We start from the raw sequence: 127,787 nt of genomic DNA, 5'->3' as shown, positions 1-127,787 counted from the left end.
ATTCCCATCATGCTTTGCTAGCATACAGGTGTTAAATTGCCAAGACTATCTTTAATAGATTCCCATCATGCTTTGCTAGTTCTGCAAAATTGAAATTACCCACACCAGCTCAAGTGTTCTCCCATCATGCTTTGCTAGCACTGCAAATATTAATTACCCACACCAAGTTTAATAGACTCCCATAAGGCTTTGCTAGCACTGGAGGTGTTCAATTACCCATACCAACTTCAATACACTCCCATCATACTTTGCTAGCACTGCAGGTGTTCAATTACCCATACCAACTTCAATATACTCCCATCATACCTTGCTGGCACTGCAAAAGTTGCATTACCCACATCATCTCTCTTCTACTCCCATCATGCTTTGCCAACTCTTCAAAAGTTAAATTAACAAAACCACCATGACACCAATGATCAATGCAAATTTTTGTTACAGTTGTAGGATCAACAGCTTTTCATCATTTGAATGCTATATAAAAACATGAAACAATACTCTTATGTACCCTTATATGAAATCATGAAATAATACTTTTATGTACCCTTATATAAAAACATGAAATAATACTTTTATGTACCCTTGTATAAAAACATGAAATAATACGTTTAGATACCCTTATATAAAAACATGAAATAATACTTTATGTACCCTTATATAAAATCATGAAATAGTACTTTTAGATACCCTTTTATGAAAACATGAAATAGTACTTTTAGATACCCTTATATGAAAACATGAAATAATACTTTTAGGTACCCTTTTATGAAAACATCAAATAATACTTTTAGATACCCATATTCATTTGAGACAACATATTGTAGGGTAGTTTCATCACATATACCTCTTTTAAATAAAATGTTAATATGATTATGAAAAAGTGCTATGATATTCTTACAATCCCAAAATTTCTATCGATATTATGTTTTAACTTTATGCTAATTAATTCTTAATGACCAATAGAAATCTTTCAATTTGAATATGTTGATTATGAAATTGCTAGGTGTATTAAAAGAACGGCCAATCAAACTTGTCATTGTGAAAGATGTTGCAGTACATATTGTGTTGTTATGCAAGTGAGAACACAACCAGTTGCCATCATTTTACGAGTACATTCTTCAATGTCAAAATTGTTTTGTGTCTGTGCTTTGATGTGTATTACAGCTGATACAAGATGAGCGTTCAGTTTGGTTTAGACAAGATATTAAATTCAGTGAGACTAGATAGCTGCAAGGTTTAAAGCTTTTTGAAAGCTGTCTGTAATTAACTACTGACGCATGTAAAAGTCATCTTTGCCAGAGCACCACAGCATTCAGAAACATTGACAATGTTATAGTGCCCTCTATAGGTCATTGAGAGGAGATGTATTTGAATATTTTATAAATGAATAAATTAGATTTTATGGACTATGATTGACATGCAAAGCTAAGGATATTAACATAATTATGATATGTGTTTTATCAATAGATGATGACCAAAATTTATGTTATGTAAATTTTATATCAACAAATTAAATGGAGTAAATTTTTATTGAAAAGCCATGTTTGTGTTAGGATTTTATTTCATACCTGGAAAGTTGTATGTGTATGTATGTGTGTGTGTGTGTGTGTGTGGTTTTTATCAAGACTGAACTAAGATTAGTATTGCTATGAAATGTGTGTGCGCGATTTATCCATCATGCCATACACCAACACACAAATATGCACATATAGACAAATCTCTTGATATTTACACATATAGACAAATCTCTTGATATTTACACATATAGACGTATCTCGATATTTACACATATAGACATCTCGATATTTACACATATAGACATATCTCTCCATATTTAGACTTTTAAATACTAAATACATTTAATATCAATTAAAAGAAACAAATGAAGATGATAATTATGAACAGTACAAATAGGCAACCAATCACTACCTTGATTGGTTTTCTTGCTGAAGATCGTACGATGACATCTTGCCTTGATCGTTGGTGGCTGTAAAGTTGGAATTGCCATAATCAGATCAACTAGTTTCGTGGCAGTTTGTGTTACAGACGTAGGAACTCAATCGAGGTTTCAGTTCCATCAGTCTCAAGAGACAGAATAGGGAACTTGCGATCCAGACTGAGTTTGCTCAGGCGCAAAGGACTATGGGATTATCTGTGGTTATCGTAATACCTAATCTGGAGCTAGGGGTTAAGTAGGAAGGAAACTAATATGTAATAATCTAAAAACAGGACGCTAACAGTGTTCTATCCCTCAATACATGGATTACCATAATAGAAAATAAATCAGCCGTGCGCGTTGCAAAAAACGACGGCCCCCACCTAAAGCATGCTTTTACTTTATTTCATATCAAACTTCTAAAAATTATAGAAAATAAACAGAACTAAATATATATGCGTTAGGAAATCCATTTTCGTAAAATTTCCCACCCTCTTACAGCTGATGGGTACCCACTTTGTTCTGAATGACCAATGAGCTTTTGTGGTGTGTTGACGTGACAGTGTGTGCATCAAGACTGTCGCATTATTTATTTGTTCATTGTTTGTAAATAGGATCGCATTAGATGAAAAAAAAGTTAATCATAAACGTCTAAGTGAGATAAATTCGTCAAAAGATAAGATATTTGACAAACAATATTTAGCCACGTTTGTCACTACGTGTACTGGACAGATCAATTATCGAGGTGTGACCAAAATGGCGGACGTTGAAATAGAGTATAACCGGACAGCTTTCTATCTGTTTACCCTGAACGGTCTCTATCTTTGCATGATTGGAATGATGTACGTCGGAGCCCCACCAAAGATTTACACCGGTCAGGCACAACGTCTTGCCCAGCTATGTGGATCTGGTCTCATCGCCTTGGGCGTAATTTCTTGGTTTGCCCGAGGCTGGTTGCAGCTTGCGAATCTCTTGTCTCCAATTCTTGGATTTTATAATATCTCGTACAGTATTTTTATTGGAGCGCTCCGAAAGGAAGACAGAAATAGCGATGATAACTTTCAAGCCAGCATGAGTGGACTCTTTGCTCTGTTCTTTTCGTTGTACACCATTGGATATCTATAACCGACAACTGCTGATAAAACAAACAACTCTGAACATCAAATATTGCAAGCCTGACGGAACAGTAGCATGGTTTGTGGATATTGTCGACACCATTTAGAGTGTAACATTAATCTGGTCTGATGAGGGCAGTAGCAAAAAAACAAACGATCTTCTTAATCATCCGAAAGAGGGCGTCTGTAATGATCACTACACTAAGTGCCACCTGTTGCTTCAATCATGGTGGTAGAAGGACTAGATACCATGTTGCATTCTGATTCTCACCAACGTCGTAGCTACACTGTCACCGCGTCAAGGCTACGACCCGAAGTACATAGACTGAATGTTTCAATATTCCACCCTTCAATGAGACTTTTGTTAGTTGATATATTAACAACTTTATATGTTTGCGAATACACTAAACGTAAACATTACGTATTGAATGAATAAAATAAGTTTGATTAGTATATAGTATTGTTTGTATTGCTACTATGTGTGTCACAATGACATTGTATAATAAAGGAGTAGTGAACGTACTAGCGGGTTGTCGTTTACCTATTGTTGAGCATAAAGCCTTGTAGATTAGTGTTAGCTGTGGAAATATTAGCTGCAATAATATAATTGTAGCTTTAGTTGTTCACTTTTGAGATTTTGTTTTGTTTTATTTTATTTTATTTCATTTTATTTTATTTCATTTCATTTTATTTTATTTTATTTTATTTTGTTTTACTTTATTTTATTTTATTTCGTTTTGTTATATTCAGCTCTGTTATCAGTCAGTGTTTGCACAGTAGCTTTGAGTACAAAACCCAGATTGATAAAAAATTCAAAAACAATAAATGGAAACCCCAAATAAAAACCTAACCCTACAAGTATTGTAGCTCTGCATGTATATGCTACGACAAGAGGGAAGACGTGTCGAACCTCGTAACATATACATCCAGAGCTACACAAGTATTGTAGCTATTTATATATATTGCTGTGGGGACTCCGATGAAAACATGTTGGAGTTGCCGGAGAGCATATTTTAATTCCAGGACTAAACCAGCGTTCATTAAGTACTTGTACTAAGGCATGGTTTTCTTTCTGCATGGGTTGACGTCAATATGTTTCAATCTTTGTTTGGGCGTATTTCGCCCCACAGGAATGATCCAACGTCAGTGTGACAACAAATGACAAATGCTCCCACACGAGGCCGGTCCTAATAGTAATGCAAATCACATTAGATATGTACGAACAGTGAAAAACATTGCTTGAATGTCTGGTAGGCATATCCTTGAATACACGCCGTATTTTCAATAAATCATTTATTCTAAGGAGACAGGCTAGAAGTGATCATCAATTCTCAAGGTAATATTTTTATATATGGACCATGTTGTACTATTCAGTCGGAGTAATCGTTTGGCGCATAGCCAAGAAAAGAAATCATAAGAGTACATATTAGGTGTTATTGTCCGGTATTATCGCCAGCATAGAATTCTAGAAAGTTGAATAATGTCAGATTTGCCTAACAACCAAGTTATTTAGATGTAAACAGTGGGAGGGGGAGAGAGAGAGAGAGAGAGAGAGAGAGAGAGAGAGAGAGAGAGAGAGAGAGAGAGAGAGAGAGACAGACAGACAGACAGACAGACAGACAGACAGACAGACAGACAGACATACATACATACATACATACATACATACATACATACAGAGACAGACAGACAGACAGACAGAGACACAGACAGACAGACAGACAGACAGACAGACAGACATACGCCAACACTGCCAACATAAACAGCGCCATCTATCAGCTAGAGCCATAACCAGCATCAATTTTTTATACACTTGCTAATAACCATGCACTGTGGCTCAAATCATTTATGAACATAAACAGTATATCAGACCATGAAGTATATAGTCATATATCTTTCGCATTGAAAGTGGTATTTTCACCTAGAATTTTGAAATAAAACTAACCATTAACATTTTTAAAGTGGGACAAATTTGATTTGTCAAATTACAAAGATATATTCATCGCTAGAGGGTGCTGTTTATTTTCAGCCATACTTTACTGCAGCACTGGGACACTTCCAAAAATTTGAACAAATGTGTGCCACTAGAGGGCACTAATCACTGAAAAACGGTCTCCTCATACTGCTTTTAGAGAAGGGGAGAAATTATATCTCAAAATTAGACTGTTAATACTGATCATCTTTAATACGAAACTAATTTTTTTTAAATGTCTTACTTTCTGAATGTGATTCCACATTGCAGCTTGTATCCCTATTTGGCTTTAGGCTAATCGTTTTATTTCATTCTGTTCATTTCCAATATGACTTATTAAGGTATTCTTGTCTTTCTCAACTAATCTCAATAATATTTGATATTATGAACATACACTGTAAACCTCTTTATTACAAACTTTGTCATAATGAACAGTGTTTACACACAAAATGAACCTGTTCTTTAGTATATCACTTCTTTGAATCCAGATTACTTTGTTTGTTAATTTCTATTATGTAATGTCTATATTAATATTTTACACATGTATACTATTAATAAACTTTACTCAACCCCCCCCCCCCCCGCCCCATTTTTTGTTACAAATGATTTTTTACAAGATTATGTGATTTTTGACTATACAGAGGTAATCAAATGTATTGGTGCTACTTAAATTATAGGCAGTTATATGTGTGAGCCATTTCTTCATATAAATGTTATATTTGTGACTTGTGTACTTGATCATACTGTGTCCATTCTTTGATTCCCTCAAGAGACATGAACAAATTATCAGATTAAATGTGTTTGCTGGGGGAATTGCATAAACTCCCATCATGCATTGGTGGTTATCCTGCAAATTGATTAGTTTCCCCACTTGCTTCAGATTCCATCATGCTTTGCTAGCACTACAGGTGTTAAATTGCCAAGACCATCTTCAATAGATTCCCATCATGCTTTGCTAGCACTACATGTGTTATATTGCCAAGACCATCTTCAATATATTCCCATCATGCTTTGCTAGCATACAGGTGTTAAATTGCCAAGACTATCTTTAATAGATTCCCATCATGCTTTGCTAGTTCTGCAAAATTGAAATTACCCACACCAGCTCAAGTGTTCTCCCATCATGCTTTGCTAGCACTGCAAATATTAATTACCCACACCAAGTTTAATAGACTCCCATAAGGCTTTGCTAGCACTGGAGGTGTTCAATTACCCATACCAACTTCAATACACTCCCATCATACTTTGCTAGCACTGCAGGTGTTCAATTACCCATACCAACTTCAATATACTCCCATCATACCTTGCTGGCACTGCAAAAGTTGCATTACCCACATCATCTCTCTTCTACTCCCATCATGCTTTGCCAACTCTTCAAAAGTTAAATTAACAAAACCACCATGACACCAATGATCAATGCAAATTTTTGTTACAGTTGTAGGATCAACAGCTTTTCATCATTTGAATGCTATATAAAAACATGAAACAATACTCTTATGTACCCTTATATGAAATCATGAAATAATACTTTTATGTACCCTTATATAAAAACATGAAATAATACTTTTATGTACCCTTGTATAAAAACATGAAATAATACGTTTAGATACCCTTATATAAAAACATGAAATAATACTTTATGTACCCTTATATAAAATCATGAAATAGTACTTTTAGATACCCTTTTATGAAAACATGAAATAGTACTTTTAGATACCCTTATATGAAAACATGAAATAATACTTTTAGGTACCCTTTTATGAAAACATCAAATAATACTTTTAGATACCCATATTCATTTGAGACAACATATTGTAGGGTAGTTTCATCACATATACCTCTTTTAAATAAAATGTTAATATGATTATGAAAAAGTGCTATGATATTCTTACAATCCCAAAATTTCTATCGATATTATGTTTTAACTTTATGCTAATTAATTCTTAATGACCAATAGAAATCTTTCAATTTGAATATGTTGATTATGAAATTGCTAGGTGTATTAAAAGAACGGCCAATCAAACTTGTCATTGTGAAAGATGTTGCAGTACATATTGTGTTGTTATGCAAGTGAGAACACAACCAGTTGCCATCATTTTACGAGTACATTCTTCAATGTCAAAATTGTTTTGTGTCTGTGCTTTGATGTGTATTACAGCTGATACAAGATGAGCGTTCAGTTTGGTTTAGACAAGATATTAAATTCAGTGAGACTAGATAGCTGCAAGGTTTAAAGCTTTTTGAAAGCTGTCTGTAATTAACTACTGACGCATGTAAAAGTCATCTTTGCCAGAGCACCACAGCATTCAGAAACATTGACAATGTTATAGTGCCCTCTATAGGTCATTGAGAGGAGATGTATTTGAATATTTTATAAATGAATAAATTAGATTTTATGGACTATGATTGACATGCAAAGCTAAGGATATTAACATAATTATGATATGTGTTTTATCAATAGATGATGACCAAAATTTATGTTATGTAAATTTTATATCAACAAATTAAATGGAGTAAATTTTTATTGAAAAGCCATGTTTGTGTTAGGATTTTATTTCATACCTGGAAAGTTGTATGTGTATGTATGTGTGTGTGTGTGTGTGTGTGGTTTTTATCAAGACTGAACTAAGATTAGTATTGCTATGAAATGTGTGTGCGCGATTTATCCATCATGCCATACACCAACACACAAATATGCACATATAGACAAATCTCTTGATATTTACACATATAGACAAATCTCTTGATATTTACACATATAGACGTATCTCGATATTTACACATATAGACATCTCGATATTTACACATATAGACATATCTCTCCATATTTAGACTTTTAAATACTAAATACATTTAATATCAATTAAAAGAAACAAATGAAGATGATAATTATGAACAGTACAAATAGGCAACCAATCACTACCTTGATTGGTTTTCTTGCTGAAGATCGTACGATGACATCTTGCCTTGATCGTTGGTGGCTGTAAAGTTGGAATTGCCATAATCAGATCAACTAGTTTCGTGGCAGTTTGTGTTACAGACGTAGGAACTCAATCGAGGTTTCAGTTCCATCAGTCTCAAGAGACAGAATAGGGAACTTGCGATCCAGACTGAGTTTGCTCAGGCGCAAAGGACTATGGGATTATCTGTGGTTATCGTAATACCTAATCTGGAGCTAGGGGTTAAGTAGGAAGGAAACTAATATGTAATAATCTAAAAACAGGACGCTAACAGTGTTCTATCCCTCAATACATGGATTACCATAATAGAAAATAAATCAGCCGTGCGCGTTGCAAAAAACGACGGCCCCCACCTAAAGCATGCTTTTACTTTATTTCATATCAAACTTCTAAAAATTATAGAAAATAAACAGAACTAAATATATATGCGTTAGGAAATCCATTTTCGTAAAATTTCCCACCCTCTTACAGCTGATGGGTACCCACTTTGTTCTGAATGACCAATGAGCTTTTGTGGTGTGTTGACGTGACAGTGTGTGCATCAAGACTGTCGCATTATTTATTTGTTCATTGTTTGTAAATAGGATCGCATTAGATGAAAAAAAAGTTAATCATAAACGTCTAAGTGAGATAAATTCGTCAAAAGATAAGATATTTGACAAACAATATTTAGCCACGTTTGTCACTACGTGTACTGGACAGATCAATTATCGAGGTGTGACCAAAATGGCGGACGTTGAAATAGAGTATAACCGGACAGCTTTCTATCTGTTTACCCTGAACGGTCTCTATCTTTGCATGATTGGAATGATGTACGTCGGAGCCCCACCAAAGATTTACACCGGTCAGGCACAACGTCTTGCCCAGCTATGTGGATCTGGTCTCATCGCCTTGGGCGTAATTTCTTGGTTTGCCCGAGGCTGGTTGCAGCTTGCGAATCTCTTGTCTCCAATTCTTGGATTTTATAATATCTCGTACAGTATTTTTATTGGAGCGCTCCGAAAGGAAGACAGAAATAGCGATGATAACTTTCAAGCCAGCATGAGTGGACTCTTTGCTCTGTTCTTTTCGTTGTACACCATTGGATATCTATAACCGACAACTGCTGATAAAACAAACAACTCTGAACATCAAATATTGCAAGCCTGACGGAACAGTAGCATGGTTTGTGGATATTGTCGACACCATTTAGAGTGTAACATTAATCTGGTCTGATGAGGGCAGTAGCAAAAAAACAAACGATCTTCTTAATCATCCGAAAGAGGGCGTCTGTAATGATCACTACACTAAGTGCCACCTGTTGCTTCAATCATGGTGGTAGAAGGACTAGATACCATGTTGCATTCTGATTCTCACCAACGTCGTAGCTACACTGTCACCGCGTCAAGGCTACGACCCGAAGTACATAGACTGAATGTTTCAATATTCCACCCTTCAATGAGACTTTTGTTAGTTGATATATTAACAACTTTATATGTTTGCGAATACACTAAACGTAAACATTACGTATTGAATGAATAAAATAAGTTTGATTAGTATATAGTATTGTTTGTATTGCTACTATGTGTGTCACAATGACATTGTATAATAAAGGAGTAGTGAACGTACTAGCGGGTTGTCGTTTACCTATTGTTGAGCATAAAGCCTTGTAGATTAGTGTTAGCTGTGGAAATATTAGCTGCAATAATATAATTGTAGCTTTAGTTGTTCACTTTTGAGATTTTGTTTTGTTTTATTTTATTTTATTTCATTTTATTTTATTTCATTTCATTTTATTTTATTTTATTTTATTTTGTTTTACTTTATTTTATTTTATTTCGTTTTGTTATATTCAGCTCTGTTATCAGTCAGTGTTTGCACAGTAGCTTTGAGTACAAAACCCAGATTGATAAAAAATTCAAAAACAATAAATGGAAACCCCAAATAAAAACCTAACCCTACAAGTATTGTAGCTCTGCATGTATATGCTACGACAAGAGGGAAGACGTGTCGAACCTCGTAACATATACATCCAGAGCTACACAAGTATTGTAGCTATTTATATATATTGCTGTGGGGACTCCGATGAAAACATGTTGGAGTTGCCGGAGAGCATATTTTAATTCCAGGACTAAACCAGCGTTCATTAAGTACTTGTACTAAGGCATGGTTTTCTTTCTGCATGGGTTGACGTCAATATGTTTCAATCTTTGTTTGGGCGTATTTCGCCCCACAGGAATGATCCAACGTGAGTGTGACAAAAATGGCAAATGCTCCCACACGAGGCCGGTCCTAATAGTAATGCAAATCACATTAGATATGTACGAACAGTGAAAAACATTGCTTGAATGTCTGGTAGGCATATCCTTGAATACACGCCGTATTTTCAATAAATCATTGATTCTAAGGAGACAGGCTAGAAGTGATCATCAATTCTCAAGGTAATATTTTTATATATGGACCATGTTGTACTATTCAGTCGGAGTAATCGTTTGGCGCATAGCCAAGAAAAGAAATCATAAGAGTACATATTAGGTGTTATTGTCCGGTATTATCGCCAGCATAGAATTCTAGAAAGTTGAATAATGTCAGATTTGCCTAACAACCAAGTTATTTAGATGTAAACAGTGGGAGGGGGAGAGAGAGAGAGAGAGAGAGAGAGAGAGAGAGAGAGAGAGAGAGAGAGAGAGAGAGAGAGAGAGACAGACAGACAGACAGACAGACAGACAGACATACATACATACATACATACATACAGAGACAGACAGACAGACAGACAGAGACACAGACAGACAGACAGACAGACAGACAGACAGACATACGCAGACAGACAGACAGACAGACACACGAAGACAGACAGACAGACAGACAGACAGACAGACAGACAGACAGACAGACAGACAGACAAGAGCAACCAAACACACACACACACACACACACACACACACACACACACACACACACACACACACACACACAGTGATGAAACGGCACCGCACGCTCACATACACTTTGCTATTGCTACGGAGGCAGCAGATGATAGTACCTTTATGGCCTCCATACATCACTTTACTGCGCATGACTCACTACGCATATAACCGGTACGTTGTTATTGTCAAGTATTATTTTCAGGATAGTAACACAGATGTGAATGTAATATGATGTACACCTGATCTGGATACAGCTGTAGTGAAGTCAGCGGTAAGACCTGTCTAAAATTAATCTGCCGATCATTTCCTTATCTCCAGTCCTTTATTCACCAAGTATGGACCACATTAGCCCATATGAAATGAGTTATAAAATCGCCAGATAATTTTCAATATGCGTGATCACAACAACAATAGGTTGCTAAATATACATATTTGTTGCCATTGAGAAGACTTCACCTGTCGCAGTTGAAAGTAACAAGAAGTGAAACACCAGTGAAGTACATACGTATTCTATAGCTAGTCAATAGATATATATGGACTGACAATGAAAACGAACATAGCGATGGCTCGCGATCGCGGCAGGAACGTCCATGATCCAATACACTGACCGATAACGCGATACGGGTCAGTTGCTACCCTAGCTGTTAGATCGATGCTAAGGTATACATATACAAGTTATGTTGTAAAGCGTACTTTTACCGTCTTTACTGCAAAATGGTACTCGTGTCAACTTTCTCTTTTAATACACCGTGGTTACTCGACTCCAGTACAAATTGACACAGACAAGTGTCGCCGGCCGGCATATCTTAATTCTTATTTGTAGTACGTGTTTGGAAAGTCAATGCATATGTGTATCTTACTATTAGCTATACTTTAAGTGCACTGATATGTGTGTGTAATTAGTCAGATGGAAGTGCTGTGCAATTATATATGTTATGATGATTGCGCGGAGTCAGCTTACATCCGTTTGCCATCCATGCATAAAAAAATAAATGATCACATTAGGCCAACAACAAAAAAGGAATTGTTTCTGGTCAAGACAGTTTGTCTAAAATGGTGCGACGACGCGATTTTTTATTTTTATTTTTAATCTATTTTTTAAATTCTCAACAAACCTGTCACTCAGTCTACTATTTATGGCAGTTATTGTTCTTTTCATTTAGTATTTTAGAGCAAGTGTGTATGTGGGGCAAACAGGGAATGTTAGTCGTTGTTTGTAAGCATTCTGCACTGAATCGAATTAAAAAATATTTGGTTCAACTGTTGAACTTTAGCCGAGTCTTCGCCATGGGCTTTCTGTGCCATTAATATTACAAAAAATGACAAATGATTTAGTATATTTTGTTTGAATCAATATTTGTATTTCAGTCACACAGCCTTCACGATAAGTTTATTTAAAACAATTTAACACCGGACATCTCCAGCTTGTTCATGATTGGCTCTGCAGTTATCTTCAGAGAGAGAGAGAGAGAGAGAGAGAGAGAGAGAGAGAGAGAGAGAGAGAGAGAGAGAGAGAGAGAGAGAGAGAGAGAGAGAGAGAGAGAGAGAGAGAGAGAGAGAGAGAGAGAGAGAGAGAGAGAGATGCAAGGGTTTTTAAGTGATGCGCACATACGCTGACTAGAAACATTTTTTTTTCTTTTTTTCTTTCTCTATTTTTTTTGCCGTAGGCATAATTTATTGAGTTATATGACATGTATCACAGCAATCATGGAATGTTAGTCGTTGTTTGTAAGCATATTGCACTGGATCGAATTAAAAATATTTTGTTCAACTGTTGAACATTAATCTTCGCCATGGCATGGGCTTTCTGTACTGCCATTAATGTTACAAGAAATGACAAATGATTTAGTATATTTTGTTTGAATCAATATTTGTATTTCAGTCACACAGCCTACACGATCAAGTTTATTTGACAATGTAAAAAATGTAATACCGGACATCTCCAATGTTGTTTTCGAGTCGTAATTGAATTAAAAAAATCGTGAATTTTGTTGGTGTGTCGCGCGAATGCTACGTTCGGAAATAATTTAGCGCGCTGTCATTGGTTGAAACGCGTCTAACGTAATCATATGGTAATTAATACAAAATATGTAAACATATGCAAATGAGTTCACGTACGTACGTGCATGTGCCAGCGAGCTGCCGACAGTGACAAGAGCCAAAGATGTGCCATTGTAATTTTTCACTGGATTTTGCCTGTATATTGACCATGTTGACTGTTCAGACGATTTTATGAGGATAAACTGCACACGGTAGGGCTTTCAGACAAAAAATATTTTCTCCCTGCAATTTTTCCCACGTTTCCGTAGTTTGTGCGCAGCCAGTACCGAAAGTGCACGAGGCCAACGTTCAAGTTCGGCGCCATCATTATATTTTTCACTGTATTTTGCCTTTAATATATTGACTGTTAAGACCAATTCTGAGGATAAACTGGACACGGTAGGACTTTCAGACAAAAATATCTTCTCACTGGGATCACCTTAATTTGTATTTTTTCATATTTCGACCACAGACAGGTTGCGAAGTTTGTAACGTTGCGCTTTCATTATGTCAAATTTTCACCGCGTGTTCGTTCAACGTTCTCCTTTTCCGACTTTTCGTTTTTCTTGACCATCCAATTCAGAAGTTTTTGTTCATACATATTGATTCAGTTTCATATACTAGTATACTGATTCAATTTCGATAGTTTTACTAAAAAATACACCATTTGACCACTTTCTGTATTTTGTGTTGTTTTTCAGATTCTGACGACAGTGTGCAGGTGACGTGACTTCACCCCGCTGATGATTTCATTTTTGGGGGCTGAATGCAAGCTGTACAGACATAGACACACAATGGTTGTTATGATATACAAAGCAAGGAACGCCGGTAGATTTTGTCTATTGGTAGCAATTGGTATGATGTTGGGTGGACTCATGATCATGTACATCCTGAGCTCGGAGTCAAGTCGTACAGGTGAGAAAAAAATACGGTCAATTCAGCCTTGTTTGTACATAATTACTACTGAAAATGTAAATTAATATGTTCTACACTTTTTAGCATTCCGTCTTTACTTTTAAATACTGCAACTGCATGTGTGTAATCTCTAGCCTTATGTGTAATGTACGTTGCACTCGCCACACGGGGGATGGGGTGGGGAGGGGAGCTGGAGTGGGGTCGAGACAGAACAAGTGACTTTGAGACAGCTATGGTATAAACATAGCACCACCAATGGATCGCATCACAGGTGTGATTTGGGGGGGGGGGATGCTGGCCTGAAATTTGGCAGTGAACGTTATTAGTGGTATGTACTTTTAAGATTTGTTTAGGACATGTAGATCCCATCAGTAATATGCAAATTAGGTCTAAGAATGTGAATATTTGGGTAAAAAATCTTTTAATTCCAAAACTACTGAAAAGTTTGGATTGATATTTAATGGGGATGGATTTAGGAATATGTAGATGACAAAACATAGCATGTAATGTCAAAAGCAATATGCAAATTGGTTGTAAAAATGTGTATTTTGGTCAAAAACTTGTATCTCAAAAAGTACTTGGTCGATGGGGGGAGGGGGGGGGGCGCTGAAATTTGGTGATATGTTTCTAGACATGTTATTCTCCAGATGTTGTTTAAAAATGTGGACACAATTGCAACAAGACCACGCCCCCAGCAACAGCAATATGATGATTTTTTTTACGCCTTATTAGAACTCTCCCCACCACTCCCCATGCTCCACGAAGTTGACAACTCCAACTTCGAAGTGATCTGAAAGTTAGCGAGATGCCCATAGGTTGAATTGTAGAACTTGATGTTCTTACCGAGAAGTTGGAAAGGTGTAGTGATTGTGGTTTAAAACTGACTCTTATAAACTGTGTATCGGAGACTAGACGTAAACTTTTGCTTGCCATTCAATTTTGCATAGTGGACGAATATGGTACTTGTACTAGTACTCTGATCTGATCTGAACACAGAGTACACAGTATGTAGCTAAAGTCCCATCAATAAAACCCTTAGTTAGCAGTAGGGAGTACAATGAAAAATTAAGATCCGTAATAGTTATATTTCAATATTAAACTGTTATCATCATAAGAAAGTGAAGTAAAATAAAATAAAAACTATTAAAATTGGTCCACCGTTTCAAAAGTTATTACACTATTACCGTGCTATAATTTGTCCGTTTTTAATTTTCAGAAACTTGAGTTGAAAATCTCTAAAAAGTGACAATTTCCCCATTTTACCAGAAGTTAACTTCTTAAAAACTGCATTCATATTCTCATGAAAAATTTACTGAATGAGTTTTACCCATTTAAACAATATTTACATGATTTTTAAAACATTTTCTTGTATTTTTCAATTTTAGGAAATCAAAAAATGCTAAATATTTCTTCTGACAAAATCTGAAAACTTTGATGACTGCTAACTTCAAAATAATCCACTCAATTGAGCTAAAATTTTCAACAAAGTTATTTTGTCACAATTCAAAAAATAAAATCAAAGATTATATTCAGATTATTTTGTCAAATTTTCAACACTGAAAATCATGAAGAGCCTTATGTTTTCATTATGTACAATGGCAGCTATATTGGTAGCCATATTGGGTTTTTAGGAATTTTCATAAACAAATTTTTCTGTTCATGTAGTTTGTTACTGATTCATACATTCAGCAAAGTGATGAAATAATTGTTTAAACATGTATATGTAAATTACATTTAAAAATTGAAAGTATCAAATAATTGGGTATTAAAAAGGGCCTGAAAATATAACTAAGCAAAATAAACATGATTTACTCAATATTAGTAGTACATTTAACCTTAATATAAAGTTAATAATGCAAGACTGAACAAGTTACAACCTGCTACAAACTGAAAAATTAGCAGGAATACCATGGAAACTATTGACCCTATAATTAATAATTTCAAACCTTTATTCATTACGTACATTTACATTTAGCACAACAGAGATGACTTGAGGGGTGGTACTAGCTATAGAAATATCTTTCCTTGAATGTATGGTAGGCCAAGTCTATATCGTCAACATTATTAATTTTCCAAGCTCTCAACAAAGGGTCTTTCGGTGCAGTGGTTACCTCCTTAAGAATGAATTTGCAGTCAATTTTGTCTCTGTCCTGTCTAGAGGGCCATTGAAATGAATTTTTACTTTTCCTTGGAGAAACTATACATCTGCTGTTTTATCTTCAGTGTCTATGTCTACAATCTGTCCCACATACCACTGTTCCCGAACTTCCTCATATGCTTACCAGAATGCATATTGCATATAGGCCAAAATGTATATCTGTTTGCTGTGTTGTCTTCCTTCCTTTTGTTTGCACCTGCTGACCTATAGCTCTGACATCTAATCATATTATTATTGATTTTAAGTTTTCCCGCACAGTTAATTTTGTTGATTTCCAACTTAGCCAACCTCTTGTTTGGCAAGTTAAATTGTAGTATTTGGATTCGGTAGTTGATTTGATCCTTGATTTTATTTAGTTGTTGACACCTTGTCAGTTGTGATACCATACTGTCAACTATGTCTTCTGTTGCCCACACTCCCCATTTTGTTTCTTTTACGATGTGTAAGTTGTGCTTTCATTTGCAGTTTTCTGTGTAACTGTTTGTTTTTTGTTTTGTTTTTTCTCTCTCTGCATATCTAGTCTCTGTTCTCGTATGAGTTTACTGTGCACAAATTCTGTACAGAAAAACAAATGAAATGAAATAGAAAGGAGAAAAAATTATTGCAAACAAAAGCAAGGCTACAATACAACATGCAAATTAGAATATTAATAAGCACTGTCTCTGCTTTCAGAGGTTTGTGTTATGTATTTATCAATTTTCCATTTATTTATTTAGTTTGAATTCATTTGAAAACTGGTGTTTTTACTGTGCGTCTTCACTGTGCCGGTAAAACAGTGTTCCAATCTTGTGTAGTGAGTACACGTTCACTTGTTGACTGTATCATGTGTGTATGCACTACAAATATGGTTTCTCATACCTTTGACTGTCTGGCATTCACTATTGTTTTAGCCTACATCTGAAGGAAAATGATCTGTAAAGGGACTGCTTTAGTTGTTGCAGTGCTCATATGGATTTATAAATTTATGACAGTCAGTTTACCTATTTTTTTCCGACCCAGCCAGTCAAGGAGAGCGATACAAGTTCAACGATCACTCTGTATTGAGCCTGGTATACACAGTGTGTGGACAAGTTTCGGTCAGGACTGAAAAAAGTCAGTAACTGTGGGCTATCAGGATTTAAACCTCTGGTTTTACCTCAGAAAGGCCAAATCCCAACAATAAAACCCTTAGTAACAGATGCAGAAAAAAACCAAATGTTGGCTATGGTTAATTTATGATGTTAAGTCTGCTGTAGGCAAAACAAGAACATATTTTTGTGCAACTTTGTATTAAAAGCGTATCATTGCAATGCAAGGACAATGATTTTGTTCAGACATGGATGATGGAATTAAATACATGTACATGTAGAACTAATATCCTTGTTTGCTTGGGTTTCTTTTGTTAACTTTGTAGTTTTAGTTTCCTTTGATCTATCACTTCTTTAAGTAGCAAGGCTTACCTAGAGCAAAGTACCGGTACATTAATCCTCTTTACTAGAAGGGGATATTTGCTTGTACACAAAACACTAATACTAGCTATGTCAGACACTTTTTTAAACCAATTTAAGGCCATTCAGAACTACTAGTGTCGTTGTGTCGTTTACGGCCATTTTGATCATTTTTAATCATGGCCTGGCTTGACGCTCACACACAAACTTTCGCAAAGACAGTTTGCTTGGAAAACTAAACTCATAAACAGAGGACTCGCTTGATCAAAATCAGTAACAAATACATAATTTTAGAAAAGAAACACTAAATTTCAACTCAGAGGTATCGCTTCTGGTCCAAAATTGACTTGAAAGTTTTAAATTGTCTCATCACAGCAGAAAATCAACAGGACGAGGATATGACCCATCACAAACTTAAAAGACCTTTCAGACAAGGGGTCATATGTTGAGATCGGGTGATCCAGTCCGTCTGAATTGCGGAATACATGAGGCATGCGAAAATATCCACTTTTTTAGCTCCATGTGCTGTTGAATAAATCACATTTTCAAGGGGCTTTTTCTTCTTTTCTTCTCATACCTACTCAAAAATACTTTGACAGTGAAAAGGAACTTTTAAATCTGAACAAACATGATGTTTTATTTATCAAAATCCGACCTCTCTGAATGGAGATATTATCTTCTCAATGTCTGTGTTTGCACAAACTAGCTGGCAGAAAATTTTTCGGTGCATCTGACATGGCTACTAATACTTAAGGTATACATTGTAGAAGTAAAGATTAAACGTACACGGCATGTCATAACGTATAAGAATATCTTCAATCATAGTTAGCCCACTTCTATATATTCTATGTGATGATTGCAACTGTAAAACATCTGACAGCATTGAAAATTAATATAAGCATGTTTAATACTCTTGTTAGATTAGTGTGCTGGGAGGTATCATTAGTGTTAAACGTAACGTTAAAGTGAAACTTGCTATTGAGATTTTAGTCTCATACATAATTCAATATCGGAGTTATTTTTAAAATTGTATATGAATATTTCATGGTTGCTATGGAAACAGTGATGACTGAGAATAGATTTAATAAATACAATACAACAGTTGCCTCTTCTTGGCCTCCATATATTATTGTTTGGTAGTTTGATGAAAATTATATGTGCTTAAATTATCAAAAATTAAATCTTTTTTTTTTCAAAGACAAAGCATAAAAAATATTTATGACAAGGTGCTAAAAATGTTGTAATTTAACATGTACACATGTACCAGTGACTACCTACACACGCATACTAGTGGTATTTACACTGCATTGTAATAATATGGCATACAGGTCCTGGGTCCGAGACTAGCGATTTTTTTTGGCGGACCACACAAATTTTACCTTGTCTGGTCCATTGGACCAGTACCTTACTGTTAATAACTATGTTAAAAAGTTGTCTGAATATACAGATTCATAAGTAAGATTTAATGTTTCACATTAGTGGGACCTTGGACCACTAATTCTTTCAGCACGACCACTGGATTTTTTAAGGCACTGGTCCGAGGACCACCAGTTCACAAAATGATTTGTTTACCCCTGGCTTAGCCCCATGGCCGTGAGACATGAGTGCAGTTGTAATGTACACAGGGTATTTGCACAAGTACTTGTAGTGTTCTCTGTGGCTGTACTTTCATGAGTGTAGTGAAATGGGGGTTCTGTACTTATTATTACGTATGTTTATCCGAAACAGCAAATTTCTGAAAAAATGACATTGTGAAATAGTGTGTTTTCTTGTACAACAAACGATCATGCATATCATTTGCATGTAGGTATGCAAAAATGTTTTTGGTATTGCACTGTAGTACAAATTATTAATACCACTAGTATGCATGCACAATGGTAATCTCTGGTACTGATACATATGTAAAGTCTAAAAAAAATTGTGTGGTTCCAATTACGCTCAATTTTAGAATAGATGGGGTAGGTATTTTTCTTCTTTTTTTTTCTTCGAGTGTCTAGTTCAGGTTTTCCATTGTTTATTTCTTCTTATCAGATGTACATCCATTACAGATTGGAAGAATAGTTTGATATTCAATTTGTCTTTTTCAGTTGATGTCAGTTTGAGCATCCACTATTTCTTGTAAAACTTCACAATTTTTATGATTTTATTATTTTTTTCTCGAATACATAAAAAAATAGAGTAGGGTCGGCAGTGAAAAGCTAGGTGGGGTTGGGTAACCTGAACCAATAAATTATTTTTTTTTTTAGGCCTAATAATATTTATAATTAGATTATTTGTCTGATTCTGCTGCAGTTTCACTGGCTTTATATTATGTATGAAAATATAGCCACAGAGAACACCACAAGCATTCCAGCAAATATTTTGACATCTTAATTTATGTAGTTTTATTTGTTTATTTTTTTGTCAGGTCATCCACCTGGTTCAAGAAAGAAACTGCCTCCAGACAGGAAAATTTCCTTGGATTCTGGTCAAGTGAAGGTGACTGAAATAACATCTATGTATTTAAGTTAACTTATTAACATGCCACCATAGACACCAAATTATACAAACATCAAAACATTGGCACCCACGTGTCTACGTACGTCTAGTTGTAGTATATGCTTCAGTGGTTAATCTCATTTAGGCAAAAAGTAACAAGAAATTGTGATCGTGCTATCATAAAGTGTAGAATATGCAGTTTTTCCTCTTGGTGTCTGCATGGTTGTATCAAACTGAACCAGTGAACACTAATGTGAAACTGCATGGTATATGCTATTGGGGTACTCATTCCTCCACATATTCAGATAATTCTCAGTAATACCAGAAGGTTTTGGGGAACAACATACATCCCAAATATATCTAAAATAAGTACAATTTCAGGATTGTTTTACCATATATTCGGATTCCAGCCTACAATCATAAGTCCTATATCTAAGGTTGGTAGGAGTAAGTCTTATCTGGGTTAGATAGATGTTAGTACTATCTGAGGTAGGTAGGTGTGAGTTCTCTCTGGGGTAGGTAAGTGTAAGTCCTATCTGGGTTATGTGTGTAAGTCCTGGCTGAGGTAGGTAGGTGTAAGTCCTATATAGGGTAGGTAGGTGTAAGCCCTATCTGGGTTAGGTGTATAAGTCCTAGCTGAGGTAGGTGGTGTATAAATCCTGGCTGAGGTAGGTAGGTGTAAGTCCTGTCTGAGGTAGGTAGGTGTAAGTCCTATCTCAGGTAGGTAGGTGTAAGTCCTATATAGGGTAGGTAGGTGTAAGTCATATCTGGGGTAGGTAGGTGTGAGTCCTATCTGGGGTAGGTAGGTGTAAGTCCTATCTGGGGTAGGTAGGTATAAGTCCTATCTGAGGTAGGTAGGTGTAAGTCCTATATAGAGTAGGTAGGTGTAAGTCATATCTGGGGTAGGTAGGTATAAGTCCTATCTGGGGTAGGTAGGTGTGAGTCCTATCTGGGGTAGGTAGGTGTAAGTCCTATCTGAGGTAGGTAGGTATAAGTCCTATCTGAGGTAGGTAGGTGTAAGTCCTATCTGGGGTAGGTAAGTGTAAGTCATATCTGGGGTAGGTAGGTGTAAGTCATATCTGAGGTAGGTAGGTGTAAGTCTTATCTGAGGTAAGTAGGTGTAAGTCCTATCTAAGGTAGGTAGGTGTAAGTCATATCTGAGGTAGGTAGGTGTAAGTCATATCTGGGGTAGGTAAGTGCAAGTCCTATCTGGGGTATGTAGGTGAAAGTCCTGGGTTTAGTCTAAAGTCAGAAATATTTCAGGATAGATTGGATTCTAGCTTATATTTATTACATTTCCTAAGTTTGGAAACATGTTGATTGTATTTTTCACAAAAATTTGGTAGGTAGGTAGGTGTAAGTCCTATCTGGGGTATATAGGTATAAGTCCTATCTGAGGTAGGTAAGTGTAAGTCCTATCTGAGGTAGGTAGGTGTGAGTCCTATCTGGGGTAGGTAGGTATAAGTCCTATCTGAGGTAGGTACCGATAGGTGTAAGTCCTATCTGAGGTAGGTAGGTGTAAGTCTTATCTGGGGTAGGTATGTGCAAGTCCTATCTGGGGTAGGTAAGTGTAAGTCCTGGGTTTAGTCTAAAGTCAGAAAAAATTCAGGATAGATTGGATTCTAGCTTATATGTATTACACTTCCTAAGTTTTGAAACATCAGTTGATTGTATTTTTCACAAAAAGACCAGCAACTCTTGTAATTTACTCTCAATTGATTGTATATTGAAAACTATGGTGGGAATATTATGTCATATACATCTCACAAAGTGGCCATATGGATGAGGATTGTGTATTTATTTTGGATTTTTAATGTATAAGACAGTTTTGTCATGGCTTCCTACTTGAAAAGTCAATGTCAAACAACATTGACAAAGTCTGTGTTTGTAACTCAATACATTGGGAAAAAGCTAACAAATGTGTAAAAAGTTTGATATTGTACGTACAATAACAAAGATTTTTACACATTTATTAATCTTTTGCAATTTATTGAGTTACATGTACATGTTGTTTCACATTGATTTTTCAAGTAGGAAGCCATGAAAATTGTTTTATGAATTAAAAATCCAAAATAAATACCCAATCCTCATCCATATGGCCACTTTAATAAAACAAAGTCTAAGACAAATATTTGTCTGTTGTGTTCTACAGGAACACGCGTATTTATTGGTCACAGAAGAGAACTATAGAAAGAGAAATGGATTAGTGCAAGAATCCTGTAAAAAGTTAGAAGGCAGTCTTCCCGACCTGCCAACCCCGCCAATGCCGAGTCATTTTCTCGTTGATGATGCATACAAGATTATCTACTTTTGGGTTCCAAAAGTTGCGAGTGGAAACTGGAAGAGTACGCTATGTCATCTCAAAGAGTCCTACAGTAATGGACAATGGACACCAAATTTTCATAACAAAAATTTGGGAATCCCATCATTACAGGAATACCCTGACGAAGAGAGAAAGAAGCGTATGAACAGTTATTTCAAGTATGTGTTCGTTCGACATCCATTTGAAAGACTTTTATCGGCCTATCGCGGGCGTTTTGAGGCAAAAGGGCGTTATAAATCGCGGGGAATGGATGATTTTTCAAGTTTCGGCAAATTTGTGGATTATTTAACAGAAATGTACACAAATAAGGAAGTTTTTAACATTCACTGGCGGCCACAGACTGATCTTTGTAAACCGTGCGAGATTACATACGATTTTATAGGACATTTCGAAACATTACAAGAGGACGTGAATTTCCTTTTCAAACATTTGAATTTCACCGGAACTGGTTTTCATAGTAAGGTTACGTATGCAACGGGGAGTTCAGACCCACTAGTTATGCAGAAATATTACTCTAATCTTACGCGATCCCAGATAGATAATCTTTATCGTATCTATGCACATGATTTTGATTTGTTCGGTTACACCAAAAATTACTAATTGGTAAAATCAGTTTTTCTCTGTCAACTTTTGTTTTGTGTGTCTTGAGGAAAATTCATATTTCTTGCTGCCTAAAATATTACCAGTTCTATTAGGCCTAACAAAAAAAATTGTTTTGTTCCGGTTATCCAACCCCATCTTGTTTTTCAGTGCTGACCCCAAACTTTTTTTAAAAAACATATTTGAGACAAAAAAATAAAATCACAAAAATTGTGAAGTCTCACAACAAATAGTGGAGGTGGAAACTGACATCAACTTAAAAAGACAATATAAAACTGTTCTTCCATTCTGTAATGGCTCTACATTATTTAAAAGAGACAATATGGAAAACATACATGTAATTACCGCAAGAAGATATTCACACATGAAAATTTTTTACCTACCTCACCTATTCTACAATTCAGTGTAATCGGAACCACACAATTTTTTTTTGTTTTTTTACATGATGTAGTTGTATCATGCATGTATGGTATAACCATGTGCTATGTGCAAATTACATCAGTTGTGAGCAAAGCTGTACTCAGCTAAACAGATCCAGTCATCATCATATACTCACTGTCACATCCGTATCGCCTCCACTGTAATCCAGTTGAGGACAGAGCCCTCACATCCATGTAGTATTCCAACCAGGTAAGCCTTGCCGCACCCAAAGATCAATTGCACAAAATGTTGAACTATTATTTTCTCCAAAGATAAACAAAATATTGTTTTCTAATGTATGTTAACACTCAATAGGTATATGATAACACCTTTATAGACCAGATATAGGTTTTGTGTGTGATCACATGATTATGTGTGTGATGATCACATGATTATGCATGTGATGATCACATGACTAGAACCAACTCAGAGAATTGAGTTATATGATGTATGCATAATTACCAATATTCAATTAGGGTTGAATGTCACTGCAGGATATCAATCTATTTCTAAGTCTGACTAAAAATCCACCAGTAAAATGCACGGTTTGGTTGGGAAGGGGCTAGAGCCAAAAATTCTTATACCACGGGATTCCAGCTTAGTTTCTTGTTTTCTTGTAACCCATCAAAACTTGCAGTTCCTTTATTCACAAATGTGTGCTGACATCCCAGAAAATCCATTTGGACTAACAACAATAGGTTTGTTTTTTATTAGAGGCTACAGTCTATGGCTTGCATCATAAAAAGTAAAGTAGAAGTTAATTCTAGCTAGAAGTGAAAGAGCCACGATACCGTAGGTTGGATTTCTAATGTTAAGGTGTGGAGTTTAAGTTCTCATTTATTCAACACCTTGGAGCCAAAGTTGTTTGAAAATCAAGTCAATGTAGCTCAAATCACACAAAACTTTGCCATTCAAAATCTTTGTTCATGCTCCTGAATTAGTACATAAATTTGGGAGTTCACCGTTGTGGCTTCAAGGAAAGCATCAAATGAATTATTTTCAGAGTTCACATGTTTGTAGTCTAAGGTATGCAGTGATGGGGCGCCCTCACACATCGATAAACCCCTCCATGGATAGAGTAGGCCGGCGTGACATGATGTATCTTACAGGTTAAGTGACCTTTTTGAAGAATATATTTGATGCATTTCAGGTCATTTTGTTATCTACTGTTATTGGAGATTTGGTTGGAGTTTTCATAAGCAAAGTGTAAGTGAAACTTTAAGGAAAAAGTACACACAATACATACCCAAAATTACGTGACAAGCACACATACACTGTACATATGTATGTGTGCTAGTCATGTAGTTTTTAATTTTGGATATGTACTCTGTACTTTAAGACTTATTTAGGGACGATTGCACAATGTCACACAAACTAAATAAATGAACTTTGTTTGTTTAGCGGGGAGGGGGTCTGGCATCAATCAGGAATAACAGGTTCTGTATTTACTACTGTGATGTTGATAAGTTGGTTCAAATTTACTGCTAATGTGATGTACATGTACAGTGCTGGGTTTCTGGTAGGATTTTAATGTGCTTACTTTGTTTTTACATTGTAAATAATCATAGTGGCATGACCACTACAATTTTCATCAGGGTTGACATTGTATGTATAGTGTTAATGTTCATTTAGGGAGAGTTTTGACCTAAACGAAAGAAGTTCATTTATTGAAATTGTACAAGATCACCATAGTAACACACATGTCAACAAAGAATCACTCCAACACAAGTCATCACATAGTTTCAATACTGACCAGCTTTATTTGAAATCTTTCTACACAGAATTGATAAAAGATAACAATTTTTACTACAAGTGACCAAGTCTGTCTACGTTTTAATGTACATACCAACAGTATACAAGTATATGTAAATGACACTGACAAAAAACAAAACACATTTATACAAAATCTTAGAAAAGCAGCAGCAGCGATATGCATACTCTATACCAATCTATGGTGTACATTGCTAATTTCTTAAATAATATATAAATACCTTAAATCGAAAAATGACCAAAATGAATATTAGCACCGCTGTTTTGCTTTCTATATGAATCTACAAAGAGGTCTTTTGGTGTTGTGGGTATAAGTAATAGGACCACTTGTTCACATTTTGGGAGATCTTGGGGAACATCTAGTTACCATAGCAATGATGGGCTTAGATTCAAAGTCACATTTATACAGGTACAAAATATGCTTCCGTGAAGCTGACAATTAATGGCGCCATGACATGGTCTAACATAGGAATTTCATTTCTGAAATGGTAAGCTATGTGTTACTTTTGAGTCCAAGTGTATTGGTCCGTGTACTTGTGTCACTATGGTCCGTGTACTTGTGTCACTATGGGTCTGTGTACTTGTCTATTGTACTTGTGTCACTGTGGGTCTGTGTACTTGTCTATTGTACTTGTGTCACTATGGGTCTGTGTACTTGTCTATGGTCCGTGTACTTGTGTCACTATGGGTCTGTGTACTTGTCTATGGTCCGTGTACTTGTCTATTGTACTTGTGTCACTATGGGTCTGTGTACTTGTCTATGGTCCATGTACTTGTGTCACTATGGGTCTGTGTACTTATCTGTCCGTGTCACTGTGGGTCCGTGTACTTGTGTCACTGTGGGTCTGTGTACTTGTCTATTGTACTTGTGTCACTGTGGGTCTGTGTACTTGTCTATTGTACTTGTGTCACTATGGGTCTGTGTACTTGTCTATGGTCCGTGTCACTGTGGGTCCGTGTACTTGTGTCACTATGGGTCTATTGTACTTGTGTCACTATGGGTCTGTGTACTTGTCTATGGTCCGTGTCACTGTCGTCTGTGTACTTGTGTCACTGTGGGTCCGTGTACTTGTCTATGGTCCGTGTCACTGTCGTCTGTGTACTTGTGTCACTGTGGGTCCGTGTACTTGTCTATGGTCCGTGTCACTATGGGTCTGTGTACTTGTCTATGGTCCATGTACTTGTGTCACTATGGGTCTGTGTACTTATCTGTCCGTGTCACTGTGGGTCCGTGTACTTGTGTCACTGTGGGTCTGTGTACTTGTCTATTGTACTTGTGTCACTATGGGTCTGTGTCACTATGGGTCTGTGTACTTGTCTATTGTACTTGTGTCACTGTGGTTCTGTGTACTGGTATATTGTACTTGTGTCACTATGGGTCTGTGTACTTGTCTATAGTCCGTGTCACTGTGGGTCCGTGTACTTGTGTCACTGTGGGTCCGTGTACTTGTGTCACTGTGGGTCTGTGTACTTGTGTCACTATGGGTCTGTGTACTTGTCTATGGTCCGTGTCACTGTCGTCTGTGTACTTGTCTATTGTACTTGTGTCACTGTGGTTCTGTGTACTTGTCTATTGTACTTGTGTCACTATGGGTCTGTGTACTTGTCTATGGTCCGTGTCACTATGGGTCTGTGTACTTGTCTATGGTCCGTGTACTTGTCTATTGTACTTGTGGTTCTGTGTACTTGTCTATTGTACTTGTGTCACTATGGGTCTGTGTACTTGTCTATGGTCCGTGTACTTGTGTCACTACTAGACTGTGTACTTGTCTATGGTCCGTGTCACTGTGGGTCCGTGTACTTGTCTATTGTACTTGTGTCACTGTGGGTCTGTGTACTTGTCTATTGTACTTGTCTATGGTCCGTGTCACTATGGGTCTGTGTACTTGTCTATTGTACTTGTGTCACTATGGGTCTGTGTACTTGTCTATGGTCCGTGTCACTATGGGTCTGTGTACTTGTCTATTGTACTTGTGTCACTGTGGTTCTGTGTACTTGTCTATGGTCCGTGTCACTATGGGTCTGTGTACTTGTCTGTGTACTTGTGTCACTGTTGGTCCGTGTACTTGTGTCACTATGGGTCCGTGTACTTGTCTATTGTACTTGTCACTGTCGTCTGTGTACTTGTGTCACTGTGGGTCTGTGTACTTGTCTATGGTCCGTGTACTTGTGTCACTATGGGTCCGTGTACTTGTCTATTGTACTTGTGTCACTGTGGTTCTGTGTACTTGTCTATTGTACTTGTGTCACTATGGGTCCGTGTACTTGTGTCACTGTGGGTCTGTGTACCTGTCTATGGTCCGTGTACTTGTCTATTGTACTTGTGTCACTATGGGTCTGTGTACTTGTCTATGGTCCGTGTCACTGTGGGTCTGTGTACTTGTCTATGGTCCATGTACTTGTGTCACTGTGGGTCTGTGTACCTGTCTATTGTACTTGTGTCACTGTGGGTCTGTGTACTTGTCCATGGTCCGTGTATATATGTGTGCATGAGTTTTGTTTTCTATAAAAATATTTATAACACATTACCCCACCAAATTCAAGCATGTTACAACCTCCACTTCATTTTGGATAAAAGTCAAAATAAACATCACCTCAACAAGTTGAGACAATTCATGTCATATTGTGTGAAAATCAATGGCGAACTGGATGGCCCCAATGACATTCTTCTTCTTGGCATCACCGGCAATTGGAAGATATATCTTGCTAAGGTAAGTAGGAGTAACACTGAAGTAAAAACACTTTCTCTCTGTGCTACATTCATTTATAGCATTCATATCAAGTGTAAAAGTATACTGTTTCAATTGGTTAGCCTAGCATGTGGCCTTTCTAATGTGGTCAGTTAGCAAATGAAAAGGTATACTTTTACACTTGATATGGATGCTATAAACAATTGTGGTACAAACAGAAAACATTTTACTTTGGTGTTATAGCATTAAATTCACGGGGAAATTAAAATTCAAACATTTTGGGATTACAGAGGTTTCATACTTACAAAGTTTAACGAGGTAGTAGCATCAAAGGAGAAAAAGTTGGTCGGCAAGTTAAGCATAATGAAATAGTTCCAGAATAGCTATGACATTGTATACTACACACTATGCAGTTGAAATGAAATATGTTGGTGACAATGTCGGTTCACTCATTCATTACCATGGGATGCTAAAGAACAAAATATTTTCAATAAAGTGCACCCTCTAGTGGCATTGCAACATTTCAATCTCCTGCTATCATTACCACTAGAGGGCGCACTTTCATATGTTCTGCCATAACCTCACCAATTTGCAATATTCTACTTACAGATTGAGATGAACATGGAAATTCCAGTTGATTTTTTAGAAGTGTAGTTAACTCTAAATCACCACCACTAGAGGGCGCACACTACATGCCAGATCTATCTATATCCAAGCCGCTGAAATTCTGGTGTCGTATTCACATTTTTGTGAATAAATTGCCCCACTGAAATTTTTTGTTTATCTTTGTACAATATAATACTCCAAATCTTATGACAACTGCAACTATTTGAACAAACAATATTGACTGCTCTACAAAAAATATGCTGGTGAGAAATTTTCAAAAATTTGACAATGAATGTGGACAGTCAGTGAATGAACAAAATGTTGAAACTTCATGGAAGCAAATATATTTTTCAGCACAGATTTGTAAAAATAAATTTCATGAGCACTCAAATTTTCACAAAAATAGTATAAACCTTACTTTTCTTATGAAAGTAAAGGGAATTTTTATACGTCGGCTCAATAAACTATCAAGAATAATAAATTACGTAAACTGCAAATTTGTCTATTTCTACATACACTCTCTGGCATTTTTAGCTGAAAAATAGATTAATTATTATTATTATACGTCCTTAATATGAATGTCTGCATTCTCAGCTCGGCAAACTTTGCAATAAATTTATCTAAAAAATTTACTTTTTTACTTGAATTAGTAATGACAAGACCCATGTATCACCAACATTTTACTTTGGTAACATGGCAAACTATTTTGGGGAAAACTATGGTATTTTGCGTCACTAGTCACTGTAGTTCCACGTTACAGCTCAAAATTCAAAAATGTCAGCTGCTGTAATTTCTGGTCAAAATCACTTCAACTCACAAAACAGTGACAATATATAACACGATCCAATAACTTACATAGATTCTGCAAATATTGTTTATCTAAAATTTGGTACACCTGTTTTCTGACACAGGACCCAAAATATTTTTTTTTTCAAATTCTAGCAACTAATGTTTTCACATCTACCATATTTACAGCTTTTTATCATCTAATTTGCATTTGCCATGTCACATGATATCAATCAACCAATCACATGATAAAATAAATCATTTGCATTGGGTCACATGACAATCTAATTAATTAGCATTTCATTTGCATATTTCAGTCACATGACATCCATTGATCAAGGGGTGTACAAAAGCATGGAGAAAGCCTTATCATGTTGACTTTGTCAACAATTGTAAATAAATAACGTGAAACTTCGTTCCAAGTTAGTCAAGCTTTTTAAAAAAATGTTTCTCGGGGTTCACAGCCACCCCTACCTTTGGACCGACGTCACATCTAAGCCTTTCTGTAGCATGACAGTTTCAATGTCTTTATCCAGCTCTCTCTCCCTGAAAACAAAGTAATCATGATCATCGTAACTTGAGGGCACTTGTCATCTATGAAAGAAACATTCATAATTGCACACATCATGATATTCTGAACATAGTTCCTGTACATGTTAGATTTCTGTAAACTTTGATAAACTTAAATGAAAATTCTCCAAATTCTTTTTGTCTGCAACAGGTTTTCAGAGACTAAATTCTGTGGTTCTGGGTCTGGCATATTGCATATGTTTACAGTAAACAAATTGAACCAAATACAAAAATACATTCATATAAAACAAAAGTTTTCAACATGTTTACATTTACAAAAAGATAAATTTTACAACAACATTACAAAATTTACTTTAAACATAGACCAAGTTACCCAGAAAATATAACACCAGATTTCTTAGACGTAAAAAGAATCAGAAATTACTAATTTTACAGAGCTAACACTTCTTTTACTAGAATATTTATGAGCAAGTTTACGATGAAAAAAACTGAGCAACAGATTTTGTGACAAAGGTACAAGGTAAATGTATACTCTAATAGGTCTACATAGGAAACATTAAAAGCATAGGGTAAACGACATATGAGAATTTCGTGTTTGACTTTATAATGAAATTAAGGGTACAGGAAAACTTGCGACAGATATTACAACAAATAGACACGAAGGGCGAGATTTAAGCTTCACATTTTACAACACACGGACAAGCTAAAGCGTGAATTAAGGCATAAGGCTCGCAATATGAGAGAAAAAAAAGGGACAGATTAAAATGTGAGCTAAGCTTCAGAGTTTATTACAATTGGACAGGCTAAAGGGAGATTTCAGCTTCAGATATTACAACAAAAGCACAAAGGGGAGAAGAAGAGAGACAAAAACTCACAGTTAACGTTACTCACTTAAGCCGTTCCTCTTCTAAAAGGGAAACCAACTTATCTCTTTGTTCAACAACTTCAAGCATTTCCTCCAGAAGTTTCTTTTCGTCTTCAACCATCTCTTTGGTTTTCTTGGAATCTTTGGAAAAATTCAGCAAAAGTGAAGTCGTACGATGGAAGAATATGGTGTGACAAATATATACATATCAGATGTTTTGATTGGTTGGGAGATCAAATCATAGATGTAACGATGGTTTTCATTGGCTTGCATACAAGTCTGAGGTGCTAAGATGGTTTTTAATAGGCTCTGTGAGAGTCATAGGTGTAAAGATAGGTTTAATTGGCCCTCATACAAGTCACATGCATAAATGGTTTTGATGGGCCTTGTCAAACAGTCACAGGTGTAACACTGTAAAGGTAGTTTGATTGGCTGAGTATATGGTGTAATTCTCAGTACCTGCAATAGCATTTTACCTCATGCTAAAGGATCAAAATAGAACAAGACAGTCGACTAATTCTCATGTGTGTCCATACTAAATACATCTTAAGTAAAGTGAGTGGCACAGAAGTTAAGGTGTGCACCAAGAAATTGAATGTTTGTTAATTTTATGATGCGCCTACACAGTAATATTCTATTTTAGGTACTGAGAATTGATTGATATAGTGAGATGAATGGATAGCAATATACAAGTTATACACAATAAAACATATATTTTGAACTATTACCGTCTATCGCCATTCTTTCTCTCAGTTCCTGCTGTAACCGACTGTGTCTATCCTCCAACTCCAATTCCTTAGCTCTGAAAAATGATCACATGACATCAAACTTGTTAACATGATGTTGGTGTCATTGTTGAGTTGAAAAAGTTTTAAAAACTTCTGAAATAAATGACGTCATTTTATTCATGTAGTATGAGAATAGTGTAACAGCAGTTTATACGGTAGGAGTTTTGCCATTGACTACTAGTCATTAGGCCTTTAAACAAGAATTGCTTGGTTCCTGTTACCTGACCCCACCTAGTTTTTCAAGTCAACCCTAACCTTTCTTCAACGTATTCGAGAAGAAAGTAATACAATTATGAAGACTCGCAAGAAATAGCAGATGTGGAAATTGACATCAACTTAAAACCACAATATCAAACTTCTTCCAATCTGTAATGGCTGTACATCTGATGACAAGAAACCAATAACACAGAGACCATATGGAAAACATAACTACCTGAACTAGACACTCACATATGAAACAAAAATACATTTCAAAAAATAAAATCAAAATCTACCAACACCACCTATTCTAAAATTGAGTAATCAGAACCACACAAATTTTTTTTTATTAGGCCTTAACCCTTTCACCACCACTTGCCTCATGGGATTGTGTGTTGTCCACCAGCCCCCTCACTGACATAATGCGAGAGTGAGTGTGGTGTAATCAAACTGATATAAAAATACTTAGAGTTGCTTATTTTTGAAAAATAAGGTATCATTTGAATGGAAAATAAATTTTCTACATCATAGTTGCAAATACATGCATTCAAATATCACACACACAACCGAAATATGGATTAAAGTAACAAAATATTAATAAAACAAACACTGGTTGTTTATTTATTGACATATCACAAATAAACAAAATATTTATATTACAAACAAAATTCAAAATACCAACATTCATGTTCTTACAAAACTTCTATATACTGACTAAATGGTCAAAATCGGCGAAAATTTGTCAGAAAATGTTATTTTCAGTCGTATTAAATTTGAACGAAAATAATTAACGGCCTACTAATCCGATTACGACGCAATAGTCGGCCCCCCGCACCGGCAATGAAGGGTAAAAAATATCTGAAGTCGTCGCCCCAATACCTTCAGAAAAATCAGTTTGTGTAATTATATATCATTTTTTGACAGAACAACAAAAAATTATCACCAAATTTATCCTCAAAATCAGTAAAAAATGCCCACAAGTTGGTAGTATACGAGTCCGAATCGGGACGCCAACGTGACGCTTTTTGCCGACATGCTTACCCACAAAAGCAAATATGCAGTCAGGACTTTGAAGTTACGTTGCGATAATCTGATCCTTCCATATACTGCATCGAGTTCACTCAGCCATCTCCTTGTATAAAACATCGTATTCATAGTAAAATTGAGTGGAAATTTCTACGAACAGCACCTTTATTTACATTGCAAACGATGTTAGGGGAGACAGATTTTGCTTCGCCGATGTTGAAATTTGAATTTTACATTGAAAAACGCACGTAAAAAATCCGATCGGAAAATCGCCAACATCAAGCGTAAGTTTCCCTCCACTGACCTCTACACAGTGAGCTAATACAAATACAAGTCATTATTGAGCCGTAACAAAAAGAAATAAAACCAAAATAATCCATGATATAGCCAAAAATTACCCCTAGAACGTTAGCATGGGCGTCGGCACGGTCACAAGATTGCGTAAATTTGAACGACATTCAAAAATTCAACCATAAACTGCCGTCGGCAGCTCACACGGCCTTAGCGGGAATTTGATGCTTACATATACAAGTACAATGTGTTCCCATAGCTAAATACTTGTATTTAACGATGTATTTCGAGTCAAATTCTGTCGAAATATCCAAAGATAGTGACATAATTTATATCGTACACCATGTTATGAGAGCCGTTAATTACTTCCGCCATGTTGAAATTCGATTTTGTGAGCGAAAAACGCACATAAAATTACGATCGCTCGTCATTTGGATCGTACTCCTGATATCGTTCACTGTCATGCTTTCAAAATGGCAGTGTAGATAAACAAGGCTAATACGCATGTGTGGAACTAGTTATGGCAGCAATTTTTGCAGCAATAGCTGCCGTTTAACGGCATAACGGCGAGATAGGTGAATGAACTCTGGCGTTCCCTCAATTGAGGGAATCGGTGGGCGCCCTAGCGCGTTCCCTCAATTGAGGGAATCGGTGGTGAAAGGGTTAAACAAGTGAAGGGTAAAATAAGTACTCTTTTATTTGGAAACAAAAATGATAAAAAAATATTTACAAATTGCAGACCTTGTCTCTTTAATGATTACTGCAATGTTTTGAATTTTGTTTCTATCAATCTCAGTAATAGATTCATAAATATGAAACTGCAAGTAATTTGAATAATGTTTGTTGATACACAACCAAGTTACTTGTTTTCATTTTGGCAATGTGACTGTTGCTCGCGCCTCAGGACAAACTGACAATGATTACTGTTCACCACTAGATGGCGCTGTTGTGAATAAATTGTCCAAGACATGAATTCTGGGGTCAAAGTTAACAGTAGTCCCATGCCCACAGATTACCAATTCTGGTCATGGGGCTATCATAGTTTGCAGCTGGTAGCCCATTCAGGCCACCACTGATTATGTGATGAGGATGGAAGATTTATGGACATGAAAGTATTTTAATAACACACATATTTCCAATAGACGAAATCTGTTTTCAGTTCAGGAATATCGGACTACAGGTCACAATACTTGGGCTACCAATTTCTGAAATTGGTAGCCCACTAGGATTATCAAAGAAAAAAGTTAATTTTGAGCCCTGATTGATTGATCCCAACACTCCTCCCCCTATTCCATCACTGTGGCAGATTTCTTTATATTTCTATCAATAAATAACATTGCAGTTTCCCTTTGGCAGATTCTTTTTTCTACCAGATTTTACCAAAAGTCCATCTATTTATTGATTTGTAAGCATGAAACATCAACAACTAGGACTGAGACAAAGAATTCCCACCTTAACCTTTTTATATTATTTGGTATAGTATTATATACACCTGCAAAGAATTATTAGAAATCCTGTATTTCCAATAGTTTCCCTACACAAACCAACCCAAAATTTCGAGGGTTCAAACCTGTATGTAACAACCACACATTTGGTCATCTTTAACCTAACTACCATACAACCAGGTTGAATTTTGTCCATGTTTGGAGCCCCATTCCCCCCTCATACATTAATATATTTTTACAAACTTGGTAAAACATTTTAGAAGCTGATAATACCTGGCACTCAGTGACGACATAATTTGCGTACGTACACATATTTTGGATAATGTATTGCCACTTGTGGGGTTAGAAACCTTACAAATTTGGAAAATATCAGAGTCAAACATTTTACTCACTGTATCGTCAGTTCTTGTTCAAATCGTACCAACTTATTCTTCTCATTGATCAGAGTCAACCATTCTTGCATCATCATGCCTTCTTCATCTTTCTCATCACCTGTAATCATGTAAATTTTGACAAGTTGGTCACAGAAAGAACTGCATGCACTGATGTACACTTATTAGTCGGCCATCTTGATAGAAAGCTCTTTGCCATTGAGGGCACTGTACTTGTTAGAGAGCCCCTTGCCATAGAGGGCGCTACAATAAACCTTGTGCAGGTAATTAACAATTTCATTGAACCAAATTATTTTGATCTTTATTAAAAAGAACTGCATGCGACCTTGCATTGTTTTCTTCCAAGATTGGGTTGGCATTTTCTGGAACAAAGTGACACCAAAAGACTATTTTTGAGATGCATACTACGTTAAAAAATACACAAACACACTCACTACTGTCAACGCGTAGTGACTTCTCCAACTCCACTCCTCTTTCTTCTAAACTCTTCTGTTTAACTTCAACTTCTTGAAGATGTCTCTGTATTTCTTGAGCCATTCTTAGTCTCTTCTGTACCTGTTGCTTGTGTAGTTTTCTTGCTGCCTTCTGTACCTTCTTTGTCAATTTCTCATTCAATTCATCTTCTGTATACTTTGACGACTTATCCTGTAAAATTCAGAACACCCAGTGTCAAAACACTCCTGTACAAAAATAGAATGTTCTGGCTTACAGCAGAGTTTTCATAGGATTATTCCATTAAGTCAGGCTTATAGGTGTGCTAGCCTATGGAAAGAAAAGATGATTTATTATCTTTGTTTATTGAGATAAAGTGGCTAAGAAAATATTGGAGATGTGTATAATTGACAAAAAGTATTTCACATCAGAAATGGTTTATTATCACAAATTAAATACAGTACCTTCGATGAACAGTACAGATGGGCATAGTTGGAAGTTTTACATAGATTAACATGCCTTGGTGGATTACATTCTGTTCTTTGTAAGGGCATAATTTTATCAAATATGCTCAAAACTGTATGACTTTCAAAATAATGGGTTGGTTGATTGGTTTTGTTGGATGTGTGGTTGCTTGGTCAGTTGGGTGGGTGGGTGAATGGATGGATGTGTGGTCGGTTGGTTTGTTGGTTGGATGGATGTGTGGTTGGTTGAATGGATGGGTGTGTGGTTCCTTGTTTGTTTGCTTGCTTGCTTGGATGGATGGATGTATGGTTGGTTGGTTGGTTGAATGGATGTATGGTTGGTTGGTTGGTTGGTTGGTTGGTTGGTTGGTTGGTTGGTTGGTGTGTTGGTGGGTTTACAAAAAAGATCAAATTTTCTATCCATCCCCTTCTTGTACTTCATAATCCACCAAGGCATGTTCTAAGCACACACAAGAGATACACATCCTAGACCTATCTCTTACTTCCTTATGATTCTGCCTTTCATATCTTATTTCTGTTAGCATAACTTTTACACTAGGACCAAGAATGTCTATGTAGATTGTAATATGTTCTTATCAAAGAACTATTGAGTAGATATTGTGTGTGTGATGATAATATCACTGGTGTCATTAACAGCTGTGCTATTAAGTCATATATATAGAACTGTTTAAGCATTGGAAGATATGTATTTTCCTAGCATAGCAACTATGTTGTCATAGCAACCATAGCAGCCATGTTGCCATAGAGACTATAGCAGCCATGTTGCTATAGTCTACAGTGAACATGTCATGTAGACCACAGTGGATATGTTACCATAGTCTATAAAGAACATGTTGCCATGGGAACCATAGCAGATATGTTGGTCTAGAGCTTACAGCACACACGTTACTGAGAGACCACAGTAGACATATTGCTATATATATTGCTGTAGTAAACATGTTCCCATGGTGACTACAAGGAACATGTTGCCATAGCAAATGTTGTGAACTTGTTGCCATAGACATTATTATAGTGGATATGTTGCCACATAGTGAAAGCAGTTGACTATAGAAATAAAATAACAAAGGCAGTAACATAAGCAAGATTTGAGATATAAGCATAAAGTAATGGTACATCATAAAAATATGCCTCGAAAATAAAATTAGTGCTGAGTGATCAAACATATGTACAGTGTAAGTGATACATGCAAAATGGAAACAATATATATGTACATATATAATCTATACCCTTTGAATTCCATGCACATTACCATGTCAACAATACATGCATTGTGATGTCAGTACTTTCAGCCAATCAAAATCATTTCCATGCTGCCATGGTGACAACTAATTGGTCCAGGAACATGAATATTCAGTATTTCAATAATACAAACCAATAGAATTCATTTCCATGCTGTTACCGTGATAAATTATTAGCTTAGATCTATGAATATTAATCTTATAGCAAATCAAATCATTTGCATATTATCATGGTGACAATTTGTTTGGCCCAGGCATATGAATATTCAAAGAGGTTCATGGTCCATGCCAATCAAGTCATTTCCATATTGTCATAGTGATGAATTATTGGCCCCAGTATATGAATATTCAACACTATTCAACCAGTTGCAGTTTCCATTGTCTCAAAAAAGACACAAAGTGAACCTGTGTGCTGTAACCAAGTGTACGATATTTCACCATTTTGATCAAAATCTTACATAATTACCCGGTCAAAATCACATAACTTACACAACGTTGCAACACTTTTTCTTTTGCCTGGTTGTTTCCATTCCTTGTAAGCCCTAATAATTTGTAAAGCTATAGAAATTCCACAACAGTTTTAGTTTTTAAAGTATTTTGAAAAGTCTTGTACGTAAATCACTTTATATATCACTGAATTTTACTTCAAAATTGCAACTCCCCCCCCCCCCCCCCCCAAAAAAAAATATTTGACTTAGATCCAAACGAAAATATAAAATATGACAATTTTCATCAGGGGAATGTTGTTATTCATATAACTATCAAAATGAGGATGATTCTCACAGATGTAAATTTGAAAGGAACTCGATACCAAATCATTTTCTGTGATAGTGTTGGAGAAGGGGGAGTGTTCTTATGTACATAACTATCATAATCATGGCTGTTCTCAGAGATTTGAATTCAAAATACAACTCTATCACTGAAGTGAGAGTGAACTATACCAAATCATTATACTTGAGCAAAAGTTACTATTTAAAATAAAAGATATCGTAACTCTCATTCATACTAAAATCTACACATCTTTATGTGCTTGTAGTAGTATCTTTGCATTATTCCTAATTTATAGACTAGCGCAAGGCAATGTTGACGCAGCATTGAAAGTGATTTGAAGTGATTATTGCAAGTATGAAATGCTAAGATGTGGTAGTGTAAGGGAAACATTTCGCTGCAACACAATCTAGTGTGTAGTCTGTAAGATATGCTGTGACAGGGCGCCCTCACACATAGGTCAACCCTATCCAAGTCTGTAAGGTGTGCCATGTCAGGGCGCCGTCACACAGAGGTCAACCCCTTCAACGTCATAGTTCTACAGAGTATTACCCAGGGTTCGTACACTTAAAGCAAAACAAAATTCCAGGACTTTCCAGGGGTTTTTCGTCAGTTTTCCAGGGGTATTCATATTGATTTTGGACATTTTCCAGGGGTGTTGACACTAAAGTATATTTTTTGAATGACATCTAATTGTCTGATGTGGACGAGAAAAATCAACAACAGTTCCCATATGTCACAAAACATTTTAAAGACAATCGACACTATGCAAGATATTGGTTTCAAAACCACGTTTACACGCTAAGATTAACGGAGAAACCTCTGTCCTACCCCCTAAGCAGCCGTTTCGTCAAGCTGGTGCATTGATCGTGTAAGATTGAGTCGCAGCATTCGTCAGTCTAATTCAGACATATCCAGAAAAATAAATCAAAAACTAAAGTTTGTCCTCGTTATTGTATGGTTTGATGTTACTAGATTTATAAGCCACCTAAAATAATTTTTTTCTTCAAAATTTTGAATAAAAACGTCATTTACGGAACGAAATTTCGAGCTATGAATAACTGAATACATTCATCGCTTGCGTCTCGATGTTTATGTACGGATGCCACGAGTTGCGGAACATCGCGATTTCAACTCAACTTGACCATTGACGAATGTTACTGTACCGACAACATAAAACAGTAGTTATTCTTTTAGAACATGTAACACAAATACCCATTTATCGACGAAATAAAAGTCACAACTGTACTTCCACAACCCGGAAATTCAACTGCACTTCTCTAGGCCCTAGCCCTATCTTGTAGTATCAGTCGACTGGTGCGCCGAACTTGTAACAATTTCTAATCGAGGTTGATGATGCGTTGATACTCGCTACAGTGTTACGATAATCTTGTTAACAGACCTACTGTACATATTACCCCGGCGCGGCCGGGACTGTTACAATATCATGTCCCTGAAATGACGACGGGGAGATGTATGGAGTAGCAATATATGCAAGATCAAAAGAAACACTGCGGCCGGCGCCCATTCAACTATAATAGGCACGGTCTGTGGGGCAAAGTGTCTCGTGGAACGATCGCTTGACTGTCTGGGTTCAATCGGCGTGGCGAAAGACTTTGAAAATATTTTCGCAATTTCACATTTACGAGATTCAGAATCATATGAATGGGTGGCTCGAGCACAGACATGACGATCGTCAATATTAATTGATCGATTATACATGATCATTTTCCAGGGTTTTCCAGGGGTAGGGCGCATTTTTCCAGGGTTTTCCAGGGCTTTCCAGGGAGGGTTTGAAATTCCAGGGTTTTCCAGGGTTTTCCAGGACCGTGCGAACCCTGAATTTACCGTTAGATAGAGCAGGCCAGTGAAGGTGGAACTACACAACATATCTGACAGTCTACACAGTTTGAAATACTAGGGAAAGTTGTACATGTTAGAAAGAGACTATTTACTGGAATACAACACTCAATATTAGTCGACATAAGACCCAGTAGCCATAATTTACACTATTTTTTCATTCATTTTTTTGTTCATCGAAAAATACACAAAATTTTTATGGGGAATGGTTAAATTATTTGGTCATTTTAGTCAATATCTGTGGAATGCTGGTACAGTTTGATTACAAAGAAACCATAAATCATGAAATTACGTGGCATCCATGCACACTATATTATTTGACATTTGTGCCAGATTTGATTGAAACTGAGTAATGGGTGTCAGAGATACGACTGACCATAGACACACGGATATCATAAAGGTTAAGGGCATGAAGTTAAGTGATGTCCATATGTATACTATAGTATTTGATATTTGTGCCAGGTTTGGTTCAAACCGAGTATTGGGTGTCAGAGATATGGCTGACCATGGACAGACACATAGACATGGATCATTCCTATTGCCCCTCCTGTCTGCACCCATTGGGGCTAATTACTTAAAATAATAGTTCAAGTTATAGCTACTGGTGCCTTTACAGCCATACAACAAACAAAAAATACACAAAGGGTATCTCTACATTATCACTACATTTATATGGAAAGGTATGAGTTATTGAGATGAAACAGAGAAAAATTTTTACTGTTAGCAGTTCATCAAAACAAACACACTTCATGTATATTAAAGTCAACAATAACACACACAGATGAAAGAAGTTTATAATATATTTTGATGAAAATTTATGAGATAAAAAGAGAGTGTGAAAACCTGTTACAGAAATGTGAGAAAATTTAATATTAACATGATTACTGTTATCAGACAAAAATTTATGATGATAAAATAGAATTATCTGGAAGAAAGAGATGAAAGAGAAGGAAAAGTACACCATTATGTTTATATGTTAGTAAATATAGAAGTAGTTTCAATCAATCAACACCTATTTAGGGTATTCGCAGGTTTCTATGGTAACTATTTTGTTGCATGGCGACGCTAGTCGAAATATAGCTTGGCAGTGTATTTGTAGCATGGCAGAATTATTGTTGCGCAGTGGTATATCTATTTGGAGTATTCGCAGGTTTCTATGATAACTACTTTGTTGCATGGCGACGCTAGTTATAGCTTGGCAGTGTATTTGTAGTATGGGCAGGACGACAGAATTATTGTTGCACTCTGGTGTAACTGTATCAACACTTATTTGGGGTATTCGCAGGTTTTTATGGTAACTACTTTATTGCATGGCAATGCTACATTAAATATAGCATGACAGCATATTTTTAGCATGGCAGTATAGCTAGAGCACAGCAGCATAATTTTTGGCAGTATTAACAGTGGCAATAAAATTGAAACATGGCACTGGAATAGCATCATGGTATTACAGTACTGTTGTAGTGTGGCAGTATCTCTAAAGTATCGCCATATACTATGTTGTAGCCCAGCAGAATAATTACAGGATGTATACAGTAGTAAAATAGTAGCAGCACAGTACAACCAGTGACAGACAAGCATTGACAAGCAGAACTTGTTACAAACAGGAAAATAAACAATTGAATTTGCATTACGGGTTTATAGAAACACTTTGCATAGTTTTGCCGCTAGACCCCTTGGGCTATTCTGCTCACTGTGAAAGTGATCGGTCGCTAGTGAGGGCAATAGCCTGAATGGGTGTTCCAACCTCATATCTATCAGAAGAAAGTAAGGGGTCTAGCAGCTAGACTATACTTTGCACAGCATGTTGGAACTGAAGAGATAAGTATTACATTCCATCATTTGATAAGAACAGTTTTAAGGCCTCTTTACATATTGATAATAGCTCACATATACAAACAAATTTCAAGATCCCCTGCCATTTCATGTCCATCATGTACAGAGGCAATAAAACTGTTCTTATCAAACCATGAAATGTAATACAAATTTCTGTACTTCCAACATGCCGTGATAAGTGTTATTAATCCAATTCAGTTGTTTACTTTCCATGTTTGTAACAAGTTCCGCTTATACATAATTAAAAGGCGATTTGTAAGACACCTAATAAATAATTAACAATAAATAAATAAATAAAATGAATTTATAATGTGCCTGTTCTCCGAAGATCTCCTGGCATAGACACGAACATGGAAGGATGTAGAGAGAAGGGTGCAAGTGAGTGAGAGTTAAGATTGAAATAGGTAAGTTTTAGGGGAAGGGCAGAAGGAAGACTTAGAGTGAGAGTGATGAGCAGAGCTTGAGGCACAGAAGGGAATAAATTTACTGGAAGGGGAAAAGTGGATTTACAGACACTGGATACTAGGTGATTGGGAGAAGACTGAGACTATTATGTTTAAAGAGATAGGTCTAGAGAGAACGGCAGAATGATGTAAGAGACTTGGAGTGAGGAAGATCGAAAGGAAAAGTTCCATGATGTACCGGTAGGACAAATGTGAGAGAAAGACCTCTCACCAAAGGTCTTAAAATGCTTGCCTGTCGCTGGTTGTATGTACATTTGTCATTTGTAATGGTGGTATGATTCAATTTGTTTTTCTATTGATGTGAAATTATTGACATCACTGACGATCTTCAATACATGACGACATGTCAACTACTAACTCTATTTTCTAATATTTGCTGCACTACATTGCGTGAACAGAATGTGATGGGTCTACCACGACTAAAATCACTACCATGGAATTAAAGGGGAAAGCCACAGCAGAAATTAGAGGCATTTTCATAAACTTTGGGTTCTGGTGAGTCATTTCATGATTTGATATCACTTATGAGGGATTGTCGAGAAACATTCAGTTGAAATTTGTTTCGCATTCATTGTTCAGTGGATCCTTGCCATGGTCATGCATTGTTCTCATGGGAGTCAGAAGACATGACATGAATATTCACGACTCCTAAGTGCTTATTACTTTATATAAACCAATCATGAATATTCATATTCTTTCATTACATATGCATGTCAGCTGACTGCCACCCGACAATCAATGTACATGGGAAGGTCCTACACTGTACTATGATTGAGGAACAAGTTTCAACTCTGGTTTCCTTGGCAACTGCATATAATCTTTAAGTCATGTAAAAATCATGAAATAACTCCAGGATCCAACATTTTCAAAAATACCTTCACTTCATGCAGCAGTGTTCCCCTTTCATTGACAAGTACTCCAAAAAATGATGCAATACTTCACGGCCCTTGCCACCATTTGGACTGCAAGATCGACACGGCAATTAATTTGTTAATATTTGAAATTAAAAATAAACTAAATAAAAGCAACAACCACACAAAGCAAAGAAAAGGCATGCCTCCACTACCTGAGATTTCCTTGATTTAAAGACCTGTAAAAAGAGCATAGTATTTCAATCATTATAATTACCACCTGGTACATGCTGGTTCAATTATTCTCGACCGCAGGGACATTCAGGTATTTAAAGAGGAACACTACTTCAGGAAATAAAGACATTTTCATAAACTATGGATTCTGGATAGCTATTTTATGATTTACATCACCTATATTTACAAAGATACCCTATAAATGTGCAAGATCAACTTGATGTTTCTCTGAAATCACAAGTAATTGTAGGTGATGTAAAATCATGAAATGACTCTCCAGAACCCATAGTTTATGAAATGTCTTTCCTGGAATGGTGTTTCCCCAGAAACATATATATACAAGGTAAAAAATCTATTCTCAGTACCTGCAATAACATTTCATCTAACAGTGTACACTAGAGTACCCAAATAGAACAAGACAGTTGACTTATGCATGGGTGGCATGATTTTGAAGTCGTGGTATTGACCAAGAAATCCAATGGTCATTATTTTTAAGATGCACCTAGGTGGTAAATTGTTATTTCAGGTAATGAGAATTGTACTACTTCTCAGTATTGGCAGATAAAAGAACCGTGTTCTGTGATGATTATTGCCAAAAATTGAAACATATCGTGATTTATTGATTTTCAGCACTGCTACGCTGTCACTACAGTATAAATATGATGTCACTCCGCAGTCGAGAATAAAACAGACTTCCGTCACCATTGCTAGATATTCACCGCTTTCTTGAAGTTTCAAAACAAAGCGTACCATTTTTAATCATGCGTTATCATGTATGTTGCTAAATGTACTGTACTTGACTATGTCAACTCTCTACTTTTATCACCCACCATGACTTTGATAAACTGAAGTGTAAATCAAGTTCATGCATACAGATGCATACACTGAAAAAACAATTCTCTTAAATTTTAGTTTCCTGTACATTCAGTGTATTTTCTACCTAGATCACTCACAATGACTTTGAAAAAGTTTAGAGTAAATTAAATATTAATTGGAGAAAGGTAAATGTGGAAAAATATCACTATTTCATGTATATCCTGTGTCTTGCTTTGATTTTATATCCGACGGTAACCTCATAAATTTTGTCCTTTTTTTGTTCATTTATTAAGAATTCCGGAGGAAGCATGGTGAAATGTCTGGGAAATCTGGTAGAATTGACCCACAGAATAAAATGCAGAAAAGAGCAATGAATGCTTGTTTGTTTGTCCCAATTTAAAAATGACAATTTTTGTTAATGAATTGAAGGGTGTTTATCAAAGTAGTGAGTCAACATAATCACACACAGTACAGTAGTAAAATTCCTAATTGAAATGGCGTATCTAGCCATTATTTTAGAATGCTTTGATTTCACTAAAAGTGGCACAAGTGTAGAACAATCGTATGGACCGATGCACATTTATATTCAAGCTAGGGAGTTAGGCACAGGGTTAGATAAGAGATGGGAATGGTAATACTCCCTAGCATGAATGTTTTGTATCATCAACCATACATCTGCCACTAAGTAGCTGTTGCTATACAATGATAGATCATAGCTTGATGCAGTTAATCATGTTCAAAAAGGAAAATTTGCCAAATCAGCAAAATTAGGAATTTTACAGCAGAAATCTTTGTATTGGATCATCCTATCACTACATGTAGAGATGTATAGCATTGTGGTGAAACTATGATGTACTACACATCAGGCTATGACGAAGTACACATCAGGCTATGATGAAGTACACATCAGGCTATGATGAAGTACACATCAGGCTATGATGAAATACACATCAGACTATGATGAAATACACATCAGACTATGATGAGGTACACATCAGGCTATGATGAAGTACACATCAGGCTATGATGTAGTACACATCAGGCTATGATGTAGTACACATCAGGCTATGATGAAATACACATCAGACTATGATGAGGTACACATCAGGCTACGATGTAGTACGCATCAGGCTATGATGTAGTGCACATCAAGCTATGATGAGGTACACATCAGGCTATGATGTAGTACACATCAAGCTATCATGAGGTACACATCAGGCTATGATGTCGTACACATCAGGCTATCATGAATTACACAAAGGCTGAATTAGCTAGCTGTGGTAGCTAAGAAGTTGGATTCTAGAGCTGTCCTACCCTCAAACAATATTGTCACTTACAGATGATGTATGTGAAATCGTTTTGTTTGTTTAATAAATAATAATGCTATTATTCAGACAATGTTACAATAATATCACATTTTTTCATGACACATTTGGAACTATTTGATACTATCAAACTCAAGCAGATGTGCATAGATGTTGGCTCATTTGCACCAGATAGTAAAAGACATTCACATCAAATCTTCAGCAGTTGTCTTGATTCTCAAAGTTTCATACCAAAAACCACTCCAAGAATGCCCTGAGACATAAACATGCAATCATTGTTTTCCCCAGTTAACTTCCCATATGGTGTCTTTAACTGAATGACATAATATTTTTACTTTAATAAATTATGTCACTGAATTACATTTACACAGTATTTCTATTCGCTGTTGAGAGTTATGGCAATACTTTATTAACATGCTTCATGCTTTTGTAGGTAGAGTACCATTTGAAAACAGTTTATAGCTTTATGGGAAACAAAAACGATATATGAAAGTTTAGAATAATCTTCCTTTAAGGAGTGCACAACCCACAAATGTTTAATTCACATGAAGTTTGCTAACTGTCAAAGATAGCAATGCATATGTTTTTTTCAGAAAGTCAATGGCATAACACAGGCAGAGCAGCATACACTAAATAAACTCACCAGTTTATTAATTAGTGACAAGCTTTATCACACACAGATGAAATGAAACAAAGTCAATCATTAGAGAAATTACTTTATCACACTGACAAAATATTTGACGTGTAGTTTATTTTGGCTGCCTGGAAAATAGACTCAGTCCTCTAAGAAACATATAATCCTCTCTGGGGAATACTGTAAATGATTTTGTTACAGCACAGACACTAAGAAACACATGATTCTCTTACATTACTATCACTGGGCCTTATGTATGGTAATTAACACCCTCACTAGGAGGTGAATTATTTTAAGCCTCTCCTCAACACAACACCCTTTTGATTTCTTATAGCTTCCTTAGAAGGTGCATAGTATTATTACAACATTACTGTCATTATACCTCGTATTACAGTACCCTGGATGTTGTATCTTATTTTATAAAACCCTGCCCCCCTTTCGTTACATATAAATATGCCTCCAAAGTTATACATACTGCAACATTTAGTTCTGTGATTGCTCCCCCCCTCCTGTCAGTTGTTGATATAGTTTTGCCTCTTAACTTGTACATACCCTCACCCCTTTTTTTATTATATATAAATTTGCCTCCAGACTTATACATACTGCAGTGATTGTCATTCCCCCCCCCCTCACCACCAGTTGCATATAGTTTTGCCTCCAAAGTTATACATACTGCTACAATTAGTGCTGTGATTGCCCCCCCCCCCTATTGTTTGTTATATAGTTTTGACTCTGCACTTATACATACCCTTACCCCAGTTAGTTACATATAAATTTGCCTCAAAACTAATGCATACTGCTATGATTATTTATGTGACATTTTGAGATGTGCTACAAGACATTATCACCTTGCTTTTCACCTCAACTTTAATACAATTATCATCCATAAACTTTGTTACCACAGCCAACTATCTTACAAGTTAAAGTTACTCTTATACCAACTTGAAAATTCTTACCTTTAGTTTTCTAGTCAGTGATTTCCTCTTTGATTTTTTCTTTTTGTCCATGGACTCTGGACTAGTTGGTGTTATAGGGAATAGTTCCTCTCCCTCAGATGAATCTGAAGACTGCATTTCATCACCAACAATACCAGCAGTACTAGAACTACTATATGTAGCTGTAATGTATGGAATGTGATAAAAAAAGGACAATTAATATGATAATCCCTAATAAACATCCCAACTATCAAAAGGAGCCACTTTCGACTAATTCTGTTGTTTCTAGTGAAAACTGGAGTAGCAAATAATGTATGAATCGCTCTCTCACCCCTCCCCCCGCCACGCGCTCTCGCAATCGTGCTCTCCCCCCCCCCCTCTCTCTCTCTGTCGTATTGTACACTCTCCCCCCCCCCTCTCTCTCTCTGTCGTATTGTACACGTAGACAAATTTACCTGGTCTGGGTGGTAGAGGTCTTGGTGTAAAACCTGATGTTGTCTTAGGTCTGACAGCTGGATCAGGTGTCTTCGTATCCCCTTCAGACAAAGTATCATCAGTATCTTCTAACCTAGCTAAGGGCGCCCTATCTGGGATTTTCTTCTCTGGTTTCGTTTTCTTGGTACTCTTAATTTCATCCATTGGAATTTCTTCACCTTTCTTCTGACTACTTTTCTTAGATTTTGTACTCTCATTCAAAGTAGAGGCGTCCATTTTACCTTTACCCTGGTTTTTGTTTTTCCCGTCCAAGTCAATCTTTTTAATCTCCGCCTTTAGTTTGCTGAGAGGTGTCTTTGCCTTCCTTTCCTTAGGTGTCTTCTTAGGTTTCTGCTCAGGTGATTTTGACTCAGATGCCTTCGCCTTGCTCTGCTTCTTCTGTTTCTGACTTTTGTTGAACTCTGCTCCAGTCTCTCCAGGTGTAACAATGACACTAGGTGACGGCTCCCTGCTAGATTTAGGTGTGACTTTAAGTCTAGGTGAAGCTTTGGCTCCTTTCTCTTCCTTCTTAGTCACATTTGTTTTTGACAATGCTTTGGTCTTCTTGTCTTTCTCAGCACCTGATTTAGAATCTTTTTTGTCCTTCAAGACAGGGGCTGGAAGAGGTTTTGATGTAAGCTTAGGAGATGCACTCTCTGCAATAGCCTTACGACTGTCAAGTTTACCTTTCTCTGACACCATATCGTTTCCCTTAACTTTTCTTTTATCAACTTTGACTGATGTCATTGGAGTGTGGTAAACCTCATCCATAAAGCTATCATCCGAGGCAACATATTTCTTTGCCCTACCCTTCACCTTCTTCTGTTCATTTGCTTTGCTTTTAACTTTCTCTGGTGTGGCTTTCACAACACCTTCCTTTCCTTTCGGAACTTGGTCTTCAACATCATCCACAGATGGAATATCATCAAACGATTCATCAAACGTAGCATAAAATTTAGATTTTGATACAGCCTGTTTCTGTTTTTGTTTTTGATGTTTCTTTCTTGGAGGTGGTTTAATCTCCAATTCCTCCTTGGGTTCTACTTCCTTTTGCTTCTTTTCCTCTTTCTTCACTTCCTTCTCTGGAAGTATTTTTACACCTTTCTGTTCCTCATTTACTTTCCCGGGCAGCGATTTGACCTCCTCTCGAGGAGAAGTTGGGAGAGCATCTTCTCCTTCATCTCTAAAACTCTGATATTCAAGTTCCTTTGCATACATTTCAAGGGTCGCTTTGGCAGAATCCCCAGACTCAGAGTCAGAACTCATGATAGAAATATGTAAATCATCATTTAAAGAGTCAACACTGCCCACAGAGAAGGCAGATTCAGGTCTTGACGACCGATCTGTGGACATAGTCGTTGTTTTAGACGCAGTCCTATTAACCTTATCAAGTTCCTCCAGAAAGTCGGCATCATACTCAATGCTTGCATTTGGAGTTGCGTAACTCATGTTACTCGAGTCCTTTGAGATATCATTCACCACAGGAAGAGAATCATTTGTACTCTTAAAGGAAAGATCCACATCATTGAGCGACCTATCAGAAATGTCCGCATCTGGAGAACTGAGTATTGGGGAAACAACACCCCCTTTCTCTTCTCCTGGCAGTGAAGTACTATTTTCTAGCTTGGAAATATTCATAAGCTGTTCTTGAAGAGACAACAAGGTGTCTTTATTAAGTGTTGAATCAGCTGATGAAGGCTCAGAACTTTGTGGTGACGAAGCACGGCCAGCAGTTTCTAATTCAAGAGCATCAAATTTTGGTACTTTTGACAAGCTGTGTTTTGATCGCCTCGTTACATTTGTAGTATCTAGGTTGAGTTCAGGTGTTTTCTGAGGAGTATCAGCAAGATAACAAGCTTCCTGGACATGTACAATAACTTTGGGATCATGTAAAACAATACCAATGTCTTGATCAGCAACTATCGTTTCCTCTGCCTGTACCTGTTTCTTTTTTCTACTTTGTTTTGGTTCCTCTGATGCTTTAGGAATGTTCTCATCTATTTTTACATCCTGTTCTTCTTCCATTTGTGAATTCTTTACATCCTCACTCTCCAAGTTCTTTTCTCCCTCACTCTCCAAGTTCTTTTCTCCCTCAATCTCCAAGTTCTTTTCTCCCTCAATCTCCAAGTTCTTTTCTCCCTCAATCTCCAAGTTCTTTTCTCCCTCACTCTCCAAGTTCTTTTGCTCCTCAATCTCGGACTTCTTTTCCTCTTCAGTTTCTGAGTTCTGTTTCTCAACTTGCGAGATTTCTTCTGCAACCTGTGAGTTCTCTTCTTCATCTATTCTTACATTCTTTTCCTCTTCTCTTTCAGAATTCATTCTGTCCTCTATCTGCAAGTCCTTTTCCTCCTCACTTTGTGAAACCTTGTCCTCCTCCATTGGTATTGGCTTTTCTTCATCTACTTCCACTTCTGCATTTACTTCATCTTTTGACATTGGTACTGAATCATCATCATCTTCCTGCTCTGAAGATGAAAAGTCTTCACCCATCGCAATTGGAACTGGAGGTGATTTTGTCCTAACTGGTGGCACATCTCTGTCTGATGCAACATCTGGATGAAACTCTGCCACACCTGGAACCTCTCCTGGTTCTTCATCCTTGTCAGCACTTCCAGACAACATTTCTTCCTGGGTAAGAAGATTCTTCCTGGCATAATGTGCTTTTGAGCTCTGATCATCTTTTTCAAATATCTCATCATCATCTGTTAGCTCACTTTCAGCATCATGATCAATATAATCAAACGTGAAAACATCTTCAATTTTTTTATCCTCAACTGGAGTTTCAATCACGGCCTCAATCCTAGCCATTGTATCACCATACACATCTGCAAGACTTTCCTCAGGGGAGTCTGGCTTATCTGCTGGCTCCTCAGGTTGGGGAACTGGCTCTTCCACCTGCTCTACTTTATCATCATCACTTGCTGATTCTGTGTCCAATTCTTTAGGACTATCAAAGTGGCCAAGCTGTTCAAATTCCTTGTCTAACCGTTCCTCATCATCACTATCTCCCTCCCCTTCAAGACGTGTTAGCGTCCTTCCATACACTTCTGCTAAATTTTCATCATACGAATCTTGAGAGCCACTCCCTTTCTCAATCTGTCCGCCATCTACTTCATCACCTGTTGCCTTAGCGACTGCCTCCTTCCATTCTAAGACTGCATACTCTGCTTCGTATATCTCAAGAGACCCATTTCCATCGACAACATCTTGTCCTTGAAGTACTTTATCTGAAGTCTTCTCTTTAATATTAAGAGCACCATCTGTTGAATCTTCAGTTGCTGTAAAAGTGTTGACTGTATCAACTTCTACAAGAAACTCTCCCTCACTTTCCTCACTCTCATCCTCCCCATCAGAGCGTTCATCTTCCACCAGAGTTGACTTAGTTCCAATGGTAGCAACCTCAACAAGAATCTCACCTTCACTATCAGTATCAGAGTCTGTCTTAATTTCAAGAACCTCAATTTCACCTTCTTCTTTCAACGTTTCCTTGTCAACCTCTCCATCTTCAGCCTCTTTTGCATCTTCCTTGTATACAACTGCATCCTCTATCTCATCTTTACCATCTTCCTCTTTTACAGCATCACCAGTGACACCGTCCTCCTTAGTTTCAGCATCATCGTCTTGAATGATGTTAGCTTTTACAAGGTCCTCTTGCGATGGGAATGGAGGTACAGGTGGTGGGTTGTCTTCTTCAGGGGATAAAGTCTTCGGAGAAGGTGAAGTTGGTTTTGATATTCGTCTTCTACCCCACATTGATGGATCTGGAGCTTCTGGCTGGATTAGCCACTGGAGTTTCAAGCTTGTTATGTTGGCGACTTGAGCCTTGTGATCATACCTGTCACCGACAGGCTCTTCAGATGGAGTAGTAGCCTCATCTACTGGCTTGTTGACTTCTTCTTTTGGCAGCACTTCTAGATCTTTTAATTCAGGTTTTGGAGAAGATACTGGTTCAGGTTCAACCACTTGTAAAACTTCTTTTATATCCTCTCGTTCCCCAGTTTTCTGAACCTCAAGTTGTGATTGCTCATCATCCAACTCCTTCTGTTTTGCTTTTGGACTTTGCCATACAAGTTCCTTGGATACATTTTCTACTGGCATCAACTCTTCTTCACTCGTCAAGTCAGAATCTGTCACATAAGAAATGCAGAACAAATGTGTAAATAAGACTCTTCTATGTATGTATGTGTGTGTGTGTGTGTGTGTGTGTGTGTGTGTGTGCGTGCGTGCGTGCGTGCGTGCGTGCGTGCGTGCGTGCGTGCGTGCGTGCGTGCGTGCGTGCGTGCATGCATGCATGCATGCATGTATGTATGTATGTATCTATGTATCTATGTATGTATGTATGTATGTATGTATGTATGTATGTATGTATGTATGTATGTATGTATGTATCTATGTATGTATGTATGTATGTATGTATGTATGTATGTAGGCATCTATGTATCTATGTAACTATGTATCTATGTAACTATGTATCTGTGTACGTACATACATTCCCACATATGTTCATTACTCATAATACAATGTACAGATACGACAGTCAAAATTTAATGTGTCATACTCAAAGTTTATACCTGCTGTTATAGTATTTTACTTCACACTGTAGGGTCCAAATAAAACATGAAGGGCGACTTATTCTTACAGCTATCACTGTACAAAGACTCCGATTTGACCACATCCTGGGTAAAATGTTTGCAGAAGCTGTGATATGTAGAGAGTAGGAAATAAAGTTCTACATTTGACCTAATTTACCCACATTGACATCTTCAATGGGGGTTGCAGCGAGTAATGTATCAGTTGGGCATGTGCTAAGGTAACCTTCAATACATTAGCTGCCTGATTAAAGAAAAAGATGCAACAACAACAACAACAACAACAACAACAACAACAACAACAAAAGAAATATCTTTACCATAATTCTCATCACCGTCCACAATGGCTCCAGCCTCCTCATCATCATCGTCACTTTCATCCCACGATACATCATCATCATCATCATCATCATCATCATCATCTGACTCGAACACATCACCATCAAAGTGTTTCGACCGAATCCACTTCTTGGGGATCTCCACCTCCTCAAGGTCAGAGTATCTAGTTCAAGAATAAATAGAACAGTTGCATTTTAACCCTTTCATTCCTAGAGGCGACATTGGAATAAATAGAAACATGATTGTAAGAACATTTTCTAAAATTTAAGAATATTACTTCATTGGGAAGTAATATTTCTTGAATTCTGATCTAAAATAAAGTTGATCTTTTTCCACAAATTACAGAGAAACAAGAATTTTTGTTCAAAAATTTTGGCGGGAAAGTTTCTAGTCCTGAAAGGGTTAAGGGGACTCAAGATCTGAACATCGTCCTGTATATTTTGTGTGTTTTGTACAAAGAAATACTTAATCTGTTGAAGGAAATGGGCAATGTTTTTGTTTGTTTTTGTTTTTTGTTTCATGAGAATTACATAATGTGTTATTCATTGATATTTTTTTTCATAAGAATAGGGCCATCACTCATTATTTGAAAAAGATTTGAAAAAAAAAGATAAATAATGCAGTAACTTTTGGAACACAATGTCAAACAATATAGTGTCTTCTCTCTAAGTAAAGAAAGCTTTGAATACAAAATAGACAAATAAAAAAGTGCAAGTTAATTTCTGGTCGAAAGTAAGGTTAGTGTTGGGTACTGTATAAAATAATTTGGTTTTAGTTGAATACTTGTTGCCACATATAAGCAGACTATTAGAAGAGAGTCAGGTGGTATTGAATCGAACCCAGGTCCCACTACTAGTTATTCATTGACTATTTACTAAGACATGTTTCCAATTATCACAAGTAACCAAAAGATCAGCAGTTAATTAAACCGAATGAATGAATCCACAGTAATTTCTACATATTTTTTAAATTTATTTATTTATTATTTATTTATTAACCATCCAACAGGCATTGCCAAATAACAGGAGGAAAGTTCAGTGTTAATGCAGGAGGAAACCGGAGTACCCAGGGAAAACCTATGTTGTTCCGTAGAGTCAAACTGAGCGACACTCTTCTTACTTACAGCATGGTAAATTTAATCAAACCCAGCCAATACCAGGGCGGATTCGAACCCAGGCTGCAGAGGTAAGAGGCGTACGAGCTAACCGCTCGGCCACCGACAACCCATGAACATATGCAACTTTAATCCATATACTGTCAATGTTCGCCAAAATAACAACAAAATAAACTTAGTTTTCACCTTTGTGCCAAGTTTGAGATAGAATAATAAACAGGAAGTACTCACTCATCTTCAGATTCCTCTTCTTCCTCTGATGATGTACTTTCATCAGAATCAAACTCCATAGTAGAGTCACCATAATTGTAACTGGCCAACTCTTCCTCAGATAACAGCATGCCAACAGACCTGTCCAAAGAGTTATCGAGAATGATCCTTTCTGGTGTCGACATTGAATCTCTCTCTGTAATTCTGGGACTAGATTTGTATTTCTTTTCTTCAGGTTCGTCCCGGAAGAGGGTCAAAGGTTGCACAGGGGGCACCATTGGTGGTTCTGCTGGAATCTCGGCTAGTCTACTATCAGGTTCCTGTGATGAATAATAAGTTATATGGCAATTAGTGTCTCAGCATAACAAAACTTTCGACAATTTGCCATCATTTAAAACAAATGCATCATTGTAAAGTGCACTGCCAAGAATGGGACACCGAATGAAGTCCCCCAGGCAATTCAAACTCCTATGCCAGTTGTTTGACAGTCTAGGTCAACAGATACCTGTTAATTTCAAATAATATAATACAAACTAAATCTATGGCCTTATTCACATCCTCACCGAAAGCTTATTTGTTTTAAATTACTATTTCCCCCAACTCCTTGGTAGTCATTCAGCATTCAGACTACATGTCTGGGTAACAAAGACTACAATATAATGGTAATCTATCAATTAACAAATTTTCCATTATGTAATACATGATGGTCTGTACTTTGATGGCCATCTAAGGCAATTTGTACAATCAATGACAAGACAAGATTACAAATGGATAACGTAGTCATATCCTTACTTTAATAGCTTCTTCTATTCTTCTCTTCCTGGGTCCACCATCTGGCATCTTACTGTACTTAAAGTGTGGTCGACAATAAAACCGCCCTGATAATAACAAAAACACACACACTATTTTATAACCTAAATGTACGATAGCTCAAAAGTGTATGAAAGTTTGTTATTGTACGTACAATAACAAAGATTTTACACATTTATCAATCTCTTGCAATTTATTGAGTTAAAAATAAAGATTTGGCATATGTTGTTTCACATTTATTTTTCAAGTAGGAAGCCATGATAGAATTGTTTTATAAAACAAAAATCCAAAATAAATATGTTTTAACAGTAGGGCATGGAGTCATGAACTTACCGTCTAACCTATTTTCATTCGGTGGCATATAAAATGCATAGTTACCAATCCTCAATGTGGTTTGACAATGATTACATTTGAAACATCCACGGTGGAAAAACAAACCCTCTGCACTCAATCTCTCCATTACATACACTCTCTTCCCACAGAAGAAACACATATCACTTCCACCAATAGCACCGGAATATTGCTTGGATTTCTGGGAATGTAAATACGGATAGAAACAAATACAGAACAGCAAGAGGTAGAAAGAGTATTAGTATTTGAATGTGAATGTCGCATGACTGCAATGATTACATGACAAACATGACGGTCACATGATCATAACAAGTCAATCACGACTGCCACATGATCATATATCATATGACTGCCACATGATCATATATCACATGACTGCCACATGATCATATTCCTACCAATGTATATATACCATATTATTTTCACAATAGGAAATCTGACAATTAGTCAGTGCATTGCTTTTATACAATCAGAATCGAAAATATTCCGAAGCAATTCTTTGATCAGAGAAAACAAAATCAAAAATTCAAATTAGCAAAATCAGAGCAAATATTAAATTATAAATGGCATTCTTAACGATATTTAATACATGCAATTGTACTATTGCAGTCGAATTAACGTAACATTCCATTAAATCAAGAACATAAATCTGAAACAGAGATAGATATAATTGAATGAAATCATAGTTGAGTGATAAATGACACAAAATGGATGATACAGTGTCTTTTCATATGCATATGTCAGGTGGACTGCATTTGTAGGGCTTCGAAATATAGTATACCATACACAAGCAAAGTTGAACAACAAATATGGAATTTATATCCTGGTCTTTCTACGTCATGACAACGCATGTCTACATTGATGGTTCTGTTTTGTCAAAACATTCAAAAAGTACTTTCCCTAAGTTTTCTTTGATACTACTGGTGCTGGTAAAATTATGTTATTCTCTAATATTTTTCTTCATTCACCTGGAAAATACTCATGACCTAAGGGGGTTTATCACTACTCATCTTGCAAGTTGTAATGGCAAAGCCCCCTTAGGTCACTCGAATTTTCTTTGGCTGAAAGAAGAAAAATATTGGGGAATATAATCTAAATAATTTGTAAGGTCACATGTTCTGAATAATGGTGTGTGGACAAAAATTTCAGATAAAAATTTATTTTCAAATTTGTGTTCGAAGCAACTGTTTACTTTGACGCAATAGTTTACCAACACATTTGAATTTCCCTTTCAACATATAATAGTAATCAAGTTTCCAAATACATAGACATGATATTCAAGAAACTCTTGTATTTAATATTTAAGTGGGCAGGAACAGCAGGTTATTTTTTTCAACTTTCAGTTCAATTTGTACATGACAACATGTATATCAAACTTTTTTCCATGTGTATATGATGTGGATAATGACAATGGAATGTTGTTTTGAAAAACTATGGGTTCCAGAACGTACATGATTGAACATTCAAGAATGGATGACAACGAAACATTGCATTTTGAAGCAAAATAACATTTATATGATCAGCAACATTAAAATGCTGATATTATATGAAGTATTTAATACAATTTATCATTTCAGAATTATAACTTGATTTTAGAGAAATATATTTTGTGTAGAATTAAATATCTTACTTCTTAGAGATAATTGCAAAGACAATAATTTATATATAATGTCTTATTTGAAAAGACAGTGATGATGAAAAGGATGATGGGTAATGGTGGTGATTTAATGCAGTGATAATGGCGATGGCAAATTGGCAAGCGGAAAGAATTCAAGGCAAAAACAGAGGCTGCATTTTTCAGTACAAATTACGGCAAATGCCAACAGAAAATCAGTCATCTAGAAAAGAAGCTACTGAGCTCTCAAATGTATACAGTAATTTGGTCAGGTTGGTCTATTACCCACAATGCAATAACAAAAATGTCTACTTTATTACCCAGAATACAATACTCAATAAGGCTATCCAACAATGCAATAACCAATACGGCAATTAATTACCCATGATGCAATAACCAATATGGCTATTCATTACCCATAATGCAATTACGACTATTGCCACAATGTTTAGTGTCTCATTCTTATGCATTAGTTTGCTATTGAAAGTTGCAAGACACATATAATTGCCTTAACTCCCATTTGGGGCATGCAGTAAGTTTTCTATACATTAACATACTGTAAGCATGCATACTGGGTTATTACCCTTAAATCAAGGCTTTAATATTCACGTTTCACAGTGACAGAGTTCTGGTACAAATTTGTAACCTTTAGAATACAGACCATACCTTTCTATACCATAAATTTTCATAGAAAATCCTTCTTTTTTCCTATATCTTTATTTCCTATGAACTCTTTTTTTCCCCAGGCTCTTTATTTCATAGGAACAGGAGAGAAAATCTCAGACACCCATGTCCAGAAAACGTGTAGTCTGAGTTCCATCCTTTACAAATTTTATAAAACTAATCTACCTATCCCTGAGAGACAGCAAGTGGTATTTAGATATTGGCAGCCATCTTGGAAAATCAAGGTCACAGTTCAAGGGTCATGAGGTGAAACATTTCTAATCAGTTAGTAATACATACCATTGCATGTATGTATTCTATGAATTTGCAAGCTGGAACCACTCACAAAAATGCTTTTACCATGAATCCTTCAACAATCTATCCCTTATATTGTGATGGGGTGTATTCGATTAGGTTGCCTGGGTAGCCTTGACGTACTTCACGTTGTCCAAAGGCTCCTCATGGCAGATCTTGATGCCTGAACTGGACTCATCAGTACACTTTCAGCATTTGACCTTTAGGCATGGATTTCAAAGATGGCTGACAGAATTATAAATACCACTTTATGCCTGATGGTTCCTCAGCATTGGATGTTCAGTTTCAAGTGAAGAAAAATGTGCGTATTTGCTTCCATGTGTTAATAACACTGTAGAATTCAAAGGCTCAATCCTGTCCACATGGGTGATTAGTGTCATAGTGACACACTTATCCAGGTATACTATGTTGAGTTCATCGACTTTCATTTTAAAGTGAGAACATGCAGTAAGAAATTATAGAGGAGACTTGTTTCATGCCACTGTCATATAGGGGTTGTTATTGTGAATAGACATCGCTTATTCCAGCATAGATTATCAGTTACACAGATATCACTCAGGCTTTGTATCTACTTATATTTTGCCTTTATCCTTACTAAAGAATATTAATTCAAAATGTCGGATTGCATTTATTGATCAGATCACTGTTTTACTCGTTACTTATGCACCATTCTAATACAGATGTAAACATTAGAAGTTACGGATCTTTGGAAACAACATAATAAGGAATAGTGATCACATCGATACAAATTAGAAGGTAATTATTTAAAATTACCAGAAGGGATCAAATCAATGACCATTTTTGGGTTGATATAATGACCAGTATAAAGTTGAGATGATGACAAATTGGGTTTAAGGTAATGAACAATAAGGGTTGATGCAATGACCAACAGGGATTGATGTAATGACCAATAGGGGTTGATATAATGACCAATAGGGCTTGATATAATGATCAGATGAGGTCAAATCAATGACCAATAGAGGCTGATACAATGATCGGAATAAGTCAATTCAAACTCAATGAGGGGGATGACCATCCAATGCTAAGTCACCATCAACAGAGCAGTGTTTATACTACTTACAGGTTGTTGAGACCCCCACCAGGAGGTTCTCTGTTTTTGTCGAGGTTGTTCCTCCCCTCGCGTACTCTTCAGCCCAGCCATGTCTCTGAACTTAGAGAATAGTATACGATCTGATATATTTAACGCTGTCAGGGGCTCCGGTTCTTCCTCCTTCGTTTCATCCCCATCCTCGACTGGTTGGAATCTTGCCATCAACATATCATAGATGGAACTCACACCCGTAGTCACCTGCCTCTTATCGGGTTGTCTTTGTCTCTCCTTAAGGTCAGCCATGAATCGCTCGGTTGTTTCCTTCAGCTGACCCTGGGAGATTTGACTGATCTGCTTTGGATCAGATTGCTTGCTCTTTGCGGCCATTTCCTCTACTTTCGCTAATAACTGATATGTCATAACCTTGACTTCTGTCGTCGGTCCCTCAGACGCAATTAGCTTCGTTGTAGTCTTCTTAGAAGATTGTACATCTTGGAATTTATTAACGATTTTTGTCGCCATGTCTTGAACCTGCCAACGTGACAATGCACCAGTATCGATCTTCTTCTTTGCAGATGCAGGAACATTCTTGGGTGGTTCTCTTATTGTTGGTTTTACACCAGAAAGTTCTTGGAACTTGGCTTGAAGTTCTTGCGCTTTTGTGCTGACATTCTTCTTTCCCGGGGAAGTGGTGGTGGGAGTGGGTGCCTTTTCATCCACAAGTTGTTGACACTGCTGCAGCAACTGTTGTGCCATCTTATTGATATGTTCATTAGAACCTGACGACTGCGACGATGCAGTTTCTCGATATGTGTCTACTCTATTGAACTTTGCAAACAAGTTATCTGCCATGGCCTTGACCTGACCTTGCGACTTTTGTTCATCAGTAACAATGTCAGGTTGCTGTACTGCTGCCATAGCAATGAACTTACTATGTAGGTCTTCTGCAAGTTCTTTAATCTTTCCGGTCTGTTTCGGACTAGCTGGTTCTAGAGATTGGGAATTCCTTCTCCGAGGGGCCATTCCGGCGATATCTTTAAACTGCCCTTCCAGATCTTTAGCAATATCCTGTATCTGACTCTGCATGGAGATATTAATCTGAGGTTTATCTTCAACATCCCCTGCAGGTTTAAAACCAGCAATTTCATTAAACTGATCCTGTAATAATGCCTTCATCTTACTGACTTCCTGTGACTGGACATCTTCTAAAGCTTTCTGTCTGCTGCTGGCACTAGGCTTTCCTTCTGCCATGTCACTGAACTGTTCTCTTAGCTGTTGAGTCATTTTCTCAATCACTGCACTAGTGTTTCCCGAAGGTCTGTTGGTTCCCTCCTGGTTGACCTCTGTACCAGCTATTTCTTCAAACTGATGGTACAGCTGCTCGGCCATTTTGTTGATATGGCTGGCCTGACTTGCTCCAAACACAAAGGACTACATCAAGAACAGGGGAGAAAGAACACTTTAAGCTTTACTTACCAGAGAAGTGTTGCTGTAACTGCTGTTGCTATGGTGCAATTGTTACTAGGGTACTTCCTGTATAGATTTTGTTTTCCATTTATTGATAAAAACAAGGCTACAAATGTGCACAACTACTGTGAAACTACCATTGCTGTCAGTGACAATAAACTCTTCTAATGCTACAACACTACTGTTGCTATGACAACATTGTTGTCATGACACTTGTGAGTGTCCTCTTTACATTTGTACATTATTACTACATGTATATACAAATACACAATGCATCAGAAAATGTGGTAAATTTACGGTAGACAAGCTCAGATAGATACAAAAACTATTTAAAAATAACTCATTGATGTGGTTTGAAAATCCCTCATCAATGTGCCTGGTTCATCAACAGTCAAATAGTACATTCTTGTTCAGGTAGCACCATTGATTGAGAGAACATCGTGGTATTGCAAAAGTTTATATTTACATCCCGTGCTTACAGTGCTTGCAATCAAAGTATGAATGACAGACTACTGCAGCATGTACATTGATATATTACCAAAATGGGTCTGTGTCTTTCTACAGAATTTAGTAAGGTCAGATCAAAGATATGCTGCAATTGTGTGTGTCATTACTGATAACTTGAATCACAACACATTTCAAATTTGACACCTTACAGTTATCAAAGTATGTTTTCTAATACATCTAGCCATGATGATATCTATCAAAAGACAGGGTTTATTTGAAACAATGAATATTGAGTGCCCGTTCAGTGGCATTATCAAAATAAACTGTTCTTCAGCTTTGCCACGCTGAGTAGGCAATGTAGTGACTACTATAGCTAAATCTACATCAATGCATCAGGGCAAGTTCAGTAATGTATCAATATATTGCTGCAGTACTGTTCATACTTTGATTGGAAGCACTGTAATATATCTAAACTATCATATCATTTCAAAAGAGTGTCTAATGTTGCATTCCTATGTGTAAATGAAGCTACACTCACAAATGATGAAGTCATGAAATTTTTTTAATATTTTTTTTCGGGGGTGGGCGCACTATCTTAGCTTGTCTATAGCAAACTATACACTGTGCTATAATAGTGTGGAAAGTGTGTGCAGAGATGTGACAGGCAGAGTTTGTGTTTAGACAACGTGATACTGTAATACCAAAGAATGTGTGTTTCGCTTGTCAAAAATGTTAATTGTTATCTCAGTTCCGTTGCCAGGCAACACAGCCATATCAAACAAAAGTACTGTTACATCACTATTTCACACAAGACAAATCAAAGTAAATAAAATGTTATTTCAAAAAATAAACAGACTGAAACAAGTAAATACAGTAGACAAAAAGTTGACAGTGTTTAAAATACAGAGTATACACCAAATGACGATTCTTTTGAGCACCTACATTTCACACTGTCATTGTACAAATATTAGTATGGTTTGTTATTAAACCAGGGTAGATGAAACAGGATAACCCAGGATAAGGATCTATTACACTTGTTGATTGGCTATTGATTAGTTGCATGTAAAATTTTAGCCAATCATGTCACACAATAGGTAAGACAACCACCGACCTTTGTTAACCCAGGAAATGGATACATTACACTTCTTGATTGGCTGATGATTAATGGCTTATAAAGTCTCAGCCAATCAGGGTACCTCTTCTTTCAGTAGTCCAAGATCACAAAATTGACTTTAATACACACCCAGGGTATACATTTTTATATGTAGTAGGGGATAGTCAGAAAAGATGTCGCCATGGATACAGAGTTAGTTACATGCATAGGTTTTATTGGCAAGCATGGGTTTATGGGTTTATGTGAGAAACAAGGTGAAAGAACAGTTTTGACTATACATGAATTTACATCTGTTGATGTTGTCTGTGATATGTAAAGACTGGATAGATTATAAGATGGATAGAGTTATGGGTAGACACCAATGTTTGTAAACTTACAAAGAGTTAACATATTTTATAGTGCTATCTACTGTCTTACTTATACAATAGTAAGTATACATACATATACATACATACATACATACATACATACATACATACATACATACATACATATATACCGGTACATACATACATACATACATACATACATACATACATACATACATACATACATACATATATGTATACATACATACATACATACATATATACATACATCTATACATACATACATACATACATACACACTCATTCATTCATTCATTCATCATACATCCATCCATCCATCCATCCATGCACGCACGTACGTACGCACGCACGCACGTACACACACACACACACACACACACACACACACACACACACACACACACACACACACACACACGGAACACTTTCAAACAAGACAAATAATACTACATACACACATAATAAATCATATATACATGTTACTATAAAACACTCCTACAAATCACAAGACACAAACAATAACTTACCGGTCTATTCATTCGTTCCCTTGGAGTTTGTTTAACACCTGCTATTTCCTGGAACTGTGCAAATAAAGTATCGGCCATAGCACTGACCCTATTAGCACCCCTTACACCTACATCTAACTCATCTTTATCAACACAGTATTTTGTCTGATTTTCCTCCATCAGTTCTTTAAACTTAGCTGCATACATCTTTGCACTTTCCTAGATTAAAGAAAAAACAACATACTTTATAATTTGATAAAAATGTATGGCTTTTCTATGGGCAATACAACCTACAATTTTAATACAGTAACTGTATTATCCTGTAAAATACAACAACAGTGGTGTTGTTTATCTTCGTACAGTTCCCATATATTTCTATACTTCCCTTTGTTTCTGTATATATATATATTATATATACTCAGCATATACAATATGTCTATACTGGAGCAAACAGTGCTCAATACATATACATGTAGAGCGGTATAACTACTAATAATAGTACAGTATCAAGTAAGATACACAGGAGCCGTTACACAGTGTTACATGCTTTCGCAATCATCAAACGCAATCATATATATCTATGTTTTCACACATTTTGATGTGTTTCTGTATAAATTTCCATTTTCTGTGTGTTCTGGTACATTTCTGGATGTTTTCTTTGGTGTACATTGTCTTTGTGTATATTTGTACTGTATTCCATGTATGTGCATACATTCCAGTCATTTCCTTCTGTTATATCTATAAAATTATACAGTGTACATAACTTACTGAATTTTCACGACTTCTCCGTTTACTTCCTGATGAACTTCTTCTCTTTACATTTTCCTTCTCTTCTCCGTGTTCTCTACGTGGTGATTTCTTGTGAAACTTCTTGTTCAGCCTAGCTAGCAACGCTGCCCTCTGTGCCGGAGATTTGTGACCTGGTATGAACTCCTCTTCAGGTAGGACATTAGCAGCTGTAATAATAGGAGGGTTAATAAGATCATTTCAGTTTTATCCATCAGTGATTCGCATTTTAATTAAACCAGTACTAGGATCTTTTACCTTTTGTTTTAAGTTTCATCTTATTTGTCTCTGCATTTGTATCTTTAATCAAATGCCTTCTGCATTCTCCCACTCCTCTCGGTGTTCAGTATTGTTGAATATTTTTTTATCTGTCACATATTTATTTGTATTTTAAATCTGTATTTGCATTTGTTATATTTTGCAATTGCATGAAAACCCATATAATGAATGCATTGCCATTTATAAATAAATAAGTAAATAAATAGTGTCATGTGTGCTTTAAATCGTATGATGTGTTACTGTAACATTAATTTTATCTCTAATCTTGCTTTTACATTTCACTTGCATTTTCTTTGCTACGTTTTATTCAATTGTTGTTTTCTTTCCAATCTTTAGTTTTCAATTTTATTCACTTCCTTTTATGAGTACACATGGAAAGCCAATTTATAATGTATTTCTGCCCCACACTTTATACTCACTGTCTGTCTGCAATGGTAATTCTTCTTTAAATATTTCATAAAACTGTGACAAGTACGCCACCATTAATAATTTATCCGGTTCATCCGTAGCAGCCATTTCTTTTCCCGTCATGCAAGGAGAAATACCAAACTCTCGTTCCGCGATGTCAAATGCCAGTTGGTTGTTCTCGGCGACATCGTCTTCTTTCAGACAGTGGAAGTCTAATAATTCTGGTCTGAATCGGTGAATCAATGCACATAATGCCAGCCCACTTTGCCATGATGATGTCATGTCAGTTATCGATACATTCATGTAGTCTTCTATCACTTTCTGACTCCACAGAATCAGTTTACTTGTTCTTATCACAGATCCTGTTAAGATAACAAAGTGATAGATATCTTTAGTGATCAATTGCAGAACAAGGACAATGTTTAGACTAAATCCAGTTTTCAGGGACTCCATGGTAATTCTTTGTTGTAAAACTACTACTAACACAGTACAACTAGATACCAACTGACATGTAATCTAATAGTTTGACATGCCATGCTTTATTCATCGACATATGTAGGATAAGAGAGAGAAGGGGTGGGGAGGGAAGAAGAAAAGAAGGGGAGAGAGAGAGAGAGAGAGAGAGAGAGAGAGAGAGAGAGAGAGAGAGATAGAGAGAGAGAGAGAGAGAGAGAATGAGAATGAGAGAGGGAGGGAGGGAGGGAGGGAGGGAGGGAAAGAGAGAGAGAGAGAGAGAGAGAAAGAGAAAGAGAGAGAGAGAGAGAGAGAAAGAGAGAGAGAGAGAGAGAGATGCATCAGGATAGACACTTCAAAGATTTGCATAAAAGTGTTATATACCTTTCATGGCACTCTCTGATGTTATCCAACAGTTATGCAAATGAATAAAATGTAAATAGTGAGGAACAGTTAGCTTTCTAAGTCACAGCGACATCATGATGTACATACAATGTATGCATGTCTATGTTCCTTTCCCACACTCACGCCGTGCCACATAAACAAAGCATTCTGATAAAACATTTACTTTCAAACATATCAAAATGGTTGACATTGTATCATACCAACAGTACACTCTTTCTCAATACATTCATTCCAATGCAATATTCATGACTGAGTCACACAGAAGTAGCAGGAGGAAGGGTAATGTACATTACATTGTCACTAGGGGGCGCTGTTCAGGTGAGACTTTTACATGTACCTCTCCAACCTCTTCCAAAAATTGCTTATCAACAACAAGATATGAATTTCAAAACATCACCAACTTCTCCTTTCAGTTTTGGAAGGTTGACATTCGTGATTTCATAGAATTTATGAGTTTTTGGTTAGATTTAAGTATGTCAGTTGTTACCATGCAAGAGGAACATAAATTATTAAGTCTTTCCACTGTATGTCAGCAAGGTCTACTATATATTCTGCATTTCTTAATTCACTGTGAGTGTGAGACAGAAGAAGGAAAGGACTGTCAGTATATAAAATGTGCCAGTAGAGGGGGCTATTTATTAGCAAGGTCTATGTAGTTGTCAGCACATTCTTTGTCCATAAGGTTGTGTAGTGAGTGCGAGACTATACAGATGTCAAGATGGCAGCCATGCTTTCAGCCAGTAGGGAATTAGTTGCTGCATAACAGCCCTCAGGGTAATATTATGCCACCACTTGAGGGAGAGCTCTGTGTACTGCCAAGATCTATTGGGAGGGTAAGAACTGCTTGATGGTACTCTTTATCTGTGGAGTAAGAGCCACTTGGAAGTAAGAGCCACTTGAGGGCGATGATTATCTACAAGGTCTATTGGATTACAAGAACCACTTGAGGGCACTGTTAATCTGCAAGGTCCATAGAGAGTAAAAAACACTTGAGGGCACTGTTTATCGGTGAAGAGAAACTAGAGAATAAGAACTGCTTGAGACACCTTTTTTATAGTGAAGGTTCATTGGGTAGTATAAAACACTTGGGGATGTCATGTATCAGTTTAGGTCCATTGGGTAGTATGAACCACTTGGGGTGTCATTTATCAGTGAAGGTCCATTGGGTAGTATGAACCACTTGGGGGCGTCATTTATCAGTGAAGGTCCATTGGGTAGAATGAACCACTTGGGGGCGTCATTTATCAGTGAAGGTCCATTGGGTAGAATGAACTACTTGGGGGTGTCATTTATCAGTGAAGGTCCATTGGGTAGAATGAACCACTTGGGGGTGTCATGTATCAGTGAAGGTCCATTGGGTAGAATGAACCACTTGGGGGTGTCATGTATCAGTGAAGGTCCATTGGGTAGAATGAACCACTTGGGGGTGTCATGTATCAGTGAAGGTCCATTGGGTAGAATGAACCACTTGGGGGTGTCATATATCATTGAAGGTCCATTGGGTAGTATGAACCACTTGGGGGCGTCATTTATCAGTGAAGGTCCATTGGGTAGAATGAACCACTTGGGGGCGTCATTTATCAGTGAAGGTCCATTGGGTAGAATGAACTACTTGGGGGTGTCATTTATCAGTGAAGGTCCATTGGGTAGAATGAACCACTTGGGGGCGTCATGTATCAGTGAAGGTCCATTGGGTAGAATGAACCACTTGGGGGTGTCATGTATCAGTGAAGGTCCATTGGGTAGAATGAACCACTTGGGGGTGTCATGTATCAGTGAAGGTCCATTGGGTAGAATGAACCACTTGGGGGTGTCATATATCATTGAAGGTCCATTGGGTAGTATGAACCACTTGAGGGCACTCTTTATTAGTGAAGAGCCTTTGGAGCACAAGTCAATTGAGGGCACTGTTTATTTGCAAGGTCTACTGGGGGTAAGAGTCAATTGAGGGCACTGTTTATTTGCAAGGTCTACTGGGGGTAAGAGTCAATTGAGGGCACTGTTTATTTGCAAGGTCTACTGGGAGTAAGAGTCACTTGAGGGCACTGTTTATCAGTGAATAACCACTAGAGAATAAAGAACCACTTGAGGGGTGCCATGTATCAGTTAAGGTCATTGGAATTTCCATGTTTAATATATCACTTGACATTATGAAATATATTAAAGTGACAAAGTCTGTAACCATGGTACCATGTTTGTCTGTAGTCACAAAATTTCCCTTTTAGGAACACATCACTATCAAAACAGCATGATAGCGGTAGCTGCGTATGTACAAACTTGGTGATTATAACTTTGTCATCTTTTGATTTTTTGGTAACCAAAAAATTATGTCATTTCGTCAAATCTGATTACCTGGTATGAATTTTTCCAGTCACTTCACATAGTCAAACATACTTAATTTACAAAATTTAAACATAATAATTTTTTCATATGAAATAAAAGTAACCACCAGAGGCCATCAAGTTACAGACTGTGTCCTTTTCATATTGGAGTTAGTAAATAAAATAACACACAGATGATAACACATATTTATTTGGAGAAACACAAATCAATTAAAACTTAGGAGATACATATAAAAACAAACTGATGTCATGAAATAATTGTTATATTTTATATTTCACTCACAGATACGTCAAGTAGATTTAAATATTGAATAAAATTTTAAAATGTATATTTTATTAATTTAAAAATATTATTTTTACTTAGATTTATTCATGTACTATTTGTTTATTGTCAATATTTATATAATTATTACAGAAATCATTTATTTATAACGATATAAGCTGAATCAATACGTTTTTTATTTTCTCTGAAATTAAAATCTCACTTAATTATTCAAATATCATGATATTAACATCATTGCATTCCTTCACAGACATTTACAGCTATTTTCACTAAACCTTGCCTTAAAGTTGCCATATGGATCACAAATTGATATTTACTTTGGATCTTTTTTCTGTAAATAAAAGTTACAATTTAGTATGTCTCAGTAATTAGCATACTAAGGAGACCTCTTAATAATATGCAGAATATGTATCTCCCCCTCCCCAACCCACCCCACCCCACCCCACCCCACCCCACCCCACCCAAAACAAAACAAAATCAAATAAACCAACAAATAACATAAATTCAGTCTATAGCCAGAAAAACCAAGTAGTACTAATTAAAAATGTCAATATAATTTGATAAATACATAAATACTAACAATCATAAACATTATTTACATAAAGTAAAGATAGTTTAGCACCAACTTAAAAGAATAAAATTAATATTTCTGATATGCACATCTTCCACAATAAATGAATATATTCTGCCTCTTTTACTTCTATATTAATTTCATACACCATAATTCTGTGTAAAGCCTTGGAAAGTCTCAAGAAATCAGCATGATATACCCTTTGTGTTCCCTTTACCCGTTAACAAAAAACATTCCGTGTATGCTTTTAAATTATTAGGAATATATTTAAATATGATAACTATACATTTCTATAAATAAGTTTTATTACTCGGCAAAATAAAACGGTTTTGAAATCTGATTTATGTACAGTAGAACATCTTTACACGTTTCTCAGTAAATAATCTTCAGTATATCACAAGGAAGGCAACAGTTATTATTTTGATTTAGTTATGTACTGGTATGTATATGTCTGTCTGTCTGTCTGTCTGTCTGTCTGTCTGTCTGTCTGTCTGTCTGTCTGTCTGACTCTGTCTCTGACTGACTGTCTGTCTGTCTGTCTGACTGTCTCTGACTGTCTGTGTCTGTCTGTCTGTCTCTGACTGTCTGTGTCTGTCTGTCTGTCTGTCTGTCTGTCTGTCTGTCTGTATATTTCCAAAATGATGACAACAGGTGTACACCCAATAAGTCATATCACAACACCTACATACAATCAGACACAGTCATCATTAAAACAATGACATACACACACATATTATGCTGCCAAAAAGTACACAAAAAAATAATACTTTCAATGAACACTACTGAAATTATTGTTAATACATATTATACAATACAATGATTTTTAATATTTCTCCTGTGATACATTACTGCGTGTCAGTCTCTCTGCCATTAACTTTATCACAATTTCAAATTACATGCCTTTTTGCTTTTCATGATATTTCCACACTGAGAGAATGTCGGAACTCTTCCTCAGTAAATTCAGATTTGGGAGAGGAGTCATTCAAGTTGGTCTGTCTTTTGATTAAGTTTCAGACTGATATTCACTAAGTTCAAATACAACTCCAGTTGGACTATATTTCGATTCAGAGTTCAACTGAGATTCATTTGATTTGCCTGCATATACACTCTACTCTTCCACTGAGGTTTTAGATTTCAGATTCACGTTGCGATTCATCATTGCATTCAGATTCAAGCACAACAACCAATGGCACATCTGTTGATGATTGTTCATTCCTGGGAGTCACCTCTTTTTCAGCAGCCACTGATTCAGAGTCAGGTTGGGAGTCATCATTGAATTCGGTTTCTGCTGCAACAATCACTGGTACGTCTGTTGATATTGGTCCACTAACATTTGATTCTGAAGTCAAGACTGTTTTGGTATCTTCATCCAAACTTATTTCCGTATTAGATGTATCAGCGGCCATGTTGGTTTTATCTCTAGTGAGTTCAATATCTAGATCACCATCACATGTAGCTAAATGTGTCTCTGGAATGTCATTTTCACCTACTGTCAGAATGAGTGATGATGAGTCTTCATCTCGATCAATCTCACTATTGCTGATGGCAGTTTCATCAGACATTACAGTTTCCATGGCAACGTCTGCTGTTGACATTTCCTCCATCAGAATGTCAGGTGACGAAGTGGTTTCACTGGCAGGACTAGACAGTGACACAGTCTTTTTATCAGATACTTCAGTTACCATAGCAACTTCAGATAGTGCAGCTGTTTCCATGGCAACTGTAGATACTGGTGCATTATCACTTGGCACTGTGTCATCATGCTGCTGGCCTTCATTACTGGCATCATTTACATGTACATCTTCAAAGACAGATTCAACACTATCTGTAACATTTTTCAGAGTTTCTACCACAACTTCTTTGTTATTCTTAGCTGCATCTTTTACTACCCAGCCTGTCTGACTATGTAGTCGTCTATCCTTTCTCTTTTTCCACTGCTCTCTGGCATCTTCAAACACATCATCCTTTTCTCTCCCCTTCTTTCTTTCCTGTACCCATAAACTATTAGCAAATCTATGAAACTCTGAGTACGGAAAGGTAAATATTGGTTCTGTGTCCTCATTTCCAAACTCTCCATCATTTATCGACTCCTCAGTTCCATCAATCTTACTGTTGCCGACGGCATTGTCATCACATATCATGGTTTCCATGGTAACTTCTGATGTCGAAGTGGTTTCTATGACAACATCAGATGATGAAGTAGTTTCCTTGGCAACTTCTGCTATTGAAGCATTTTCCATAGCATTATCCGATACATGTGAATTGTCACCTGGCATTGTCTCACATTGTTGCTGGCTTTTCACCTTGGCATCATTTCCAAGTTTACTTTCTGAATCTTGGAGAGCTTCTTCTTTGACTTCTTTGTCTCCTCCAGTCACATCCCTCACAAGCCAGTCAACGTTACTATGGAGCTTTTCACCCTTTCTCTTTTTCCACTGCTCCTTAGCATCTTCAAACACATCATCTTTGTTTCTCCCCTTCTTTCGTTCTTGTACCCACACACTGTTAACAAATCTATGAAACTCGGCACAAGGATAGGTATATATCAGATCTGTGTCCTCATCTCCAGACTCTTCTCCATCATTTGTTTCCATAGCAACATATCCAGTCTTGGATTGTACTACATCATCCTCAGATTTCTGCATCCTCTGGTCATGTAAATCTCCATCACCACCTGCAAGGTCTATTTCTGTAACATCTCTTGATTTCTCTTCAGTGGTGGAAGTATCAACAGCAATATCAGTTTTCTCCCCAGGGAGTTCAGTATCTAGACCATCATCACATACAGCTATTCCTAGAATATCTCCTCTGCTAACTGTCAGAATAAGTGATGATCCTTCATCTCCATCAATCTTACTATTTCTGATGACAGTTTCATCAGTTATTATATTTTCCATGGCAACTTCTGATGATGACGTTGTGTCCATCCAAGTGTCAGATGATGAAGTTGTTTCCATGGTAACTTCAGATTGTGAAGCAGTTTCCCCAGCAACTGTAGATACAGGTGTATCGTCACTTGGTACTGTGTTGCTTTCTTGTTGACTTTTCACCTCATCATTTACATCCTCACTTTTTGAATCTCGGAGACTTTCTTTTAGAGCTTCTTCTTCATCCTCTGTCAGGCCTTTCACAAGCCAGTCAATGTTACTATGAAGTTTTCCATCCTTTTCCTTTTTCCACTGTTCTCTAGCCTCATCAAAGACATCGTCCTTGTCTCTCCCTTTATTTCTTTCCTGTGCCCACAAACAGTTAACAAATCTATGCCACTCTGAGCACGGGTAGGTATATATCAAATCTGTGTTCTCATTACCAGACTCTGCATGGTCGCATGTTGCCACAGTTACATATCCGGCCTTGGGTTGTTCTACATCATTTTCAGATTTCTGCATCATCTGGTCCTGTACGTCCCTGTCACCATCAATGCTGACCACAGTCATGTCTGTAACATCACCAAGAGTATCTTCAGAGATCGTAGCATCATCAGCAATCATATTAGTTTTATCTCCAGTGAGTTCAATATGTAGGCTGTCATCACTTGCAGCTATCTCTGGAATGTTTTGTTCACCTTCCCGCAGAATGAGTGATGCCTTCTCTTCTCCATCAATCACACTCTTGCCGACAGTTGTTTTCTCAGATATGATAGTTTCCATGGCAACTTCTGATGGTGAAGTTTCCATGGCAACTTCTGATGGTGAAGTTGTTTCCTTGGCTACTTCAGTTGATAAAGTTGTTTCTTTGGCTACTTCCGTTGATAAAGTGGTTTCCTTGGCAACTTCATGTGTTGAAGTTGTTTCTGTGCCAACTTCAGATGATGAATTAATTTGTTTGGCGACTTCATATAATGTAGAGGTTTCGCTGCCAACTTCTGATGAAGTTGTTTCCTTAGCAACTTCAGATTTTATTGTGGTTTCTTTGGCTTCTTCAGATGCTGAAGTTGTTTCCACAGCAACTTTAGATGATGAATCAGTTTCTTCAGCAACTTCAGATGATAAAGTGGTTTCCATGGCAAGTTCAGGTGATAAAGTGGTTTCCATGGCAAGTTCAGGTGATAAAGTGGTTTCCATGGCAAGTTCAGGTGATGAAATTATTTCCTTGACAACTTCAGATTGTGTGGCAGTTTCCATGGTAACTGCAGGATCAGGAGTATTCTCATTTGGCATAGTGTCACTATGTTGTTGACCTTCACTACTGGTATCATTTACATGTACATCTTCAAAGACAGATTCAACACTATCTGTAACATTTTTCAGAGTTTCTACCACAACTTCTTTGTCATTCTTAGCTGCATCTTTCACTACCCAACCTGTCTGACTATGCAGTCTTCTATCCTTTCTCTTTTTCCACTGCTCTCTGGCATCTTCAAACACATCATCCTTTTCTCTCCCCTTCTTTCTTTCCTGTACCCATAAACTATTAGCAAATCTATGAAACTCTGAGTACGGAAAGGTAAATATAGGATCCATGTCCTTGCTTCCAGATTCTTGATTTCCCGTTGCCATAGATACATATCCTGTTTTTGTCTGTTGATGTTTGTCACCACCAACCACAACAATTTCTGTTGTGTTATCATCCAGGCTATCTTCAGTGATAGAAGTATCAGCAGCCATATTAGTTTTATTGACAGAGAGTTCAATGTCTCGATCCTCATCACATGTAAGTATTCCCGAAATTTCTTGTTCACCTTCTGGCAAAATGAGTGATGATTCTTCTTCTCCACCAATCTTACAGTTGCTAATGTTGGTTTCATCAGATATTACAGTTTCCAAGGCAACTTCAGATGTTGATGTTGTTTCCAGGGCAATATCATACGATGACATGGTTTCAGTAACAACATCAGTTGTTGAAGTGGTTTTCTCGTTAACTTCAGATAGTGAAGCAGTTTCCATGGCAACTCCAGATACAGGTGTATTACCACTTGGCACAGTACCAGAATCCAGCTGGTTTTCAATCTTTGTATCAATTATGTGTTCAGTGGTTGAATTGCTGTCATCAGATTGCATCATTTCCGTGACATCTCGGAGAGCTCCTTCCACAACTTTGTCATCATCAGTCACATCCTTCACAAGCCAGTCAATGTTACTATGCAGTTTTTTATCCTTTCTCTTTTTCCACTGCTCCTTAGCATCTTCAAACACATCATCTTTGTTTCTCCCCTTCTTTCGTTCCTGTACCCACACACTGTTAACAAATCTATGAAACTCGGCACAAGGATAGGTATATATCAGATCTGTATCTGATTCATCTTGGTCATCACTGGGTTTAAGTACTTTCTTTCTACTTTCACTTAAGTGTTTTTTGAAATTATTTGTACTGCGATAGTGTTTACCTAAGGATTCACCATAGTTTGTTGCCAGAGTGACGACCTTTCCTGTCTCGGACTGCAATGCACCATCATCAGATTTCTGTATTACATCCTGTTGATTGCCTACTTCATCCACACTGTGGTTAGCCTTAGATTCAGATTCATGTTGATATCCAGACATTTTCTTAGCACTGTTTTCAGATCCAGAGTAAACATGATATTCTTGTTTTCTTGGCTTGCACCATCCTTCGATAACATCATCGTTATTCGAATACTCATCAGAATCATCGTCAGACTCCTCATCTGAATTTAGGAGATGTAAGATGTTAACTTGAGTGACTTGATGGTTGATAATAGCCATTTGATGGAGATGTACATGTATAACATGTTGTACGATGACAATGCTTTCTCTGTGGTTTGATTGATTACAATGAGTTCAAACAATAGCGCAGTGGTAAAGATCGAGAAATCTTAGCAAAATCTGCCGAGTTTGCGAAAATCAACAGACCATGGCAAGAGTCAATGAGATGACACAGGTCAATGAACTTTTAGAATTTCCAGTGAGCTAACGAAGATAAACTGATTTTACATAATTCACAGAGGTGACAGATACCAGATCTTGATAACACTGAGAGGATTGGGAGTAAAGACCTTCGGATAGTCACACAATTAAGGGAGGTTGCAGAAATCTAGACTTTAACGAGATCTGGGTAGATTGAAAATGGACCTTCACATATTCAAGGAGGAAAGGGGGAGGGTAGGTGAGAGAAGGGGGAGGGTAGAGATCAGTAAACCTTTATGTGTATATTCAGAGAAGTGGCAGAGAGCAAAAGACCTTTACGAAATTCAGGGAGATGGTAGAGATCTTGACAAGATTAGTGGTTTGATTTCAGATCAATGGACCTTTACAAGATTTAGGGAATTGCTGGCAGAGATTAATGGACCTTAAAAACTCAGAGATCAAATGACTTTTACAATATATACTACATTATATATGAATGCAAGTTTTATAGTTAAGAGATAACAGAACTTGAAGAGATTCAGTATGTTGATGTCAGAGATCAATGGACCATGGACCTTTACATTATCCAGTGAAATGGCTGACATCAATAGACCTTTACCATCCAGTGAAATGTCTGAGATCAATAGACCTTTACTGTCCAGTGAAATGGCCGACACCAATAAACATTTACGCTATCTAGTGAAATGGCTATTAAAGACCAATGTAGACCTTTACTGTCCAGTGAAATGCTCAATAGACATTTACAAGATTCAGTGACATGGTTGAGATCAACAGACCTTTACAAGATCCAGTGAAATGATGGTGACCAATAGACATTTACAGTTTACTTTCATTTTGGCATTATAGTTCTATCACATGTAATAGATAGTGAATTGTAATCATCACAGATGGCCTGAGATGAAAATAGTTTTATGACGAGAAACAGTTACAATGCTTACAGGCTAAAGACTACATATAATAGTACAGTGAAAGGGATTCATAATGTATGCATCTGAAGATAACTAGAGTCTTTCCAACATGTCAATGATTTGATTTTTTTATGTCTCATAATCATTCTCCTCGCTCAACCTCACACTATTTTTCTGTCCCTCTCCCTCACCTTCTCTCTTTCACTGCCACTCTTTGTCGATTTGTATGTCTTCTGTCTATGTACAATGTACGTAGTAGTGTATGGCTGTCTCTGACTGGCTTGTTTCCTATTCCCTCTCTGTCTATGTCTCTTTACTGTCATGTTTCTGTCTTTCCCTCTCTACCTGTCTTATCTCTATTATCTGTCTGTGTTTTCTGTCCATCTCTCCAGTCCGTATCTGTCTGTTTGCCACTCATTTGCACTTCTCTTGTATTTTCTTTGTCTGTCAATACATGTCTTTGTCGCTATCAGTCTGTCTTTATATCTTTTCTCTGTCGTGTCTCTCTTCTGTTCTTCAGTTTATGTCTGTGTCTGTATGTCTGTCTGTCTGTCCATCCATCCATCCATCTGTGTCAGTCAGTCTGTCTGTCTACTAATATCTCGTCTTGTCTCTCTTCTGTTCTTCAGTTTGTCTGTCTGTGTCTGTATGTCTGTCTGTCTGTCCATCCATCCATCTATCTGTGTCAGTCAGTCTGTCTGTCTGCTAATATCTCGTCTTGTCTCTCTTCTGTTCTTCAGTCTGTTAGTAGAGTTAGTCTGTCTGTCTGTCTGTGTCTGCCTGTCTGAATGTCTGCCTATCTATCTCTCTGCTAATATCTCTTCTGTCTCATGTCTCTCTTCTGGTCATCTGTCTACAAGTCAGTCTGTCTGTCTGCTGCTCTGTTTGTTTGCATCTCTAGATGTATGTGTCTGTCTCCCTCTTCTATTTGTTTTCCTTTCATCTAGTACAGACATTCACATTCAACCATGCAAACACATGCCATGTTCATCCTCTCACATTCCAACCCATATTCCCTCCAATACAAGTAATAACTCACCCTTCCTTTCCAGCTTTGGTCTGGTCCTGTGTGCAAGGACATCATCAGAAATAGTATCCTTCCCAGTATCATACAGTGACAGACAATTCCCTGGTTCTACAGCCTGCATGTTTAGGTTTGGATATCTCGTCTTGGGATCAATACTATACTGGTGAATATCTTTGTGAAGATTTTCAGGTGTCGTCTGAGCCAACAGACGATGTAAACTTTCCCTCTCAGATAATACTTCAAGGAGTGATTTTCTACCGGATGCCCAACTTTTGACAGCCCAGAGAGCATCAAACACGCCAAGGAATCCACGAGCACAGCCTGAACCGGTTGGCCAGAAGGGCTGTTGGAAAAAACGAACAATGATGTTGATTAGCTAACCTCTAAAATAGTTTACTTTCCTGTTCCTAGATACAATGTACTAGATGATGTTTCTAATGTGATAACTTTTTGTATTGGGCTGAATATTTATTCAAACAACATAGAATGTGCACAGTGTGGGAAGAGCCAGACCTTGAGGTGATAGGCAGTGTTTTTGCTAAGTTTGAGGAACCCCAGTAACAGCAAGGGGGAAAGGGGTATAAAAGTACAACAGTTTGCCATACAATCTACCATAATTCTCTTTGGAAACCCCAGTAAAAAATGACTGGGGAACTCCGGTAGATTTCACCTATTTACTACCCGTAACAAAAACATTGGATAGATATGAGTTCGATATAAAATGACAAGAACTTGCTCCCAATGAGGATGAATTTACAACTTTTTATTTCCTTATATGGTCAAAACACAGAAATGCAAGGTTTTAAATGTAACATCATTGGGAGCAAGTTTTTGAATTTTAGTTATGTATTTAAAATAAACTTTCCATCATTAAACTGTAGTCCTAAGAATTTTTATAGAAACTAATGATATGTGGGTGATGTCACATTGGTTACAATGTCACCCTGTTGTCTTTGTTCAGTGCAGTGATACTGTGATAAAACTAAGTTGATTGGAATACGTAATGACGTAAGTTTATTTCAAGAAAGTGTAGTCATAAGAATTCTTATAGAAACTAATGATATGTGGGTGACGTCACATTAGTTATGATGTCATCATGTTGTTTTTGTTTAGAGCATTGTTGGTATTTTATGTTACATGTGTTTATTTTGTGGTATATTCTTTGTGTTGTTAGTGAAGGTGTTCTGTACAGAGTAAGGTGATGATATTGTAATAAAACTAACTTGAATTGGAATATGTAATGACATACGTTTATTTCCAGAAACAATGGAAATGCATATTAACGTCTGCATTGTAAGTGATTTTATACAACAAATATTTAACGTCATCAGTGACACAGGAGGATTTTACTAAGAAATCTACGGTACAGATTGGTGGCAAAGTAGTATCCCCTTTGGAGAATGAAGTGACAATTTAGAGAAGCCCATGACAGAAAGTGAGTCTATGCTACATTTATACATACCTCTAGAAGACTGTCACCTACAAGTTGGACAAGAAGCTGGCATCCATTTCTTTCAACCACTCTTGCTGCATTCTCAGCTGCAAACATACTGGTAAAATCAAACATGGCTACATCGGGTAGACCGTAGTGATTCAACGCAAAGTCCAATTTTGGCAGCTTGCGATTGGTTGAGAAGTCTGCAGCTTCACGAGCGTAATCCAACAACGCTTCCTGGCTGATATTTTCACCAGAAAGTAGTAACTCAGTCTCGGCATAATCCTAGCACAAAACAGAACAATGGATATCATATACTGCATATACGAAGCATGGTGGTCAAATTCTAATTACAATATTGTACTTCAAACAATTTTGAACGCTACATTAGAAACTGTTCTATTTTGAAACTGTTTCGCTACACCTAATGACTTGATCATAATATCGTACATCCTGAACCGTACAAATGTATTGAATCACCTGTGGGTAAAGGTAGCTGTACACATAGTATCATACAATAAATCCAATTAAATTGAATTTTGGATCCACACCCTAAAACCAATGCCCCAATGTGATCACTATTCCCACCTAATGCTGTATTACTTCTGGATACAATCGACCCCTAACTAACATATACAATGTCTAATTATTGGTATTTTAACAATATTCAGTGAACATAGTCTGATCGAAAAACAATACTTTTATAGCTAGTCCAACTTTAAAATCATATAAACAAAAGAATCTGTGACACGTAGTGACAACATATGAAATCTATCCAATCAGATCAGATGATATGAAGCACTTTACAAGGTTTATTCTGATTGGCTAGAAAACAAAGGAAAAAAGCACATCTGTTGGCTGTATTGTTAATGAGTGATAAATAATATGTCTCTTTTCCAATCAGTGGCAATCTTCTAATTGCTTCACATCGCCCCTCTCAGATAGGTCTCTCATTGTCATACATAAAGGACAGTACACCAGCCTCTAGTATTGAGGTGTCCATAGAGGGCGGTATACCAGCCTAGTGGAAAGGCACTGGGTGAAATCATACACATAAATCTCTTCAAAATCTTGAATAGAGTAAAAGCTTACGTCTAGCAGCACTCCTTTTTCTAGTAAACTTTGTTTCTTTGCCGTCATCACAAAGTAGTGAGTTTCATCTTTATAATAGACTATATTTTCCAAGTCTATTCTTGTGTTGGCTTTCAAATCTTGGAAGAACTTCTGGTTAAAAATATACGCCACTCCACTAATCTCTTCAACCCTTGTCTCAGCTAGTGTGTGTCTGTTGATGAAGTTAGCTGTGATGGCAATGGCTAGTTTACCCCGGAACTCTTTCCTTTTAAAACCTACAGGATAGAACAAAAATGATGATTTTGTTTCGAAGTGACATTGCTTGCAACCTTTATTGCTAAAGTCACAGTATAAATCAGTATAAATCTGTATTTGTATTTGTTATATTTTGCAAGTGCATGAAAACCAATATAATGGATGCATTGCCGTTTATAAATAAATAAATGCACATGTACACACTGAGACTCTGTGTCATCGTAAACCACAGGCCTCATTACGACATCGTCCGAACCGTACACCAAGAGGCTGTAGTTTCATTCATTTACAAAAGCATTATTTATGACAGTGGCTATATATATCAACACTACAACCAATCAGATTGCCTCATACATACCATGTGATACACAATACCATAGCATGACTCACTCACAAATCGTAGATGGTCATACAACTAAACACTATATGACATTCCAATAGTAAAGCTAGAAGTGTATAACTTACCTGATAATGTGTTCCGTTTACCATCAGCTCCAATGAGGGCATCAAACTCATACTCAGATAGTGGGTGAGGACTTGGAGAGATCAATGCTCTCCATCCTATCCCTACAATGACAAGTCACAAATAACAAACAAATTATCAGTTATCTAGCTGATACCTACTAAACCACAATATTGTGGAGAACAAGTGCTCAATAAAATGCACCGAACATGATGTAAGACTGTCTTAATTTCTTGACTAATGCACGATTGGATATTGATACATGGTGGACACTCCTGTTGCTCTTTTTAAAATGTATATCTGGGTGTGTGCGTTACTTGACAATGTGTTTTGTACATGAATGCTTGTGAACCTGCACAAGAGTCTTATGTATGTGTATATGCATGTGAGAATGTGTTTGTGTCCAAATATTATGTCTGTGTGTGTGTCTGTGTATATGTCTGTCTGTGTGCCTGTATGTGTGTGTGTCTGTATGTATGGGTGTGTGTGTGTGTGTGTGTGTGTGTGTGTGTGTGTGCACATGTGCATGTATGTTTCCTGTACACTGTAAGATGTGTTGTATGTTAGAATGTCCAATTGTTCTTCACATATATAAATTCCAGTTCACGATTTCTTCAATCTTACCGTAACCATAGAAACATTCATACAACAAAAGATTAACATTGTCTTACTTTCTTCTTCCTGATCTTCTGGTGGTTCTACCAATCCTTCAAACGCCGTGTTACCGTGAACCTCAACACCAAATAATAAAGCCACTTTAAGTAACATACACTGCAGTTGTCTGATACCTGGAAAGTATACATAGTTTATGAACGTTAAAATATAAATACAAATTCCTCCTTTTACAGTATCAATTTGAAGTCAGTAAAAATGTTACAACTGCTGACATCAAAGCATTGAGATGAGAACCTGTTACATGTACAACTTACAAACAGGGAAAGTAAACAACTGAATTGGATTAATAACACTTGGCACAGCATGTTGGAAGTACAGAGACTTGTATTATATTCCATCATTTGATAAGAACAGTTTTATGGCTACTTTACATAATAGTTCACATTCACAAACAAATTTCCAGTTCCCCTGGCATTTCATGTACACATAAAGAGGCCATCAAACTGTTCTTATCAAACCATGGTGTGTAATACAAGCCTCTGCTTGCACACAAAAACAAAGAAATATTACACATTCAAATTAAATGGTTCAAACAGTAACATAGATATGACAGACACTTACTGATATGATCAATGGAACCTGCACAAAATTTGCCGTAAAACTTCTTAGCACCAAGACTTCGAAGATCTTCAATAACAAATGGCCAGAGATGAAGGACATTATTTCGACTAAATCTATCTCTTTTCTCAACTACAACAACTTTAGCACCAAGTAGTGAAGCTTCAATTGCAGAACGAAGGCCACACGGTCCTGCACCAATGATGAGCACCTGGAAGAAATAATTGAAAAACAAATTTCACTTCAGAGATGACAACATGAATTCCAAAAACATCTCAGAAATAAATTGAACTAGGATTGTCAATCAATAAAATCTCTGCTGTATGACCAAATATTCACAAACATATCAAAGATGTCAAAAATTTAATTTGGCAGCCATATTGTTTTTCCTATAATCCTTTGCAATGTCAAAGGTTATCAACTGTTCTATTCTTAAATGCCTAAAGGAATCAATGCAAGGGAAAGTTTATAAAACAGTAACATTACAAACGTGCAACAGTGCTATGTGAATGAACATTGTACAGTTCATAATATTTTAAAATTTTCTTCAAGTATGGAAATAATCAATCTTAAATGTCTGGTTCATTCCGGGACAATTTTTTATAAATTTGCATCATGGGATAAACTAGAATTGATACAGGTGACATACATGTAGTAACTATATTCAATTACATGATTTGCATGCAAGGTTCGTTTTTCTCCCAATCTTTTATTCAACACAGTTCTCCTTGTAATAATTGAATCAAATCCGTCTCTTCAAACCTTCTAAGATTTCTGTTCGTAGAAATGTAGCCTTTTGAAGAGTTGAAGATGAATTGATACACTAAAATTCAATATTAAATGCTATTTAAATCCTGAGGTTTGGGAAAACAAAATAGATTTAAAAGAAATTATTGCCGTATACACTTCTTTCTATTTTAGTTTGAGATTTCTTTCAAAATTAACGAACCAGTAAGCATCGAGATGATAAAGTGTTTGATATTTTATCATCAGGCAATGAAATACTTGTAACAGATGTGTTCCTTTCACGGCTCGAGTCTACTTCCATCTAGAGGCTGAAATGCTAATTTCCCTTGGCTGTAGACAGCAGAATCATATCAAGCAAACTGCTTCCACAAAAAGTTCATTAGCATGCAAAATTACGGTAAATTTGTATAACGAATGTGCCAATCACGCAACAATTCTGTATATATCAGTAACCAATATGCCCTGTAAGTCAATTTGATGCATAGTAATTTCTCGTGACACACTGAAATTTGCTGTTCATCAACTCTTACTATATGGTGACTCATAAGAACAACATTTTTAAAATAATTTTTACAACATTTGTCTAATTTTGAGGGCACATTGTTTGTCGCTAACATTTGACGCAATCTGCACCGACATGCTTGTAAATCTCCCTTTTGGTCCCGCCATTATACACATTTCCCCCGTTTATTTGAAGAATACTACTAGTAATCTGTCAAAAATGTTTTCTGTAACTTACCTTTGTGTTTGAACAAGCTTTGTTTCGTTTATAATCTTTGTGAAACGCCCTTTTATCTAACTTTGACCATAGCGTCTTGGCTTTCCAAGACGTCAAGCGGTTCTTCAGGTACGGATAACACGTCTTAAAATCATTGGGTTTGACATCAAGGAATTCACAGAGTTCTTGGAAAGAGCTGATACATGTCCGGAATGTGTTAGCGTGCATAAATTGGTCAAACAGACACACGCTGTAGTCAGGTTGCTCACCCCTATACTCCATGGCTTAGGTGGCACTGTGGAACTGTGTTGTATCGCGAAATAAAGACTAAAATTTAAAACCTGCAAATAGAAAGAAAGATAGAAAGACAAGGGAATAAGAAACTTTTCATATATCAAGTTGTTGCAATAATAGTATGTCTACTTAAAGCTGACTTGCTATTGTTGCACATTGATGCTGTATTTGTCTGGAGATAGATTTTGGGTTAGTTTAAATGCTGAGTACATGTGCATGCACTGTAGCTGTATGTTTTATCATTTTCCAGTCTTTTTCGCTCATCAGTTGGGCGGTCCCTGTAATAACTCTGTGAATCACTTACATTGTACCTATACTTAGATTCTGTATGTGTCAAGCGGTTTTTAAATTATGGGATGGCGATCATTGGATTTGATCACCGTACACTTATGTATGCTTTAATTAACAAGTACAAGATAACCGAAAAAAATAACGTGAACTTTCACAAAATCATCACATTGGAGCGATAAGGTCATATCTGCCATACGATTATATAGAAGATAAGACCTTATTGCACACACTCAACACAATGTTTTCATGTTATTAATAATTTTTATGATTGTAAATTGTTCATAGATTATATAACCATTACTAATTGCCATATTGGTAATAATCCATGGGTATTAATATCAGTTTGGTGACCTTTCTTTTTTAATTTTTTGTACATTATCTTTTTTATCGATCAACCTTTGACATCATTTAGAAAGATCATATGGGTGATTAACAGTTCCTATATCATTATACCATGCATGAAACAAGTTGAACAAAAAATATGGAATATATTCATTCTACGTCACGACAACGCATGTATACATCACTGGTTCTGCTATAGATTTGAAATACCGGTCAAAACATTCAAAATTGTCATTACTTTCCCCAATTTTTCTTTGATATAACTGGCGCTGGTATAATTATGTTATTCTCCAATATTTTTCTCCATTCAGCCAGAAAATACTCGTGACTTAAGGCTTGTCACTACGAGTTGCTAAACGAGTATTGACAAAGGCCCCTTGGGTCACACTTTCATTTTCCTCGGCTGAATGAAGAAATATTGGGGAATAACATCTAATTACTTACATGTACATGGCCCTTGTGGGGTTCAACATCAATTTCTCTGAATGCATTTAAATTTGTTTATATAATCTTTTTATTAATTAAACTCTGTCATCAGCCATGAAGACTTCACAGATGATACCTGTTTCCATTAACACGATCCTTAGGCTAGTCTGTAAGGTACGCCGTGACGGGGCACCCTCAACCATCGGCCAACCCCTAAGGAGGCCGGTGAGGGCGAAACGTCACGACGTATCTTACAGTCTATCCTTGGGCATTCAGTGTTAATTTCTACACATGCCCATACAAGGAATACTGACCTTAAATTTAAAATTATAGCTACCGGTACTCGTGAAATTGTTTTAAAACAGAGACATGTACACGTACATAGATGCATGGCCCTGACATGATGTATTCATTATTTGTCATAAAGAATGGCAATATATCTATTTTGGGATGATGGATCAGCAAATATATAGTTTTTTTGTCATCAGTATTGTATTATGAAGGACACATGTATTAGCAAATGAACTAGTATTTAATGTGTCACATGATATGGTGTAGATGAGTATTGACTTTCTTAATATCTCACAGTATTGTATAATTTGTGTTATAGACTTTCACTTCCTAACTGGAATTTTGGTAAATTATTTGATGTACACGTGTCAAACAGAAACGGTGTAGTTGGAAAGTTTAATACAATTTGATGTACATGTACATGTAATATTGTTTTAAATATTGATTAATTAATTGATTGATTGACAGACAGACTGACTGACTGATTGATTGATTGATTGATAGATTGATTGACTGATTAAGAGATAGACTAACTTCTTGATCAGAAGACTGTCTGACTGATTAATTAATTGATTGATTGATTGATTGATTGATTGATTGTTTGCCTGACAAACTAAGCAACAGAAATGTTGTTTGATAAACTAAACAATAACATGTTTCCAATCAAATTACAATACAAAAGAAAGTTACCATACACCATATACATGTACATACATGTACATGTAGACAGTTCTGTTTACAAACTACAACAAACACAAACAACATTACAAACAAACAATACAACATCAATGTAAATATAGCAACACATATTTTCACTACCATCAATCAATCAATCAAATCAATCAATTAACCAATCAATCAATCAAATTTCTATAGTACTGTCTGATTTCCAGAGCAATATTCTATTCAATAGTGCTGAATGGCTAAAGCACACCATATGCTTTGGTGAACCTTTGGTGCAGGGTCTAGGAGTAAACAAATAAGTCTTCAGTTTTGTTTGCAATGACATAAGCTTGAACAATTTGAATACAGACATATTACTGGTACTAGTAGACAGAGCAGGTCATTGACGTAGGAGATGATGTGAAAGATGTCTGTCCTTTAACAATGTCACCTTACACCAAAGTACACGGTACATTGATTATTATTGTCAGGAAGAAGGTGTCTCCATATAGTCAACAATAGTCACTAGAATAGTGCATGACATGAATTCTAATCAAAACCTACTATAATGGCAGTAAACTGTATTATGTACAGTAACATGTACTATCAATATCTATACGTACATTTGTATACATGTATGTTAGGATGAATGAATTTTTTTAAGAGTGTACATGTACATTTACGATGTGACTTCTTATTTAACAGTATACATGTACTACCAGGGGTGAACAAATCATTTTGTGAACTGGTGGTCCCATGACCAGTGCCTTAAAAAAATCCAGTGGTCCTGCTGAAATAATCAGTGGTCCCAGGTCTCACTAATGTGAAACATTAAATCTTACCAATGAATCTGTATATTCAGATGACTTTTTAACATAGTTATTAATGTAGTAAGGTACTGGTCCAACGGGCCAGACAAGATCAAATTTGTGTGGTTCACCCCAAAAAATCACTAGTCCCAGACCCAGGACCAGTGGATTTGTTCACCCCTGACTACATTTGTATATTGGCAGTAAACAGTGCATATACATGTATTACATTGTACGTTTATGTACTATTATTATCTATTTGTCATGTGATGAATTTCTTGAAGACTCGGGGTGTACGTGTACAACGTGACTTCTTACTAAACCAAGTAGACGTCGTAGGAAGTATTTGTCACAATCCATTACTGATAATTTCATATTACAGCTGGCACAGAGACTTGCAGGGTTCTCATTATCTTCTAGCTGTTGGCTTGGATAGCTTAATATACATGCAGTAAAACAGTGACAAGTCTGTGAGCTCTATTACAGCATGGATATACATATACACGTAACTGCTTTCGACATGTAGCTAGAAGCTATATAAATATTGCAAATTACAAATCTGTCAGACTGTATTCAATATTGATTGTCTCCATATGTTTCCTGCATCTTTAATTCTTTCTCATTTCTAGTACATTATATAGTTTCATATTTTTTTTTTTAAATCCAACCAATATCGTAAATCACTACATCGATCCCACTGGAAACAAGCTTTTGACTTATTTTTGTGTTTTTGTTTTCCAACAAAATAAGCGAACATTAAAGTCTTCAGCAAAAATTTCCAGGTTTACAGTACCCTATATTCTCCGTAAAACTGTAGAGTTCAAAGTTCACAGTTTTTATTGCAGTTATGACTGCTACTAAGGTTCTATAACACCTGCTACATAAATGGCCCTCTACTTAGTACATAATGGGTGACCTAATACTTTTATGGTTATAGGTATCAACTGACTACTTACATGTTATAACAAAGCACATCGTAATATGACCTGTCATAAAGTCGAACCACAACTCTCTCCTAGCCTTCTGAATAAAGACAGTACAAGTTGTGTTCATATCTCCCGTTTTGTTGGGCTACAATACATCCCATGGGAAATAAGATTATTGGAGTGCCCTGACACCCCCCACCCCACCCCACCCCAAATTCATACAGGTGTTCTTTTAAGAAATTTTACAGTTGTGAAATTGATCAACTTGCACTCTCATTCTCTGCTACCAAGTTATAAAATAGTCACGGCTTACATTTGTTGGTTCAAAGACTTCTTACCCGAGTTTTCTTCACAATTCTTGTACATAGAGTAAAATAAGTGTACTGTCATGTAAATTTTACCAGGCTTACCCTCTCTACATCACTGATGTACACATGTAAACCTTACCAGGTTCTCCCCTCCCCCTCCCCCTCCCCATACCCCTCTCTATATCATGTACAAGAGTTCTAAAACCTTAGCAATAACATTGATATTTGATATACATGCTGAAAACGTCTATAAATTCGAGTCAGTTTCCACTCTGTACAGTGTTACCAGAGTACCACAAATACCTAATTTATAGATACACCTAATATCAGATTCATAATTACTACTACACGAATTCAATTGTAGTAAAATTCACACACTCAACAGAGTTACAGACAAATTGAAACTTACCCTAGAATCGATGTGTAACAAAGCCATGCAGTAGCATTGTGACAGGGAAAGTTTTGTACTTGAGTATGTGAAACAGCTGGCTCATTTCCTTTACATGCTGACCTTTGACCTTGTCACCCTTGACCTCAAATGTCTTATACAAAAGGACACATTTTATGGCATACAAATTACTACCGGTACATTTATAATTCTTGTCCATGTTTACTTCCCAACTGGGAAAATTTGTTCTTGATTTTATCTGAAAACTTGACAAATTTTACTATCAAAATACTCTCTTGATTTTAAAAATCAGAAATCAGAAGTTCTGAACCCACAACATACAAACGTGTGCACTACAAGGTCACTGAACTAGCATGGGAAGAATCACAGACAATAGTTAAGCCGATCCCCTGCCTACCTGTATTATATTCTTATCTGACCTTTGACCTTTCATTCCATTCTACCAGAACATCTTTTGCCAGAATTTTTTGAACTGATCAAAAATCCACAGCAAAATAAAATTTATATTACAAATCATCATATCATTTGTGTCTTTCAAACATGAATTAAAATATATCTGAAATATCCATGTCATATTTCAAATTCTCAAGTTTTTTGGAAAAATGAACTAAGTCTTGGAATTCTGCCACATGTACAAATGTACATACAAATGTACACATGTCGTGTGTCACTAGTGTCAGGAGGTAAACCACACTTGTATTACAATATGATGTTTCATTCAGGTAAAATTTCCTGCCATTCCCCTTTTTCAACTTTCTCTATCAATTTCCCACTATACACGTTGTATATTGGTGACAGACTTCAAAGCTGCACTAGCTGTAACTGGAACATTTTTTTGAAAATGTTTTGTAAGATACATGTACATAGAATACTGTGTTATATGTAATATCGTATACATATGTACATGTACCCCTCAAGAGTATAGAATCTCTCATGGGGGGTAAATGTATCTATGTAGCTATACACATAATGTTAAAAGTACTCCAATCAAATTGACATTTGGGTCCGCACCCAAAAATCAGCACCCCATGTGATCACGATTTCAACCAATTACTGTACTACGTCCGCATGCAATCGACCCCAATGCATATGTAATGTCTAATATTAATAAGGGATTTCATGTCTTATTGCAGATCTCATGAGATACATGTATGGAAATATGCCTAGCAACAACAGTTGTCAAACGTGATTGCGGTCAAGCTTTTGCCATGCCATGTGTGATGATGTTGAGAGCAATAGTGTTGCTAAGTGTTTGACACTTTCAGCTTGACCACCTTCAAGTGGTTGCTATGGATACAATGGTTCATGTGAGATCTTGTGAGATCTGCTGTGAGACGGAAAATGGCTTTAGTTATTATTTACATTTTAACAATTTTTAAATTTTAGTGAATAACATATATTGTTGGTTGTCTGATTCAAAAAATAATACAACAACTTCATTTGTACACTGGTACATGTACATTTATTGGCGTTTTAAAAGCTAGAGAAGTAAAGTAAAGTACATGTACAAGTACATTGTACATGTGGTACTTCTGGAGAACTGAACTGTTGTTTACGACATTTTGGTCTGGTTTTCACATGCTGCAAATATTGTAACTCAAGCTACTGGGACGCAGAGTAAAAGGATATCACTAGTTGTTATCGAAAACAACTAGATATGGAAAACAATACCGCTTTGATTTGTATTGCTATAACTATGCAAAAGCAATATTCTATATCAAGTTACATAAATACATGTCGGGAGTTGTCTGCGATTCTCATATGTCAGTTATTTCTTATGTTGTTACAGTGAAATATTTCAAGCTTCTGTTTTTTACTAATTTGTCTGGAATGGAAACTAGAGATTAGCACTAGGGGTTGGTTTGTACATTTTACAGGAATGATTGGGTCAATTGTAATGCTGACAGAGCAGACAGGGTCGTGGACTCGTAACTCACAATGCTGACTGGCTGTGTGCAGTCTAATCTGATTTGCAAAATTGGGTGTTTCCCTTTTCAGTATTATGTGACAACTCAACAAAAAACTCAGACCGATATCATTTGCCTCATAACAGAAACTTTCACCTGTCACTTAACAAAACACAAACAAAACATTTGTTTCAATTTTAACACAGTCTGTGGGAAGATTGTTATTCAGTTTGACAAGCTTACATGTAGCCGAACCCCTACTCCGATGTAGCCAGTATTTATCTCAACCCTTTGCACTTAAATGCAAAATGAACCATTCCTCATTGATGTAACACAAAAAGGTAAATAAACCTGACAAGTGCTGTTAGGAATAAATTACATGTACATGTCTACATGTATGTTTGTCTTATCAATATCAGTGCCCTCAGTGTGACACGGCCCTTTAGGTCACTGGTGTTTTCCATGACCTGGCCACTTGGGAGATATGATTCCCCAATATTTTTCTCAAGACGAGTGAGCTAAGGGGCCTTGTCACTACAAATCAAAACAAGTAGTGACAAACACTGATATCATGAGTATTTTTCCGGCTAAAAAAACGAACAAATATTCAAAAAATACATGTAATATAATTCAACCTCTTCAAGCATATTTTATGAAGAATCGGGAAGAGAATGATTTGAAACTTTTTGACTCATATTTCAATGTTTTAACACAAAACAAGTGATGTGGACAAGGGTTGTGATAAGCATGTACAATGACCAGGTATACGACATGTACATTTTGTATATTATCCGTATTTTCTGTTCAAAGACAATAACTTGGCTAGTGCATATTATAAATGTACATGTATATGTAACAGATCCTCCAGTAAGACTGCAGTCAAAGTATACAGTGTGTCCTCTAATGATAGCCAAATTTTGTTGTTGTGAGTCAAAATGATTTATAAACACTGGCATTTCTTTGAGTCACCACATAGTAAGAGATATGAGAACACCAATTGTTGCTGCGTCACTAAAAATTGTGTGCGTCAGTGGCACGTCAAATTGGCGTAGAGGGCACACTGGTCACCACATAGTAAGAGATAGGGGAACACCAAATTTTGGTGCATCACTAGAAATTGTGTGTCAGTGGCGCGTCAAATTGGCTAAAGGACACACTGACAGTATACTATATGTCTGTATTTTTCTCTACCTAGACTATTTATAATGATTTATGTACATGTATAATATTTACTATCATTTATCATTATTTTCAAATGTTCCATGTTGAGACATCTCATTTAAACCGGATTATTATTAATATCTCATTATTTGTAAACTTATAGATGTAATAAAATATCAAAATTGATGTTGTTCTCTCAACACTTTCATTTTTTGTAATCATTCATTGTACATGTACAATGTACATTACCATGGCTACAAAAACACCCATGTTCTCTGCACTAGCTTAGTTCAAACACCATCGTTGTCACCCTAGTAAATTCAGCTGTATTCACCACAAAAACAGCTGCAATTTGCCTGTAGACATGTACATGTACACCACAGCCGCTAACCAATTAATTTATCTGACAAACTCAATTTCAAGTAAACCAATTTCGTAAAAAACTTCATATCATAAACACCACTACTACATTATACATATATATAGTGCATGTATACTATATTATACTGTATATACTAGCCACAGCATGTAGTTAATTTCAATTCAACCATTGACGTCAGAGAATAATTGCAACAAACTGATTGCAGATATTGTAATTCAAACTTATATGATATCCTGATAGGAAAATAATTCCACAATTTAACGATGTATGGATAATGATGTCTACACTGATAGGAATTTAGTGTGTATCATTCAAGATTGAATCATTCAGTTATTATTTATAGTAAAAGTGATATTTATTTCTGATGTTCAGAAGATGAAAATACAATTGGAATGAATAGTCTGGTCTAAAATTATAGATGACATGTAACATACTGACATGATCTGTAGGTTTCCGTACTCCATGAATCATACAACATGTATATACATTTGTATACAAGGATAATATATTATACATAATGTATGTTGTGTGAGTACAGTGTAGGTGAGGACTTCAGACAGTTCAGAAAGAGTGGATGTTTTTAGTTCTATATATGAGTATGTCACTCTGTAAGCATATGTAACCATGTAGATATGGATATGTTAATAAATACCGTTACATATATTGTGTGGGTGTGGGTATGAATGTGTGGATTTGTATGTGTGCGTATGTACATGTGCGCATGTCACGTATACACCACACATGTACATGTACATGTATGTGTGTATGTGAGTGTGTGTGAATGTTTTTTTAGCATATACATGTATTGTGCATGTCTGAGTGCACTATACGCACGTGTGTGTGTGTGTGTGTGTGTATGTACATGTATGACAATGTACAAATGTACATTTGTATGTATGTATGTACGTGCATGTAGTATGTACTGGTATGAGTGTGTGTCTACATTGTGTGTCTGTGTGCATAACAGTGTGTATGAAAAGGTATTTGACATACAACACACAAGATTTGCTACATGCTATTCTTAAATATTTACAAAGTGACTGAGAGTATTATAAATAAATTATTATATTATTATAATTTGTTATGACCCATGAGTCATAGTCATATCAGGGCTCGAAATTCGCGGTAGTCCCGCGTCCACAGACTACCAATGTTTGTCTCTGGGCTACCAAATTATGTGAGTGGTAGCCCAGTTGGGCTACTAAGTTTTGAATGAAACTGTGACAGTCTGACTCCGACGCCTTCCCGGGCCGGGGGCCTCCGAGGTCGCAGTCCTGTGGGGCCTGTTCTCCCAAAATTAGCGTCAAAATCAGTGCGTCATTTCCAAATTTGCATCCACACTACATGTATATCAAATGTACACGAAATACATGTACACTGTACACGTCATTCTTCCGTACATCGTACACACAGCTTGTACTTCCAAAATGTCACAACAAAACATTTATATGCAACAATATTCTGTATAGCAATTTAATGTTATCTTTCTATACTTTCAATTTTCCATGGTAATCACTCTCTGGAAATATGATCTCCGGCCCAGGCCCTTTTGGCTCTTCTCAGAGTCACAGTACACTCTCGGTACAGCACTGCAGTAACTAAATTCCATCACATGAATGACAGCTTTAACTTTCAACTTGACAGAGACAGTTGTAATGGTGTTTGATAAAATATTATGCTGCTGATGAGAACTGTTAACTTGGTATACACCTGTCCTACAGATTCGTTTATTCTTGAACGATGCCTAAAACATTCCGTGTGTAAACCACGCTTACACAACCACAGAGAGCATGCAGTGAATGGTAAAATTCACGTAATGCATTTGATCTAGTAGTAGTAGCAAAGCTCAAAAGAAAGTTGAAGTTTTAGTGAGAATGAAATGGTGACATGATGGTTTGAATTTATCTGAGTGAAGTTTTCAGCATGGACCATCTGCCGATGTGGTCTTAGACTCTGTTTGATTATCTCTTCGCCCATGAATGGAAGGGCCTTTGCCGTAATGGTCGTCATGTATTGATACAAAACCTGTCTAACCCGTCTGTTAATAAATAACCAATCACGTGGATAGATAATGATAACAGCACATAGTTTCTAAACTACCCAAGACGTAGTCTCCACATCAGGAAATGGCCATGGGGCTTATGAAACTGTTTATACATTTTCCATACGTTGAATCATATTCAAATTTTACAGGTCTCACTGCACCAAGAGATTTAGCTAATAGTTACAAGTAAGAACTGCGACTAGATGTCTTATTCTTCATTGCAATAATAACCGTACGTTGTTTGCTAACAGTAAGCCTCACATGTCCCCTCTTTATGACACGTCCCCAGAGACACATACATGCAAAACATTGCATCCCCAGTTCAATTATGGCGTGAAATAGTACACACACATAACGCATTAACGTGACCTCTCAAGATATTCAATTAATCATCGAATTCAATACATCATATAGTTACATATATACACAAACATCATTAATTTAGGAATGCATGCATATGGGCTACCAGTCACTGCTCTCGGGCTACCAAATTTAAATGATGGTAGCCCACCCAGGCTACCAAGAAAAAAAACGAATTTCGAGCCCTGCATATGCAGACAGTGCAGTACAATGTTTTATTCAACTTTACAGAGAATACGACATCCCCATTCATTAATCATCTAGTGTAAACAATATCAGGCTATGTATCATTACAATAATTTGCATACTGATATTGTCAGGGTTTTTTTTATAAATAAATGGAAAGGGAAAGATACAGGTATAATGTCTATGTATATCTATATACAGTAGTTGACTATATGTCAGTGTAGGGTCACCTTAGATTTTGTCCTTGATATGTTTATACAAAATGTACTTATAAATTAAATTACAAAATGTACATGTAATAGTCCATATTTTTTTTGTTATACATGTACATGTGTGCACTTTTGTACACGTGTACATGTGTGTATGTGTGTGTGTGTGTGTGTGTGTGTGTGTGTGTGTATCCATATGTGGGTACAAAAATGTATATATATACATGTATATATGTATGTATGTATGTATGTATGTATGTATGTATGTATGTGTGTATGTGTGTGTACGTACGTACATACGTATGTATATATGTATGTATGTACATTGTATGTATGTATATGTGTGCATGACTGCATGCATTCATGTGTGTGTACTTTTGTGTGTATGTGTGTACACATATGGATGTGTGTGTGTGTGTGTGTGCGCGCGCGCGCGTGTGTGTGTGTGTGTGTGTGTGTGTGTGTGTGTACACATGTACATGTATGTATGTGTATGTATATGCATTGGTGTGTATGGATATGTGGTTGTGGGTGGGTGTGAATACATTTTGAATGTGTTAATGTACATGTACATGTATGTCTTGTCTACATGTACATGTGTATGTGTGATTTATTCCTTTAAATAAGCCATAGTTATTAATTTTCATTTTTATTCATACTCAATAACTGTATGATTGATGTTCTGACTGAAACTACAAATGAAATACTACATTATTCATAAGTCTGGAATTATGACTAATAATTTGTATTGAATTTTACAATTCATCAGAATATGATGATGACTTCATTATGTTGACGTTCTCAGAAATACATATACAACGTGAACAATGCAAAATTTACATTCCAAAAAATTTCAATTAGTACGGAAATTTATCCCTTTTGTTTGCATGAAATTACTTGTGTGTGGGTGGGTGGAATTGTGACTCAATAGTTGGGGAGAACCTGCAGTGTGAGTTACAGATTGTACACATACATGTATCATTATATATCAATGTTATTGTTTATTGATACAATAGACACAGTACTGTACATGTACATATATCTAATGATGTTGGAAGAGTTAAACTGTGGTTCCCTGGAACAGAACTTTACCAGGTAGAAAAGATCTGCAGTATAGCCTGGAATCTATACTGTCCTGTTGTACAGTATAGCCAGGAATCTACATGTATACTGTCCAGTTCTAAACTACATCAAATCTGTCTTGAGCTACATGTAAATGTATGATGTGGACAGCTTACATTCCAACTCAAATTGACTACTATCAAACTGACAGATAAATGTTAAATGTACGAGAACTCAGTTGTATCTAACTTGACAAAATTAACACAATTAAACATGACTCAAAAGCAGTACCAGTCCATAGATAAACTAAACCCATACTGTGCATACAGTTGAGTAACTCTGTAAATAGTGTAATAAATAGTGTGTATACAGTATACTTGTACATGTATATACATATCTGTTATATATACAATGTAGACATGTATAGAGTGTAAATAAGTACAGGACATACTGTGCATACAGTTTACATAAATGTGTCTGTAACTGTTAATTTAAAGTACCCCTCCCAATCTAATTGTTACTAAATTGTCAGCCATGTGTTACAGAATAAACTCATGAGAATTTCACATGTAAACTCTGTTAGTGTTACTCCTCACACTTTTAGATTCTAAGACATACAATGGGTTTTAAAGCATGTCAGTCACGTGTATGCAATTATTCGTCCAGGAGACATACCCACAGCTGATGTGCATATATTTACAAGATATTCTCTACCTCTAAAGCCTTTCTCTCTCAAATATCATTTCAACTTTTAGCAAAACTCAATGAATAAATGTTGAAGGGTGCTCTGGTATCGATCCCAATCATGTAATGGTTGATGCCACGCTGCGAAATAATTTGACTCTTGACCTGCCCCAGATATTTGAAATCCAACACGACAACTTACTGCATGTAGGTTATAAACTGAAAGCATCCCCTACCAAGCATTTTTCTGCCAACACATTTTCCCGCCAAAAATCATTTGAACAATGTCAAAATTGTATTTCCCTGTAACTTTTTGACATCTTACAACCTTATCCCAGACTGACCTTCCATTTGTACTTGCATGTATAAATTAATGCAAAACTTGCATCAATTACTTTCTTTTCATATTAATTAGAACAAAAATTCTTGTTTTATGATAAAATTTTGTCACATTTCAATTTTATTTTAGACGGGACCAACAGAAATAAAACATATTTATGGATTGACACTAAAATTATGTTACTTTCCCGCCAAAATTATGGGAATCAAAATTTTGTTGTTTTTTTTAAAAAAATTTGGCACAAACCTTTATTTTGCACTGGAATTATAGAAATAGTTCATATTTATGAATTGACATCAACATTTTGACGACAAGTGACTCAATTTCCTGGAAAAATCACAAAATATAGCGACAATATTTTTTGGTGAGTAGTGAAGCGGCTAACGAAACAGATGCGCCATTGCATACAAACATCATAATGATGCAACAATAGGATTTTTCAACCATCAGCTGACCTTCACAATATCATCATAATGCGGTAAACAGACCACAAATAATGAAAACATGTTTAGTGAAATGGTTAGAGCAGACATCGCAGCAGTGGTGGGTGGTCATTAATTTTTGTAATATTATTTAATTTTTTGATTTACATAATGTCTACTACACAAGTTATTGAAATTAGATGGACATTAGAGTCTTGTATATAGAAATTCAACATCTGAAAAAAGCTGTACCTGTAATCGTAAATTGTACAGTGACCAACCAAGTCTCGTCTAGCTGTCATCGGCTAAATACTTCAATTTATCAAATATTCATGAAATATTAATCAATCCCTGGGGATTATTTTTAATTAACGTCCACAAACTCAAGCAAAAGTAATTAAAAGTATGTAGAGCATGCAAGAGTTATGATAAGCAAACCATGAAAAGTGCACAATTTAATAAATGTTCAGAAAATGACTTTGGCTTCATAATTTTGTACAATAATGTATACATTTTATCAAGAACTCTTCACAAGTATATTTTGATGACCAAAACTGAGCAATTAACTTTTCCAAACAAATGTTAATGTACACATGTATGCTGTCAGTATTTTTGATAAAGGCTTTATATGTACAGTATAATTGCAAGTGCATCAAATTCATCATCATGTACAGCACGTTAAAATCTACCTGACATCCCATAGTATTTTATGTGGAAGGTACATGTATGGAAATTTACAAAATAATTTTTGTTTTTAACATAAGTACAATCCATACCACCAGAGTAAAGCGTTTTCTGTATGTACCACAATCATTTATACTATTTCTAGCATCCATATCAAGTACAACCCATAACACCAAAGTAAAGTGTTTCCTGTATATACCACAATTGTTTATAGTATCCATACAAGTGTAAAAGTATACTGTTTCATTTGCTAATTCACCACATTAGAAAGGCTACATGTTACATGCTGGGCTTGTAAATAAACCAATTGAAACAGTATACTTTTACACTTGATATGAATGATATAAACGAGTTTAGCACATAGAGAAAGTGCTTTACTTTAGTGTTACTTGTTGTAAATGTTTCTGTTTTTGGGCACATAATGAGACATGCTGTCAGTATTCTTAATATGGGCAGTACATATTACAATGTAATTTGTAAAAGAGTAAAGCTGCGTAAAATCTACATTGTACCTGAGTTTCCCTGGTATGGAACTACAAAAAATGTATTTAGTCGGGCTCCAATAGGGAACTTGCAATCCAGACTGAGCATGCTCAGACGCAAAGGACTATGGGATTATCTGAGGTTATCGTATTAATTAATCTGGAGCTACCGATAAAATAAACCTCCCACAATGGTCAGGTTGACTATGAATTGATCATTTGTGGCTACAAACAATATAACAATATTGTTCATAATACTAATTGATTAGCATTTATTATCACATTTCCCATGATGCAACATTCAACATGGCAGGTTTGCAAGTTCCCTAATAAGAGGTACATGTATGTAAGTATGAAAATTTAAACATTCAGTTTTACCAGATTTCCTCCTGTTACCATGGTTCCCAAACTTCAGAATAAGAATTTTATTTTTTAATTCTCCATGAAAATTATGCATATTTTTTACTTAAAGGCCAAGGTTTCAATCCCAGGTTCTCACATTCCTCTTATTTCATAGTTTGAGCCATACAGATCATAGGACTATTCTTTAGTTCAGGACCAACTTTTTCTTTTGCTCTGCTACATGTAGGTGACTATTTTTCCATACCTACATTTTAATTGTACATAATCCAAGCTGGGCCTTTAAATTTATTACGCCACTGTATGTTTGTTTCAAAGCGTCTTTGATCATGCTTTTCAAAATTTCGTTTTGTCGAGAAGGATCTCCTCAACTTCATAAAGAAGTCAAAGTTGTACTTTGAAGATGTTTTTTTAAGCCTTGATGAAATTGTAAACATCCATAACATAACACTGCCTACATTTGCAATGAGTTATACGTGTGTACAAAAAAATGTACATGTATTGTCTCTGAAAGCGAGGCAATACATTGTATGTCTCCTATGAACACTCTGAAAATAGACAGAAAGATACCAGTATTTTGTTATTATCACTGATTGACCTTTTTGTACTTTGACCTATGACCTGAAATGCTGAACTACTTCCAGGTCAATCTGGATCCATGACACAATATTAATTATGGAGACTGAATAACCAATCAATCACAGTTATTTTTAATTAGTACATGTATAAATTTACCAGATTCTGCCTCCTCCACAGCTCCCCCTTTCCCAAATTCCGGCTCCCCCTTTCCAAGATTCTCAACAATACATGGGACACCCTGCCGCCTAGCAACTTAGCCATTGACACACACCAGTTACTTGTGGCACCCCAAATTTTCCATACCATCTGGTCCCTCACGAGAAACCAAATTTTTATCATTTAGGCTCACAATAAACATTTTGTCTTCATTAGATCCACACTCATTTCTCATAATACAAAACAAACTGTTCAGTGTTTGTTTTCAGACATAATTATCTGAATATCTTACTGACGTGACCTTGTTATGCCCTTTACAACAAATGTAACAATTAGATGTTAGACACTCTTACGCAGACAGTTACCCCGTTCAATGCCTTCTACATGCAGGTACTCAGAGTCTCCAGACACCATTGTGTACACTAGAACTAGGAGTGACAAATGTCAATTGACTATTAACCCATCAACACTAATTAGTCAAATCTATCCATAATATATGTATGCGTTGCCTAGGAGATTTAATGAGGGTGTTACCCTCCTATGAGATAATCCCTAAAGCTGTTATTATATGAACCTATACAATATTACATTGTAGCTTGTTATAAGACTTATTAAGAGGCAAGCTCAATTCAATGTTGGGTAAAAAACTAAATTCTTTTAGTTTGGGGTGGAGGTGGGGTTTTGTTTTTAATCATTCATGTTCTCATCCTACAAAAATGATTTTTTTACTTTCAATGGAATCTGTTTTGTACATGTACCCCTAATTTAGTAATTAGAAATATTTTTTTAACAAAAATGTCAAGTCGAGAAATGAAAGAATATTTGCTATATAAATGCATGGCACTAAAGTATTTGCTGGGAATGAGAGCTTTGTATTCATACTACTACCATGGAATTAACTGTGCTGTCTGAAACAATTATCAAGTTGGCCAATTTTGTTGACAGCAGGGAGGAGGAGGGGGGAGGTCTGAGACCTAACGAAAAGAATTGATTTATTTATCCTATATTGAACTACTGATCTTGCCCCTATATTTGTATAATTGTACGATTTCGTGCATATCATAATAGCAACATGTAATTTAATAATCTTCGTAACTGCACAAGCTGTTATAATTTAGCAAAAATTATAATGACATCGTAAATTACAGTCGCAGTTTTGCCTGGGGAAAAACACAAACATATGTTTCCTTGCATACATGTACAAGTATGCAATCTTCTTAAGATAAATAGACACTAGCTAGTTATGCAGACACTGAGACAGTATTTATTAGCTCTAAGATATGTATACATAGAACTCTGTACTGTGTCACTATTTTTTCACAACATTTGCTGTTGAAAAGAAAACACAAAATCTTTCCTGAAAGCAGTTCAATTCTTTTGATCAAGAGAATTACACTAATCTGTCTACAATTTTGATGTGGTACAAATCATTCTTGCAAACCAGAGTTATTATTTCTACCACTACATTTCGAAATAAATAGCCTCCCAGTGGGAGGCTTGTTAAGAACGTCGCCATAAAACAGGCTGTGGTTTGCAACGATGGGTACAAATGCACTACTACAGATAGAAAAGGTCAAGTGAACTGTTTCAGCCACAATTTTCTACTGATTTCAATTGATCAATCTGGCTACCTAGCCTGGTGGGGTTTCAAAATCAATACAAATTATATTGGCAATGTTTCAATTGTGTAAATATGATGATGTGTACAGATTGAATGTGATATGTTTGCTTTTCCTTTCATCTTCCACTTTCATTCTGCTAAAGAAACTCAGGCAGAGCTCAAATTTAACTCCTATACTATAGTAGGTAGTCAGATTTAGCCAAGTGAATTGTTTTTGTGATAGTTTTCTATTGATTTCCATTGGTTTAACAGACTACCATATTATAAATTTGGTTGCCTAGATACAATGTTTAGTAGTCTATGTGTCCTGGACTACTGCTAATTTGGCAGTCAAGATACAATGTTTAGTAGTCTATGTTTCCTGGACTACTGCTAATTTGGTAGTCTAGATACAATGTTTAGTAGTCTATGTGTCCTGGACTAATGCTAATTTGGTAGTCTAGATACAATGTTTAGTAGTCTATGTACCCTGGACTACTGCTAATTTGGTAGTCTAGATACAATGTTTAGTAGTCTATGTGTCCTGGACTACTGCCAATTTGGTAGTCAAGATACAATGTTTAGTAGTCTATGTGTCCTGGACTACTGCTAATTTGGTAGTCTAGATACAATGTTTAGTAGTCTATGTGTCCTGGACTACAGCTAACTTGAAACCCTGAACTGAAAAGCAATTTTATTTCACCCATACACACTGTGACACAAAAAGAAATACAGCTACATTTGGTAGTCTAAATTCTACAACAAATGCAAATGCCTTCTATACCAGACTACCAGGCTTGACAATGTTGCTTTTCAAAGATTTTAGGTTAACATTCAATACATGCATGCAAATCTCTGAGAGCTGTGTTACACTCGAATAAACCATATTTTGTTTAGAAGCTGAACCCAAAATAATGCCAGTATATATTTCCAATACATAAATAATTCATTTTAAGACTTCAATACAGTACAATATCTGTACAGGATAAAAAGAAACATATGCATGTAAAGTTAGGAATACAATGTGTTTGGTTTTATGTCCTTGACCTTATTTCAAGTCCTCAATATGAGAATCAAATTCCATACTCTCCAAAATTCAACAAAATCACTTCTAATCTCAATAAAGCCTGGTGTGTTAATTAGAAGGATAAAGATTTACTTTCTTTTTTTAATTTGGTCCTTTGGGACATCATTTCTGGTCCTCTGCTCTCACTTGTTGCTCCTTGAAATAATTACCTAACAAACATAAATTACTAAATTATACACCATATCAAGGTCAAACCCTGAATAGTTTGTGGTGTTCTGTAGTTTCTTTCATTCTCCCTACGAAGGTTTACTGTTTGTCTGACAATTACAGTTTTCTTGTTCAGGGCAAAGTAGGCAAAATCTTAACCTACATGTAAACTTGAGAACGACTACCGCTGCACTATTCCACTAGATCCTAACTGACATTTTGACTTTTTGAATTTTCATTATTGTTGGGAACGGAGCAAAACTTTATTCTTTTTAAAATGTCAAGTTACGATAACTGAATAATGTACAGTGTAGGAGCAATAGTGGTTCAAGTCTACACGTAGGCTAGTAAAATCTACACGAGTTCAAAAGATATTTGACTAGTAGGGGTTTCCTACCAAAATTATCACATGGTATAACTTTTGGTATAGAAATCTATGCAAGTTTGCCTGGAGTGTCGCAAACCTTATTAAAAATACTGATTCCGTGAGTCTCAAAGATTGGGGCAGTGAAAACTTCTGGTACATGCATTTTGTTCTGTTTCATAATTCAGGTAGCCTAGAGATAAACAATCTACAAGCAAATAAGACCCCCTTCCTTCAGTCAGAGATTTGAATAACCTTTTATTACAACTGGCTTTTTTTAATCCTATTATTACTATGGAAGTGGGGACCAATGGTTGCCAAAAGGTGACTTACTTATTCATAATGAGGTTGAAAGAAAAAACATCCTGGGATGATTGTTCTCTCAGAATGTGAAAATAATTGGTAGATTTTGAACACATGACTGCACTCATGTCAATTTGTGATTATTATATAACAATCAACTGTTCACAATGGTGTATTTACTAAGAAATTCAGAACTGTATTGCCTTCTAAGTTCTATGGTTCCTGAAGTTGAAAATCACTGAGACCCAGAATCTGTTAGTCTGTGTGTTAGTCATAATCATAATACAAATGTATGTTACAGATCTGGTACATAGAGATAAACCTGTCTTGAAGTCACTGAATATTTTTAGTGGCTGTACAGTACATGACGTATAGTACATGTATACTAGATAATTTCTGCAAGTCAATAAATTCTGTAATTTTTTGGCCTGTGGTTGGTTCACTAATTTGGGATCTGCACCTAAAGTTCAAAATCATCAACTGTGCAAAGCGAACAAGATACATTAACTTCAGAGTTGGGACATTTTATAACTCATAACATGTACATCACTATTGGGGATTTCTTGACAAATAACGTGTATAATTGTATTGTGGACTAGTCTAGTCCCTATACGGCATCATTACAACTTACACGTCCACACGGCATGACGACTAACTGAGGGCACACATTTCAGTGTTTTTGCCAAAGGTTGGGGAAGAATGATAACAGAAAGGGGGATATGGTAAAAGTGGCATAGTTTCCAATACATTGTACATAATTTTGCTGGGAACCCTGGTAAAATGAAGGAGTAACTCAGACAGATTTTACCTATATACTTTAATACCAGCCTTTACAAAAACACTGTTATAGGACCCTGATAAAATAACAGGGGAACTCATGTACATTTGAACTGCTTACTGCCCTTCACGAAAACACTGACATTCATAATCAAACCTCCATTTATGTTTTGCTTGTTGGAAAATAAACCATAGCAATACATGGAATTCAATTATTCTAATTTATTATTATAGACTTTAATTCGGACAGCGACGTCCATATAAATATATGTTACAGAAAAGCTACATTTGCTGCAAGTTAATGGACTACCAATACACAGTTTGATTATTAGGCAATCATATTTGAATATTGAATACAACAACATTGGTATGTGGAAAATAAAAACAACATTATGAAAAATAATCTGATTTCTTCTCCGGCTTTTAGTTTCACTGTTCTTTTTTATCAAGTTTAGGACAGGTCTGCTGTTTAATTTCCAAAAACAGGAACAGCTTGCTAGGATTGTACATGTATTAGTTAATACACAATACCTTATCTATCATTGTTTTGTGATACATACAATATTTCCTGAGCTCTATAACAGGATATCCTACCTAGGTACATGTATATGTGTGTGTCTACACAGCTATCCAGGGTAGTAACAACTATATCATGTATAGCCCAGAGACTTGGCTATTCAGTTTGATAATACTAGTGTTGCTCACCAGAACACCTCCCCTCCCCCTCCCACCCCCACAAAAAATGAAAAGTCAGTCTGATATAATAATTGTGTCACATATTGAGATACATGTAGCCAAGTATCTGAGCCATTAGTACAAAAATTTAGCAACAAATAACAAACAAACAAACAAACAGCTGACTGCAAACCCACACGTAAGACATCAAGTAAATTATTATGCTCAAATGTTCATTAGTATTTCAGCTGTCTGAAATAACAGCTGATTGGTTCAAGGCCATTGTGTCTCAACCAATCAGAAATGAATATAGAGTGCCTGAATTACAGTCCAAGTAACAGAAGCCATAAAAATTTTCGAGGCCTCACAAATTTATGTTTGAAAATACCATGTTGCCAATCTCTGCAAATGTGCTTAGTTATACAAAAATGGAACAGCACATGTCTAACATTGCTCCAAGATTCAATTTGAGCTCATCTTGCAATGTGTTAATGGGGGGGGGGGGGGGGGGGCACGACGACGACGACGACGACGACGACGACGACGACGACGACGACGACGACGACGACATCCATACTCAAGTCTCAAAATTAGTTCATACACATGTACCAAGAATAGAAATGTGTACAAAGGTACAGCACTGACCATCACTAACCCCTTGGAACTAACCTGAATACTGTAAACCTAGATATTTTCACCACTAGAAAAAATTGTGTTTTTTTTCAGTCTTCACCTAGTTCTCAAACACTAATTTGTACTAATACCAGACTGGTACATCGTATTCATGTACAAGAGTTTTGCATTTTTGTTTTCTAGCAAAATTAGCAAAAAATAAGTTTCCAGTTAACATTATACATAATGCCGTGACTTTGCTATGGTTAGATGACCATGGTTAGATAAAGTAAACAGAGTGCCATGGACATGATTTTGAAGTGGAAGCGATGCCCAAATAAGAGCAGTGGATGAGCGTTTGACTACTACACATCACTTTTCTTTTCTCAGTTTCATTTCATTTCATAAGAACAGTACTGAAGTTTTATAAATTTTCAAATACATTTTTTCCAACTGTTTCTGTTGTTACGTTTGTTGATTTATTTGTTTTTTAATTCAAGCTATCCATATGGGTTTACCCAAGTGGAACATAGTTGACCAGATAATTGCAGTGTGTGTGTAGTTACCTTCATTCTACAGTAGCAGACAATACATGTGTCAAGGATGTCCACTTGTCGATCAAATTGACACCATTATTTCACTTGAGAGTGAAAACGTCTACATTAAAACATACATGCACATTATACTGTGTATACTTTGAATAAAACACCTTAAAACACCAAGGAGAGAATAATTTGAAGGTAACTGAGTGGGGCAAGTGTATACTATAACAATGGCCTTTTGTTGTCAACAATACAAACCTGGTTTAACTTAGGGGGTATATTTAACCCTGCCACTGACCTTATGCTAACCCCCTCCCCCCTAGCTAGAATACAAATATGTAACTTCTGTACAATCAGTCCACTGTTCTGCGGGAACTGTCATAATGATAGTTTAATTACAACTTGGGAAGTTTGTGTTGCAACAAAGTGCAGTTATCAACACAAACACTGGTCACCGAGGTACCCTAGTTTGGAAATTCTACAGTTTACTGGGACAAGAAATGGCCTTCAGTTAGACAGCATTGATTCGGGATAGGGTACCGGGTGCCCTGAAAATGACACAATTGTTCTAAATAGACAGTCGAATATTTAACATATCTAACGTAACGGTGTTTCATGCAAATATCTCCTACATTTTAAATAAATTTTACAGTCGTAAAAACAGATATGCCTTTCTCAAGAACACGCAATTAATTGCTGCTATTATTTAGGGAATCTCGTGGGATACGCAAAACTACTCTAAAATAACCCACTCATATTACAACTTGAATGGGCAGCGCTAGTGCTATTCGAGTTGTGATCAGGAGGGCACTAAGGACTTGGCACGTACGCATAATCTAGTGGAAATTTCACTCGCATAAAATTTTGGCCTCAGTTTGTTTTATTTTCCGGCAACAATTGCTAGGTTGTTTGTAAAATACCAATTTTCATATGCGGGTCACTAAAGCTTAAGAAAATTTGAATAACGGGAGAAATCCTTCGCAGACGTGGAAACGCATTGCTTCCGGTGTCTCCTGCATGTATTGTAAATCACCCGGCCGCCAATCCCTATTCAAAAACAGAACTTGCAAACCTACCGGAACAAACGGTCTCTCTTCTCTTGTCCCCTTTCGGAATGTCCCAAAAAACCTTATCCATTCGATGTAGGATGCAGTAGTAACCCATACGTTGTCAGGTTCTCCCAAAAACGCAAAAAATAAAGGAGTGTGCGTCCGTTATGTCTGCACGGTATGTCCGATATCCATTCTTATATCAACCATTTTAAAATTAGCATAGATATGACTCACTCGTGAGTAGCTCTTCCGTTGTGTAATTCTACACCTCAACAATGAGGGCGCCATTCGTCAACACCAAGCATAAATTAGCGAAAGTTGCCAGAAAGTTAAAGCAAACAAACGCAACTCCACATGAAATTACTTCTCACTAAAACCTACCAAATAACAAGATTCAATTCTGCCTGGAAAAAATCTAAAAGTAACAAATATCAAGCGTCTTTAGACTTCAATTAAAGGGGGTGGGACCACCTGTTGTAATGGCACTGAACTTTGGAATTTGTTTGTTTTTTGGCTGTAAGACAAACGATCACTCCTCACAGGGGATTCCGTTTGCCCTTTTATGGGTAACGTCTGCAGCCAGGGTTCATAGCAGTTAAATAGACCATGTTTGTGTCAGGTGTTTTTGCAAGATAGCTAGATATTTTTGTGAGAAATTACCAAATTTGGAATCGAGTGACAACTTGAGTCACAGCAACCAGAGTGAATCGACCTTTATATATTATTTCACTATGATGACATCGAGTGTAGTGAAGCAATGGACGAATTGGGATATTGCATCGGGTCGATTTTTATGAATGTCCCGTCTGTTTTCGCGTTGCTGGTCGTCACAGTAGTTTAGCACTTTGGCAAACAATACAACCATGTTAGTGTCTGGCAAAATGACAGCATTAGGTAACTGGAGCTGGAGAGTTAAATTTTGCATTGCAAGAATGGCAAGCGCTGCATTGCTATCTACTACTGCAGTAATATTGTGGCATTTGATTTTGCTATACACAAGAGAAAGATATCGTTATTGCCTGTGGTTTGGCTTCTATGTTTTGTTGTTGGTTTTTTTTTTTTTTTTTTTTTTTGGTTTTTTTTTTTTTTTTTTTGGGGGGGGGGTTGTTTTGCATTTGGCAAGACATGACAAGCAAATGGCCGCCATGGGAATTATTCTTTCCAGATGGCAAGTTCCTGAAGGCACACGCTCAGCGAAACCGTCAATGCTGATATCATAATGGTGTCTTCCATCATCGCGTGTAGTTACAACAAAAAAGCAACAGGTTGATTTTGGTCATAACGTCAATATAAAACCAGACCAAACATACGTTGTCATTATTTCAGCACTGTACTAATTCTGGTGACGGTATTTTTGGAATATTCATAAATACAATGTACCAAATAACGATATTTTTTTGAATTACGAAGATTCTTGAATTGAATAGTACCCCACAAGAGACTGTGACACACAGGTCAGGGCCCTGACACAGGTATCATAGTCACGATTTGTTGTCAACTTTAAAAAAATCGTCGTTGTTGGCGCTGTTTGTAACAATTGTACACATTGACACCGGGGCGTACCGACGACGAATCTTTCAATCACGGTGACATGTCAGACGTTGGACGTTATTGTTCATGGTTTTCTCTCGCCATTGCCCCTCCCCCTCCCCCTCGTCTGTATACTTCAGTTTCCAGCCTTATTCATTTCTAAACTTCTTTCATTCTTGTTGTCGATAGATAATTGTATTGCACATTCGACACTTTTTGTTCATACAATTCACTCTGGCGGTGTATGATTCATGGACTCTGAATACAATGACACTTACGCAAGAATGAATTTTGAACAGTATGGATATAAACATGACACATACATGTATTTGTTGATTTACACTGACTATATTTGGTCATAACAAAGAAAAGCAAAACTCTTTTACTTGGGGAGGGGGAGGGCTGACATAAAACCTCGATTTAAACTATGATATAGTCTGTAATTAGGTACGCCGTGACGGGGCCACACGACCCGGGCACATCGCACACGACGTATTCTTAGTGCAATGTTAATGTAACATCGATGTAATTTACAATGATTCGATATGACATGGCATAAACATTTTCCTCTGTGTGTCCGACTACATTCAATCATGTAGGCCTACAACGCCAGTATTCAATACTTAGTCAAGTTCAGAGGTGTTGTACAGTTACACGTTGAAAGCGCTGCTGAAAATAAATGTTTTTAGGTTCTAAAGGCATATATATCTTCGGGCTTTTGACGTAATTTCATGGGAAAGTATTTAAGACCCGCGCACGACTGCACGCGAAAATGCGCACCCACTGAGCTCGTGCAGTAAACATTTCAATCCGAGGAATGAAGTATACGTGGGTACTCGACTTTGTCAAATACGTGTAGTAATGTCCGATACATGTAAGTCACGATCGGAGATAGTAGGTGGTGTACGGGAGTGTGACGGTCGCTCCTATTTTGCACTCAGGTTGGTAACCACTGCATATAGTTGTATTGTTAGCAAGGTTTCAATTCTGTCACAAGTAAAATAATACAGAAATAATTACTCAAACAAAAATAAGCTCAGATTATGCCGCTAGCAGTCGCTGTGTGTCAACCGCAACACTACATACGATTGGACAAAAAAAATATATTACACGTTATAGAGCTCCAGCGTTGTCGAGTTGCTACTGGTAGCGCGCCACCACTCGACTGTTCAAGTGTTTTATGAAGAAAAAAAACGTCAACCAACGATGGTCTATGGAAAGACCAATCAGCTATTCGCCAACACATTACAGAAACTTCCAGAACTAACTTCAAAATCAGTCAAAATTATCGACAGGGAACAAAACATGGATAAAAGTCAACAATCCGCCACTTAATGCCAATGTAGGAAAATGTAACATTCCACTAATCTACAGTGACATCATCACAGAAGGTGGACAGTTATATGTAAATAACTGACAAGTACTTTTACACCTGAATTTACATAGAGTTAACCGTTGGTTTTGTATCCTAAGATCTCACATTTAGTGAGTGCACAGACAAGGAAGTCGGTGATGGCAAAATTTTCAGATTCAAAACCAACGGATAGCTTCTAGACAAATATGTGTTGAGATGTGTTCTCTAATTGCACCTGTTTGGTGTGTTTTATTCTGACTTCTGTGATGTCACAGGGAAATTCCTATGGTATGGTTTTTATTTAATTGCCAATAAAGTGTTGCCCGGATGTTGATGTCGCTATTTGAGGACATCGAGTACTAGCTAGGTGGCCTCGAGGTTTCCGTCGTTCACATGAAGAGACCGGGGAAGCGTGTATTTACGGTCTGTATTCATGGTCAACTACACATGATGATGTTACTCGTATAAGTGTACGTAAGGGGCTAGATCAACAGTTCAATGTAGGACCAAAAAAAACTAAATTCGGGGGGGGGGGGGGTTGTGAGCCAGTTTAGTTCTTATCCTACAAAATCGAGTTTAATTTTAATGGATGTTTTGTACCCCCAAATTTAATTATATCTTTTAAAATGTCGTCAAATTGAGAAATAGAAGAATTTTTGCTATATTAATTACATGGCACTAAAATAAAATGTCAACAAAAGAATCATTTTCCGCACTACATACTGGCTTTGTATTCATAGTACTACATACTACTACATACTGGCTTTGTATTCATATCACTACATGCTACTACATACTGGCTTTGTATTCATAGTACTACATACTACTACATACTGGCTTTGTATTCATATCACTACATGCTACTACATACTGGCTTTGTATTCATAGTACTACATACTACTACATACTGGCTTTGTATTCATATCACTACATACTACTACATACTGGCTTTGTATTCATAGTACTACATACTACTACATACTGGCTTTGTATTCATATCACTACATGCTACTACATACTGGCTTTGTATTCATAGTACTACATACTACTACATACTGGCTTTGTATTCATATCACTACATGCTACTACATACTGGCTTTGTATTCATAGTACTACATACTACTACATACTGGCTTTGTATTCATATCACTACATACTACTACATACTGGCTTTGTATTCATAGTACTACATACTACTACATACTGGCTTTGTATTCATAGCACTACATACTACATATCCATATTCATGTCTCCTTCTGTTGTACGGTATTTCTATCGTTGGTGATACATTCTTCGCAACAAACATCAGAAGACTTAAGGAATGGTCCGACTGATTTTTAAATAACGCGTACGGGCCACTTCAAGTTAAAAGGTAACCAAAGATTTAAATACAGGAAATCCAAATAATTTATTACAACAGATATTGCATGCGTGTACCCGGATGAAGGTTATTAATAGTACCAACATTTCCGAGTATTGACATGTAGTATGTGTCACTCAGTGTAGCTCGTCAATAGTCTGTAAGAACACTTGAGAAGGTCACCACGTGTTCAATATAACAGCAGTGAGGGCATAAGTAACATACATTGGAACACACACCTTTCACTGAGGTAAGTCTCTGTCACTGAGAATTCGACAACTTCCGTATCACTGTACGATAACGCAATGGGAATCATGTCTATGGCATTCATACTTTTATTTTGTATGTGTGACTTGCTTTGTTTAAAAGTACGATTTAATGATATGTCATGGGTGTTTTATAAGCTATGTTAATCACTAATACCGGATTTATTACCACAGATACAGTGTAATTGAGGAAGTATCGACTTGGTCAAGTTAAAATTAGCCTTTTGTTACCGAAAACAATATATCCAACTGTGAATAATCGTGGTAGAATAGGTGACAAGTGTTGTTGTAATAGTCACGCGCTTTCTCTACCTCAGATCTGGCGTTACGTCAAAGTACGATCCAGTGCAGTCTGTCTGTCTGTCTGTCTGTCTGTCTGTCTGTCTGTCTGTCTGTCTGTCTGTCTGTCTGTCTGTCTGTCTGTCTGTCTGTCTGTCTGTCTGTCTGTCTGTCTGTCTGTCTGTGGTTCTCAGGCAGGGATGACAATGAGAACCGTGCCTGAGGGAAATGTTCATACAGAAGTGTAGTGTAGTTCAGTACTGACACCGGATGGACTCGTGTATAGTACCCCTTATTGTCTGTCTACCTGTCTCAAGATCTAGAGACAATACAATGCAGTGTTGTATCTCAATCATAGTGACGTAGATCATTAACACATACATAAATCCATATGATAATTATGATTGCTATGTACTTAGATACATCATAACGTATTTAGATCAAATGACAATTCAATGACGTCATCCTTCAAACAGAAAAATGATATTAGTTCAGCCATACCTCCTACACTAAAAGGTTCAACGACATACATGTAAATGTATACACTAAACTAATATAATTAAACCTAGTATGTAACACACACATATTTGCATTATTATATTTTCAAAAGATTTCGTAGAAATAAACTATCGGCAGTCAGCATCGAAGTGTAGCTTCCGATCACACATAATAAGAGAGAATTTCGTATAATACTATTTAAAAATTGAGGGTGTAGACCTTTGGGGAGGGATACACCAGGAAGCAGCGTTTGTAAATATTGATTTACAGATATAAAACACATTTATTTGTTTATTTATCTATTTCGTTTATCCATTTATCGATTTATACATTAACCACTGACAAATAAAACCTAACGGTCAGGATAAGTCAGGGAAATAATGTTACTAGTGCACATTTTTGTGTATATACATTAACATTCTCGCAAGCTTGCCAATGAGTATGATTTTTTCTACTGACGCAACGAAAATTACAACCTCTATGCGCCTATTGAGCACCGCCGTAAAGAGGCTATAGAGGGTTTGCGACAATGCCTCTGCGCTGTATCGTGCGCTGTCTATTTGTGCCGTAAAGAGGCTGTTTCACGACGATGATCATACCGTAAAAGTATGGAGTCCAGTACTATTAATATTCATCACATAAATTATACAGTCAATAAAAAAATTGTCAAAATAAACATCGCTCGAATTCAGGGGACGATTAGCGCTTGTGTCGCCTAGCAACGAAACTGTACCAACTATTGATTCAATAAATTGATAAATTCACCAATACAGGCAATCAAAATATTACAGGACGCTACAAACAACTCACACCTACTTGTCCTAGCGCTAGAGTGGACCATTATTTGTACGTGTTATCTTTAAAAATAGGTTTGACAACAAATTAACAAGGTGACAATACAATCAACCCACGCCAAGCAATATAGTATTGTTATGATAATAGGAGTATTCCCCCTGTTGGTGTCGTGTAACAATTGAAATTATATAAGCACGTATCGACTCGCTATAAGGCTTTACATTACAGCCATTGATAGGTCGGTACTGTTTGTGTCCTATGGCTAGACACTTCCAACTGTGATACTAAGGTAAGCGTTTCGCTCTACTAATATATTGCTGATGTTGCTAAAATGGGGGATTAATGCATATCTTTTTTTGTTGTGTTGTAAATTTTACCTGTGCGTTGTGACTTATTTATGTGGGGCACACAGTGTAAATAACACCGTGGGTTATACTTCCATGATAACACGTAGGTCTACACTGTACGTCGAGCCGAGCTTAGCCTTCGACTGTGCTGTTAGTGTTAGTGTGTGGTGGTTTCAGTTACTGGTTTGACGTATAGTTCTGGGAAACACTGCTTTATTATATTACTCAGAATAAGACTCGAATTGTAAAAGTTAACATAAATAACATATATAGCACTCGAGCCGTGTGTTTGATATAGACATGGTACGTGTATGTATGTATACATTTCAGAATGGCTTCGTTAGTCCAGTGTTCGTTGACAGCATTCCATGACCTTTCACCCCGCTAGTCTAATACACAAACCATAATGCCTTCCTTGTTATTGAAGCACCGTACTCGTCGCTTCACGGTTTCCTTCGACGCTATTCTTTATCTCTATAGTGTTATAAATAATTATAAGAAACAGTGACCAAAATCGAATGATATTGTCAATAATGAACTTATATACCAAAGCACAAAATAAGTGTTTTCATTTGGAAGACATTAAAGTGTTTTTTTTAGGCCATTACATGTAGGCGTTATATTACTAACATTTAACATTATAATCGATTCATTTCAATAAATACAATCTACTGTACAAAAAGAGTTACATGATGGCATGATAAGATATCGATTGTCTATGTTTCTATGACAACAAAGGAGTACCCAATGGAGGGCTTTGTACAAGAGATGACGTGAATCCCGAAATGTTCTCTCAAATACATGACCTTGGATGGTTAATGACCGGTCTCCGTCAAAAAATAAAAGTTGAAGTTTTTTTGTGTGATTTGATTGAAAGTAATTATAACTTGTCAAAGTTGTTACTTGGGTTAAAAAATCTTCTTTGATTTAATATATGTATTCAACCAGTTCTGCAATACACGGAGTCTAAACTTAAGTATTTATTTTGTCAAATTATAATAATTTCATTTGCTATCTTATCGATTCATATTTAAGTCGACAAATAAATTCCTGATACACACTGATTTTTTCAAATCCAGTCACGTGACTCATCGTCAATGGATGTGGTTTGCGGGTGACCACACATCATCGACGTACTATACATTGACGTGACACTACGTACGTCATACGTCACAGCGCTACATCTTGATGAACATTTCCACGAAAGATGACAAGCAGCTGCTGTGCGCAATTTCCCAAAAATAATTAAATCTAACTTTAATTAGATTTCTCTGTTAATTCAAATTCACGACCATGATCTAATTAAATCAATCGATTTTTAAAAATCATTATTTAAAAAAAAATACGGACTACTAAAATAAAAAGTCGACTTAGCTAGTCTAACATAATTTGTGCTATACATGTTGACAATATGGTTAATACTTTCTTTTTTGAATTATGATTCACTGTCACTTGAACAAAACATCTAATCTACATAAGCACCTCACAGGAAATGACGTAATATGACGAATCTCGCAATATGTATAGTTCGTAGAAGACCGGTTCGTGACATCGATTACATGGGTAATAATAAAAACTGATTTGCATATTGTGACGTAAAACTACTTTGATGCACAGAGATCGTGGTTTGTTAACAATACTAAGACACTTTCATACAGAGAGGTCGTGATTTACTGTCGTCAATACCCCGGGCTGTTGATTTTGAAGTGTCCTCAGCGGGACACAAGATTTTTTTTTTAAAATTGACAATTCGAACGCCTTTCTAGTTTCGTTTCAGATTTATTTTCATATGAATTTAGAGAAGCAGTCTGAACGTTGATGTTTTCAGTATCCTCAATGCAGGTCATTTCTGAGACCAAATTCAGTTTATAGAACATATCTGTATCTTATGTCACGCTGCCGCTATTTTGCAGTTAAATTACGTACTAGAAAATAATTGGGGCAGCATGAAAACTAACATTTATGAGTGTTTAAAAAACTAAAAAAAAAAATTATTATAGGATGAAAAATTCGATGGGTGTATTTGTATCAAAACAATGTCGTAAGCGAATCATTAACACGTGATTTCGACGGATGGTAGTCTAGCTGGCTTACAAGCGACTCCTTCAAAATAGTTATATTATTGTTGTATAAAGCATATTTCTTGAGGTAGTGGGTTTATTCCCGACTTTAATGTTCGTGCTTGATACTGTGAATTGCACACACTTCATGAACTCATAATGTGATGTATTTACAGTTCGTGATAGAAATTGTCTTGAAGCTTTTGTAACATGATTTCTTGAACCTGAAAGTTAACATCCTTAGGCGCTGCAGCATGATGAGCAGTTGGGGGTAGTACGTTCAACTCACTCCTACGGTCTGTATGGTATCACAAATCAAATTTAGTCTCGGTCACCAAGCCTGAGTAACCGAGACAATACGGGATAAAGTTAGTTCTGGAAATATGCGCTCCGCGAACACCGACACGCCTTCGTCTCCTATGAAAATGGTGTCGGAGTTCTCTGAGCTCATATTTCCAGAGTTTGGGCAAATAGAGTATTGCAGGTTAGAAGTTTTGTTGAAAGCTGGTTCGTATACAATCTGATTAAAATCTGATGTAGATGTCGGCTAATCGTTCATTGCTATTTTACCTTCGTTATTTTGCCTGAATTGACCTTCTTGGTACATGTTTACATTTTTTAGCCTGATCGCCTCCTCTGGATCAGGATAGAAAATGTAAACATATGTACCAAGAAGGTCAATTCAGGCAAAATAACAAAGGTAAAATAGCAATGAACGATTAGCCGACATCTACATCGGATTTTAATCAGATTGGTTCGTATATGACTTACAAAAAAAAATATTAATTTTTTACACCCTATCTCTGGTTAATTGTAGATTAATTTAATTCAATGATGAAGTTGTACTCTTGAGAAACTTTTTACAATGGAGAAGAAAACAGAAGACCCCGCGTCGAAACTTTACGACAAGTTCATTGAAGCCAACACATTACGTACTATTGTCAGCTCTTTCAAAGAACTATGTGAACATTTAGATATAAAACCCAATGATTTCAATTCATGTTATCCACATCTTAAGAACAGACTGACGTCATGGAAACCAAAGACCCTGTGGACAAAGTTAGACAAGAGAGCCTCACATAAAGATTACAACAGAAACAAGGCATGCACGAACACAAAGGTAAATATAATTTAAATTAAAACTAACAGATAAAAGACTCTAAAGTTTAAATCTACTCTATTTGTGGCTGGGTATTGTTTGATCGATCAGACAACCAATTATCTATTCACTGAAAATTGTTAAAATACCAATAATTAGACATTGTACATGTTACTAAGAAGACGAAGAAGTCTTTGCAAGACTTCCTGCAAGACTGAATCATTGGACAATTTGTGCACTAGTTATGTAACTCTAACACAATAGAAGTACATGTAAGCTTATATGTACATACATTGTATTTTTTTTTTTTTACCCCAAATGGATTATTAAGATGTTATTTCCCAATATTTTCTTCGTTCAGCCAAGGAAAATATGAGTGAGCTAAGGAGCCTTTGTCACTATGAGTCGCTAGACGAGTAGTGACAACCCTTATGTCACGAGTATTTTCCGGTTGAAGGAATAAATATATTTGAGAATAACATAATTATACCAGTGCCAGTAATATCAAAGAAAAATCGGGGAAAGTAATGGTAGTTTTTAACGTTTTGACTCATATTTCGAACACCAGTGACGTAAACACGCATTATCGTGACATAGACGCGCAATGTCGTGACGTAGAACGACCAGAGTATATATTCCATATTTTTTGTTCAACTTGTGTCGTACATGGTATAATATCATAACTTTTTCTCTTCGATCTCAGGTGCTCGTCATAGGTTCAGGACCATGTGGTCTTCGTTCTGCAATTGAAGCTTCACTACTTGGTGCTAAAGTTGTTGTAGTTGAGAAAAGAGATAGATTTAGTAGAAATAACGTCCTTCATCTTTGGCCATTTGTTATTGAAGATCTTCGAAGTCTTGGTGCTAAGAAGTTCTACGGCAAATTTTGTGCAGGCTCCGTAGATCATATAAGTAAGTACGAAATGTACGACCGTGAATGATGCCAATTAGAAGAAAAGTTAGCCTCCGTAGAATTCCGGATGGTTATCTCATTACCGTTGCGCTTTTCATGTCATCCACCTAGTAACCCTACGGAGGCTATAGGGACGTTGGCTTGATATACATGCTGTCACGAAAATCACAATAAAGTGCGGTCGAGTGCCGAAATATTGTTGTTCTTATTCGCTTTAAATTAGTTTTCATCAGTTGTGCGTTGCTGTGTTTTGGAAGACTGTCGCATTGTCGTTCTGCCCTTCTCTTCAGAAGTGGTGAATGATAGGGTGACACAACACGTCATACTTTACAGGCATTGTTTGTGGGTGATTGCTCCCATTCTGTAAAGGTTACAACAAGCTTTAACCAATACCTGTCTGTAAGTCTGTAAGGTACGCCGTGACAGGGCGCCCTCACACATCGGTCAACCCCTTTCATATATAGAGCAGGTCGTTGAGGTCGGAGCAACTCGACGTAGCTTATACCCTACTATTCTGAGTATTCAGCTACTCTTCCTCAACCAACTTCAGACTAACAAATAACAACAGCGACAAGTACAATAGACATACAATACTGTAAAAGAATTCTGTATGGAATTCGAATGCCTTTCTTTGCTAGTTTTTAAATCAGATTTGGCTTTGCAGACAGTTTTGAAAAGTACCTACAATGTATTAAACAACTATTTTGTTCTTAGTTCAGAGACTTGGCGTTCAATGCCTTGCTGTGCGTAGAAAACAACATCAGTAGCGCATCTGGGTGCATATGTACTTGGTTATGGACTTTTCCATGTGTACTTATTTTGATCTATTCTCGCCAAGCCAAACCATATTTTCTGACACGCGACGAACGTGAGTTATAGCATTGGCATAAAAAGGATGGTTTATGACGATATTTTGATAGATAGCTAAATAAATACTACTAAAATGTTGGTTATTTGACCTTTTCCTGACCTACAGGCATACGTCGTCTCCAATGGATGTTACTAAAGGTAGCACTGCTGTTTGGAGTAGAGATTCATTATGAAACAACATTCGAGGGCCTTGTAGAGCCGCAAAAGAGTAAGGGTGAAAGTAAGTACACTGTATTCGATGGCCTTGTAGAGCCGTAAAAGAGTAAGGGTGAAAGTGAGTGCACTGAAATTCAAGTTTCAAGGCTTTGTATAGCCGATCACAGTACAGAAAGAGTAAGGGTGAAAGTAAGTACACTGTATTCGATGGCCTTGTAGAGCCGTAAAAGAGTAAGGGTGAAAGTGAGTACACTGAAATTCAAATTTCAACGCTTTGTATAGCCGCTCATAGTACAGAAAGGAACTGTAGGTCCTATATACAGAGTACTTCCAGTGCAATGCAGGACTTTTCAATCAATCAATCAATCAATCAATCAATCAATCAATCAATCAATCAATCAATCAATCAATCAATCAATCAATCAATCAATCAATCAATCAATCAATCAATCAATCACATTATTTAACCAAGAATTGTTTTAAGTTGCATGTTTTAAGGATCAAACCGTAATTTCTATTTCGAACTGACTTTGAACTTGATCATCTTCATAGGCCTAGGATGGAAGGCGTCTATATCTCCTCGTACACACCCACTTAATAAATACACATTCGATGTACTGATTGGAGCTGATGGGAAAAGGAATACACTAAAAGGTGGGTATGGTTTTCATCACAGACAGACAGACAGACAGACAGACAGACAGACAGACAGACAGACAGACAGACAGACAGACAGACACACACACACACACACGCACATACACACACACACACACACACAAGAGACATACAGAGAAAGAAAAAAAAAGAAAGAAAAATATACCGAGACAGACACATAGAGACACATGGACAACCAGACAGAGAAATATTGATTTTAGAGAGAGAGAGAGAGAGAGAGAGAGAGAGAGAGAGAGAGAGAGAGAGAGAGAGAGAGAGAGAGAGAGAGAGAGAGAGAGAGAGAGAGAGAGAGAGAGAGAGAGAGAGAGAGAGAGAGAGAGAGAGAGAGAGAGAGAGAGAGAGAGAGAGTCAGTCTCAGAGACTCAGTGGCATAAAAAAACATGGACAAAAGACACAATATTACGAAACTCAAAGGAGAGGCACCATATACCTTGTTGTCTAGCTCATGTGTAAACGCCTGGTATGTAAGCAAAACCGAGGCAGAGACAAAGCCTTGGCTGAGTTACAATAATTTTAACAAGAAAACGTACAATTTGCTGAGAGAGAGTGTCAGAAGTATAAATTCCATTCAAACATTGAGAGTTCTTCTTGGTTGTAGGCTTCCAGAGGACTGAAGCTCTTGGTAAATTAGCCATTGCCGTAACGGTCAACTTCATCAACAGACATACAAAGGCTGAAATCAAGGTGCCAGAAATCAGTGGCGTTGCCTACATATTTAATCAGAAATTCTTTCAAGATCTGAAAGCACAGACGAAGATAGATTTAGAAAATATCGTCTATTACCAAGATGAAACCCATTATTTTGTTATGACTGCCAAGAAAAAGTGTTTGCTGTTAAAAGGAGTACTCATTCAGGTATGTGTTAAAGTGGCAAGTCAGACTTCATGGAGTTAAATGGGAACTTGAGGATAATGGCATTTTTGTAAACTATGGGTTCTGGAGAGTCATTTCATGATTTTACATCACCGACATTATGCGCGATTTCAGAGAATCATCAAGTTGAATTTGAATCTCATTTGGGGATCTTTGATGTGAGCCACACTCCCCATGTCAGTCAGCAGAAATGCATATGCAGTAGGTAAACAATGAATATTCATGATGTTTTCACAATACGGTATCACGTGCACCGTAGTTGTCAATGAAATGGTTTATGTAGAGAATGTCGATCCATATTTTTTGAAAAGAATTGTTGTATAATGCCAACTTTACTATCAATTCTCAGGATTTTGCAGAAACTCAACAACTTCTATCACGTCAGAATATCAACCAGGAGGCACTCTTGAAATTTGCACATGAAGCTGCCGACTTTTCAACAGACCATAAACTGCCCAAACTGGATTTTGCAAAGGACCACTACGGACAACCAGACGTTTCTGTCTTTGATTTCACGAGTATGTACGCTGCACAGAATGCATCGCGAGTAATTGAAAGGAATGGATGCCGACTTTTGGTCCAGCTTGTTGGAGATAGCTTACTTGAGGTATACTAAATACTTCTAAATACTTGCAATTTTCCAAATTCAGTAATACATAAACTATACTTTCTAATAACTAATTATTGGAAACTGTTTATGCAATATTTTATTATTAACTTTTTATCAGATATCCCGTTATTTCATTAATTTTGTTTTGAGATCCTGTGGGCAACCTGGGCTTTGCTGAGAAGTCAATAGTTAATGACTTTAAAGTCGTTTTATCTTAGCATAGACAGTGGGATTAGTATTTGAATCTATGTATGTAATGTACACTCAAGTCCATGTCAAATGGGTATACTTTGTTCACGTATAGTTGGGATGTACTTGCTAAATTTATCAACTACTAGGTCTGCTATAATCGTAAGATACGACGAGTCTTGCCGCCCTCTCAGCCACCACTCTATGAAGTGATGACCGACGAGGGCGGAATGACATGACATCTATCATTGACATCAATGCTAACTGTGATATTGATTTGGACACGAATGGCTAGCGCTATTTCTCCTTATTGTAGATAGTTATGACTAGGGCGAGAAGTGAATGAGAAATCACCCGATAACCCTCACATTCCCAGCAAATTGCTGAAATTTCAGTACACATAAGGATACACTATGTGACGAAAATGTTCATCAGCTTGGTAGATCAAATGACTTACACTTATTATAACGCACAAGCAGTTCTCAGTATTTTTTAGTATTGACACGATCTGTCTTAATGGACGATCCTTATCAGAATGACATATTTTGTGTTACAGCCATTTTGGCCTACTGGTTCGGGATGTGCTCGTGGGTTTCTTGGTGCATTTGACGCAGCGTGGGCTATCAAAAGCTGGGCATCTTCGAAGTCACCGCTAGAAGTTTTAGCAGAACGAGAAGGGATTTATCGCCTCTTGGGACAAACGACTCCAGAGAATCTGATTAAGGATATTGGTAAATACAGTATTGATCCCAAAACTCGCTACCCTAATCACAATCTGAAACTGGCTGATATGGATGAAGTTGCCAGGTTCTATGATTGTGGTAAAGACGGTGCTGCGAGAGCAAAGTCCATCCATAAGTTCAAGAAAAAGATTGAAAAGAGCGGTAAGTTGATCATTTCAGAAACACTCATCTGAGTTGATCGTGTGAACTTGTCGGCGTGAGCTTTCGTAGATGATCATTTTATAAGTGACACTGTCACAGTCAACTAAGAAATGTTCGAAATGTTATGGAAGAACAGATTATGCAGAGAAAGAGAGAGACACGCAGTAAGAATTTGGGATAAAGAGACGCGGAGAAAGAGAGACAGAGATTATGGAGAGACAAAGAGAGGAGGAAGAGACACACACAGAGACGTACAGATACAGACATAAATAGACAGCCAGCTAGACGCATAAAGAGAAACACAGTGGCAGACAGACAGACAGACAGACATACATACAGACAGACAGACAGACAGACAGACAGACAGACAGATAGGCAGACAGGAGAAAAGAGAGTTTGTGTGCAGAGAGAAATAATGCGACGTGTACGTGTTTATCGCCATAGTTTGATCTATACATGAATATTTTACTATGGATCTTTAGTACTGAGATACAGCAGGGTGCGGGTTACTGTTCACTGTTTGATACAACCACCCATGCAGAAATCAAAACGGAACTGGACATGCTACACTTTCAGATAGCACGATTGAATGAATACAGTTTCTTGCTACATTTTCTCTAAATGAAACTAATATACTACCGTGCAGACATCAAAAGATCGATCTAGTTGCAGCATATACGTTGAAAGGATTATTTTCATTCTGACTAAATGTAGCAAGAAATTGCGACCATGTAATTTTAGCATAAACTGTAGCATGTGCAGTTTCTTATGGGCTCTACTCTCTATGTAGTTGCAGGGACTGTGTTTATACGTCCCTGGTAGTTGTATCAAGCAGAGCCAGTAAACAGTAACCTGCAACGCACTGTACCATTATTCTACGTCAGCGCGTGTCAACCAAATTGACCCGTTTTTCTTTTCCTATTACAGATTCTGTAGCAAGAACCAAGAACCTAATACTGTGGTGTCAAAAGTCAACTAAGAATTATAAAAATGTAAATGTTAAAGATGTGACGTCATCATGGAAGAGTGGGCTGGCGTTGTGTGCATTGATACATAGATATAAACCGGAATTTATGTAAGAATATATTATCTAGCTTTGTAAATCTTATCAGTTCATTTAAACAGCGACGTACACATATTTGGGCGGAGAGATGGCACACAGTGATACATGGAACGTGATACAATGGCCGCCAAAGACTCTATGTAGAGTAAGATGACGAACTTTAAAATTTTGTTTATTATTTATATAAGGACCAGAAAGATGGCAAAGTTTGGAAAGATTGTAAAAAAACTTTCATTTTCTGGGATATTACATGTAGTTCCGATGGGGATTATTTAAACGAGCGCCAACAACGTTTATTGTGTTATTTTGATATTTCTACATTTACAGTGATTTCAACTCTTTGAAGAAAAGTGACGTAGCAGACAACAACCAACTGGCGTTCGATATCGCAGAACGAGAGTTTGGTATTTCTCCCGTTATGACGGGAAAAGAAATGGCTGCTTTAGACGAACCAGATAAGCTGACTATGGTGGCGTACTTATCACAATTTTATGAAATATTCAAAGATGAACCAATGGCACAACAAAGTGGTTAGTGTGAACATAGCTATTCAAATCATATCAGGATAAGTTTACCTTTCGATCTGCACATTGTTTCATATTTGTGTCTTTTTTTTCAGTTAAATAGAAACAACTAAAAAAATATCAAAATCCAATATGGCGGCCATTTTCCAACACACATTTTCTGTTAACAAAAACTTATGAAAAATTACCACATGCCTTGCGAAACGTTAATGAAAGTAGATGCGAAAAGTGTTTCTTAACCAAAATTATCAACTTTGTGATTCAAACATGTAATTTGACAAGGTGAAAGGATGACCGGGTATGAAAATAAGCAATCGAAAATCCAATATGGCGGCCATTTTCTAACACGTTGTCTTTAACCACATATAACTAACACACTGTGCTTTAACCTAAAGGTGCCAGTGCCTCCGTACAAAAGGAGTCTGTACCCAGCCTAAAATCAACTGTACGTAAAGCATCCTTACTAACTAAACTTTCTAGAAGATTCCGCAAAAAGGATCAAAAGGAAGACAAACAGAAGGGGAAAAGAAAGAGCAGCACACCTGAAATTATGCATACAGATAGAGACAGCAAGGTAAGTGTGGAATTGAATTCATACACATGTATTTTCCTTTCAAACAGTAATTCCAATTTTCACACTCTTGAGCTAGGCAGACTATTTATTCCGCTGTCACACAAAAAAAGTATGGGAGAGCATCACAGTGTTCCCAACATAGCCGCAAACGGGCATTGGTAGTTTTACAATGATAACTTTTTACATGTGAAGACATGGTTTTACGACAACTAGTTTTTAAAGCAATGTGAAAATGCCAGCAACAATGTACTAAGCGAGTGATGGACATATGATAGTTAAGTTTAGGTGGGTTCGGGTAAGGAATAGACTGTGTTAGATGCTCTAATGGGAACCATGGCTCTGCAAGTCAGTTATAGATCCCTATGTGAACCTACTTCAAGTTTATGTTTTCGACCAGGCATGGTCACTGTTGTACACATTTTGCCCGGTTGTTTTCACTCGTGTGTGCATCTTCATTGATGTTATTTTGATTCCATTCTTGTAAGTTAGAGGGCCTATCTAAACCAATGTTTTTCTTATTTACTATATCACTGATGATCTTTACTTTCCCATGATTTTAGGCTGAAGTGAAAATTAGCACGGGTGCTGTTTCTGAAGGAGCAGCCCTGTTATCTTATACATCATACAGAAGTGAAGCATTCAATGGTGCGGGAAGGGAGGCCGCCATTGCCGAATTAGAGAAATCTAAGACAGATGAACAAAGTAAAGTAACAAGGCGAATTAACGTTAGGAGTATGGCAGGTGATTTGGACAAACAGTTTAAGGAGATCGCTGGAATCCCTCCCAAATATTCTGCCGCTGATGCAGAGAAACGACCAAGCCCACAACAGGGACGAAAAGGTGGTAAGGACTTCCCAGTAAGTGAATACAATTACATGCTATCTTTATAATATGACTGTGAACATTTTCCATAGATAAAACGGAAGTGACGTTCAGGATGAAAAGGAGGCTCCTGACCTTGATATCCTGTCCAGCATACATTGCGCCCTTTAATCCAGATCCTCCAAACTCTGATACGCAATGAGTGCATTTCAAGTCTTGTTCTAATTATCAAAATCAATGGGATGAAAATTATAATATATCACTTTTAATACTATAGTCACCCATTACATAAATGTTGTTCATGTCTGTAATGTTTGTGAGTGTTGATATATTTTCCTTTGTAGCTTTCCTGTTTTGTTTGTTTGTTTGTTTGTTTGTTTGTTTGTTTATTTTGTTTGTTTGTTTGTCTGTTTTAAACATAACTAATTGTCTCTGTCCACCTGTGTCTGGTGTAGCAAATGGTGCATGATTCTATATGGATGTGTTTACTATGTTACAGGATAGTGGTATACAAGACACAAAAGATAAATTGGCTGTGAATGATCGGGGTGCAAACAGAGTCAGTGCAATAGCAGACAGTTTGTTTTCTCAGTTTCAAGATAAACAAACTTCCAGGGAAGTCCGTGGACATGTAAGTCTGTGTCACTTTTCTTGTGCCCGTAAAGAGATCTACCAAATTGAACCTAGATACCTGAACTTGTCGATGGCAAAGCGCCGGCCAGCTACGAGTTGAATTTGACACTTTAGTTGCGTGGTTGCATCGTCCACTGCGAGTGGAAAGAACAGACAGCGTAACAATTTGCGCCTTTGTTTACCACTCGTATCAAATGACATAACTATTTGCATTCTCTGTATGCTCATACAAGTAGTTTCTCCGAGCATTATGACTTTGAAGTGTCATATCTAACAGACAAGACAGATTTAATCGCCTTGAAAAAGGTCTCCTCTATGACTAATGTATATTTTTTTAAGAAAACGCATCGTAAACCTTGACATCAGCTGTGTGTTATGTTTGACAAGATAATTCATACAACGTGTAAATGTTTTTACTCATTGACAACGAGATTAAGACGCCATGTTTACTCTGCGATGACATTTTTCTTCAAAATATGTATTTTGGAAGACAGCATTTTAATATTGCAATTTTTAAAATGAACATTACGTTGTTTCGTACATTACTATTATTTATACGATTTCGGTCGAAAATTAAGTTGGGATTTATCAAAATATTACATAAAAATGACAATTTTATTCAAATTTGCTTTAGGCGGGAAAACGTCAATGCTCATTGCAGTTTACTAAACTGAACGATCTTTATAAGTCTCAACAAGCTTACATCACCTGTACAATATTTCGTCATATGTTTATATATTTTTTCATAATTTTTAACAGAGTGATTTCACTGTTAGTGGAAGCGATATATGCTTCTTCTGTGGTAAGAAGGTCTACGTCATGGAAAGATTAAGTGCTGAGGGAATGTTTTTCCATCGTGGTTGTTTTAAATGTTATTACTGTGACGTCACGCTTCGAATCGGCAACTATGAATTTTATGTGCCACCAAATGAAAATAATTCGGAAGGTGAGATAATTTTCCAGATCTTTCTTTGATAAGTGTTCTTATTGGATGATCAATGTATATCACATGACAAGTTCCAGCCAATGGGAGAATTTAATAATATCTTTTTGTGGGAGAGATCTCGGTAGGTAGAGATAACATAGAAATAACCGGTTTTCAACGACATTACGTTGTACACGCGAAAGCGAGGCTTTTGACCTCAAAACAGTAATTTAATTTTAATATTTTTTCACGATATCATTATTCCAGGGCTATTTTGCTGTCGACAACACATTAATAAAGCCATCAACAGTGAACCAAGAAAAACGAGAAGAGAAGAAACAAAGGTGGCGTAAACAACGTCTATATCTATTTTTTTAAAAAATTCACAGTTATTTACTTAATTTGAACATGTAACATCAGTGATGCTATAGGTATCGGTTGTATCTGTCCGTATGTTGTGTGTGTGTGTGTGTGTGTGTGTGTGTGTGTGTGCGTGTGTGCGTGCGTGTGTATGTTAATATTCTTAATACAAAATTAGTGACCGACTTTTCTGAAACAAGGGGGTTCATTTACTGTCTGCAGTAAGTAGGAAGGGAACACAGAATTACAAAGAAGACAGCAGGAAACATCTAAAATTAATAAAATCGAACATCTGATCATAGTACTGTCTTTTGCACGCCTTCTGACGAGCTTTCATTTTGTTTATATAATCAATGACCTTTGGCATTTGATGTGCATTTTCAACCCACACTTTCTAATTTTCTGTGTCAAAAATCATACTACATGTACTTCAAAACTTTGTATGAGAAACCTACAAGTGAGATTCTTCCTTGCTAAAGACTCTGTCTAGCTACAATTCTAGCAAAACTGTGTCTTCTGTGTTCCAGGAAAGTATTGAAGTCACCCCGCCAAAACCACGGAGGTTGATTCCTGAGAAACCTAGTTACCGCCCAGAAAGCTTAAACTTATCAGCAGATTTGGAGACAGATGACGTAGAGACTGATTCCCCGCCAACACCAGAGAGAATCATTCTTGCCACCACCATTAACAGAACTGATGACGTCATGATACCGGAAGAGGAAGTAACCAGCTATAACTATGGTGATAACAGTGACAGCAGTGATGGTAGTGACGTTGAACTTGATATAGAAACATGGCTAGCATTTACATCTTCATCGGACGATGAGGATCATGAGTAAGTAATAGTGTTGATAGTTTTTCATTTCTTAAGTTCAAAAGTCACTCACAAGCAAGTACAGTGCACTACGGAGCACTGCACACACTCCAATTCACAATACATTTACTGCACTACACTACACTAAACTACAGTACACTGCATTGCATTGCATTGCATTGCATTGCACTGTGCTGCGCTGCTGCACTGCACACCACACCACACCACACCACACCACATCACATCACATCACATCACATCACATCTCATCACATCTCATCATATCATATCATATCATATTGCATCAGATTAGACTTGGCTAGACTACAGAACCGATATGACACTCACCATATCTGATCTTTTGCTATATACAGCATATTGCCTCCAAGTTCAAAACCAACACCGGTTTCTGAAATCCACGGCACAGATGAGGTAGATTCTGGTGGTGCAGTTGGACCAAAACCAGTCCCACCTCAGATACCTGAAATGACGAAGAGACCACCTGTACTAAAATATAAGGTAAGGGAGATATCTGGTCATTGTCCTAATAAGATAGGTAATACTATCTAAAATGTTTGCTACTGTGTCATGTAAGTCGTGAAAATGGATGAAATCCCTCATCCACACACTCTTCTAACTGTTGCTGTACTGATGTTTACTCTAAGATTGTTTGGCGAACACAAATCAGTAATATTCCTGTGTCATGAATAATAACACTTTGTTCTTTGCAACAGGAGAAATCCCAGCGATACACGGAGGATGAACAGAAGGAAAGGATGAGACGGAGAACAGTGAGGGAAACGAGACGAGAACACAAGCAAGAGGAACACAGAAGGTTGAGGATGGCTCAAGAAATCCAAAGACATCTTCAAGAAGTGGAAGTTAAACAGAAGACTCTAGAATATAGAGGAGTCGAAATTGAGAAATCGATTCGTAGACCCGGTACGTAAACAACGTTGAAGGTGTTTGCACTTTTCACTGTGTAGCAAGATTAGGTATATATCTCAGTGATCTGTCATCGTATACATGGTCTGACATGTACTGTTACAGTACGTTTTGTGACTGACCGATTCCTACTCTCGGGACTGCATTGAGGCCCAATAGCAGATCTGATATTCGTTTTGGAAACTACATCTTACTGTTGCTTTCGAAATAGTAACATGTAAAATTCTGTATGTGTTTTATCACGACAGTATGTTTTTAAACCATGTCTTTTAGTATCTTTAACCCTTAATGTTTTTGAGGGAAATTGGACAAGTTAAAAGCATGTAAAATAATTGTCATTGAATGTTTGTTATATGGCTAACACACTACAGACTCTGTACAGTTTGTCACTTTGAGTCATTTCACTAGCAAGCTTATCTCTGAAACACGTTGAAAATCTCTTATTCTGTCCAGCTGAGTTCTAAGTCCATGTGCCCCGATGATTGACTCTCTACTTGAGAGGGGAGTTTATCTCATATTGCCATGGTAATGTTACCACCCCCATCTTTATTCCTGAACACTGACTTTATTTCAGGTCTGCAAGAGAACGAGGAGAACTCATTGATGCAAGACTGGTTGAATCTAATCAATGCAAAGAATGATTTGGTGAGATTCGAACAGGAACTGACGATGCAGTAAGTGACGTCACTATGTACTTCTTGATTGCTCACTCCATCCCCAAATACATTTGACAAGAATAAAATTGTATCCTTCTGACGAAATTTGACTCAAATTTCAAATATGCAAAGTTTGTCAAAGTGGTCCGTTTTGTACTCTATAGAGAAATCACAATATTTTGACAGATTTTTATGAATTAAAAACCCTGTATAATGACTTTGTGTTCTTGCGTATGTCTATGCAAATGTGATGACGTAGACTAAGTCGAATCTTTCTGATATTTTAGGTCTATTGAAATGGAGTTGGAAGACAGACAGACAAGGCTTCAGGAAGAAATACGAGAGAAATTGGAAATCGAAGGTAGGAGTGGTACTCATAGTTTATATATTTAATCCCAGTTTAGTGTCACAACAATCTCATCTCTAATGATCTACCAAACATCACTTTAGTTCAGAAATATACAAAGTGCGCCATTTATCAACTGTATGACCGTTTTGCTGAAACAGACAATTTAAAAAAGCACTAAACCTGTAACAAAACGTTGTCTGGCTCTACAAAATCTTACTGACATTACTAGTTTATACAATACACGAGATAAGTTGAAAAAAATGGAATATATACTCTGGTCATTCTACATCAAGACAGCGCGTGTCTATGTCACTGGTTCTGCTGTGTTCGAAATGTGAGCTAAAACATTCAAAATTGCCATTACTTTTGCAGATTTTTCTTTGATACTACTGGCGCGCAGTATTCTCCAATATTTTTCTTCATTCAATCAGAAAATACTCGTGACCTAAGGGTTGTCACTACTTGTCTAGCGACTCGTAGTGACAAAGGCCCCATGGGTCATTCGTATTTTCCTTGGCTGAAGGAAGACAAATATTTGAGAATACCATCTAATTATATATGCAAGTTTACTACTTATCCAATCTAGACCTTTCAATAAAGACTTGCTTAACAGTTCTCAATCGATAAAATTTCATTGTACAGTGGTTTATCGTGATTGTTGATAATCTTATTTTTCACTTAGATGCCAAGAAGACCAAAAAACAGCGTACTGAGGAAAAGAAATTACTACAGGAGCTGGTGGATGTTGTCGACCAGAGAAATAACTTGGTTATGTTATTAGAGGAACAGAGGCTACAGTGAGTATTATTGGATAATTTGGGAGATTATTACTTCTTATTATTTCTTCTTTTATTCTTGTTGCTTAATGTAGAACATCAAAGACCAACAATGTACTTCAGTTTGTCAGTTTAGTAGCTAGATCAAGTGGCTTACACAGGCTATAACACACAAGCAGTTTAAAGTTATTTTTAGGACATTAGTGTTGTACTATTGATGTTAAAGTCCATACTTTGTATCTTTAATGTTCCATTTATCAATAGAGAATGTAAGCATGTTGAGTAATGTAAGCTCGACACATATGCAAATTGCATCTCTGCAATTTGAATACATCTCCATAATTTATGTAAATCTAAATACACCTGCATAATGTACATCTCTTATTTATTTACATTGCTTCAGTAAGTGTATTTATATAACATATTTATAGGTAGTTCTATAATTTGCATACATTTATTTAATTTACATATATATCTATAATTTGCATAATTTGTCATAATTTACAT

General features: G+C 36.6%; 3 protein-coding genes across 5 annotated transcripts in view; 2 read left to right on the top strand and 1 right to left on the bottom strand.

Annotated features, from left to right (window-relative positions):
• Positions 1-11,079: 11,079 nt before the first annotated feature.
• Positions 11,080-23,074, top strand: LOC144453049 (carbohydrate sulfotransferase 11-like). Of its 2 annotated transcripts, none has more exons than XM_078144321.1 (4): positions 11,080-11,160; positions 13,631-13,844; positions 19,837-19,907; positions 22,060-23,074. In XM_078144321.1, the coding sequence occupies exons 2-4, from the start codon at positions 13,673-13,675 to the stop codon at positions 22,828-22,830; spliced, it is 1,014 nt and encodes a 337-aa protein (XP_078000447.1). In that variant the 5' UTR covers positions 11,080-11,160; positions 13,631-13,672; the 3' UTR covers positions 22,831-23,074. The 2 variants fall into 2 exon arrangements, with proteins under 2 accessions (XP_078000447.1, XP_078000448.1); XM_078144322.1 differs by lacking the exon at positions 11,080-11,160 and adding an exon at positions 13,042-13,141.
• Positions 23,075-28,756: 5,682 nt separating this feature from the next.
• LOC144453173 (uncharacterized) lies at positions 28,757-104,272 on the bottom strand. The gene is made up of 24 exons (XM_078144452.1): positions 104,104-104,272; positions 81,165-81,484; positions 79,682-79,889; positions 79,117-79,233; positions 78,448-78,549; positions 77,746-78,002; positions 76,681-76,938; positions 75,231-75,561; positions 63,416-63,766; positions 62,700-62,887; positions 61,953-62,150; positions 58,078-59,478; positions 54,386-54,584; positions 54,035-54,120; positions 53,264-53,562; positions 51,900-52,081; positions 46,972-51,117; positions 46,538-46,698; positions 42,788-42,811; positions 35,069-35,283; positions 34,639-34,779; positions 31,227-31,300; positions 30,525-30,639; positions 28,757-29,648 (listed from the first exon to the last, which is right to left on the bottom strand). The coding sequence occupies exons 2-24, from the start codon at positions 81,423-81,425 to the stop codon at positions 29,573-29,575; spliced, it is 9,390 nt and encodes a 3,129-aa protein (XP_078000578.1). The 5' UTR covers positions 81,426-81,484; positions 104,104-104,272; the 3' UTR covers positions 28,757-29,572.
• Positions 104,273-108,535: 4,263 nt separating this feature from the next.
• LOC144452583 (protein-methionine sulfoxide oxidase mical3a-like) overlaps positions 108,536-127,787 on the top strand; it is a 20,292-nt gene continuing 1,040 nt past the window's right edge. Inside the window, exons 1-21 of one of the 2 annotated variants that reach the window (XM_078143703.1) lie at positions 108,536-108,573; positions 113,386-113,688; positions 114,371-114,578; positions 115,556-115,669; positions 116,158-116,259; positions 116,882-117,138; positions 117,506-117,763; positions 118,512-118,839; positions 119,767-119,914; positions 120,230-120,432; positions 120,822-121,000; positions 121,561-121,857; positions 122,322-122,453; positions 123,215-123,401; positions 123,648-123,724; positions 124,268-124,575; positions 124,929-125,073; positions 125,289-125,496; positions 126,074-126,173; positions 126,443-126,516; positions 127,187-127,301. In XM_078143703.1, the coding sequence (XP_077999829.1) occupies positions 113,434-113,688; positions 114,371-114,578; positions 115,556-115,669; positions 116,158-116,259; positions 116,882-117,138; positions 117,506-117,763; positions 118,512-118,839; positions 119,767-119,914; positions 120,230-120,432; positions 120,822-121,000; positions 121,561-121,857; positions 122,322-122,453; positions 123,215-123,401; positions 123,648-123,724; positions 124,268-124,575; positions 124,929-125,073; positions 125,289-125,496; positions 126,074-126,173; positions 126,443-126,516; positions 127,187-127,301 (3,695 nt within the window). In that variant the 5' untranslated portion in view covers positions 108,536-108,573; positions 113,386-113,433. Of the gene's footprint in view, positions 108,574-110,331; positions 110,451-113,385; positions 113,689-114,370; positions 114,579-115,555; positions 115,670-116,157; positions 116,260-116,881; positions 117,139-117,505; positions 117,764-118,511; positions 118,840-119,766; positions 119,915-120,229; positions 120,433-120,821; positions 121,001-121,560; positions 121,858-122,321; positions 122,454-123,214; positions 123,402-123,647; positions 123,725-124,267; positions 124,576-124,928; positions 125,074-125,288; positions 125,497-126,073; positions 126,174-126,442; positions 126,517-127,186; positions 127,302-127,787 lie in introns of those variants that run through there. The other variant, XM_078143702.1, reaches the window with a different exon arrangement.

The sequence above is a fragment of the Glandiceps talaboti genome, chromosome 23 (assembly GCF_964340395.1).
Source record: "Glandiceps talaboti chromosome 23, keGlaTala1.1, whole genome shotgun sequence".
Lineage (NCBI taxonomy): Eukaryota > Metazoa > Hemichordata > Enteropneusta > Spengelidae > Glandiceps > Glandiceps talaboti.
Note: the sequence above shows the minus strand (reverse complement) of the source record. Positions and strands in the feature narration are given on the sequence as shown.

Coding starts and splice junctions, on each gene's coding strand:
- LOC144453049 (XM_078144321.1), top strand. CDS start 13,673: ATGATTTCATTTTTGGGGGCTGAATGCAAGCTGTACAGACATAGACAC. Junction 13,845..19,836: donor CTCGGAGTCAAGTCGTACAG/GTGAGAAAAAAA, acceptor TTTTTTTGTCAG/GTCATCCACCTGGTTCAAGA. Junction 19,908..22,059: donor TGGATTCTGGTCAAGTGAAG/GTGACTGAAATA, acceptor TGTGTTCTACAG/GAACACGCGTATTTATTGGT.
- LOC144453173 (XM_078144452.1), bottom strand. CDS start 81,425: ATGGAGTATAGGGGTGAGCAACCTGACTACAGCGTGTGTCTGTTTGAC. Junction 62,151..62,699: donor GGAGAAGTCGTGAAAATTCA/GTAAGTTATGTA, acceptor TCTTTAATCTAG/GAAAGTGCAAAGATGTATGC. Junction 30,640..31,226: donor AGAAAGAATGGCGATAGACG/GTAATAGTTCAA, acceptor ATTTTTCCAAAG/ATTCCAAGAAAACCAAAGAG.